At 59.0% G+C, this 124,696-nt stretch overlaps 6 protein-coding genes across 9 annotated transcripts; 4 read left to right on the top strand and 2 right to left on the bottom strand.

Annotated features, from left to right (window-relative positions):
• The first annotated feature begins 8,541 nt into the window (after positions 1–8,541).
• STAC2 (SH3 and cysteine rich domain 2) lies at positions 8,542–32,136 on the top strand. The gene is made up of 11 exons (XM_037887181.2): positions 8,542–8,937; positions 22,196–22,502; positions 23,516–23,613; positions 24,069–24,153; positions 24,680–24,792; positions 25,105–25,168; positions 25,297–25,358; positions 25,912–26,009; positions 26,422–26,473; positions 28,519–28,656; positions 30,223–32,136. The coding sequence occupies exons 1-11, from the start codon at positions 8,848–8,850 to the stop codon at positions 30,325–30,327; spliced, it is 1,212 nt and encodes a 403-aa protein (XP_037743109.1). The 5' UTR covers positions 8,542–8,847; the 3' UTR covers positions 30,328–32,136.
• A 6,742-nt stretch (positions 32,137–38,878) lies between these two features.
• LOC114020841 lies at positions 38,879–60,184 on the top strand. Its single transcript, XM_043536861.1, has 4 exons — positions 38,879–39,143; positions 53,789–53,903; positions 55,180–56,301; positions 57,765–60,184. Exons 2-4 carry the CDS (start codon positions 53,889–53,891, stop codon positions 57,963–57,965), a joined length of 1,338 nt encoding a protein of 445 aa, XP_043392796.1. The 5' UTR covers positions 38,879–39,143; positions 53,789–53,888; the 3' UTR covers positions 57,966–60,184.
• Positions 45,267–71,440, bottom strand: LOC102945108 (P43 5S RNA-binding protein). Of its 2 annotated transcripts, XM_037887074.2 has the most exons (11): positions 71,423–71,440; positions 65,621–65,626; positions 51,731–51,933; positions 51,166–51,266; positions 50,428–50,521; positions 49,038–49,126; positions 48,626–48,699; positions 48,158–48,238; positions 47,022–47,266; positions 46,387–46,440; positions 45,267–45,974 (listed from the first exon to the last, which is right to left on the bottom strand). In XM_037887074.2, the coding sequence occupies exons 3-11, from the start codon at positions 51,887–51,889 to the stop codon at positions 45,654–45,656; spliced, it is 1,218 nt and encodes a 405-aa protein (XP_037743002.1). In that variant the 5' UTR covers positions 51,890–51,933; positions 65,621–65,626; positions 71,423–71,440; the 3' UTR covers positions 45,267–45,653. The 2 variants fall into 2 exon arrangements, with proteins under 2 accessions (XP_037743002.1, XP_043392797.1); XM_043536862.1 differs by lacking the exons at positions 65,621–65,626; positions 71,423–71,440 and having other exon boundaries at positions 51,924–51,928.
• On the bottom strand, positions 61,501–66,676 carry RPL19 (ribosomal protein L19). Its single transcript, XM_037887075.2, has 6 exons — positions 66,343–66,676; positions 65,231–65,337; positions 64,084–64,206; positions 63,580–63,700; positions 62,915–63,025; positions 61,501–61,693 (listed from the first exon to the last, which is right to left on the bottom strand). Exons 1-6 carry the CDS (start codon positions 66,345–66,347, stop codon positions 61,570–61,572), a joined length of 591 nt encoding a protein of 196 aa, XP_037743003.1. The 5' UTR covers positions 66,348–66,676; the 3' UTR covers positions 61,501–61,569.
• A 3,233-nt stretch (positions 71,441–74,673) lies between the features above and the next one.
• Positions 74,674–104,765, top strand: CACNB1 (calcium voltage-gated channel auxiliary subunit beta 1). Of its 3 annotated transcripts, XM_037887142.2 has the most exons (15): positions 74,676–74,864; positions 79,185–79,271; positions 88,534–88,653; positions 90,851–90,973; positions 91,173–91,309; positions 92,095–92,171; positions 94,707–94,726; positions 95,127–95,207; positions 95,674–95,732; positions 96,288–96,397; positions 97,108–97,116; positions 98,296–98,447; positions 98,954–99,049; positions 99,559–99,744; positions 101,750–104,765. In XM_037887142.2, the coding sequence occupies exons 1-15, from the start codon at positions 74,778–74,780 to the stop codon at positions 102,218–102,220; spliced, it is 1,815 nt and encodes a 604-aa protein (XP_037743070.1). In that variant the 5' UTR covers positions 74,676–74,777; the 3' UTR covers positions 102,221–104,765. The 3 variants fall into 3 exon arrangements, with proteins under 3 accessions (XP_037743072.1, XP_037743070.1, XP_043392795.1); XM_043536860.1 differs by lacking the exon at positions 97,108–97,116; XM_037887144.2 differs by lacking the exons at positions 94,707–94,726; positions 97,108–97,116; positions 101,750–104,765 and adding an exon at positions 92,989–93,146 and having other exon boundaries at positions 74,674–74,864; positions 99,559–100,097.
• A 7,306-nt stretch (positions 104,766–112,071) lies between these two features.
• ARL5C (ADP ribosylation factor like GTPase 5C) lies at positions 112,072–124,488 on the top strand. Its single transcript, XM_037887043.2, has 6 exons — positions 112,072–112,179; positions 115,672–115,732; positions 116,686–116,833; positions 118,944–119,027; positions 120,093–120,244; positions 122,724–124,488. The coding sequence occupies exons 1-6, from the start codon at positions 112,134–112,136 to the stop codon at positions 122,770–122,772; spliced, it is 540 nt and encodes a 179-aa protein (XP_037742971.1). The 5' UTR covers positions 112,072–112,133; the 3' UTR covers positions 122,773–124,488.
• Positions 124,489–124,696: the final 208 nt, after the last annotated feature.

The following is a 124,696-nucleotide window of genomic DNA, read 5'->3' as shown; positions in this document are numbered from 1 at the left end:
GGTGGTCTGGTTTGTGATTGTAGGGTCTCTCTGGGGTGCTGGGGCTGGGTGGTCTGGTTTGTGATTGTAGGGTCTCTCGGGAGTGCTGGAGCTGGGTGGGCTGGTTTGTTACTGTAGGGTCCCCCAGGGGTGCTGGAGCTGGGTGGTCTGGTTTGTGATTGTAGGGTCTCTCTGGGGTGCTGGAGCTGGGTGGGCTGGTTTGTTACTGTAGGGTCCCCCAGGGGTGCTGGAGCTGGGTGGTCTGGTTTGTGATTGTAGGGTCTCTCTGGGGTGCTGGGGCTGGGCACCCCAGCTGTTATCCTTCAGGAGATGCGGTGAGCCCTGACTCCTTGCCCTTTGTCTCGGGCCTGGGGAGCCGTGGCTGGAAGGAGCTGGAGATACTCACAGCAGGATCCCAGCGTACAGAACCCCCAAACCTCGACTTTTTGTGACGATTCCCTCTGCACCTGTGGAAGGGTTGGGGTGACACACACACACACCCCCCGCCCCCGGTGGTTCCCCTCCCCTCCCTGCTCGGCCGCTGTCTCCGGGAGGCTGCATTGCAGTTTCCAAGCAGTGGGTTATAAATCCGTGCATGACAAACAGTGGCTAAATATAGCTGGCGCTGGAACCGTTTTCGACTGACACACACCTGCCTGGCCTGGGGAGTGCGGGTGGAGGGGGGCCGGCTTCCGGGGCCTGTGACGGCAGCCGGGGTGCTGAGGCAGCAAACGCGGAGCTTGTGACCCACTTCCAGCCTCGCCGGGGTTGTTTCAGGGGGAGAAAATAGCCCCCACGCTCCCTGCCCAGAGGAGGTGAAGGGCAGGGCAGGGCTGGGAGGTGGGCTCTGTTTCAGAGGCTCCTGCTGGAGCTGGGAGATGATCCCCACTGTGGGGAGGGGGGGCTGTGATCTCCCCCCCCCCCCCGAGGAATTTATGGCACCGTAGTAGGGCTGGGTGAAAATGGGCACCGTTTGGGAGAAACCAAATTAGCCCTCACGAGATCCGGCTGGTAACGGCCCATATGGCTCCTACCTAACCGGCCCATTCGGGGGAGGGGGCTCCTTGCTGGGACTGGCCCAGCATGGCTCCTACCGGCCCAGTTGTCACAGAGGGGAGGGGGAAATGCCCCCAGTGCTATTGTCTGGCTGGCTGAGTTTGGGGGGCACTGTGACCTGGGAGGTGCTCCCCGTCTTCCCTTCCACCCCCATCCCATTTCACTGTAACTTGTCCTGGGCTCCCGAGGTCTGATTCCGCCCCCCACAAACACACCCACCCACACTCCCTGCCCTGGCCCATGGCTCTCGTGACTCACATTGCTTCAGTCCCTGCAGGGGAAGAAAGGGGCCTCTGGAGCCCCCCACCCTGGCCTGTCACTGGCCTCGTTGCCCAGTGCTCTGTCCCGACAGCACATGGGACTCCGGTGCACCCGGAGCCACTGCCGTGAGCACGGGGGAGGGAGCACCTGGACCGGAGTTGGGGCAGGGGCCCTCCCACGGCCCCTTCATTGCCCCAATCCGTAACCCATAGGCCCTGTCCTGTGCCAGATCCCTGTGCCCTGGTGGGCGCTCGCCACGCGGCTGGCTCACACCCTCTGCCTCCAGCCTGGCTCTGATTCCTCCCACGCTGGGGCTGAACCAGCATCCGGCCGGCCTGGTCCCATCTCCGATTATTATGAGTGACAAGGCAGGGCCGGAATCCCCACCCGGCCTGGCCCCCCGCAAAGGGGTGGGCACCATGCCAGGTGGGCCCAGCAGCCAGCGCCTGGGTAAAACACCAGCACCCTTCCCTGAGTGCGTCATGCCTCCGCTGAGCCTTTCCTGGTCACCAAAGCTGCATCTTTTGCCGAAAAACATTTGGATGGAAACTTTTCCTCCACTCCGTGCGGTTCTGCGCAGGGCCAGCAGGGGGCAGCAGCAGAACAGTGAGGCATGTGGGGTGTCAAGGGGGGGCTCATGCTCCTAAAACCTCCCCTTCCAGGCCTCATGGCGTCCAGTTGCTGTTTGCCCTCAACCCAGATAGAAACCCACCTGCCCCCTTTAATGCCACCTCTAGTGCCCTTGGAGGTGGCTAGCTTTTCGGGGTGCCCCTAGCAGAGTGATCGCTGGGTACCCATCCCTCTCACTACCCCAGCGCCTGCCTCGGCCAAAGCCCTCCTCCCACGGGTGCCGCCCCGGCCAGCCAGCCGCCCATGCCATCACAGCCTTATGTGAGCGGGCCAGGGCTGAAAGCTGGCGCTGAGCCGCCGGTTCGTTTTGTCTCCTCTTGCCACGGGAATAGAGACTGCAGGGCAGGGGCTGGCTTGAGATACGCAACACACCGGCCCAGTGTCCCCCAGCGGGGGCAAAAGTCTACTACTGCCACCAGCTAAGGGAGTCACTCACGGGGCAGCGCCTGCTGGTTTTTTTGGGACGTGGGGTCGGCCGCACTGATGACCCGTTGCGGGGAGGCTCCTGCTATTGTCCCCCAAACGCGTGGGGGTGGGGGGGTGACTGAGTGCTGGGGTGCACCACTCCCCGAGGGGGTGCGCAGCGTGATGGGTGTACTGGGCACGCAGCGGCCAGTCCGGTACCTGCTCCAAGCACTGAACTTCCCAGGCCCTTGCCCTCGGGGGCCTGCCATTCCCAATCCCACACGTTTGCTTTCATGCTACGGGTAAACCCAGCCGTTCCTGCCACAGCCCCTGGGGCAGGGCTGTAAAGGGAGCAGGCTCGCTGGGAGGCAGCGCGGGCCACTGGCCGGACGAGCCTGGACTGGGACTTGGGACAAGTAGGTTGGATTCCCAGCTCTGCCATTAGGGGACCTTGGGCAAGTCACGGCACCGCTCAGTGCCTCAGTTTCCCCATCTGTACCATGGGGCTAAGGAGCCTGACCTCCCTTGTGACGTTCATGGAGCCCTACTGATGAAAAGCGCTATGTGGGTATTGTTACGGTGACCCCGTCTGCCCCCTCCTCCTCCTCCTGCACCTGCTGACACCCGCTGCCTGGCCAGCACCCAGCCTGCGGCTGCCCCCCGCAGCCTGGGGAGGCTCCTCCCTTGCCGGTTCCAGGGGGATCACAGAGCCCCCTGCTGGCTGGATGTGGAACTGGAGGGTAACACACAAGTAACATTACACTACACAAGTCGTCAGAGCAGCAGCCGTGTTAGTCTGCGTCCGCAAAAAGAACAGGAGGACTTGTGGCACCTTAGAGACTAACCAATTTATGTGAGCATAAGCTTTTGTGAGCTACAGTTCACTTCATCGGATGCATTCAGTGGAAAATCCACTCCTTTTCTTTTTACACAAGTCCTGACGCCTGCGAATAATATCTGGGCCTCCAGGAGGCAGGTCCGAGCAAAGGCCCTGTCTTGGGATCACGAGCAGCTGATGGGCCGGCCCCTGAGCTGGTGTGAATGAGGGTCGCTGCCTTGGCTTGCGTGATGCCAGCGGAGGAGTGAGCAGAGTGCATTTAGGGGCACGGTTCCTGGGCCACTCCCAGGAATCTGTCCTTTATCCATAACGATGATAGGACAGTATTTTGCAGGGGCGGGCTGATCGCGAATGGTCGGTTGTCTGTGGATATTGGCCAGGCGCATTGCTTAGCCGCAATTGGGCCTGTAAGTGTTACACGGCACCATTTCTGTTTCCTGACTGGCTGAGCGTGCATGACCCGCCTGATTGAATTGATCTTTGAGTTTTGGCACAAATTTTAAAGCAGGGAATGCCTGCTGTTGACACACAAATCCTCATGGGACGCGAGTGCATTAACGTGTGAGCACAGCCAGTGTGAACGGGAACAGAGTGCCTGCCAGCTGGGATCAGCCCAGAGACCCAGCTAGTCCTGTTACACGGTTGCCACCTCTAAGGCCCAAAAGACTCAGACGTCTGCCTGCCCTCCAACACATGCATCCCTGGGTACCGCTTATCCCCCACCCAGGGCCCTGTCTCCCCATCCCACCTCCAGGAGAGGGCACCAGCCCTGAAAGCTCCTGCTGCCAGAGCTGCCCCTGGCACCGACCTCGCCAAGCAGGACACAGTACCGGCTAAATCCACCCTGGCAGCAACCACCCAGCTAGAACCTGCATGGTGGTGACTGAGTGCTACCCACCCTCAGCTCCCCCTGTCCTGTTTGCTACTGACCCATCCCCATGGCTCCCAGACACCCTGGAGCCAGAGGTCCCTCTGCACAGCACTGCCACCCTACCGGCTACCGCCAGTGGGGGCTGGGGGAGCCAGCAGGTGTGTGACTGACAAGAACCCGAGACTTTTAAGGGCCTGGGCAGACTTCCAGATTTCCCAGCACAGCTGCCTAAAAAAAGGGCCAATCCTTGGAAAACTTGCATGGGTGGCAACCCTATTGCTGTATCAGCACCCAGCACCAGCTGGTTCAGAGGAAGGTGCAAGAACCGCCCCTAGTAGACAGTTATGGCATAATGTGTCCATGGGGAAATGTCCTCTTTGCAAAATTCCGCCCCCCCCCCCCCCGCACCCCCCTCCCTCCCAGCCTCCTCCATTGCTGAAGGGAGCACAGAAAAAACAACTCTTGGATCCTAATCCAGATGCAGCTGCTGCCTTTGCTCTGGGAGCATCACTCTGTGCAAAAGGCAAGAGCATCCACGCCATGAAGCATCAAAGCGCCTTCCAAAGTGAGGGCCCTGGGGATGTCATCGTTGACGCCCAGGCTGTGGGATGCAAACCAGGAAGAGATGACGTCGGGGGCAGCGGGAAGAGAATGACTAGCTGTACTCAAAGCTTGCGCTCTGACAATCACTGGGCTGATGCTGACGCTCGCAGACAGAGTGAACGAGCTAGTAAGGGGCAGAGAGAGCGAGAGAAGAAAAACTATCTGAGGGAACAAATGGGCTCTAAACTACCGTGGCTATTAACCCCTCGGTTGGCCGTTTCCCTCTAGGAGAGGGCCCTGTGTTTTGGAGCCCAGGTATCAGCTCCTGGACGGGGCACAGCAGGGTGGGGCAGAGAGGGGTGTCTCTCGCTCCTGGGCCCTGGCCTGGCCTGTTCCCCAGCCGGGGCTCAGAGGTGGCTGGAGCCAGGGGTGATGCTCGGGGTTAAAGGGCAGCATGTGACATGCACGTGGGAACACTGTTCAGCCCCCAATATTTCCACTGCAGGAGGTGCTAGCTCCCCTCTGCCCCCGAATCCAGCTGACAAATGCAGGCATCAGATAAGCGGCAAATTCTTGGCAGCCAGGGGAACTCCCCCTCAAGGACATGGCAGAGTGGCTCACGCCAGACCGGATGGCTCTCTGAAAGCTGGGCTCTAGCTCAGCCAGAAGAATGTTCTCAGTGGTTTATTGTGGGCTAAGGAGATCACTTGTTTATATCCCTGAAATCTACGTGCAGGCACACAGCGGGAGCTCCTCTCTGTACATTCCCATGGGCCAGCTGTTGGAGTAGGTTGCTACTCAACACAGGTAAAGGGGAGCAGATTGGGGCCCAGGGGGTCAGATTTCCAGTGCCCAGCATCTCCCCGGTTGTCCAGATCCTGCAGCTTTCGCTGTGACACCCCAGGACTGGCTGGTCAAAGCTCAGGATGGAGAATCCCCACACCCCAGAGAAGAGGGGGAGCAGCCGGAGGCTGAGAATTTCACAAACGCTTGCCAGGAACGTCTTGTTAAAAACCTCTTGTCTCTGTGATGATTGAATCAAGACAAGGGGCTCTGGTGCATTTTAATTCCCTGGGCTTTGAAGGATGGGTCTAAACAACTCATCATTATCATAAATCAGCCCTTTGCTTTGCACTGGGGGCAGGGACACTTGTAAAACACGTCCTCATCCCGGAGCTGCGTCAAACCAGTCCTGGCTGAATCCACCGGCCCTGCATCTAGACCCTCATCTCAGTTGGCCGTGGGGTTCACCCCTAGCCAGCTATGCTGGCCCTCGGAATTGTCCCTGCCCGGCGATTGTGCGTGGCATCGATGCTCCCCACCCTTTGCCCTTTGGCCTCTTGATGGGAAGTGGAGCTTCAAAAGGCTGCCAGACAGGCGGCTGCTGGAGGGAGCGGTGTGAGGGGGGACGCAGTGCGAGGACTGCATTTCCTGGTGCCACCAGGCCTGCGTGCCGGCCCGCCGCTGACAGGGCTCTGAACAGGCGGGAGCCTCTAGAGCAAAAGCTGCAGGCGATTTCGGTTGGGGAAGAACCCAGATGTGGCCGTGTGCCTGTCTCCGCCGAGTAACACCAAATGCTACGGGGGCAACTGTTCGAATAGATACCAGACCTCAGCCAAGCTGGGCATTGGTGAATTGGGAGTGACTCCACTTTTGAGAGGGTTCCAGAGGCCTGGTCTACACTTCCAGTTTAGATCAACGTAGCTCTGTCGCTCGGGGCGTGTGGGAAAAATTCACCGCCCTGAGCCCCCCAGTGCAGCCACAGCTAGAGACAGTAAAGGCTGAGATGGGGGTGATCAGATCTCAGGCATCAGCTGATGGGCACCGAGAAATTCTTCCATCGACCTGTCTGGCTTCACTCGGGGAAGTGGAAAAACGCCTTCCGGCGCTGTCGGAAGTGGCTACACTCTGGCATTACAGTGGCACAGTTTCGGCGCCGTAGTGCCCGGAGTATAGACAAGCCTGCAGGGCTGGGAGGAGGAGCAGAGGTAAAATCTGCACCAGCTCACGCCCCTCCCCATGAAAGTCAATGGGAGTTAGGTGCTGGCACACCCTTGGGAGCTGGGCCTGCCACCCCGCACTCCTACCTCCTGCGCAGGGAGCCCAGCCATGCAGGGACGGGCATGCTGATCAGAGCACAGAGAAGCTAGAGGCAGGCTCGGGTTTGTGTTCGGTGGAAGGGAACGGTAAGAGAAGGAGAAAAGAGCCCATTGGTTTAACACACGTTTTCCTTGCATTCGCGTGGAGAACAACCCAGACCCAGTTTGTACTGAGCAGACCCTGGCTTCCCCAAGTGATGGTAATTGCCCCCCGCCTTAACCGATGCTGCAGGAGAAGGTGAACCCCGCTCTCCCCCCGGCCCATCGTACAGTGCTGTGAAGAAGTGGCTGGGGAAATCCCCTCCTTCCCCCCTCTCCGTCCGTGCTGATCACAAAATGAGCCAGACCTCGCTCTTGTCTTCAAAGCCCAGTTCCAACATTTCAGCCTGGGGCCTCGTGAATTCTGCCCATTCGGATGGCAACTCGGGCAGGGCGCTAGGAGCCGGGGGGCTCTCGTTCTGGCTCTATCGCTGAGTCACAAAGTGCTGGGGGCGGGGCAGGGAGGACTTGCTGCTGTCCTTGGGGAAGCTCCCTTCCACCCCCGTTGCCCCTCAGCCACCCTCGATGGTAATATGGGGACGGGCGATGCCGAGGGAGGCGAGCTCCAGAATCAGGGAAGGAAGCTCTCTGTGATGCTGGCCTGAAAGGCAAACCAGCAAAAAGCAAGCGGGGATGGCTCCAGCCAGCCAGCATCTGGCCCGGTTAATACCCTGAGCCATGCTCTGCGGCTCACGCATGAGTAAAGATGGTGGGTAGCCGAGAAGGCCCAGGAATAGCTGGGGTGAAATCATCAGCAGCCTGATGCCACCAGCTTGAGCGAGAGAAGCATGTGGCCGGGCAGGGTGGGAGTGGGTGGAGAGCGAACACGGGGAAGGAGCCAGGGAAAGCTGCTCTCGCTGAGCAGCCTTGGGCTCTGCCCCGCACAGGGCCCTGCGCCCCGCCGGCCCCCCCATCAATCCAGCGGCCGCAGTCGCACACGGCAGCTGAGAACCTGGCAGTGAGCTCGTGGTTCGCATGTGTGAGCAGGCGTCGGGAGCTGGGCCTAGCAGGAGGCAGGCTGGGGGGGCTGAGGCGTGGCAGCGTGCCAGGGGGGACCGGGGAGTGGGGCGCAGGGGGATAAAGGTGAAGGCAGCAGGGAATGGGTCTTATACTCAGGGGGGCTGAAGGAAAACCACCCACCCCCAGGGGGATTGTAGATCTCGCTGACAGCAGGCAGGGAGGAAAACTCCACCTTAAAGAAGGGAAAATGCTTCCACATACTCCCCCCCGCCCCCCAAATCCATCCAACATGAAGGATCCCTGTTTGCCGCCTTTGCACTATTCCACCGTGCAAGGCCGGGAGAGTCCAACCGTGCGAGGCTGCAGGAGGACCCACGAGCATCCTGGCTGAGGGGAGATGGCGGTGGGGGGGGGGGCCGCAGGATAGAATTGGGGAAACCCCCGAAAAACCACCTGATCCCACAGAAGATACTGGCACCCCCCGGGGGCAGGGGCGCTGGAACAATTTGTATGCGGGGGGGGCTGAGAGCCATTGAAGCCCAAACTGTAACCCCTGGATAGGATGGGGACCACTTCAAGCCGGGGGGTGCGGCAGCGGGGCAGCCCCCCCTCAGAGTCCCGCACCTCCGCCCCCAGCTCCCGCAGCAGCCCCGCTGCCCAAGTAACTTCAGAGCGGGGCTGGGGGGCTGAGGGGCAGCCCCGCCCCCTGCCGGGGAGCCAATGGGCGGGCGGCAATCGGGCCCCCCCTCCTCATTAGCATAGCCAAAGCACCAGCGCGGTTAATGAACTTCTGGGGAAGCGAAGGGGGCGGAGCCGGGCAGCCTCCGAAATCAAACGTGTAGCCCCAGCCCGGGCACTTCGCAGCCAGCCGGGTCCCGGAGCGGGGCGCGTCCCGGGGGCACCGGGGGACGGGATCGGGGGGCGCCCGGGACCAGCCAGGGGCCGGGGTTTGCTACGCGTCTTGCGGGGGGGCGGAGGTTATTGTAGGCGAGTTAATATAAGGGGCGAGCAAGAAGTTTTATTTCCAAGTGTGGACGGGGGAGCCGGGGCTGTTCCCCCTCCCCGGGAGCACCCAGGCGGGCTTTCACTCTTTTCTTGAAAACCAGAGAGGTGGGGGGGGATCTTTCTCTCCCCCCCCCCCATCTTGACCTATTTGTACCAGCATCATGACGGAGCTAAGCGAAAAGGAGAATGACCCCCAAAACCCAGACGCCCAGCGGTCCCCGGGCACCATCTCCAGCCTCCACGAAACGAAGGTAACTCCCCGACCCATAGCCCCGGGGGCATGTATCTCCCCACCCTCCTTTTAAAACATTAACTTAAAAGTCTCCCCCCCCGCCCCCCCCCCCCACACAACGTGTCATCGCTAGACGCGTCTTGAAGAAGGTGGGGGGGGGGGATTCAATGCGCTCCCCCCCCCCCCCAGCTCGATTTCCAAATGATGGATCTGATGCCTCCCCGGTGTCACCCTGCCCCAGACAAGTCGCTGGCTGCCCGGTTTGGGTTGCTGGGGTCAGCCGCCCGGAGCCGGTTGTGGGGACGAGCCCCCCTTCTCTGGGCTGTCCCTGGCCAGCCGTGAGCGCAGCCTTGGAATGGGGCTAAACCGTGTTGTGCAACCCAAGGTCCAAGGAAATCAGATTAAAGCCAAGGAGGGCTGGTTGATTTCCCCCCCCCCCGCCCCCCATGCTCTTACTGCATAATTTGATGGCTTAAACTCTTCTCCTGGAGAGGTGGGGGGGGGGGGGGTGTTTTGCTTGAAATACAACTGGGTTGTAAAAACTGCCCGTGCATCCGGGCTGGAGCCTGGCTTCCCTCCTGACCTCAGCGATTTAAAAGGCTGATGGGATTTAAAAAGAAACCAGCTCTGATGTTTGTGGTTCTCCGCTTCCCCCTGGATCCTACGTGGGCGGGTGGGTGCATGGGAAGGGGGGGGGGGGTCTCGCGTCACACATTTGGGGCTGGGGGCGGGGTTCCAAAGGGTTGGTGCGGGTTTGCGTGGGGAGGGCTGGGGAGAGGCCGTGGAGCTGGGTGTGTATCTGGAGCAATGTCACTTGTTCTCCCCCCAGCTTAATTGCAGGCTGTGTTGGCATCATCTCTGCACGGGGGGAGCCCCTTCCTTCCCTTGGGAGCAGAAGCCTTTGTGTGTGTGGGGGAGATGACGATGAATTCACTGGGGGTTTGAAATGTGTGGGGTTGGGGTTCACACAGCTTCAAATCAAATCAATTCAAGCAAATACAGCCACAGGGCAAGACCCGGAGCACAAACCGGGCCTCCGGATTCCCAAGCTGACCCCCTTTCTACTACCCCAGGTTTACTCGACATAACTCCCTGGAGTCCAGTGGAGTTCCCCGGGCGTAACACTGGAGTGGAGTATTGGTCAGTTGACCCCTCGGGCTTACATCGGAGCTGCAGGGGAAAAGGGGGGTGCAGATTTTACAATGGCCCTTGGCTAGGGGAGCCCCAGTGCCGCCCTGGCCCGAGCAGAGGATCGTAATGGGGAAAAGTTTGGGGTGGGATTTGTTTATTTTGCTCTCGCACTGGTATAAATCAGGAATAGCGTCGTTGATGCCAGTGGAGTGATGCTGGTTTTACAGCAGTGTAAATGCGAACAGAATCCGGCCTCGTTTCCCTTTTGCAAAGGGGGCTGTCAGCGGCTTTGGCGTGTCGCGCGATCCGTGGAGCTGCTCCATGCTGCAGGTTACGCTCGGCCCTGGAATCCGGTCAGAGTAAAATGGATCGCGTGGGTCTGTGACTTGTAAGGGAGGCTGGGCACACAGCCTAGAGGCAGGGGACTTGGGAGGGGGGCTCGGCATGCAAGCCAGAGGCAGTGGATTTTGTGGCAGGGGAGAGACGGACTCTAGAGCATAATTTTCATCTCTCAACACAGCAAAATAAGAGTTGTGAAGAGATTAGATGCCACAGAGATGGGCACATTGTTTGCAAGGGGCAGGTGGATTCTGGAGCACTAGCCTGGGGGTCTCCCTAGCAGAGTGTTAAAACTCCCCAGAGGAACCGTGTTTGGAAGCCAGACTTGACGCAATGATCCTGGCAAGCGTATGTGGGAGCTCTTTGGGGCAGGGACTGTCTCTCCACTCCGGGGCTGGGTGGGCCCTGGGGCAGCCGGAGTGTTCCCCCCGCCACGCATGCCCCTGTCTGGGGGCAGGCGGCAGCTGCAGCTGGCTCTGGGCATGTTCCTCATCCCAGCAGGGACTGAACTGGGGCGTCTGGGGGCAGTAAAGTGTCTCTGGTGTGTAATGAACAGAGGGAGAAGGTGGCTCTTCGGGGGCTTTCTGTGAATCCACCTGCTGGCATCCGCAGAGGGCTCTGGAGGGGAGATTCCCACACCAGGGCGCTGTTCCTGCCCTCCCTGCCTTGGCCCGTGTTTCCGTCTGCTCCACCTGCCCCCCACATCCCCTCGAGCCAGGGACAGCCCCATTTAAATACCTGGGAAGGGCCGAGGCTGAGAACCTGCTGGCCTAAGCATTTATACCACGTCCGTCACCGTGGTATCTGACCCGAGGCCACCACGCTCACCATCCCTATGCCTAGGCCTTGGAGGGCAGGTGGGGGGATTTCTCCCGGCCCAGGGCAGGGACAGACCCCTGAGGGCTGACCATTCCTACGGCGTGGGGCACAAGCCGGGGAAGGATGAAATGAACTGGGAGAGGTGCTTACGTTCTGCCCTCTCCAGGCATCCAGCTGCCCCTGTCCTGAGTACCCAGCTCTGCCTCCCCCACCTGCCCATCAGCAGGGACCCTCCTGCCGTTCCTTGTTCTGGGTGTGTGTGGGGGGATCAGCTGGTTCCCCCCTCCAGTTATTATCCCCTACAGCTCACGAAAGCTTATGCTCAAATAAATTGGTTAGTCTCTAAGGTGCCACAAGTACTCCTTTTCTTTTTGCAGATACAGACTAACACGGCTGCTACTCTGAAACCTGTCCCCTCCTTGCCATCCCACCGGTTGGGCAGCAGACCCCACCCTCTGCCCCCTCAGTGTCTGTGCCAGGGCGGGTTGGCATTGTGCTGGAGGGGGCTGGGATCCGTCTCAGCCCCCTCGTGCCTCCAATCATCGCTAATTCCCTAGCTAAAGCCTTTCAGACTCCCTCCTGGGAATAGGGAGCATGGGGCCCAGAGCCACACAGCGCCTGGCACTCCCCAAAACCATGGGGGTGGGGGGCAGGGAAGGGGGCTTGGGTGAAGAATCCCAGCACATCTAGTTATTGCCACAATGCTCTGTGGGATGGGGGTGAGGTTGCCCCACTGCCCAGCAGGGGACCCCCAAATAAATGCTGGATCAGTGCTGAATAAATTCCCACCCCCCCAACTTCAGCCTGGCATAAAATGGTGAGCAGCATGGGGGAGCTGCCCTGGGGGATCGGTTTTGGGGTGGCCTGCCGGGTAAGGGGATGCAGTGCTGATGTCCCATGCTACATTGTGCATAGGGCAGGGAATGGGGTGGGGGACGCACGATGCTAAGGCCGGATCTGGGGGAGCCTGGCTCCATGCAGTGGTGGGAACTCCAGGAAGCCGACCCCACAGTCCCATTGATTCTGCCCGGGCCTTTCCCCCAAGGAGATGGGGGAGGGGAGGAAGGCCAAGGGATCCATTGGGATGGGGGGCTGGCAGGAAGTGGGTCCCCAGTGTAAATCCAGAGTAAACCCCCCCCCCATTGGACCCCGATGTTACTGGGAGCAGAGTTTCACCAAAGGAGGGCAACTGGGAAGAGGATCCAGGGATCTGGAGGCCAGTCAGGGGATGGGGCTGTGGGAGGGGGCCTGATGGGGTTGCTTAGAGACCCCAAATTGGTGGGAACCCGTCCCGGCAGCTGGCCCCAGCAGAGACCCCTGGCACGTTCCTTGGGGGCTGCTGGGCTCCCGCTCCCGCAAAGGGCCGGGTGCCTCCACGGGACTCTGATGAACAGGGTTCAATGGGCCCTGAAATTCCCTGCCCTTGCCCCCAGGATCTTGCCAGCTGGGCATCCACCCCGGTTCACCCTCTTGGGTCTCTCCCAGGTCTGCTGCAGCCCTAGGGCCCAGCCGCCCCCTCTCCAGGCCAGGAGCCCCCTGACTCCTCCAGGCTGCTAATCAGCTCACACAATAGCTGATCAGTCCTGGGATCTCTGCCCTGATTGTCTCTCCCTTTAAAAATCTTTATCTCCCCAGGGACCCAGACAGGGGGGTGGAGATCCCAGCATCGGGGTGGGGGGCGTCCACAGCTGCTGCAGAAGGGGCAGATGAAAGCAGGGTGTGGCAAGGAGTCCGAATAACCAGCCTGCCCCAGCCTTGAACCTGCTGACCCCTGCGGGGTGGGCGGGGAAGATTTCTGTAGCTCATCCCACTGCAGGCCCCCGGGTCCAGGTGGGGAGTCAGGCTCGGGGCAGTGGGGAATTGGGCCCTGAAATCAGGAAGGCCCAGTGACGATGGGGGATTTCAATCAGAACCTTCGCTTGTGCCCTCCGAACTCAGGAGCTCTTAGCCGGGCAGGCTCACGCTGAGCCCCAACCTGGTGCCCTCTGCCAGCCGGGCGGCTCTGACTGGCCCCGTGCGCTGCAGAACGACGGGGGCCCCTTGGCAAAATCCCTGCCCACGTTCCCCCCTCCTGGGAGCGGGGTTGGCAGCTTGATGCGTGTGACCATCTCCCCTCGTAGTTACGGCCCCCTTGGCGTGGTGGGTCTGTGGCCTGAGGGTCCCGGGGCCAATCCCCCCGCGTGGGCCGCAGCGCGTTCCAGGATCCCTGGAGGGTAACGCCTGCAAATTCCCCCAGCAGCCCGTGGAGCAGTTCTCTGCAGGGTGGGGGGCAGGCTCTGTGCCCGGGGGGGGGAATGGGAGAGGGAGCGAGCACCCAATGCGGGGGCTAGAGGGAAGGCGATATTGCCAGAGCCTTGTCATGGGATGGGGCGGTGCAGTGGCATTAGGGTCCTGGGATCCTGGCAGGATGGGGCGGGGAGGAGGAGGCCACTGACACTAGGGAGGGGCAGGGCCAGGATCAGCCTCTTCGGGCCGGCTGGTGTCTCGGCCCCAGGATCCCCTGGGGCTTTCTCTGGGAAAGGAAAAGTTCCTGGTGCTGGTTCTGACCCAGATCAAACTAGGCAGCAAAGCTCAGCGGCTGGAGGCGCTACACTCCCTCTTTCTCCCCCTTTAAAATTCAGGGGCCTGATCCTTCCGGCATCCGGTGCTGCCCTCTCCCTCCCCACCGCTGCCAGCTGCCCCTGCCCTGCAGTGGGCGAATCTGCCCCGGGAGGGACTGATTAGCCCTCTCTGATCAAGGCGGTAAATGTCATGATGCAAAATCAGGTGCCCTGGCACATGGGGAGTCACAGAGGGCCATCCACCCCCTCCCCTGAGTGGAGGTAGCATGCAAGGAGGGCTGCCCTGGTTCGCGCTTCTCTGGAGGAACTGGGGCTCCGTGGTTGCGGGGGGGGGGGGGAGGAATGACGGGAAGCCACGATGCAGCAAGTCACGTCAGTCTCAGTGATCGAGAGGGGACCCAATCCGCAAAGCTGGGAGCAGGAGCCGGGTTTTGAACGTCTCCCGACGTTTGGATCTGGGCGTATTAGTCCCTTCTGGGTTGGGCGCCTGGCAGTGGAGTTTGGATCTAGAACGTCCCAAAGTTTGGATCAATGGCAGGGGGTCTGATCCCGGCCTCGTCTGGGCCAGGGTGGAGCGGCCCGCCCGGGGTTGGGTCTTGCTCCCCACAGCGCATCCAATGCCCCAGAAATGAGCCAAGCTGCCTGGAGACAATCGGCCACTGAAGGCTGCTGTTAAGGATTTTCAGGGTTAACGGCTATTCCCCTGCCTCCTCCCCAGCCCCAGCTAGCCAAGAATCCGGTTAATATCTCGACATCGTGCATCGCTGGCTGGCTTGGGGCAGCTCCCTCTCCCCCTCTGCTGGCTGCCCCAGAAACTAGAGCGAACTCCTACTTCCTCCCAGACCATGGGTTCCTCTTCCAGCTCAAGGGGCTGCTGGTTCGAGTCCCGCTGGCACCCGGCTCTCTGAAAGAACCCTGGGATGGGTTGGGTGACGCCAGGTCTCTCAGAGGTGGGGCGTTCCCCTCTCGCACCCCCACCACCCCTTGGGGGAGCATCGACCCCATCCCGGAGCGGCTTGCATGGCGGTGTACTGATGGGCCAGGGCTCATTGGCCCCCTCTAGTGGCAGGTTTGCGTGTCTGCTCCTCCCTCCAGCTCCTGCAGGGACGCTTCGTGCACCAAGGACTAGGGGCAGCCCCTGCAAGGGGCGCCTGCCAGGTGTGGGGGGCAGTTACATTTCCGGGGGGGGGAAGAGGTTTTGGGAAGGCGTTTGAGGGAGCTCTGGACTCATCCCGTCTCTGAGCTGTGGCACCTGCTGCCGTTTCAGCCGCTCTGTGCAGCGGCATCTAGGGCAGGTTAAAAATAGACCTCAGGGTAGGGCCGGGTGTCAAAGAATATCGGGCTTTATAGCAGCCACGGCGCGGGCAGGCTCAGGGGAGCGGCTGAGGGATAACAGCGAGAGCTGTGGATGGCTCCCGGCCCTCTCGCCACGGCCTCGTGAACGTCTCTCGCATCCTCGGATGGCGGCTTTGATTCTGGCTTGGCCAGCTCTCCCAATTAAAGGGGCGAGGGAGGAATCATCTCTGGGGCGGGGTGGGGGGGTCTGCGTCCTCGCTGTCATTTATCGTCCTACTGAGACACCCACCTTCCCAGCATGGCACCCATGAGAGCAGCCCGACACGAAGCAGCCCAGCACTCAGCAGCAACCCTACAATAAACAAAGCAGGGAACTGCGCCCAGCCCTCCCCAGCACCCCCTACAATCACAAACCGCCCTGCCACACTGCGCCCCCCCCCACCATAACAAACCACCGCCTGCAGCCCTAGGGATCGCCTGAGACTTAAACCCAACCCCCAAAGCACAGCCCAGCTCTGGGGGCGACCCGGCGCCAACACCCCAGCGCTGAGGGTGGGGCCCCTGGGATTGGAACGGACGCAGGGAGATTTCACTGGCCCGAGGCGCAGCTCCGGGGAGAAGCTGGGGGGACCCACAGAGAGTCCCAGCCTCACAACCAGCCAGCTGTAGACGCCCACATGCCCACGCAGATGTTAGGCGATTAAAGAAAGACTCTGGGGATTAGGGTTTTAACCGGGCTGCGGGGGGGTGGGGGACGACGACAGAGGATCAATTTAGTGCTAGTGAAGGAGTTAAATTGGCCAGTTACCTGAGCATCATGTAGGGGAGTGATTGGCTAACCCCCCCACCCCAGATATCCCAGCTCTCTCTACCCTGTCCCCCTGCAGCTCTTCTGGTGCCCCTCAATCCTGACTTGCAGCCCCCGATATCCCAGCCTTGCCCCAGCAAGCTCTGCTGATGGCCCCCGAATCCCATCCTGCAGGGGAAGGGCTGTTGGGGGGGTGGCTTTGGAAAGGGGGGGCAGATCCTGACTGGTGAGCTGCTGTTCCCCTTCCATCTAGGTGGAAATTGTGTACGAAAGCTGAAGCCAGGGGAAGTTGTCGCTGTTTTTGACAACGTCTGCTGGGAAGGTATGGGGCAAGGAACCACCCTGACGGGACACCTGCTCTTCCAAGCAAATGATAGCTGTGTAAATGTTAAGGCCACCACCTTGCAAGATACACATTTTAATCTTACCACTGCTGCAAGAAATTATATTATTTATTGGCTTGCAGACAGGATCCTAGAGTTGGCCCTTAGGTTTCAAGTCCCCTTTAATTGGACTATATTAATACCCGACCGATTCCAAAGCCTACTCTCCCTCCTGCCAGAGGTTCAGAAAATCTCCGAATTGCGAAATCAAATTCATGAGCTTCAAAATATATATATCAAATTGAAAAGCAGCTTTCCATGCCCCTGTAGAGTGCCCACCGTCTGCACTCATTTTGCTGTGCTGTGTTACGTAACGAAGGCTCTGAAACAACCCCAGCGTTGGGGGTGTTGGCATTTGCATTGCTTTTGTTTAGCTTAGGAATATGTTATTGTTGCTGTAAGAAACTTAATGACAAAAATCCCTTTCGTGGCCACACTAGCCGCGCGTTGACACTGCATCCAGCCGAAGCTTCTGAGGCTGATCCACTTGACGTGGAGTCAGGAACACAAGGTCTGATGAAAGTGGAGGGTTACGGAGGATGGTTGTGCTAGAAGCACAGAAGGGGGGATTGTGGAAGTGTGAAAGGGAAAAGAGGATTTGTGCGCCGCCGCGTAGGTCGGTTCGGAGACAGAGCAAGAGACAAGCTAACCCTAATCTTAATAACGCGAGATTTCTCGAAGCGGGGTGTGAGCGAGGCGGATGGGAAATGACTAGCGAAGCTGCTTCAGCCTTGCCTTGATGCAGCTCCTTAGAGACGCAGCCCTGCAGCTTCTGGGGGTGCTCTAAGAGGGGGCACAGGGTGGCCGGATGGGTGGGGGGATCGAGGATCTGGGCTGTGTGTGGGGATCCGGGCTGGGATGGATGCCCTCTGATGGAGGGAGCGGGGCATGGAGTAGGGGGTGGAATCCTGCTTGGGTGCCCGTGACCGGCTGCTGAGCGGGTGGGAATGAGCCGGACTCCAGCAGGGTCTGTTCACACCAGCTGAGGATCCAGTCCACAGTCCCATCAAACGGGCAGGCCCCTAAGGGGAGCAGGAAGGGGGGGTGCACGAGGGGTCCCTGAGTCTACAGGGGATAAAGTGTGCGTGGGGGAATATGGCCTCACCATCTCCTTGGATGGATCCAGGTCCCATTTTAGTCAAATCACCCCCCACCCCCCGCCCGTGCTACGTTCCAGTTTGGGGCCGTGTGTGTCCTGTCTGTGGGGCCTGAGCTGCGGGCTGGGATCTGAGCGGCAGAGCTGGGGGGGGGGGAGTGGCAGGTTGGGATTGAGGGGGGAGTCACTGAGCTCTGGGGGAAGCCCAAGGCTCTGCTAGCAGGGGGATGGGGTTGAGCCCAGGGTTGGGGGGGGGGGAAGGAGGCTTTCACCCCTCCCCTTCCCAGGCTGGCATCTCCCCCCGCTCCAGTCTAATTAAGATCTCTTGACGAGTCCCCGTGCTTGGTTAATCACCTTTCGTTCCCCGAGGAGGGACTGGGATGCCAGCCAAGCGACATGCCATTATTCTGCCTGAGAGCATCTTCCCGGGCACCCTGCCCGCTGCTGCCAACGCCCCCCCAAGTTGGGACCGGGTCCGTCTGCAGACAGTGACGGCGCAGACCTTCGGGCCTGCCCACCCGCCTCCCGGGGGCTGGCAGTGCCCTCTGAGTCAGCTGGCACACAGGCTGCCTGCCCACCCCGCAGCTGCTTTGCCCCAGGGGGAGGGGGGCGGATAGCATGGAGCACAGAGCTCCAGCTAGCAGAGAGGGAGGGGGATGGGGAGAGTGGGGGGGGTCACTGCAATGGAAAGAGAGACCCCCACCCCACCCCGTGTAAGCCAAGAGCTGCCCGTTACCTGGTGCCCTTGCTGAGCTCCTGATCTGACTCCAAAGCACGTTGCCCTGGGGGGAGGGGTGCCCCTGTCCTCCCCCCTCCCCCCAGCATCCTGTAATCTCTCAGCGTGTGAGCCCCGCCAGGATGCACCCCAGGGCTGAGGGAGCTGTGAGGGGGTCTGGGAGTGCTGGGTGACCGGGGCGGGGGCATGGCTTCCAGGTCTCTGTATCGCTTGATGGCGGAGGGGGCTCAGGCCTAGGCTGGGGGTCTCTATGTACCCTCCACGCCTTCCATTTCCCCCTTCCCACCCCTGCCAGGGGCTCTGTCTGCCCCCCTCTTCCATACCAGGATCCCCCAATCTTCCCCCCCCCATGGCAGGGGCCCTTTGTGCATGCCCCCAATCCCTCCCCCCATGTCCCCCATTATGATCTGGGGGAGGGGTAAATCATTCGGCATGTCAACTCTTGCTAGACTCTTGGGAGGATAAGCAGAGCTGAGGTGGGTTATTAGCCTTTAACAGCATCATCAACCCGTTCTTTGAGCTACAGAAACCGCAGAGGTGCTTGCGGCTTTGCTCGTCAGGCGGCAGGAGCTCCATGTGTCCCCCACGGTCCCCCTTTTGGTTTTCTTCTGCCCCCGCCCCCCCAAACCAATAGGGGTCTGGCCACAGGAGCCTAAAGCATTGCCTGCCGTTTTGCAATTGACCAGATGCAGCCGTCAAGAACTATTGTGTGGCAGACGGAGAAACGCCATCAAGCTGAGTGCATGGCCCTGCAAACTCAGTCAATTGTTCCCATCTGCGTGCTGGGTTCTGGGCCACCCCGCACTGCCCCCCAGAGGGCTGTGCCAGGGTGGGGGTATGAGGTATGGGGCACATTGGCGGTAACTCTCGTCAGGTCTCGAGGGTGCTTTGCAAGGCTCCTCACTCTCATCTCATGGATGGGGAAACTGAGGCACTGAGTGGGGGAAGCCATGGAGTTGGGAAGTGAACCCAGGAGTCCTGCTGCCCTTTGTCTTGCTTTGACCAGGTGAGACAGCCCCTTAGGTGGCTCTGGTGGTCGTGGGAGGTGAGAGGGGACCCTCCCTCAGATGCTCCCGGCACAGCTGAGATTGGGTGAGCCGGGCAGGGGACTCTGGAATAGGCCAGAAGTCGTGGGCTATGCCAAGTTAGCCTGGTGGTTCCCCGTCCCCCTGGGCATCCTGCGATCCTCCCGCTTTCCTGTCCCAAAACCTGGCCCCGCAGCTCCTTTGCAGTGGTGGTCACCGGCCTCCCCCTTGTTCCCAGTGCGATTCCCCCACCGAGCAGAGCACCCTGCCCCGCAGCCCCATGCTGGCCATGGCGGGCAGAGAACAGCCCTGGGCCTGCCTGTGACGGGCGCTGGGACCCCCTGGCCCAAAGGTCCCTGCCGCGGCACCTACGCACACAGCCTTGGAGCTCCCGCCCCTCCTCTGCAGCAGCCCCGGGGTCCTGGGTGGAACAGAGGTGGGAGCGGGTGCGGCCGAGGCAGACGTGGGCTCTGGCGTCCACGGGGGCCGTTGCAGCACGGCTGCCAAGCCCATGCCGGGGACTGTGCCAGACCTTGAATAAATGAAGGGCGAGATACCGCTCCGAGCCGGTGGAGGGATGGATCTGGGTGCCAGGCTCATTCGGAGCTGGTCTGAAACCTCAGCCCCAGCAAGTGATTATTTCATGCTACCCTCGCGTCAGCCGCTGTGGCTGTGTCTGGCTTGTTATCCTGTGGCAGTTGTGTCTGTGCCCGCAGTAACCCCCCGCCCGACAGGATCAGCACTGCTCAGCTGTGTGTCACGAGCCCTGTACTGGCAGCAGCTCATGGGGATTCCCCCTTAGCTCAAATGGCGCAGGGCTCGGCTCATGGAAAGGTCTCCCCTGGCACAGCCAGCAGCAAGGCCCAGATCTGTGCCGACAGCAATGTGATGCCCCACGTGGCCCCTGCCTTGGGGTGCGGCTGGGGGTTCAAAGCACTGAACAGACACAGCTTCGCTCTTCGTGCTGGCAGTTCCTTGGGCGCCAGCACAGCTGAGGTTGGAACCCAGGAGTCCTGACTCCCAGGCCTGCGCCTCCCCCCTCGCTGGCTGCTTGCACCCCAGATCCCGTGACGCTGCGGGCCAGCGGGTGATCTCCACCCCGGGTCCCTCGCTCCCCGTTCACACAGGGCCTCGGGGAGCGAGGCCTCAGCCAGAACAAGCACAGCTGGATTCCTGGCAATTAGCTCCGGAGCTGGGGCCTTGGCCGGCTGCCGGCAGCCCCGGGCTCTGCGTGGGTGTCAGGTCCGGTCCATGGCGAATCGCCTTGTGCTTGGTGTCTCTCCTGGTTTATTATCCCAGCCGGGCGGCTGGGGGAGTTGGGGACCCGCGTGCAGCAGCGCTGAACCCACCATGTTCCATCTCCCTGCACCGGGGCCGATGTGCTGGGGGGAGACAGGAGACTCGGGGCCTGTGGGAAGCAGGGAAGGGCAGTCACTGGGCTGGGGAGATCCTGCACCCCAAGGGATGTGGGGGGGAGTGAGGCTGTCATAATAGGGCTGGAGAAAGGCATATGGAAAAGGGAGGGGCCATGAATGTGGGTGTGGCTAAGGGGTGGGGGTGTGGCCATGGGAAGTGGGTGTGGCTAAGGGGTGGAGGTGGAGCTATGGGCCCAGCCTTGTCCCAAAGGGTTTTAACCCTGGGTTGAGATGAAAAAGGGAGGAGCCAGTGGAAGCGATGGGGGTGTGGCTATGGGATGTGGGGGTGGAGCCATGGGTGGGGGTGGGGCTGTCGGTGGGATTGCCTTGTCCCTGGCAGGTACAGCTGGTCTCCTAAAGGTTCAGAGCTGGATCCTGGCTCTGCACCTGCCTCAGCTCCCAGAGAGGTGAGAGCCCCAGCCCCAGCCCAATCCGGGGTGGAGAATGCGTGGGGCTGAGTCCCTGGCCTGCTCTGGGGTGCTGCAAGCGCTAAGAGCCCGGCTGGCCCGTGGGCACATGCTGGGGGCTGAGGAGGACAGGGATGGGGTGTGGGGTGCAAGCAGGGGGTGCAAGCGACTGAGGGGTGCAAGCAGGGGGTGCAAGGGACCTGCTAACCCATTCCTCTGTGGAGGGGGGAGGGGGGAAGGGAGAGGCCTTTGCAGCAGAGGGAGGGCTGGCGCCTCCCCAACGTCACCACGTGGGGTTTATTTTGCCCCCCAGCCCCCCCTCCCTCTGCCCTCACGCTGGCTTTGCGGGGCGGGGGATTAACAGATTAAACAAAACCGTCTTCAAACCCAGATTACGGCTTTTGCCGGCGGAGGCTGGCGGGGGGGATTCCGGCCCGGAGAGCAGGATTCAGAGCCATGGCTGGTGGTGGGTCTCCCCGCCCCGGGGTTACTGGATCAGTAGCTCAAAGAGGGCGGGGGGGGGGACACTCTGCGTAGCTCTGGCGGGCTCCATGGCCTGGTGCCTGGGGCTGGCACATCTCACACCCCCCCCGCCGCCCGCCTATGTGCCTCAGGGCAAGGACCCCCCCCCCCCCCCAGGATGAGAAGGGAGCTTGGCCTCCATGGCCCATTTGGTCCCCAGGCAACAAGGGGGGCAGCTGGCACCAGCTGTGGTGCTGGGGGTGCCCCCTGCTGTCAGATGGGCTGAGGCCCACATGGTGGGAGGCTCCATGGCTCATTTCCATCCCCCCCCCCGCCTTCCCCCACAAATTGCTCCAGGCCATTCACCCCCGCCATGAATACTTGAAGGCTGGATTTCCCAGCTGGGCAGTGATGCCCCTGGGGCCTGTTCCTGGGGGATCCTGGCAGGATGCAGCCCCGGGAGGGGGTCGCAGAGAGAGGGAGCTGGGCTCATGGGGGAGGGATAATCTGAGGGGTCTGGGCGGCTCCCCCCGCCCACTCAATACACACTTCCCCAAGGCTCTGCGGAAGGGAGCCTGGCACCTGAGATGCACCCATGGGGAATGGTGCCATGCTGGATGGCGAGGGGAAGAAATGGGGCGGGGGGGCACTGAGGATCACTCCAGATTGGACCCACTTCTGTGTGAAGGGTGGGGTAGGGGGCCAGCAGTCAGAGCCCCTGTGCCCGGTCCCAGGCCCCCCCCCTCCACCCCGTGACGCTCCTCGGGTCTCTGCTCTGCTCCCCCCCTCCCCCCCGCAGATGCAGAGGCTTAAGCGCTCGCTGTCCCTCAAGACCATCCTGCGTAGCAAGAGCGTGGAGAACTTCTTCCTGCGATCCAACAGCGAGCTCAAAGTCCCCTGCGAGGTGCTGCTCAGCCCCCCGACGCCCTTGCCGCCCCCGTCCCCCCCGCCGATGCCCACCGAGGCCGTCCTGCCCCGGGCCGAGCAGTCGCCCATCGCCTGCCACCAGACTCTGGCGCCCCTCAAGCCCCTGCGAACACACAGCTTCCAGGAGCACGTCTTCAAGAAGCACAGCCCGTGCGAGATGTGCCACCAGCTCATCGTAGGTGGGTGCCGCGGGCCCCTCGTTCCCGAGGGAAGGGACGTGCTGCTACTCCGGCCCCCGGGTTCCCCCCCCCGCCGATGCCCCTCGATCCCAGCCACCCTGCTTTCCCAGCCTGGGCTCCCCCATCCAGCTTTGCCTCCACCCCTCGATCCCAGCCCACAGACCCCCTGCTTTCCCAGCCTGGGCTCCCCCATCCCCACCCAGCTCCACCCCTGAATCCCAGCCAACAGCCCCCCAGCTTTCCCAGCCTGGTCTCCCCCATCCAGCTCCGCCTCCACCCCTCGATCCCAGCCCACAGCCCCCCTGCTTTCTCACCCTGGGCTCCCCCATCCCCACCCAGCTGCGCCCCTCGATCCCAGCCCACAGCCCCCCTGCTTTCCCAGCCTGGGCTCCCCCATCCCCACCCAGCTCCGCCCCTCAATCCCAGCCCACAGCCCCCCAGCTCTCCCAGCCTGGGCTCCCCCATCCAGCTCCGCCTCCGCCCCTCGATCTCAGCCCAGCCCCCTGCTTTCCCAGCCTGGGCTCCCCCATCCCCACCCAGCTCTGCCCCTCGATCCCAGCCCATAGCCCCCTGCTTTCCCAGCCTGGGCTCCCCCATCCAGCTCTGCCTCCACCCCTCGATCCCAGCCCACAGCCCCCTGCTTTCCCAGCCTGGGCTCCCCCATCCCCACCCAGCTCTGCTGATGCCCCTTAATCCTGCCCCGAAGCCCCCCTGCCATTCCAGCTCTGAGCTTCATTCCTCTCCCTCCTTGATCTTGCGGAGAGGGTGCCCTCTGGGTGGGGCTCTTTCAGACAACCCCCTCCCCACAATGCACACAGGAAAGCCTAACAGACTGCGATCCTGCCCTTTCCTTCCCGGGACTCCCCGCAAGGTCTGTCTCTGCTCCGAATCCTGGTCGCCCTCGTGCCTCTCCCATAGTGAGACCCCGCGGGGAATTTTCTAAATGCTTCCCCTGCCCCATCCCCACCCCCGGCCTCTCTCACCGCCCCCTCTGCGTGCTCGGTGTATTGCAGGCAATTCGAAGCAAGGCCTGCGGTGTAAAACGTGCAAGGTTAGCGTGCACCTGTGGTGCTCGGAGGAGGTCTCGCACCAGCAGTGTCCCGGCAAGACGGTAAGTGCCCACCGAGCTGTCCCGGGGCGGGGGGGGGCATCACCCTCCTCTGCCGTGCCCCATTCCCTGGCGGGAGGGTAGGCGGGTGCACGCCACTGCTGTCCGGAGCATCGCGCACACGTGTGCCCTTCCGCAGACCTGGAACGCTACCGCCCCCTGCTGGCACCAGTGCTTGCCAAGTCGGGGGTGCTGCAGTGGCTCAGCTGGGCCGGGGTTTTTGCTCTGGGAGCTCGAGTCCTGACTCCTAGTCCTACAGTCACCCCCGTGTGCCTGGTGGTATCTGTAGGGCCCCTTGGGGGGCGGGGGTAAGTGAGGCTGCTCTGGAGGTGCCTCTGAGTCTGGGCTACCACAGCAGTGGGGTGGGTGGGTGACCCGCTGGCTATGGGGCCACAGGCGGACCGAGGGGCTTGTCCCCCACCCCCATTTCTCTCCCTCTTTCCTTCCTCTCCTGCCAGGCCACCTCCTTCCGACGCAACTTCAGCTCCCCTCTCCTGGTGCAGGAGCATCAGCAGGGCAGCTCCAAGGAGTCACCCCCTGCAGGTGAGACCCCCCTGCCCCTGTCCCACTGGAGTAGTGTGTGTGTGTGGGGGGTGTCAGCCATACAGAGTCCCTTTATCCGGATCCACCAAATGCCAGCTGCAGCAGGGGGGGCGTGACCGGCCCTGGGGAGGGGTCTCTGGGGGTGGTGCTGGAGCAGTAGGGGGGACCCCAGGGATGTTCTTGGGGTACTGATCCCTTCAGGGGGGAAGGGAGGGGGATTACAGATAGAGTGACAAGAGAGCAAGCTTAAAATATCAAGATGGGGATGGAGGGGTAATAGGCACTGATATAAGACAAAGCCCCAGATATTGGAACTGGCCCTATAAAATCGGGACATTGGTCACCCTACCTGCAGCCCTTGCAAGGAGAGAGGGTTAAGCGGATCCTGGGACCATCTGTGGTAAGCTCCTCCCCTTTACGTAGCAAGCTCCTCCCCCTCGTGCAGGGTCTCCCAGCACATGGTTGGGTTACAGGCTGGCTCGGGATCCCTGACCCTTCCCCGTCCCATTCCCCCCCGTCTCCACAGGCCCCAGCGGGAAGGTGGATCCCATCTACGAGACGCTGCGTTATGGCACCTCGCTGGCCCACCTGAACCGCTCCAGCTTCAGCAGCACCTCGGAGTCACCCACCAGGAGCCTGGTATGTGCCAGGGCAGGACGGGGGCGCTGAGCCGAGCCCAGCCCAGGCGTGTCACGGGACCCTGCACCGGTTGATCATCCCAGCCCCCATCTTGGGCCCGGGTCGCAAGCCCCAGCCGCACGCCACGGCCAGGAGACTCTGCGGTGGGCGAGGGCGACATGCATTCGGCTGGACCCCCTAGAGGAGGGAGGGGACGGCACTCGGGGGTGGGGGTAGGGAGATTGCTGCGGGAGGGGTGCAGCTGGTGCTGGGGAGGAGCGGGGGCAGTGCTGGAACAGCCCATCCAACCCCTGGTGTCTCTGTCTTGCCTAGAACGAGAAAGAGGAGGCCGGGGAGGACGCAGACGGCAGCACGGAGGAGAGCCACGGTGACAGCAGTAAGCGTGGGGAGGGGGACGGGGCAGGGGTGGTACTGTCCCTTTAATAGAGCCCACGCCCGCTCCCCCCAAGGGCCCTGGCCCCGGGGCAACGTGGATGTGGGGCTGATTCTCTCCCTCTCTCTCAGTGTTCACGGCCTGCCCCGAGGGTGAAGGTCCCGGCTCAGAGGAGAAGAGCCCTGAGCAGCAGGTGAGCTGCCCCCCAGGTCCCCCCACAGTTGCTCCCCAGGCACCTGCTGGCTCCTGTGTCCCTGCCAGCCCATCCCACATCCTCCCACTGCCCCGAGCTGGCTCCCGTGTCACCAGAGACCCCTCCCTTAAATCCTGCCAGCTGCATGGAGCTGCCCCCCAGGCCCACCCCAGGGCCATGGCTGGCTCCTTCCCCCGACTCTGGGTCGGCTCCGCTCCTGTTCCTTGCAGCCCTGACTCCTTCCACTTGCCCCTGGGGTGGGGATCCCCTGGCTCCTCGAGGTGCCCTTGTACCCCAAGGGACGGCCCAATCAGCTCCCTGCACCAGGGCGTGTGGGTGGGGATGGGGTGCATGCTCTAGGCAATGGGGCTGGAGTACATTATGTGTAGGGGATGGGGCATGGGGGGCATGAGCCATGGGGTGCAGGCCATGGGCAATGGGGCGTGGGCTGTGGGTGATGGGGCGCGGGTTGTGGGGAACATGAGTCCAGCTCGGGCCCGTCCCTGGCCGGCAGTGACTCTGGGCTTGGGGCCCTCGTTCTCTGTCGCTGCAGGCTGCCGGGGGCTCCTCGCGGAAGGACGTCTCCCCCATGTACTCCTACGTGGCTCTCTACAAGTTCCTGCCCCAGGAGCACAACGACCTGCCCTTGCAGTAAGTGCCCGTCCCCTAGGGGGCAGCCATGAGCATGGGGGCAGAGCCCGCTAGCAGTAGTCCCTGCAAAGCTGGCGTGTTGGAGCCAGGGGGAGGGGGGCTGCCCTGAGTCCCCATGGGGCAGCCCCAGGAGGGAGCTGTGGGCAGGTGTTGGCCCCTCACTGACTCTGAATGGGCTGGCTGGGGAGTGGGGGGGGGGGGGTTTGCGCCAGGCAGATGTGCCAGGGTCTCGGCTCAGTGTGGCCCTGGTAGGGCACCCCCGGGCATGGGGCAGAGAATGGGGGGCAGCCATCTCCTCGCCGGCTGCCCTGTGGTGGACAGTGATGCGGGGGACGGGAGGCTGAACGGGGCTGGCATATCCCGCCCCCTCCAGGTTAACACCACCCTGTCCCCGTATCTCTGTCCCCCCCAGACCCGGAGACAGGATCATGCTGGTCGATGACTCCAATGAAGACTGGTGGAAGGTCAGTGAGAGCGCCTGGGGGCTGTGAGGAGGGGGTGGGGGTCGGGGAGGGTGCACAGGGCTGGGGGACAGTAGGGGGCTGGGCAGGGAGGGCTCAGGGGTTCTGGGGTCTTGGAGAAAGAGGCCAGAGATTCCAAAGAGGGGGCCCCCCAAGCCCACATCAGCCCCCCCCCACAAACAACTGCCTGCCCTGCCCCACTCCCCCGGGCTGGGGGGCAGGGCTACTGCATTTACTGCGGGCAGTGAGGGGCCGCTGGGAAGGAAATAAATGGCGCCATAAACCTATCACGGAAGCCAGCCAGCGAGATGCTGCAGCAGCCGCCGTGTGCCGGGGCGGGGGCTGGAAGGGGGGGGGGGTGCAACAGCCTCACATGCAGCCCCCCTGGCACAGGGCAGATGGGGGGGGCAGATCGAGTGGTGGGAGGTGGGCATGACGGGGAGGGTGGAGGGACAGATCAAGCCGGGCTGGGGCAGGAGGAAGGGTTAACTCAAGACATGGTGACTGGGAACCGGGGTCTACACGCCCTTCACCCTGGTGTCGCCCCCTGGGGTCCCTGCCCCCCCGGGCTTCACTGGCGACCCCCCCCCCCCGTCCTGGGTGGGATGCCCCCCCACATCGCCGTGGCAGGGCTGGGTCCTGACTGGCGAGTCCCCCGTGCTGTGCCACGTCCGGACGCCACCCTCTGCCCTCGGAGCAGGTGGGCAGGCTCCACGCACGCCCCGGCGCACGCACACCCCGCAGCCCCCGGCCGTGCGGACGCACATCGGGCTCCCTCTCCCGGTTGCCATGGGGACGGACCCCCCCCCCCAGCTGACGTGGCAGCTCTGAGAGCGTGGGTGCCATGCCGCGCGGCTGGCCCTGGCCGCCTGCCAGCAGGGTGGGGTCGGGGGCAAACCCTGCCCTGTCCGTCCCCCCCCCTCCCCAGGGACCCCCGCGGGCCTCAGCTGGGTGCGCGGGTTTCCTGCCCTTCCGTCCCTACAGCCCACGGGCCGTGTTCACGTGTTACTGGGGGGGGGCAGGTGTCAGGCAGCTCCAGGTGGGTGTGTGATGGGCAATGCTGTGGGGGGGTGTTGGGTGTTGGGCAGTGTGTGTCTGTGTGTGTGTGTGTGTGTGTTGGGCAGTGCTGTGTATGTCGGTGAGTGTGTTGGGCAGTGTTGTGTGTGTGAGTGTGTTGGGCAGTGCTGTGTGTGTGTGTGGTAGGCAGCGCTGTGTGTGTCGGTGTGTGCGTTGGGCTGTGTGTGTGTGTGTTGGGCAGTGCTGTGTGGTGTGGGTGTGTGCGTTGGGCTCTGTGTGTGTGTGTGTTGGGCAGCGCTGTGTGGTGTGGGTGTGTGCGTTGGGGATGTGTGTGTGTGTTGGGCAGTGCTGTGTGCTGTGGGTGTGTGCATTGGGGATGTGTGTGTGTGTTGGGCAGTGCTGTGTGCTGTGGGTGTGTGCGTTGGGGATGTGTGTGTGTGTGTGTGTGTGGTAGGCAGCGCTAGTGTTGCGGTGTGCGTGTGACACACAGCTGAACTCTCCCAGGTGATGGAGCTGCAGTCTAATAACCACACCTGCCCCCCCGCTCCCCACACACACACCTGGGAAGCTCCTTCTCTGGGGCCTGCCCTCTGCAGTTGCCCCCCTCCCAGCTCCTCCTCCCCTGGTTAAACTAGCCACATGTCCCCCTTGGCGGGGGATGCCAAGAGGGACCCGCCAGCGTGACCAGGCGATGGGGGGCGGATAATGGGCCATGGAGTTGCTGAGCGTGGGGGCTGGGTTCACGGCCTGGCTGGGAATTGGATCTCAAGCCCTTGCCCTCAAGGCAGTGCCAGCTGGGGGCACCGGGCTGGGCTGGAGCCATGCCCCTTAGAGGCACCGCCCCAGCTGCCCCCCCGGTTCTGGAGCCCGGAGCCTCCTTCTCCCAGCCCAGCCACAAGCTGCCATCGTCTTGGGGCTCTGCGGTGCGTCAGCCCTAGGGCCCAGCGCAGGGGTCTCCATGTGGTGGGGCAGCGGGGGGCAGGTGCGCTCTGGTGGGCTGTCGACCTCACGGCCCCAACTTGATCTTACAGGGCAAGATTGGCGACCGGGTGGGCTTCTTCCCGGCCAACTTCGTGCAGAGAGTACGCCCGGGCGAGAGCGTCTGGAAGTGCTGTCGGCCCTTCTACGGGAACAAGGAGCAGGGACAGATGAGCCTCAAGGAGAGCCAGGTATGGGGGGGGTCGGTGCTGGGGGGCAGAACAGGGGAGGTCTCGGCGGGGCAGCCTGTGTTGGCAGAGCGGGGCTGGGCTGGGCTGCAGAATAAGGAAGCTGGGGGGGGGGTCTGTGATGGGGGACAGAGTGGGATGGGGGTGTCTGTGCTGGTGGGGGTCTGTGCTGGGGGCATTAGGGGGGTCTGTGCTGGGGGGGCGGACTGGTGGGGATCTGTGCTGGTGGGGAGCATAGGGCGTGCGCTGCGGGGATGCGGGTGACCCCAGTGGGGAGGCCAGCGACATGTTGAGATGTCCCCGTGGCCAGTGGGTCTAGTCTAGCCTCCCACCCCCACCCCCCGGGGGGCTGGCGCTGGTGGGAGGCTGCTGTGGAACCGGGACCGGGACGCTCCGTGTGCTCCGGCCCCTCCAGCTCCCGGGGCCGCGCGGGCGGTCCCCCTCCTCTTCTCCGGGGGGCTACTGGAGCCAACCCCAAGCCGTGGCAGATCCCTAAGCCTCCCCTCCTGCTGCCCCCCAGTCCCGGCCACCCACTGTCCTGCCGCCCAGAGACAACAGCCAGCAGGGGCTGGGCCCTGGAGATCAGCGCATCTCTGGCCGAGGCACCTGCTCGGATGCACGCCGGGGTCAGATACTTTGGGCTGGAGACTTGGCCGAGAGATGCCAGGGGGACAAACCCTTCGGAGCAACCCCTGGGCTGCCCTCCCACTCAGTGGCAGCTTCCCAGCAGGGCTGAACTCCAAGCACCCAGGGCTCTTCCGGGCCCAACGGCCGGGACCCGGGTAAGGATCCTGAGCCCTCCCCCTGGAACACAAGAGCCTGGTACTGGGGAAGTTTCTGCCTCTGACCAGCCCCCGCAGCCCAGGGGTGGGCGATAGCCCAAGGCAGGATGTTTGCTGGGCTTTGAGAGCGAGCCAGGCCTAGGCCTCGAGCCCCGGGTCGGAAGCTGTTACTTGGCAGCGGGGACCAGGGTTTTGGGGGCACAAAGAGCTCCTCGCTGGCGTCAGCCCCCGGCTCGCACTCTTGCTGCAACTGAATGAGTCAGTCTTGCCAGGCCGGGGTGGGCGAGGGACAGAGAGAGTGGGGGGGGCGGCGGGGAGTGTTCAAAAGACAGCTCAGAGTTCAAAGCGTTTCTTCTAGCCGGTTCGCGTTATTGCGATGCCTTCCTCCATTTACCCTGCTGAAACCAAGAGCAGAATTGGGCCCCTCGTTCTCTAGCTAAGCCCTGGTTACTCCAGTTCCCTCCCTGGCATCTGATTGTAACACCCGCCCCTGGGGAAGTGAACGCCGGCCCTGCGGCGCTCAGAACAGCAATTAGCCTTTGCCCCTTGATCTAAGGCCCAGCCCTTGCTGCTGGCTCCCGATCTCTGGATCAGGCACAGACGGGCGGGGGGAGGAGGCTGCATGCTGCTGACCAGTGGTGTGCATGGGCCCTGATCTAGCGCCCTTCCCCCCACACCAGGCTATAGCCTCATTGCTCTGGCATGTGTCGAGCGTGTCCTGTTCTCAGCTGGCTTGTGCCGGATGCCTGGGTCCTGCTGGCCTCATGCCCGACTCTCTCTCTCTCAGATCTGCGTTGGTGTGGGGAAGAGCAAGGAGATTGAGGGCTTCCTCAAGGTGACCAGCGGCAAGAAACGAGGCCTGGTGCCCGCCGACACCCTGACGGAGATCTGAAGGGAGCAACTGAGCCGTCTGACCCTCTTTCTCCCGGCAGCGGGGACAGGGCCTCTGTAGCCCGCCCCAGCCCAGAACTCACTAGCCTGCCCTTCACCGCTTCCCTGTGCTAGGAGCACCTCGGCTAATATCGTTTCCGCACCGGACTCAGAGGGGTTTCTTCTGAGGCTGACTACTCCCAGGTTGGCACCAGTGCCATCTTGCTGGCCAGCAGAGGGCAGAAGCGGGGTGGGGGATTAATTCCCACCCTCCTGTCCAGGCTGAGCCTGCCTGATCCTACCCCCTCCGGCTTTGTTTTTGTAGCAGGGGTGACGGAGTCCCCAGCAGCAGACGTGTCAATAGCCCCGCAGCGCAGCAAATGGCAGGAGATTCCCCTGGCTGCATCTAACCTTTCTCCCCATCCCCTCCTCTGTCTTTTGCCTGGCGGGCAGCACTCCCTGGACTGAGCCATGAGCCGGCTGCGGGAAGATGACTCCAGATCCAGCTGGCCGGGATGCTGCAGGGAGGGGGCCTCAATCGCTCATATTGCCCCCCGGCTCCCAGTAGAAGGACACTGCTGCCCACGCCGTCCCGCATGCGTATAATGTGTGGAAACCCAACGGCTCCTGGATGGCCTTGTGGCTCCGAGGGGCATGTGGACTGTGTGTTGCGTCCGTCTGTCTGTCTGTCTGTGCGTGTATCCGTGTGTTAGTTTAATCGCGAGACCTCTTGGAAACCACGCGAATTTGTCCGTTAACCACTCAGGGCCGGGATCGTCCGTGTCAAAGCAAGGGGGCAGGCCTGCGTCTTCGGTGTGACCGAGGGGGAAGCGGGGGGCTTTCTCATGACTCGGCTCTTCCTCCCTGGAGGTTTCTTCGGCACCGGTGGCTCCTCCGTGGACTCATTTCCCCGACCTCAGGAATCTTCGGCCAGATCCACGGGAGACTCAGAGCACGAGGCTTTCCCGGGCCCCTGTTATCCCTGGGGACCCATCCCTCTCTCCAGGGCGTTCCCTGCCCATGCAGGGTCATTGCCAGCTCCTCCTCCCTCCCCCCATGGGCTTTGCCATCCCTTCCCTTGGCGGGCTGTGAACACCATCAGCCATTTCCCTGGCCTGCTCCAGGCCAGCTCTCTGGGCTTGCCCGCTGCTGGTCGTTCAGAGGGGGCGGGCACCGGGGGGGGGGAGGGGTGGTGCATTGCTTCCCCTCCCCGGTTCGAGCTCTTTAGGATGCCAGTCCTCGTCTCTTCTCTGCACCCCCGGATCATCTCTGCAGCCCCTCCCCGTGGCCGTGGTTCAGGTGGGTCAACAGCCCAGCCTCACCCTCCCACTGGCTCTGTCTGGTTGTCACTGGAGCACCGGAGGGGCGCTACGGAGCACGGATGTGGGGCAGAGCTTGTCTCCTGGGAGGGGTGACCCCTTCCCCAAGGGTGACCCCTTCCCCAACTCGGGGCCATTCCGCGCTAGATTGCTGGGGAAGGGTTCCCAGGAACACGCTATGGACAGATCCCTGGGATTCCCTCCGTCCTGGTGCCCTGCAGCACCCACACGCAGGGGCCACCTCGTCAACGCTCCCCTGGCACCAGCCACGAACCGCCCCCCCCCCGCCTCCCCCCGCCCCCCCACAATGTGCACACACAATCACTGCAGCCTGACAGGGGGAACTGAGGCAAAGCTGCCCTTCTCCCAGATCAACTCACCTAAGCAATAATGTCCAGCGCCGGTCTGGACCCAGGGTTATGGCACGTCACCTGTACATAGAGGATGCATGAGAGCTCGGCCATCGGCCTGGCTGACCTAGTTCCACATTAAATGTTACTATGTCGCATTCATGACCGCGTTGGGTGGTTTGTCTCTGGGCCAATGGGGATGGCTTGCTGACGAGGGACCCCACTCTGCCCTGTCGTTAGCCCATGAGCGTGTGACTCGTCCTTTGCCCGCCTACGGCATCTGAGGCCCCTCAGACACCCTCCCCTCACCAGGGCACACAGGCTTTTCCAGCCCCCTTCTGGGTGGGGAAACTGAGGCAAGAAGCGGCGAGAAGGATTTGGGTGGCCGTTAGCGCTGGGAAAGGTCACTAGGGCTGGCTTGCCTTGCCTAAGAGAGTCAGCCTCAGGAATAGAACCCAGGAGTCCTGGTTTATAGTCCCCTAGTCTAACCCCAGAGCAATGCACCTTCCTAGCCCTGGGAAAAGATGGATTTTCCTGCTTTAATCATTGCACCATGCTTTGCCCTGGAGCTGGGCCTAGAATCCAGGAGTCCTGGCTCCCAGCAGCCCGCCATATCCAATAGATCACATGCCCCTCAGAGCATCCCATGCCTCCTGTTCTAACCACTAGACTGTCCTGCTGCCCTGGTCCTGTGCAACAAGCACCTGGCGCTGCCCAGCCCTGGGAACTCTGTTGCACAGCAGGGGGGGGAGCACTGGGTGCTTCAAACCAGGATCAAGGGAACCCAGGGCAGGACTGGCTCAGTGTGGAGGGGGGGGCAGCAGAGCTGGGGGTAGGGGACAAGGTTGCGGAGCACTGGGCCAAGCTGAGTTGGGAGGGTGGGAAGAGCTCAGCACTGGAATGGGGGGACAGTGGGGAGGCTTGGGGGGCAGCAGCAGAGCTGGGGGGTGAGGAGCCTGGGGCTGGACTAGCAGGGGACTCCAGGGTGGGATCGAGGGGCATTGCCAGGAGTGCATGGCACCCAGGATGGGACTGGCTCGTGTGGCGGGTCTCGGATGGGAGGGGGGCGGTTAGACAGAGGGGCGTCGATCAGTAGCGGGGTGGGCCATCCCAGCCTCGCGGAGTCGGGTGCTCGGGGCTGAGCTAAGAGCAGACAACCCCAGGAGCCCATGCGTGAGGCTGGGGGGCGCAGAAAGGCCTCACAGCCTGGTGCTAAGAGCCTGGGAGGGCTGCCTGGTCGCTGTCTTTCACGAGTCCCCGGCCTCAGCCAGCGCGGGGTGGCAGCCTGGCTCCTGGCCGTGCCGCGGGAGCCCCCCAGCCTGGCACACGGCAGAACTAGGGCGTCTTCCGAGGTAATTTCGGGGGGGGAGGGGGCACGCGTCGCTCCATCATACATTGAGCGTCCCGGGCCGTGCAGACAGGCTGGCCTGCGGGGAGCCTTTGTCTGAGCGATTTCGAGAGCGTGGCGGGATTGGAAGGTTGCTGGGCCTGCACCCTCCTCCTGCAGCATCACGGCCCTGCTCTGGCAGGATGCCTGGGTTCGTTTCCAGTCTCCGGCTGGGAAGGTGGTGGCAGCGTTAGGGTACGGGCATGGGCGAGCAGGACGCCTGGGTTCTAGCCCCACAGCTTGATAGGAGTGGGGTTTTGGATTAGGGCAAGGGGTTTAGGCATCAGGACTCCTGGGTTCTGACCCTGGCTCCCTGGATGACCTTGGCCAAGTCACTTGACCTCGCTGTGTTGTGGAGAGGCTACAGGGTCCCAGGCACGAGCAAGGTTAGCTCCCGCTCAGCTTGGCCTTGCCCCCGCTGCTTTGTCCCAGCTTGATGAGAGGATTACAAAAAAGCCCCCACAATGTCTCTGCCCAGCACATCTGCCTCAGCGCTGACTGGGCCGGGGGGGGGGGAGGGGGGAGGGTAGTAGCCTGGCAAGGCTCGGCGTTCGTCCTAATACCCTGCTGCACGTCCATAGCAGGCATTTTACAGATGAGGAAACTGAGGAACGGGGGGGTGGGGGGCGTCCCCTAATTTGCTCAAGGTTCCACAGGTAATAAGTAGCAAAGCTAGGAATAAAACCCAGGAGTCCTGGCAAGCAGGTGCCTGCTCTAGTCGCTATCTAGCTTATATGGCCTCTGTTACCCTGAGCACCTCACATGCTTTAATGCCGCATGGCTGGGAAGCAGAACAGGGCTAGCAGTGCCTTCATACAGATGGGAAACTGAGGCACAAAGAAGCTAAGTGACTTGGCCAAGGTCATACAGGGAGTCTGTGGTAGAGCAGGGACTTGATCCTGGGTCCCAGGCTAGTCCTCTAACCACTAGACCCACTCCCCTCCTGGAGCTGCAACTAGAACCCAGGAGGCCTCAGTCCCAGCCACCTGCTCTAAACAGAAGATCCTGGGGTGGGGGTGGGGCCCTGGGCTGTGGGGTGAGTGAGGGGCCTGGGATAGCTGCAGGGGACGGGGGGATGCAGAGACCTGAACTCCTTGGATGGGGCCCAGGGTCGCGGCTCAGCCAGGAAGGAACTGAACTGTCCCCTAACAAAGCCTTGCCGGGGCAGGGAGAGCTAGGCAGGCGGCCGGTGACAGCAGAGCGATGACTTAATTAGCCCGGGTAATTGGATCTGTTCCGGCAGGGACAGGCCAGTGATGCTAGAGCCAGCCTGGGGGCTGCAGATGGGGCCGTGGGGACACCGGACTCCTTAATGGCCTTTGCCAGCGCCGGCCCTGCCTGTGGGATTGGGGGGGGGGGGGGGGGGGGCGTTGTCTGCAGGTTACTGTGACTGAGCGGAGACACCCCCCCCCCCCCCAAGGCCTCAGCCAAAGGTCCCCAGCCCCCCCTTCTCCACCGTGGGCTGAGCCTTGTCCCCCGGGGACGCTTGGCTCAGACTCAGTGGCCCAACCCTAGGCTGGGTGAGAAGCACTTTCTGGGCTCTGGGGCTTGGCAGTTCACAGAGCTTTGGTCCCAGCGATCCATCCTGCTATCACCCCATCCCGTCCACACCTGTCGCTCTATCCAGCCCGAGATCTACCCTGCTAGCTAATCTAACCTGGCCACCCAGCCCCATACACACTCTCTAACCTGCCCATCACCCTGGTATCTGCCTGGCTTGAGCTCTCACTCATTATCGGCCCCCACACTGCTCTGGCACGATGGTGTTTGCGCTGGCCCCCAGTGGCAGGGCGGGTGTTGGCAAGCAAACCCTAGCTCCCGCCCGGTCCTTCGCAAGTGACCTCTTCCTTTGGAATGGCCCGGCTCGCTCCTGCCTGCCCAGACCTCTTATCACCTGGATGGCAGGGCAGGGGGTTGAAACCCACCTTTGACATTTACAGTTTGAATTTTCCAGGTGGGGAAACGGAGGCAGCTTGAGGCCAGAGCCCCTGTGACCTCGAGGCCAGGGGATGTTCCAGTGATGCGTGTTGATGCGCGAGCACAGGAAGGCCATTGGAGCCAGACTGGGGCTTGCGCCCTGTCCCCTCTTCCCTAAATGCCCCGTGCCCCACTGAAACCAGCCAACCGCTGAGCCATGGGGTAGGGACTGGGGGTGGGGAAGCTGATTGGCATTTGGGACCAGCATGCTCTTCCCCACATTGCTCTTCTCGGACCTCCCCCCCACCCCCATCCCAGAAAACCCACTGCCACAGCTGGGTGGAAAGGCCAAGGTGTGAATGGGTCGTGGTGCCTGGAGCACCTCCCAGAGACCAGTGTGGGGCACTGCCTTGCCCTATGGAGAAGAAGAGCCCTTGGAGGCTGGCAATCCAGCCCCTGTGCTAGACTGCCTCAGCGAGAGCTGCAGCCATACAAAACTCCCGGAATATTTCATAGCCCCGGCCCACCCCGAGCAAAAGGCCTCCTGGCTCCCGCGCTGAGGGGCCCAGGCTGGCTCCCTGACAGCAAAGCACTCGTCTCTCTGCGCTGTGCCGTGAGCAGCGGAAAGTGGTGTAGGACCAGGTCTGGGCAGCTCCTCTGGGCCGCGAGATAAAAGGGGTTGGGGGGTGGGGGGTAGCTGGATGAGGCAGGTGGCACCAGGCCAGGTGTGCGCTGAGTGGCACGGGCCTGCGTTCTCTGCCCACTGGGTCTCTGGATGTTTGCCTGATCTGGTCATGCAGGTGTCCCAGCCTGGAGGCCAGCTATGCAGGTCTGGTAATCCTTGGCATTCCAGCCGTGCACATCTGATAATCCTGGGCGTTCCAGCTGTGCATGTCTAGTAATCTCGGGCGTTCCAGATGTGCACATCTGGTAATCCTGGGCATTCCAGATGTGTGTGCATGGTAATCCTGGGCATTCCAGCTGTGTGTCTGGCACTCCTGGGGGTTCCAGATGTCCGTCTGCCCCAGCTAGGTGTGTGACGCACACATGGAGATTCTGGCCTCCGGCCCGGCGTGCATGGTGTCACAAAGTCTGGATCCCATTTGTGTAGGTGGCTTTGTGTAGGTGCCGGAGCCCAGCTGGGCGTGGATTATAGTCCTGGGGATTCTGGCTCCCAGCTGTGGGTCTGGCGCCCCACTGCAGCTTGTGTCAGGCTCTGACCGCTGCTGTGAGGAACACCCGGCTCAGCACATCCTTTGGGGTAAGACTAATGCACACACACGTGCAAATGTACATGTACAGACATGCCCACGGACAGACACTCACACAGAAATACACCCCCTCCACACACTCAGACGCCCCCCAGAAGCAGAGAGATACCCCCCCTCCAACAAACACACCCACACATGCGATTTGTTTGCACTCAACATGTCTGTGGCGAGGCTCCCAGCGTTCCTGTCCCCGTTTCCGAAAGCCGGGCAATACACTGTATTCCAGGGTTAATAATTCATCATTCATTCCAGTGGGTTGATTTGTCTGTTAGGTCACCAGAGGCCCAAACCCCAAATTCAGATCTGGGTTCAGATTCCAGCCTCCCCCTGGGGTTCTGATCCAGGCCTTGGACTGGGTCCCATTTCCAGGATTATTGGGATTGTTACGAACCGCTCTCTAACCCAATGAAAGCTGCAGGATCGGCTCCATTTCCCAACCATCAAAGCCGCGAATGCTGTGAATCACAGCAGGGAAATGCGCTCGGGGGAACGGACATCACATTAAATCCATCTCCGGGGAGTTCAGACACCACGTCCGCAACATGCCTCGAAGGTTTGCAGCACAGGACAGTGAGCACAGGGCAACAGGGGCACTGCCTGGGGTGGATGGGGCTGGAGCGTGACCTGACCCCACAGCTCCTTTTCCTCTACCCCCTGGCAGCTGTTGGAGCAGACGTGAGACTCAGCGAGCAGGTGCTGTGTTTGCCATGGCCCAATCCTTCCCCACTGGAGTCAATGAGATGGGAGCCAGCTCACAGCCCAGGCAGCTGCTTGGCAATTACACGGCACGTCTTCCCTGCTAACGAGGCCAACAGGCGCTGGATAAACCCCTGAGAGGCTGACTGCCCTGAGAACAGCCACAGTCCTGCAATGAAGGAGAAACCCCGATAGAGGAGACAGCTCCCCCCTACAACAGCGAGTGACAGGCATGCGACAGCAACAAAGCACCAACCAACCGTTGGCTCACGCTCGGAGGCAAGTCGGCATCAACAGCCCCAGATGGGGAAACTGAGGCACAAAGGTGCACACAGACACTTAGGGAGGCAGGGCGAGAAGTCAGGGAGTCCTGGCTCCCAGGCCATGCGCAGTCCGCTGGTGCTGATCAGTGCTAGGGCGAGCCAGTCCCAGGCACCGCCCGGTCAGGAGATCCCAGAGCTCTGCATACATGTGTCAGAGCAGGCCATATCTTCGTGCCGGTGTCATGGTGCCCACCTTCCCCCTGAGGTGGTGAAGCAGGGGCATTGCTTGGCTGCCCAGGAAGGGGGGGGTGCTGCTGCGTGGCACCACCCCTTTTATGCCAAGCAGAGTGGGGACAGAGACTGGAACTGCCTGTGTGGAAGTGCATTGTGCTGTCCAGAGAGCCAGCCTAAGGCAGGCCTCTGGGGACCCCCAGCATCCTGGTCCCCAGGCTAGGAGATGACATTCCTCCAGCAGCTGCTTTCCCAGTCCCCTGGCTTGCTGCCCAGGGCTGCTCGGAGGACAGCGTTCCCAGCGCCTGGCTGCAGCCAGCCAAGATCTGCCCTGGCCCCATTACACCCCACGCCCCACCTCTGAGCCCTCCTGCTGGCTTTTCTTCACCAGGGGCTGCAGCTGAGCCTGGGGCAGGGGACTCGTGGCCGTTCCCACGGGCTCGCCCAGCCCAAACTCCTGGGAAGACTCGGCTCGGGGGCAGCACCCAAGCCCTGTGTTTTGGCTAAACCAAGAGCCCCCAGCACAGAGGCCACAATGCCTCATCGCCCTCCACAGTGCCTCAGTTTCCCCAGGAGGCGGCACACCCACCTTGCTCTCTTTGGCCATGCAGCAGGTTTCCCGCTTGGCTTCCCTGCCTGCTCCTGCTTTCTCCTGGCTCTGGGGCTGGCTTGGCCCCTGGCCGGGCAGCCAGACCGCCCCCTGCCCTGTCTCTGCGCTGGCTCTCAGCTCTGCTCACAGAAGCCAGGTGGCCCCTCTTCCCGAGCAGCTGGCACATGGGCACCATTCCCGGGAGCACAGGGCCTGTTGGGTTGGCACGGCACATGGAGAACGTTTGTGGCTCCAGGCTGAGCCCAGCCACCCTCCCACCCCTTGGGAGTGGCTGCGTGGCTTCAGGAGTTGGGGGGGCCCACGGAAGGAGGAGCTGAGGTGGGTAAACAGGAGCGAGAGGCCAAGAGCGGGTCTGGCAGTGCCCGGGTGGCCCCTCAGAGCCGGGTGTGGCTCGTGTTTCTGCTGGGAAAGGCTTGTTCCCATGGGTGGAGCTGAGTCAGGGCTGGGTTACGGAAAAGTACCAGGAGCCAGGAGGCAGCAAGGGCCCATCAGGCTGTGTTAGCGTCTCCGGCCTGGGCTGGGAATTTTCCATCATCTCATGTCACATCGCATTGATATTTACTTCCACTCATAGGACGGGGGAAGCAAAGCCACAGGGAGGCTCGTTCGGTCTCAGCAGCTGCTTGGAGGGCGGCTCCCGGAGGGGCTGGCGTGACGGGTGCAGCAGGTCTATGCGCCGCGCGCACACGCCCCGGTGCCAAGGGGGTGGCCGGGGTCTGGAGCTGGGCTGGAGCTCGGAAGCCGCTCACCAGACTGGAGCATCCCTTGGTCGGCCATCAACCTCATGTAGCCAGGTGATCTTGGCGACGGGGGCGGGGGGTGGGAGGCTGGTCAGAGTCACTGGGCACGATACGCACTGCCCTGGGCGCCATCGATGTCCCCCCGCCCCCGAGGCACAGGGCACTGTACACACTGCACCGGGTGCCATCGATGTCCCTCCAGGAACACCGGGCCCTGTACGCACTGCGCCGGGAGCCATCGATGTCCCTCCAGGAACACCGGGCCCTGTATGCACTGCGCCGGGAGCCATCGATGTCCCTCCAGGAACACCGGGCCCTGTACGCACTGCGCCGGGAGCCATCGATGTCCCTCCAGGAACACCGGGCCCTGTACGCACTGCGCTGGGAGCCATCAATGTCTGTCCAGAGACACAGGGCACTGCATGCACCGCGCCGGGTGCCATCGATGTCCCTCCAGGAACACCAGGCCCTGTACGCACTGGGTGTGATACGTCCCCTGCCAGTGTCTCTCCAGTGCACACCCCGGACTGAGGCCAGAGGCACTGGGCACTCTGCGCGGCGTACCCCACTGGACACCTGGGCCAACCACTGCAGAATAACCTGACAGATCTCCAGCCCCTTGCACCCTCCCTTCCCCCCTAGAACTCCAGCCAGACAAAGCGGGAAGCCCTGAAACCAATCCAGTTGGAGCTTTCTTTCTTTTTTCCAATTGTCATGCAAATGATCCCAGTTAGCGCTGGCCAATCTCGGCCAGAGCCTAGGAAAACCCATCCCGAGACAGAGAAATCAGAAAAGCCCTGCGGACTGCTAGCATGGTGGAGGCCTGCGTGGGGCAGAACCGGGGTGAGAAGTTTAAGGGAGAGATCCCAGCGCTGCAAAAAGAAGCAGGACCAAGCGAGTGTGTCCCCCCCACATTAAGGGTGCAGATCACGAGGGATCTAGGGCTCTCGGTTTCCAGCCACACCACACAGAGTGGGGGGCTAGGATTTCAGGCCAGTACATTGAGCACCAACAAAAGAAAGCACGGCTCTGTTCTGTGCACTCCGCTGCAGGGAGAGGTCACTGACACAGATCCCAACCAGCGGCTCTCCAGCTATTAATAACATCTATCGCTACACAAGACAGGGCCAGCTCACAGGGAAGCAGATCTCAGGCTTCAGGACACAAGGAGTCAGGAAGGAACTGATGCTCCAGCCATGTGCCCCACTGTGCCTTTGGCCAGGTGCATTGTAGGTTGTTGGGGCAGAGGGAAGGGCTGCCTTCCACAGCAACAGCACTCGCCGACTGCTAGCGTCTGGGGGAAGCAGGAGATGGGCCCATTGGTCTGATCCAGCGCAGCAGGGACAGGGGATACCAGGGTAAATGGGCCCTTGGTTGGCTCCAGGGGAGCAGGGGTGGGATCCTGGGGTAGATGGGCCCAGTGGTAGGCTCTGGGCAGTAGGGGTGGGATACCGGGGTAGATGGGCCCATTAGTTGGCTCTGGGGCAGCAGGTGCACGGCCCTTTGGATCTTGTGGGGGCAGCGCTACGAGGCGGCATAGGGATTCCTCCGTTTGCAGCACCGAGCGCACCCACCCACCTCACCGGCACCCACCCACAAGCCCCCTGTGGTTTGGGCCCCTCTCCTCCCCAGCCACCCTGGCTGACAGATTGGGAGCAGCTGTGGCTGGAGCTGGCCCCTGGCCAGGACTCTGGGCTGCGCTGGGGCCCTCCTCTCACCTGGAGGCAGCTGGGAAGCGTCCCGACCTGTCAGGATGTATCACACTCAGGGCTCCGGCCAGGCAGGGACAAGCACGTCTCTGCCAGGCTACAGCCAGGGGCTGGGAACAGAGACCTCAGCCTCGTGCTGGGCTCAGAGTGGGGAGCGCTGGGGGTGGATACAGCCCCTGCCCTCACAGGGGGGCTTATCCACAGGGCAGGGCTGTACCCCCTCCTCCCAGCTCCAGCCTGGAACGTGCCCCAGCTGGAGACGCAGCCCCCTGCTCTTCTGCACCTTGGCACCACAAGCCAGCACTGACTGGGAGGGGAGTGGGGTGGGGCCCTAACCTGCTCTCTAGCACCCCACTGGGGCAAGTGCTGATGCCGAGAGGAGAGCGCCCCCTCCTGACCCCCCTTTCCCTCAGCACAGCACTGGCTAAAGCTGCACTGGGGCATTAGAGCCCGCACTGACTGCTGGGGGAGAGCGCCCCCTACTGAGCCCCCTGCCTCGCTCGCTGTAGCACAGAGCCCCCATACACTGCGCTGGGGCACTGGGGCCAGCACTGGCTGCAAGGAGAGGTTTTCCTTGGAGCTCTCCCCACCCAAGGACTCTCCATGGCCCGGCCTCCTCGCGAGTTCAGCCCGGATCCCAGCCCCTGGCAGCAAACACCAGGAGCTGGGCAAAACCAGCTTAAAAAGCATGACAACCTGAAAGCGTTTCAGTTCCCAGCGTGAGCCGCCTTTAAAAGGGAAAAGAATCCGACCGTGGAAGCAAACAAAGGCTGGAATAATGGCAGCGTGTTCACTGGGTGATTTCCACTCCATACGGTGCAGAGGGGCCGTGCCGGACCACCTGCAGTTGCATAAGGGGGCTCGGGAGCGAATTCCCTTCTGCCCAGAGCCACTCCGTTTGCTCACCAAGGGCTTCTGAGAAGGAAGATTGGGGAGGGGTGGGTGTTGTCAGTGAATGTTGTTACCCTTTGTATTATTGGAGGGCCTACAGGTCCAGCCTCCCTGTGCGCCAGGCCCTGTACATGGCCACAGGAAGGGTCTGAGGGTTGTCTGGAGTTATGCGCTTGCCCTGCAGGTTTGGCTCTTTGGAGCCATCAACACTGGGTAGACACGCAGCAGAACCATGGGCGGCAGGTTGGGCTAGCTGCCTGCTTACGTACCCAGGGGAAGGTGTTCTCGGATGCGTCTGGCTAGGCCAGCTAGGACGCATGCTCCCAGCTGCTGTGTAGACGTGCCCTTAGAGGCAAAAGTGGAGCGAAGCCAGTGGCCTCAGCCCCGTTTCCTCACACCAACCCTGCAGGGCTGTACAGCCGTCCCTCAGGGTGACAGGGATGAGGGGCTAGGGCGAGACACCCTGCTACCTGCCCGTGCCGCCCCCGGCCCCGCTCAGCCAACGCACCTCGAGCCTTGCCGGGCTGGAGCGTGGCACCAGCGAAGGGTTAAACGGCCAAGCCGGCCCCTGCAGCCCGAGCTGGGAAGGTGCCAGAGCAAGGGAGGACGGGACCGTTTCCAAACCACTAAGCAAATGCCAGGCCCATTTGCATTAGCCGCAAAGTGCACCCCCCCCCCCCCCCAGAGCTGCCCTAGCTCCTGCCAAGTGCTGCCCGTTACAGGAGAGCAGAGCACTTCCCTGACACATGGGGGGGGGGGGGGGTTTACATGTGTGGATGTGCCCAGAAAGCAGCTCCAGCCTTTGCCTCTCCCCACACGATTGCCTGGTGGAGCTGCTGAGACCAGAGACCCCCAGCTCCTCACGCACCCCTCCACACGCACATCTCACCCCTATGCCCCTATGCACAGCCCACCTCCACCTGCATACACCCCAGTCTCACCACATCCTCCAGCCCTGCACCCTCCCGTCTCCTCCCCACACCCCTATGCACCCCCTCCCCACCTCACATGCCTACCATACACACTGACAGACAAGTGTTCCCCTCTCTCTCTCTCACACCCACCCCATGGTCCCAGCCCTAGCCCCCACCCCCCTGCCTTATCTCCACCCCCCTCTCACAGTATTCTTGTCCCCATAACCCCCCCACCCCAGGTCCCCATCCTCTTATCTCCATCCCCCTCCCCCTTTCCTCCTCCCCACATCACCGGCTACTTCTGCTCATTCTTCTTAAAGCCTGGATGCCAGTTGCTTGGCATTAACCCTTTCCCTGCACTGACACTACCAGTTCTGGGGGAAGCGGCCAGCAAGGCATTCGTTAATGTTAACCCTTACCCCCACCCCGCCTCATTCATCTCAAAGCCCCTTCCACCCTGTCAAGCCCCACATCCCAGCCCCATTCCACCAGAGGCCCTACCTTGCCCTGCCCCCAAACCCCCACCCACCAGATATGGCCATCTTTCACTTCCTGTCCCAAACAGGCAAGCACCATTGCTGTGCACTGTTTGTGAGCTGCCCTGTTCCACACCAGAGGAGGCTGCATTTCAACCCTGGGGGAAGCAATTCCTGCATATCCAGCCCCATATGCAGTGTTGGGAGGCTGGAGCACGCAACGCCCTCCCAGGTACTGCCCCCTCGGGCTGGGCAATGCCCTGGAGAATACCTCCCCACCACCGGCCCACATGCAAATTGACAGCTGACCAAAGCCCTGGGGCCCCCACTTGAAGCAGACAGCATGCACTTGCAGAGAGCTGGGGGTAGGGGACAGCCCCAGTCTGGGATGATAGAGGGCACGGCTGTGGGAGCATCAGCTCTGCACTTCTGCATCTGTACCAGGGGGCAGGAGGTCGTCTTCCCTCCAAGGGTGACCAGACAGCCTACTAGAGTCTATGACTTATATAGGCACCTATACCACCACCCCCCCCCCCAAACAAAAAAAAGAAGTGTCCTGATTTTTCACACTTGCTGTCTGCTCACCCCATGCTGGCCCACGGGTGGAGAATTCACACCCTAGGGGTAGCACTTCGTCTCCTGCCAGCCCTGAGCCAGGGCTGCTCATTTTCCCCTGCCAAAGGGGGCAGGGGGGACGGACAAGCCCTGCCTAGGGGAAGGGGGGCTGGGAAGAAGAGCAGGGCCCAGAAAGATGAGAGCAGCTGGGGCTGGGAGGCTGGTGCAGCACAAGGCCCAGATTAAGGGCAGGTCCCCTCCCTGCGAGAGCTGAGTCAGAGGCAGCCGCCCCCACTGCACTGAGTCACCTGCCTGGGGAACGCTGGAGGGGGCAGGCAGGGGGAGGGAACAGACGATGCCCCCACTACCTCTTGCTCCTGCTCGGGGCAGGGAGGGGGGGGGGAAGGAGAAGAGAACTTGGCCTACACCTACTGCCCCCCTGGAGACAGACCCCTCATCCCTGGAGGGGGCAGGAGGCTGCAGCTAGCAGGGCCCTGCAGCCGGCTCAGCCTGGGCAGCGTGAGCTGGATTGCAGACCCTTGCCACATGGGGAGCAACAACACCCGCACCAGCCCCACAGGGGCCCCTTCAAGGCAGCTCAGAGTCCTTCCATGGGCCCCTCAGCTGCCCTTTGGGGCTGAACACAGCAGAGCCCCAGCTTAATGGGGGCTCCGTTTGCACCAAGGCTCCCTCTGGGTGCCAGCCTGGCCCACCCCCTCGCATTGCCCAGTGAGGAGGAGTCCCGGGCTAGACCCTGCAATGCACGTGGCCCTCCTAAGGTGGGGAGCAATGCTGGGCACCTCACCCCCCCTCCACTAACCCTGCACTCACTGCTCAGCAAAATGAGCATTCGGGGCAGTGCTGTTTGCTGGGCACTCCCAGGACTACCCCCCTCAACTCCCCCCACCCCACACTGAGGGTCTGAGCCAGCCGGCTCCATGCACCAGCCCAGAGAGGGCACAGGAGGGGGCACGAGACAGCTCACCCACGCTGTGGCCAGGGACTGTTCCCCACCCTGACAAAAAAGTCCCACCCACCCCCGGGCCTGTCCCCGGGGCTGGACAGTGAGGAGAGGCCTTGCTTCGTGGAGGGCCAGAGCTGGATCAACCACAATCCACATCCCCCCTGCCCCTGCCACTCCACTATGAATGCACCAGCAAGGGACCAGGCTGCCAGCCCCTCCCTACCCACAGAGCCCCTGCCATGGGGCCGGGGGGGGAGGCTCCCCCCCACCCACACAGGGTCCCACTTCCCATGGGTGACCTACAGGGGGCTTTACCTGTGCAGCCTGCCCCCTCAGAGGCTTGAACTGGAGATCCCCAGAGGCTCAGGGGGTGGCAGGAGACGACAGGTTCCTGTACCACGGGCTCAGGAATGGCTGGCGGGGGAAGCGGATTCTGGCTCTGCTCCGTGACCACCCCGCCCCCCAGTGCTTGGGGTGGCTCTGGCCACAGCAGCCCCAGCACCTGGTAACAGTGCCCAGGAAGAGCCCAAGGCAACCCCCCAGCCCTAGGAACACAGCGGGGGGGGGGCCCCCACAGTTAGCACCTCATGCCCCCTCCACCCCCAGCAGGCCCTGCGAGCCTAGAGACCGGGTGGGGAAGAGGAGGAAAGACCAGAGGAGACAAGGGCTCAGCTTTCCAGCAAGTGTTTATTGCTCACAGCGTTTGGCCCACCTGTCACACCTGCAGGTGGGCACAGGCCAGGCATCCCCCAAACCCCGCCTGTCCTTGGAACACAAACCCCCCTACAGACTTGCTGGGGTCAGGGACAGCCCTGCCCCCTGCTTAAACTCAACAGACACCCTCTGCCGGGCAGGAAAAACCCCAACATAAAAGGGAGGTTCGTTTGCCTGGACCAACCTCTTCCTGCCCCAGGGAGCTTCCCCTTCCACCCATTCCAGGGGGAAAAAAGAATTAAAGCAAATGCCAGCTGAAAGCCATGGACAGCCCAGCCTCTGAGCTCTGGGGGCCCCCCTGCCTGGCACCAGGCGGCATCTCCCCGGGCGGGATGTTGGCTCTAGGCCACCTCCTGGGGCCCGGTGGCCGGGGGCAGCTGGAAGAGGGCGCTGAGGTTCACCTCGGGCTCCACAGCGTGGCGGCAGGGGCGCTCGTTGAAGAGCCCCGACAGGTCGCTCTCCAGCTTGGCCTTGGCACGCAGGAGCGGCAAGGGGCCCAGGCGCCCGGGGCCGTTCTCGCCCGCCGGGAAGCCCGACCGGCTGCGCTTGAGCCGCACGTAGAGCTTCTGGCTGAAGAGCAGGCTCAGGTTCTCCTCCACCAGCACCTGCCGCCGGGCGCCCAGCCGCTGCTGGCTCCTCCTGCTGGGCCGGCAGCGCTGCGGCTGCAGAGAGGAGCGGGGCTCAGGGCCTTGGCCTGGGGGCTCGTTCCCCCTCAGGGGCTCCCCCAGCACCCTGCCACCCCAGGCCCTACGCAGCCTTGCCCCATTATAAGGCCCCCCGTCCTCCCCCAGCCTCTCCCCAACAAGCTTCTATTGCAACCACTGCCAGCAGAGAGCTGCACCCCCAGAGCGCTCAGGGCAGATGCCTCCCATGGCGGCCCCTGTGGTGGTTTGATGCTAGAGGGTCTTTCCCCAGCTTTCCCTGTGTTTGAGCCATTGGGGGGGGGGGTCACACCCTACTTCCCACTAGGGTAGAAGACCCCCTCCAGTTTGGGACCAGACCCCAGCTTCAGTGACAGATTTTGCTACTTCAGCAAGGCCCCGTGACTGACCCACTCCAGCATGGGCCAATTACCTTCAGTTTCTTCTTTGTGGGGTCATGGACCGTCAGGTGCCGGATTAGACTCTCCTGCCAAGGAAAGAGGAGTAAGTCACCGAGCACAGACCCCTGCCAGAGACCCCCCCCCCGACCCAAAACCCCTCTTATTCAAATATTTTAGGGTTGACTGGGTATTCTAGTGCAGTGCCTCATGGGGGTTTAGTTTCTCCTGATTCCTGTCTCACCTATGGGCCACAATCATCTGCTGGACTACATCTCCCATGATGCAACTGCTCCCCCAAACACGAGGGGGCAGATGGTGCATCATGGGAAATTTAGTCCACCCAGGGAGCCCTGCCTAGAGAGGCCAATAGGAGCATGAGGAAATGGAACTACAACTCCCATGAGGCACTATGACAGCATTTCCCAAGTTAAATATTTGGGGGGTGATTGATTTTTTGCCAAATCAAAAAAATTGATCAAGTTAAAAAAACTTCGTAGAACTTTCCCATGGAAAAAAAAAAAAGCCCATTTTCAGCCAGCTCCCTGCACAAACCCTTCTGCTACTGCTAGTAAAGATGCCTAGAGCCAGCTCTATGCCCCACAGCCCCCCGCCGTTCAGCTCTATGCCCCCCCTTCCCCAGTGCCTAGAGACCCTGCTGCTTCCTCACCCGCATGGCGAAGGCCTTCTCGCAGCCAGCAAAGTAGCAATGATATTTCAGCAGCTTCAGATGCACCTTCCGGATGTGGCTCTCCAGGTTGAAGACGGTGGTGAAAGAGGCCTGGCAGTCAGCTTTGGGGCACAGCCACCTGGGCTTCGGCAGCGCCCGCTTCTGCCAGCTGTGGAAGGACTTGTGCTGCCGCAGGCCGCCTGGCTTCTTGAAGATCTTCGGACACAGCTGGCACTTGTACGCCACTGGGCGGGAGAGCACAGGCTGAGCCCCCAGACAGAACCAACCCCCCAGCGCCCGGCTGCTTCCCAGGAGTTCTGGGGGATTCATATCCCCGCCCCAGAGAGGATGTGGCGACGGAGGAGGGCCACTTCCAAGTAACTTCTGCGGCGTGAGCTGGGAGCGGAGGGGTGGTTGGAGCTGGTCTCTGATGGGACAGGTTCTACTGGCTGGAGGGACACAGGACTAGCCCCAGACCAGCATAACCAGTATCCGATGGCCCCCACAGAATCCAGAGCCCCAAGGAAGGGCAGAGGCAGCTGCGGAAAGCCCTCAAGCCCCCAGGAGGGCCGTCAGTCAGAGGAGGAGGGGCAGGTTATGAAGAGCCTATCTGGAGTACAGCAGGGCAGCCTTAGGACGCAATTGTCTCCACTTGCCTGTGGGAGGCGGCTGATCCCACTCTTCGCTCCAGCCTCCCAAGCAAGGTGGAAGTCCCACCAGGGGGGCATGGTGCAAGGATGCCAGATGTGGACAGACTGGCCTGGACTGAAGGTCAGCAGGACACTGGGGTTTGACCTACCCCCAGGTCCCCCATCATTTGACTCCACTATGAGTCACGCCCACAAGCCATTCATGCCCCCCCCCCCCCCCCCACTGATGATGCCCAGAGAAAGGAAGCCCTGGGCTTCTCAAGTCACATTTCCTCCCTAGCCACAGCCTGGAGAAGGGAGACCTCTCCAACACCACCTGCTGGGGCTGATAACCATCTCCCAGCCCGCCGATATTACAAGCTAGTCATGTTTGATTTGGGATGCCACCCATTCAGTGCTTGCCCAGTGAAATGCAGGCAGACTGGTATCCCGTACCCAGATTGCATGGAAGGGGAGGGGAGGGGCTCCCCTACACCCCTACCTTACCGGGGTGCTGCTGTAGGTGTTTCTGACACTCTGTCCAGGTGGGCAAGACAGTTCCGCACTCTGGCTTGGGGCACCGGTATCCTAGAAGAGGACACGGAGGGGGATCAGCAGGTGCAGAGATGCTGAACTGGGCTGGAAGGAGCCACCCCAGGACAACAGGAGTCTCCAGATGGCTGCTGAGCCCGGCCTGCAGCCCCAGAGCCATGAGCTCAGAGCCGCTCTCCAGCGGGGCGCCTCCCACCACGGAGGTGCTGGTTCGCCTCCAGGCACTGGCATGCTGCATCCGGGGGCGGCTGGGCCAGTGAGAAGCAGGAGCTCCCAGGGATGTCCCCATCCCAGCCTGGGGGCAAAGGTCCACTGCAGATGGGGAGCCACAGACAGTCAAGCCAGCAGCCCCAGCTTCCCATTCAGCAGGTCCCCAATACTCCCCCACCCACCCTGGGCAAAGCAGCCAGCAAAGTTGCTCACCGGCATGTTTCCTCTGGTGAGCTTTCCTCTTGGCAGCGCTGGCAAACTTCATGGTGCAGCCAGGCTCCTGGCACCTGAACGAAGCCAACATCTCACAAGTGAGGGGAGGGGGTAGGGGTCTCCCCATCCCAGGCTAATCCAGAGAGACCCAGCCAATGGGTGGCAGTGAATTGGGAAGGGGAGAGGCCAGCATATAGGCTGCACCATGCTGGAGAAGGCCACTGGCCCGGCCAGCTTCAGTATCCAGGCTGGGACCGTGCCCAACACCAGATATGGCAAATCCTCTGCCCTCAGCAGCCATTGGCCAGCTCAGCCAGCCCTCTCGGGAGGTGTTGCTTGAAGCTGCACCGGGGGGGGCTCCCGTCTAGTGGCATCAGCCACCCCCAGCCAGAGGGGCATAGGAGACACTCACACAAACGGCAGCACAGCGGTATGCTCGGTCCAATGGGCCCGGAGAGCCTTCTTTTTCCTGAAGGCACGCTCACAGCCTTGGTAGCTGCACTGGGGGGTGGGGGAGAGAGACAAGTCAACCAGACCCAACTCCCACACAGAATATCAGAGTTGGAAGGGACCTCAGGAGGTCATCTCGTCCAACCCCCTGCTCAAAGCAGGACCAATCCCCAGTTTTTGCCCCCAATCCCTAAATGGCCCCCTCAAGGATTGGACTCACACCCCTGGGTTTAGCAGACCAATGCTCAAACCACTGAGCTATCCCTCCCCCATGATGCGCTTTGATCCCCCTCCCCACCAGCCTCCCAGTGCCCCTCACACGTGTCTGGGTGGCTCTGGAAGGGTGTTTGCAGCATGGATGCCCCAGGGTTAATCAGGGAGCTCCCAGCAGTTTAACAGGAGCCTGTCGACACCTGCGGCAGGGAATCAAACAAACATCTGCTGGTGCCATTTAGAGCATCCCGCACGGAAGGGAAAGTTTCTCTGCTCTCATGTTCGCCATTTTCAGGCAGTTTGAACCGAGCAGCGGCCCTGCAAACACCAACCAGCTCCGGGGCTGCAAGGCCAGGCAGGGTCTGGGAACGCACCTGCAGCTCCAGCCCACGCTGGCTAGGCAGGGGTAACAAACCAGGCTCGAGGTCCCTGTAAGGGCAGAGGGGGAAATCGCTTCTGCGGCCCCATTGTATGGCCTCTGGGGAGGATCATTTCACACTTGTGCCAGGGGCTTTGCCTAGCCCCAGTGCAGGGGCCCTTTGCTAGTCTCCCCCCCTTGCCATCTTACAAGCACAACCAGAGCCGTGACCTCTGGCGCCCTCATGTGTTCACAGAAGGAACAGACTCCCCCAGCTTCAGGAGACCCAGAATCTGGTCCTGCCCCCCAAGTCCCACTGTTCACAGCTTGGCTAACACTGAGTTGCCCCCCCCCCCAGACCCATGCACCAGGAGAGGGGCACTGGGATGATCCCCACCCCCTCTCCCCTAGCCGTAGCTCCCGCTGCCAAGGCTCACCCCCCCCCCCGCCCATCAGGGTCACCGAACAGATGAAGACCCCGCCCCACAGAGGTGCTGCTCCAAGTCACTGTTCAGAGAAGGGGAGAGTCGGCCCAGAGAAGGGACTCTGTTGGCATCACACCCCGTGCCTAGGGGGCTATCTGGGCTACCAGAGTGATGGCCCAGCAGGCCCCCAGATTGAAAGGGGTGGCCCAGGCATCAGACCCGACAGGAGTCAGAGTCCAAGAGCCCATTTGAGCCACCTGTGACCAGACCCCCATCTGCCCCCCCAATCACGCACCAGCTGTTCTGTCTCACCCAACACCCCACCTCGTTAACTCCTTGCCAGCAGCAGGCACTACCTGGAAGGACTTCTCCGCACCATGCTGGGCCCTGCAGTGCTCGGGCAGGTGGGTCTCGGGCACAAAGGCAGATTCGCGGTCAGCATCCGAGCAGCTGGAGAAACGTGGAGACACGGCTGATAGACAGGGGTTAGCTCCAAGCCAGCTGGGATGAGCCAGGCTCAGCACAGCCCAGGCCAGTTAGCCAAAGGAAAGGGGTGTGTAGTCAAGAACATAAGGCAGGGATAGGTGCCCGGGTGGGGGAAGAGGAGAAGAAAAGCGGGGGCGTCTGGATACTCGACCTGCCCACAGCCTGGCCAGTTCAGTGGCAGGCAGCACAGCCTAGTGGGTAGGATACTGGACTGGGAGTCAGGAGACCATGTTCTACTCAAAGCTCTGCCACTAGGCTGCTGTGTGGCCTCATGAAACTCCCTTCCCCTCTGTGTGCCTCAGTTTCCCTCTCCCTTGGTCAGTGGTGTCATCTACACTTATCTCCTCCAGGGCAGGCATTCTCTCACTGTGTTCGTGCAGCACCTGTCACAATGGGGCCCAGAGCTCAATTTGGCACCAGGGCAATCCTACCTCCTGCTTCCCTCCCCAGAGGGCTCACCAGCAATGATGGGCTCATTGCTGCCCCGAGAGACCCGCTAGGGACCACCAAGGCCCATTAGACACCAGGGGAATTAGGGGGCCTGAGCAACAGGAGGGGGAGAGAGAGAGAAAGAAGACAAGCCACCTTCCCCAAGCCCCCCACCCTACCTGTTCAGCCTGGCATCACCCTGCTGCAGCTTGGGCATCTGCAGGGAGCTTCTGCGGTGGAATCGCTTGCCACAGCCATCCTGGTCACCCAGCTGAGCCATCTGCAGAGATGTGCCTTTGTGAGGGACTGGCCACCCTCCCAGGCCCCTTCACGCTCAGGGATGGGCCACGTACAATAATCAAGGAGGTAGGGGCAGAAGGATTAAAGGAGTCCCAAACAAACAGCTTGTACGAGACACCCAATGCAGGAGGGATGGTAGCCAGGCATTCAGTAGTCATGAGGTACATGCTACTCAAGAGTGACACAGCCCAGGCTCACAAAGGGTTAATCAGCATGTCTCCCCCCTGAGACAGCTCCACCCTATTAGATCTGTGTTACTTCTAGGATCAAGAGAAGTAGCCAACCCACCTGCTTTCAACCCCTGCTCAGGCAGGTCAGCCATAGGCTGACACAGGCAGCTCCCGTGCTCCTTTCCCCATGGAGGGCAGGTAACAGGCTCTTTAGAGCCACAGAGCAGGGCAGCCCCCTCCCCACCTTCCTAGGGGGTGGGGGTCCCCCTCTTACCTCCCCCATGTGCACAGAAAGAGGATTCTGCAGCCTCCTCTCCTTGCTGAGCACAGCATCACACTCCTCGTGGGGGCAGGCAAAAAGGTCAGAGGCCAAAACACCCCCCAGGGAGGTGCTGCATCCCCCAGCCTCCTCCTGCAGCCTTGCCTCAGCCATGGGGGTTGGAGTTTTGCAGCACCCCTCTCTCTACCTGGAATACTCTATAGCCCCTCAGTTTGCTGCTGAGCTGCCATCTTTATACTCTCAGCCTCCCACGGGGGCTGCAGCTGACTCCCATCCCATCAACCAGGGGCTGAGCGGGGGAGCAGGGTTAATGAATCCGCATCATTAGTGGAAAGCTGCCGGGGTGGATCCGGGCTCAGCATCCCCAGGGCATGCTCCCTGCAGTAGGCTTGAAAGCAGAGGGCCTTGGGGGAAGCAGGTGTTTAGGTGGCTTGTTCTTATTAGCTTCAAGGGGAGTTAGGTGCTTTGCCTGCTTTTGAAAACCCCCCTAGGGACCACTCTGCACCTGTAGAAGCCCTAGCCCCAAGCTCCTGTGGGGGGAGAAGGGTCCAAAGCAGCATCCCCCCAAAACTGGCTCTGAGCAGCCCCCTGCTACAGGTGCACATAATCCAAACTCAGCCGGGGATCTAAATGGATCAAACCAACCCCAAGCACCTCCTGGTTCAAGGGGCTGGGGGTTGGATTCTGAGTCAGGAATTCTCAGCTTGGGCCCATTTGTCACGATAAGGCAGCATGGTTAGTGGTTAAGGTGACTCAGGTCAGCTGGGTCTATCCCTAGCTTTGCCACTGGGCTGCTGGGTGACCGCAGGCATGTTCCTTCCCCGCTGTGTGCCTCAGTTTCACTCCCGATAAAATGATGCTGATTTCCTTTGTAAAGGGCTCCCAGCTGTTGGCATGACAAGCCCTGCAGGTGTTGGGTAAATCCTTCTTCCGCTGTTTCTCTTCCTATTCGTTATCCACCTGGATGGTAAGGCCCTGATCCTCAAAGGTATTTAGGTGCCCAACTCCTATGGATTTCAATGGGAGTTAGGCACCTAAATACCTTCAAGGATCTCTGCTTGAGCTCTTGGGGGTACAGCTGGGCTCTCCCTGCCGTACCTAGCTTGACAGAGCTCCAGGTGCTACTGTAATACACATCATAGAGAGCAACCCTGGTAAACCTGCCAGCCCTGCACTGGTTTTGCTATGGAGACAGCGCCCTATGGGGAGGCTCGCCTGCCCCTTTGTGACATCAGGCTGGAGGGAGGAGCGGAGGTTGTATCCTGCTCTGCTGGCTGAGGATGAAGGAAGGGGCTGGGAAGCAGGTGCTTGGCAGTGAGAGTGGGAGAGGGACAGGGAATCTGATCTACAGCAGCCCAGGGGTTAAAGGGACACATGGATTACAGTGCCCGGCGTTCCTCCCACCCTAGTGATCTGAGCACAGGCCCGGGAGCCAGGAATGCCTGGGTTCCATTCCTGCCTCTGACACTGATGCGCTGAGCGACTTGGGGGCTAGTAACACTGTGCCTCAGTTTCCCCACAGGGCTAGTAACTCTGGTTTGCTGTGGGCATTAATTAGTTCATTAATGGACAGAGGTTTACAGGTGCAAATGGCAGCACAAGTCGTCTTTCGGTATTGAAAACATGCCAGTTATTAGTGGGAGGAGATGGCTCAGGCACTAATGGAATCGGGAGTTTATTTGCCGCTGGATCACCAGCGTGGAACCAGGCCCGGACCCTGCAAGCTGCTTCCTGTAGGTGGATTCCCGCGCCCACACTCAGCCCTATTCAAGGCATGATGTTCCCAGGGATCCTGCTGTCCACGATCAATATCGGCCTCCAGCAGCTGCTTGGCCATCAGTGAGTTGGGGGCGTGCTGACCCAGTGGGCCAGCAGCCCCCCGCCCCCCCCCCCCAAAGCTGCCATCACAATAGCCGCTGACTGGCCACCACCTTGGGACCCTCTGCAGGGAGCCCCAACATGGAATGAGCCTTGGGGGCGGGGGCATGCTGCCCCCAAGGCTCGGGGGATGGTGCCCCGGCCCCTTTCACTGATGCCCAGTCCCTTCTGCAGGGCGAGGACATCTTTGCACTCCCGGAGCGGAGCTGGGAATCCCGAGCACGCCGCACCGGACCTCGTCACGGCTGGAGCCCGGCGCCGTGATACAGCCACCATGGAAGGGAAGCTGGTGAGGAGCTGTTTGGGCCAAGCTGTACAGTGGCCATGGAGCCACAGAGGATCCTCGGAGGGAGGGAGGGAAGCCGGGGGGCCGTTTCCTGACCAGGCCGAAGCCTGAGACTCAGCCACGGGTCGTGAGTCTCCTTTTGTTGGCCCCACTGCGCTGCAGGGCCTGGGGCCAGACTCCTCCAAAGTCCCGTCAGGCACGATGCTGGCTACTTTCCTGGCGCCAGCTCCATGCGCCCACCTCCCAGGATTTCCAATAAGGCCAGGGTCGGGGGAAGAGCGGAGGAGGAGCTGGAGCTCGCCCTTGTCCTACAGATGGGGAAACTGAGGAAAAGACCCACCCAGGCTGAGTCAGCGCTGGAGGTGGGGACGGAACCCTTGTCACGGCTCCCGCTTCTGACCTCGCCCCCGAGCCACCCCGGCAGCTCTGATGTCAGAGGGCAAAGGTCGTGGCGCTCAGTTCCGAAGCGTGGCCGCCCACGTATCAGAGCGAAGTTCCCAGCTGGCTCCACTTTAGTTCCTCGCCCATTCGGCCTCCCCAGAGCCCCCTTCTCCATCGGCTTTGCCCCAGCTGAGGTGGAGTGACCAGGACTAACCAGACGGCTCCAGCTCAGGCCACCCCGTCGATCCCCATCCGGGCTTTAGGATATTCTCCGAGCTATTTCCTAGCCTGTTCCTCATGCCCCTTCACATCCTGTTTGCATTCCCAACTGCTGCTGTGTTTCCACTGAGTGATGTCCAGGTCACAGCCCAGCAATGCGTACGAACGGCTCAGACTGGTCCTTCCAAGGCTGAAGGTCACCCAGGCGGCTGGGCATTGCTCTTGCACTGGGTCTCAGATCCTCTAAGTCCCAGCAGACGATGCACGCATGCACACACACCCCTTGTGATCAGTCACTGGGGAAAGCAGCCATTTAACACACACACACCTTGTGACACAATTGGGCCTTTAGTGGAGTTTTTTTTCCTCGGCGTTCTCCAGGGAAGGCCTTTTCCTTGCATTTCATTGGCCTATCTGTGTAGCTTGGCTGGGTCCTGGAGTCCCCCCTCCACCGCCGCACTGGCCTAGAGAGGTTGGAAGCCCTAATGCCATCTCAGTTAGCAGAGGTAAAGTCCTTTGTCTTTGGAGCGATAGATTCACTTGTGACTGGGATGTCTCCAGCCTGTAGCACAGACATCCCCGTCCTCTGACCTGTGCTACACACTTGACCCCCTCCTGCTTCTCCAAGCCCCATATCTCCTGATCTGGAGCTCTGCTCTGGTTTGTTCCTCTCCCCCAGGTCGTAGAAGATATCGAAGAGCTGGATATAGAAGAGGACAAGCGCATGGAGATGACATCAACTGACAGCCATGACGACAGCACTGGGGTGCTGGTGCTAAACTTCAGCGGAGAGGAGGAGGAGGAGGCCTCGCCCGGAGCAGGCCAGCCCATGGGGGTAACCATGGTCCCAAAGGCTCCAGGGGAACATCCGCCCTGGGTCCAGAACGACGACAGCCAGGAGCGCCTCGTGAAGCTGATGTGCCACCTCTTGAAGGCCGCCCCAGTGGACGTGGTGTGGACTTCGGGGGAGCAGATCAGAATTGTGGCCACCGAGCAGAACACCGGCTCCGACTCGCCCGCCAGCCGCCGGGGCTCGGAAGGGGGAGTCCCCGAGGCAAAGGGTGCAGAGCCGGCCACACGCTCGCCATCTGTAACCTCAACCAAAGAGGACCTGGTGGCCACAGAGGATGAACTGCAAGCCAGCCTGGGGAAGACCCTAGAGCCCTGGATCAGGGACCAGAGTGGCTACAACATCATCAGGTGCCTGATAGGGGGAAAGAGCCCTTCCAGAGGTGAAGATGACACAGAGAGTGGGTATGAGCGGGACCAGGAGGGGGCGACTCCACAGCAGGGCCCAGCATCACCCGGCGCGGATAAGAAGATTTTGCCTGAGAACGATTTCAATCAGTCGAGAGAGGACGGGGACCTTCTGCTGCAGGAGGGATGGGGCAGCCCGGGAGTTAGAGTGGAGGAAGTGCCACCCTCATCAGGCAGGGCTTCCTGGTCCTTCTCTCCAGAAAGCGTCACCCTCTCCCGGCTGACCGGCTCTCCCAGCTTGGATTCCCCTGGAGCACTGCAGTGCAATCCCTTGTCTGAAACCTCTCATGAGACAAGGACAGAGCCTGGGCCCAGCTGGGGGCTTCGTCCCAACCCTGCCTGTCAGCTCTGCAGGGGGGGCTTCAGGATCTTCGGACTCCCTGACTTGAAGGGGCTGGAGGAGGAGCTAAGGCAGAAGCTCAGCCGCTGTCACAAATGGGGAGCAGACACACATGGGGTCATCTTCTCCAAGGCAAAGAGGCTGTTTTCCAATTACCGCCTCTGCCCTCCTGAGGACTCCAGGGCACAGGCCTTAGCAAGAGAGGTAAGGAAGCCACTACGAAGCGGTATGCTTTTCGGCATCCACATTTCGAATACGGCCATTACCATAGAGTCTGGGCACCCTGTACACACATAGAGGGACATCATTCTCTCTCTACAAAGAAAACCCCTCCCTCCAGCTGTGTCAGGCCTTGGCTGTTGGCAGTTCTCATCCCTGACCAGTAAGAAGAGGAGGGGAAAGGCTGGATTAGACAGGAATGATGGCCTTGTGGTGTAGGCTGGGGATCTGGATTTAATTCTTGGCTCTGCCCCAAATTCCCTGTATGAGCTTGGCCAAATTGCTCAAGCTCACTCTGTGCCTCAGTTTCCCCACTTGTAAAATGGGGATAATAATCCTGCCTTTCATCCACCCTTTGTCTTGTCTATTTAGCTTGTGAGCTCTTCAGGGCAGGCACTTTCTCTTATTCTATTTACGTACTGCGCCCAGGACAATAGGATCCCCAGTCTGTGTGCGTGCGTGGAGGGCTTTTGTGCCTCAGTTTCCCTATCTGTAAAATTGGGATAACAACTCTTCCTTTGTCTGTCTTGTCTGTTTAGCTTGTGAGCTCTTCAGGGGAGAGAATGACTCATAATATATGTCTGTGCGGCAGCCCGCACAACAGGGCCCCAGTCCCTGCTGCTGCTGCATATAAACAATAATAATTCCCACAGCAGGCTGAAGAAGGGGGACTAGGAATAACATTTAGTGCTTTCACAGCACCGCCCATCCAACAGTCTGTGAGCCCTTTGCAAACACAAATGGATTTCACCCATGGGGTCGGGGCTCAGTGCTCACCCCCACTGTATCCAGGGGGAATTCGAGTGCCTCACATAGAAAGTCAGTGATGGGACCAAAAATACAACCTAGAAGTCCCTGCTCTGTCTTGCCGCTTCCAAAGTGAATTAAGCTAAATCCAGAAAAGGCATTTTTACTCCAGAATAGGTGTCCCACATGGGGAGCTATTGCGGAATAGTTATTCTGGAGTAACTATGCCAGTGAATTTCCCCATGTAGACAAGTCCTAAGGAGTCTGACTTTCATAGAGTCCCAGACTTTAAGGCCAGGAGAGACCATTCTGATCATCTAGCCCAACCTCCAGCCTAGCAACAGGCACCTCCCTCAGTGCATCACGCTTGTGGTTGAGCTACAGCATAATGATTGAAAAGGCATCCGGTTTTGGTGTGAAGGCTCCAAGTGATGGGGAAACCACCACATCTCTAGGTAAATTGTTCCAATGGTTAATTCCCCTCATTGTTAAAAATGTCTTATTTTTAGCCCAAATTTATCAGCTCCCAGAACCGGTTATGCCTCCTCTGCGAAAGAGCCTATCGGACATCTTCTCCCCCTGTAGGTGCTTGAGCCACCTCTTAACCTCCTCTGGGACAAAGTAAAATAGTCTGATCTCCTTCGGGCTTGTGAGCAATTCAGCCTTCCGAGCTGTAACTGTCTTTCCTCTGGGACTTCTAGGCTGTTCTCCAGGAGAGCGCAGCGGCTGCCCTTCAGAAGACGACGCTGGTCAGCACCAGGCCCTCAGCCCACCTGAGATGCACACCCACTCTCCAGGCTATGACCTCTCAGCACAAGCATGGTGATTTCTCTTCATCATTCCTCCAATGGGCTCTCCGGAAGCTGAAGATGTTGGTTAAAAAGACAGCCCCCAAATCCTAGCTGAGACTCTCCTCCCCACAGATGGCTGCCACCTCTATTAAAAGATCAGCCCCACCATTAAAATGAATGATCTCCTGTAGCATGGGGCTTTGAAGTCTTGGATGCACTGGTCACAGTAGCTGCGACACCAGATGAAATGTTCTCATTGGCTTTTTGCCTCTGGGCCACTAATGGGGGGCAGAAGAAATCAGTATGACCCACCCTACGTATGGTGCTTCAGGGCACACAGAGCACCTAAGGGAGCTGAAGAAAAGCTGCTTTCATGTAGGCAACCTGAAATGTCGTATTGCCTTAGAAAATAACCTGACCTGGTCAGTGGGAATCTCCTGTGCAGGATGCAGAGGGGTGGAGGAGGAGCTCCCATAAGCTTTCAGCGAGGGGAAGAATCTTTACTCACATATAACTTTCCTCCAATGCTTCAGAGTCGAATGTTTAAAAACCTAACACTGGGGTGCCGAACTCCCACAGCTTAGGAGTTGTAGATGCTGATCCTCCTCTGAAAAACAGGCCCAGAGTTTTATGGGCTGGAAAAAAAAAAAAAATCACTTCCTCCCCCAGTCATGTTTCACTGTTGCTCTGTTTCTGTAATACAATAATCTCCATAGTCTTAGCAGACACGTGACCTGAATATTTAGTGGCAGGAAAACAAGCAGATTTGAAACACCTTTCCACCATTCTTTCCCTGAGCTGGTCACCCCCAGGGGCCATCTCTAGCAAGCCCAGAGCAACACCCTGATCTTTGCCGCACCTGCTTAGTCTCTAAAATGAAGGTCTCCGACCCTGAAGCTCCTACAAGAGGCACTCCCATGAGTTTGCAGGATCAGGGCCTATGTTTATACTGTACACACCTTAATGGCAGTTCTAGTTACCATTAAATCTAGGCCATCAAGCGCTTACAAAATGGATCCAGCCACAGCGGACTGCTGCCCCTAGTAAGTGCTATAAAGAGACCCTGATGCATGTTGTCGTACCAGGCTGCATTGCAGAAAGAGGCAAAGATGGTTAATTATATTTGATCTCACCACACACCCGCTCGGCTTTTCCTAGGGAGAAGTCTTGCTCCTTTGAATTCTCAGGGAAAACTCTGGTTGAAACTGAACAGTTGTAGTTCTGAAGACTAGTATTTGGGATGCATAATATGGAAATCAAGGCAGGTGCACTGGGAAGCGCATCCACTGCCTTCCCCAAGAACATTCCTAGGCCCTTTCGCTTTCTTCCCAGGGTAGAGGCATACCAACCATGCAGTCATTGCAAGGAGGAGCTTGGCTGGCATGTCCCATCTGCTCTGCATGGACAGCAGTGATCTCATGTGTTACTTGGGACTTTGCCCTAGTACCTTTTCCCAGCATTCCCTCCCCCACAGCGAGACAAGGGAAACACCACTCGGTGCCATGTAGCCACTGCCCCCTTTTCTGAGACACTTGGGATTCTACAGTGTGGAACATACAGACTTTCCAGATGCCCGTGAAAGAGCATCGCAAACTGCACAGGTCAGAAATATGCAGAGCTTTTAAAAAAAAAAAAAAGCCATGACTACCAGACTGCAGAAGTGTGTCATCTGACTAGAGAGCTGGGCTGAGCTCAGACCCAGCTGGAATGAGTACTCTCTGCACATTTAAAGCTCCTTACTCAAAACTATACCTCTGATTGCCGTCTCCCTCACACTGCCATGCTTTCACCGTCAGGTCCAGAGAGAAAAATTACATCCTTTGCATTGAGCTTTAATCCTAAAGTTCTAACCATGGCAGGCTGGGATTTCTAAAGCTGTATTACCCTCGTGTTCACTAGATGGGCTGCACAGACAGCCCTGCCGACTGACATTCTCCATTTATGCATAAAACAAGCTTCCACATGCTGCCCTACTAGCTAGGACCTAGAAGACATGAGAAGAGATTGTCCCTGGCCTCTAATGAGATTGTCAATTGGGGCAATTTATGATGTGGACACTTCTCCACAGATCAAGACCTGATTTCATACGGATCCCTCACCCAGGAGAGGGGGAGGTACTTGCTCAAACTTTTAGGAATGTTTTAAACATTAGGGTACTTGCTTGGACCTTTCTCCCCTCCCCCCACAGAAACCAGCTCTCCCCACCTTTCCTCCCTGTATATGGCCACTGCCCCACATTGCACCTGTAACACCCATCCCCAAACAGGGAGGAGGGAAGAATCAACCCTGGGAAAGCTGCCCTCCTTTGCCACAGAGCTCTTAATTACTGTGGCTTGTCGTGGGCCTGGCCCTCCTTCCCAGGATGCTCTCTTTCCTCCTCTGCTGCCTCCTCCTGCCCCTCTGGCTTCTCCTCCCTGCAGCATGAGGGTCCAACAGGAGGAAGCTGCAGCGATAATTAGTGGGGCACTGGATTCCCTGACCAAGCCTCAGGCTGCAGGTTGTGCACTAGCTGCCCTGCACAGACCGTGCTGGTGCGCTCTAGGTACCCAGAGCATGTTAACATAGCCCAGCAGTGTCTACACGGGAACTGAATCTTGGGCAGGGAATTCAGCAGCACCCCAACCCCTATAGGCAACTGCTGCAGCTTGCCTCCTATCAGACCCTCACTGCACAGTCTGAGCATGTGCCACGGGGGTGGTGGAAAAGAACGGCCCCCCACGGCCAGTACTATATAGGGTGTTCATCGGATCCAAGCAGTGGTGTGACACTTTTGCGCGCACACACACACAAAATTAGCTTTGCTTGAAGCCTGAATTAGTAATTTTGGAATTACATGTAAACAAACAGGAGGATTACTGAAAATGTAGGGCGGCATCTCTTCATGTGTGGTCACGTCTGAGCGGGGTGGTTTTACCTAGATGTGTCCTGCTGCTTACTGAACACCAAATGCTCACAGGCCAAGTGCATGTCTGAAGCAAGCCCGTTGCCCCCTGTTCCTCAAGACAACCAGGCCTGTAACACTGTGGGTACAGATTCTTAACACTTTCCTTTTCTGTGTGTCCTTTACCAAAGTTTGGGGCTGTTACAGGTACCCATTCCCAGGCTTTGGACAAGCTGCCTATGTTCAATGAAACATTTGTCCCCTTGGATCATGCCATGGATAATGAATAGCTGCTTCCCCCTGCCCCCCCAAACAGGATTTCCACACACAAAATCCCAGACTGACCTTTGCTTATGAAGGTGCCACTTGGCTCTAACTTTTCTACCTGGTCTGAGATACTACACTGCAGGGATGCAACATCTCCATGGAGGGATTGCTCACACAGGTGGTTTCTACTGCATCTTGCCCCCAGGGTCATCTACAAAGACTTCTCCTTTGCTTTCACCCCCAGCTCAATGATCTTCCTCTGGCTGAGAGTCCCTTTGCCCTGCTCCTAATCCAGAACGAGTTGCTGTACGGACAAGACGCACCACATAGCGTCCCAACACTCATTCCAAGTTATGAGTAACCTGTCCCCAGACCTGTCAAATAGAAAGTCTGTGTCAGAAGTTTTACGGTTTCGCAGGAGGCACTTGTACCCAGATGGCAAAAACACCTCAGCGCCCCGACACCCTCAGCTAAACCCTATGTAGGCCAAAGACTAGGTTTGGATGTGGAACGTTTATTAATTCCCTTTGATGGAGAGCACTATGTACACAGAACAGCCACAGAAGGTTACTTCTTGGTTTCCTCCTCCTTGGAGAGAGTCTTGATGATCTCTTCCTTCTTGGCTTGCAGACGTTCTTCACGGCGCTTGCGGGCTTCCTTGGTCTTGGACCTGCGAGCTTCGGCCTGGTCACTGAAGATGAAAATAGTTTTCATGAACACACATGGCCTCAGCCTCAAGCAACCCAGATAAACCCACCCAGCTTTTACCCCCACCTCTATTTTTCTCCAGCCTTAGGAAGCTGTTGTAGAGAGATGAGGTGTGAACACACATTTCACAAACACCTCATGCACCATCAACTGCTTTACAGCTGCTGTTTACCAGGTTACTAAGCCCACACACCTCCCCACTAGCGCTTTGCAATGTAACAGAGACGTAAGTGCAATTCAGTATCTTGTTCAGTAACACCCCACTGGCCTACTGAGTAATATAGGCAGGCATGAATGGGATCTACCCTTGGCCAGGATTGGGACTGAAACAGGTCCTTGGACCAAATGACAGCACATGGGCTTGCTGTTGTCTTTACTCCATCTCCAAGGACACCACACAGCAAACTTGTTTGTTAGACAGTGCCCTTGAGATCTTGACAAAACTGGTCAGACCAGTGATTGAAGTTAGAAAGGAAAAGTAATGCATGATCTGCCAGAACCCATTTGTCCTTCAATTGTCTTAACTTCGCCTCTTCTTGAGAATGGATCCTTCAATGGCAGGGTCTTTGGACAACATTCTGCGAGGGAACTTGCCCATCCCCTGAAGATGTGTGTTATTTCCTGGGTGTTTAAGTCGCACAGAAGGGCAAAGCTTGTATAAAGGGGGCATTCAAGTCATACTTGGATTTATTTACACCATTAAAACCAAGCCATTAATATCCAGATCATCTGTCAACATTTATGAAGTATTATTTTGTATTCCACTGAGCCTTAGGCCTTGTCTACATTAGAAAGTTTTGCTGCTCTAACTATAGTGGTATAGTAGAACACTCCTAATGTGAATGCAGTTATACTGATATAAGAGGGCTTATACTGTTATAAGTTAAGATAGTTTGTACCCATACCAAACCTTAAACCAGTATAGCTACAGGAGTAAATAATCCCCTAATTGACAGAGCTATAGCAACATAACTATGACCAGGCTTGGATAGTGAAGAGATGTTAGTGAATTTCATTTGTTTCTAGTCAGTTTCACTTTACAGGATGCCTCAATAAGAGAATCAATGTCTTTGTAACCCAAGTGCTGAAAGCTCATGGAATCACTTGAACTAGTACTGAGCACTTTTAAAAGCTCACTCGTGCAAAACTTAAGTCTCGGGCCTGTACTGAGCTCTCAGAATCGCTTTAATAACCAAACACTTACGCCAGGAGCTTCTTGCGAGCCTTGTCTGCTTTGAGTTTGTGAATGTGCTCCATCAGAATCCGCTTGTTCTTGAAGACGTTACCCTTGACCTTCAGATACAGGCTGTGATACCTAACAAAAGAGAAGGGACCAGGTGAGGTGAGAGAGCTCACTGTGTTGCAGGAAGCAACACTCATTTGTTTGATGGTGCAAAAGAGGAAATACGAACTGTGCAGCTTCCAAGACATCTTGAGTGACTCAAGATAAACAGCAGTTATGTCTTGTCTGCAGTGGACCACACAGTGTCCCAGAGTTTTAAAATTAATTTAACCATTCTGCTCCATCTTAATCTACCACCACACACGATTCCCTTGTCCTGCCCTCCAATTTCAGCAGAGGAGCTAGTCCTGAGAAGCACTCGCTAACATCAAGATCATTCTGCAGCAGCTTTCCAGTGCCCTTATCCACTGCAAGGGATTTATCATTTATGTAAAAGGTGTGTTTAATCTCTCTTGGCCTTCCCCTTTGGCATCTGTGGGTTCAGGTCTAAGGTTATAGAGCCTGCTGCAAAAGCCTTGAAGAGCAGAGGCTGGTGTATCCAGGCAGATGGGGACCCTGTTTCCCACCCAGACACACCCACCACCAAAGGAGAAGCAAGGCAGGATTCATTTGGCTCTCAGACTTACATATGGCGGTCGATCTTCTTGGACTCCCTGTATCTGCGAAGCAGACGTCTCAGAATTCTCATTCTCCTCATCCAGGTCACCTTCTCGGGCATACGAGCATTGGCTGTACCCTTTCTCTTACCTGGAGGCAGACAGAAAGATGTTACAGAGCTGGAACACAGCTAATTACCAGGTTTCAGAGTAACAGCCGTGTTAGTCTGTATTTGCAAAAAGAAAAGGAGTACTTGTGGCACCTTAGAGACTAACCAATTTATTTGAGCATAAGCTTTCGTGAGCTACAGCTCACTTCATCGGATGCAGCTAATTACCAGTGAGCATCCTTGCCAGCGTGCTTAACACCTCTGCTTGCCTCAAAATCCAAGGAGTATGATTAACAGCCCAGCTGCTTTACAAGGCCCCTCTTTGGTACATAAGGCAATTTATAAATCCACCCTCAGCAAAGGTCTCTAGAGTTTGACAGACGTTTAACCCCAGTTATCTAGAGTGAAGCCAGCCATCACTTACCGATGCCCATATGCCTGCCCTTTCGGCGGGCCAAGGTGTTTTTCCTGCATCGGGCACGGGAGTGAACAGTCACAGGCTTGCGGATTATCAAACCATCCTTGATCAGTTTCCTGATCTGCTGACCTGGAAATCAGAAGAGATGTTCCATGTTGAAGACATCAAATGGAACAGAAAATGGACAGCATGAGCAAGGCAAGACTCTAACACGAACAAATTTTCCTTTTCAAAAGGAGTTTTTAGGATGGATTACAACATCTAAGTCTAAAGGAATTTAAGAAGATTTTGACCTTCTTTACAGAGGCCCCTTAATTAAGTTTGTTTTCCTCAGGCAGTCCTGTTGCAGTCCACCGCAGGCCTACATGAGAAACATTCTCCCAGGCACTGCAGTGTGGACCTGAATGGAATAAACATACTTTATAAAGATGTCCTTTGGGTCCAGCTTCTGCCTCCATTCTACCTGCTGGATCTGCCAGCTCAGTTAACACAAAAGGAAGCCTAGTCCGTGAGAAGGGACAAACTGTCTATTTTTCAGTGCTTGTAGTGAACTGTATCTCATGTATGTCTGCTCTTCTCACTTTTCAATCGTGCATCTCACCTGTTCACCACTAGATATCCCTGTGGTTGGTGTCTGACTAGATAGTAGTAACTCCCGTCCCCCCAAAGAACATCCAGACTTGTCACCGCATTCTTGTGTGAATTCTTTCAGTGTCGGTTTAGCAGAATTCTAGAATTTGGTCATTTACTGCTTCCAGTTAACAAGGGAAGGCAATTGCTACATGCCTGTAAGTCAGCAAAACATTTGAATATAAAAAGGCCCATGGAGAAGGCAATTCGGTTTAGCTACTATTAAATTAACCTTTCTACTACCGAGCCTGTAACAAAGACAAGTTGCAGAGTAGCAGCCGTGTTAGTCTGTATTCGCAAAAAGAAAAGGAGGACTTGTGGCACCTTAGAGACTACCCAATTTATTTGAGCATAAGCTTTCGTGAGCTACAGCTCACTTCATCGGATGCATAAAGACAAGTTGAGATCACTGCCTCTTCTGCAATATTCAATAATTAGCTAGGCCCACAAATCATACCAGAAGATAGCACTAGCAAGTCACCGAATTGCCCAGTGCCCATGTGGAAGAGAAATGGCTACTTACGGGAATTAGCATTGGCAATCTCATTGGTCTCATTAGGATCCAACCAAACTTTCTTCTTGCCACAGCGCAAGACGCTGGAGGCCAGCCTCTTCTGGAGCCTGAGCATACTGAACAAACCAACACACATGGCTTAGAACAGGCAGCCCCCAGTTTAGTGCAATGGAAGATCACAAATTTTTTCACTGTTCCAGGAATGCTCAAATTGCAGTCTAGCTTTATTTAAATGTATAAAGGGCCTTTCATTGGAGAGATTATAAAGCCTAATACAAGTTAATTACATATGGCACTGCTGAAATGTCGTCACCTCTGAAATGAAAAGCCGCAATCACGTGGAAATCCGGCATGTGGCAAAACAGTGTGAGTGGAGAAATTGTGGCCAGTGATGTTGACCAGATCAAACTCTTATAAAGGAGGTTTTCACTTGTGGCAAAAGCTCAGAGCCGAAGGTGGCGGGTGACACATTAAACAGAAGATGGGATGAAGTTTCCAACAGCCACTAGTGATTCTGGGCCCCCGCCACTTGCGGTGCCTCATGCTGGCCACCCAAAAGTCACCGTCACTGTGGGAGTGAGGCCCAGCTCTCAAGTGCCCGGCGGGATCCCCCTGGGGTGGGAACAGTGGGGAGATCCAGCAGAGCGGGGCCTTTACTGGGGCACCACCCCCAGCGCGCGCGCCCGCGCCCCCCCGCTCCACTCCAGCCCCCCCCAGTGCGCGCGCCCGCGGCCCCCCGCTCCATTCCAGCCCCCCCCAGTGCGCGCGCCCGCGGCCCCCCCGCTCCATTCCAGCCCCCCCCAGTGCGCGCGCCCGCGGCCCCCCCCGCTCCATTCCAGCCCCCCCGCTCCACGCCAGGGGCGCCCCTTATCGCCCCGCTGTCCATCGCCCGGGTCCGGGCTGAGGGGACGAGGGACGCCCCGGATGGGGGCAGGGGAAGCGGCTCCTCACAGCTAGGCCCGGCCCCAGGCCGAGGCCCACCCGCAGGCCCGGCACCGGCCGCTCTCCTGAGGCGAGGCGAGGCCCGGCGAGGCGAGGCGAGGCGAGGCCCGGCCCGGCCCGGCCCGGCCCGGCCCGACGCGCCGCAGCCCCCAGCCCCCGCCGCCCCGCGCCCCGCTCACCTCATGGCGGCAGCGGCCCTAGCGCTGAAAGGAAGGGGGGACAGCAGCGCCGGCCGCTCCCACTATCAGCGCAGGGGTGGCTGGGTGGGACGTACCATATCACCCCCCCCCCGCTCACAGCGCCTCCCCTCCCCTCCAATCCCGGCTCGCTCCACCCCGGAACGGGGAAGAAGGGGCCAGAGCTCGGTTCCGAAGGAGAAAGTGCGGACGGAACCGGGAGTCTGAAACATATCTCTCCGCCCCCCGCGTCTGGGAATGGTACGGCCCGGGGCGCAGCGGCGCCTGCGCAATGATCGCGGAGGCGTGCTGCCCGGACTAGCCCGGCGGAGCGGTCGCCTGCGCAGTGGAGGGAAGCTGCTCAGGGCACCACGTGGAAGGGGGGTGTTGGGTGATCTGCGGTCTGGGGAGGGCTGGACGCACGGAGGAGCGTGAGGGCAGGCGTGGGGTGGTAGGTGCTAGGGGCCTTGGGGCCGATCAGGGCTGGGGGGCAGTCATGGGGTAGGAGCTGAGTTCATGGGGTCGGGGGGGAGTCCTGGGGCATAGAATCATAGACTATCAGGGCAGGAAGGGACCCCAGAAGGTCATCTAGTCCAACCCCCTGCTCAAAGCAGGACCAATCCCCAACTAAATCATCCCAGCCAGGGCTTTGTCAAGCCTGACCTTAAAAACTTCTAAGGAAGGAGATTCCACCACCTCCCTAGGTAACGCATTCCAGTGTTTCACCACCCTCCTAGTGAAAAAGTTTTTCCTAATATGCAACCTAAACCTCCCCCACTGCAACTTGAGACCATTACTCCTTGTTCTGTCATCAGCTACCACTTGCTGATGTTCTGTCATCAGCAGGCTTAGGGGGTGACAATGGATCACAAATTGAACATGGATCAACAACCTGACGAGCTGAGGAAAAGGCTAGAATCATTCTGGGGTGTATTAACACGCATGTCCCTGTGTAAGAGGTGGGCGGTCATTTTCCCGCTTTGATCGGCACTGGGGAGGCCTCCGCTGAAGCACTGTGTCCAGTTCTGGGCACTACGCTTTAGGAAAGATGAGGGCAAATTGGGCTGAGTCCCGAGAAGAGCAACAAAAATGATCAAAGGTTTTGAAATGCTGAGGAGCTTCCACGGAGGAAGGTTAAAAAAATTGGGTATATTAGTCTTGAGAAAAGAAGACTGAAAACAATCTGCAGGTAGGCTAAGGGCTGTTATAAAGAGGCTGCTGATCAATTGTGCTCCATAGCCACTGAAGGTAGGACAGGTTTCAGAGTAGCAGCCGTGTTAGTCTGCATTTGCAAGAAGAAAAGGAGGACTTGTGGCACCTTAGAGACTAACCAATTTATTTGAGCATAAGCTTTCATGAGCGAGCTGTAGCTCACGAAAGCTCATGCTCAAATAAATTGGTTAGTCTCTAAGGTGCCACAAGTACTCCTTTTCTTTTTTCAAATAAATTTGTTAGTCTCTAAGGTGCCACGAATCCTCCTTTTCTTTTTTTGAAGGTAGGACAATAAGTAAAGGGGCTAAGCTGCAGCAAGGGAGATTTAGGTTAGACGTTAGGAAAAACTTTCTAACCATAAGGGTAGTTAAGCTCTGGAATAGCTTCCAGTGGATCTTGTGAAATTTCCATCGTTGGAGGTTTTTAAGAACAGGTTGGACAAACACCTGTAAAGGATGCTGTTCACTTTGGTTCACTTTGTCCTGTCTTCGTGCAGGGGGTTGGACTTGTGGTCCCTTCGAGCCCTACATTTCTGATTCTGTTCTAGGCTGGAGGATAGCTATGTCAGACTGGAAGTTAGCCGTGGGGTAGGAGCTAAGTTAATGAGGGACAGTAGAGAAGTTATGGGATAAGGTGTGCTAGGCTGGGGGCCTGGGCCAGGTCAGGTGTGGGGGTAGCTATGGGATAGGCTATGCCAGGTTAAAGGCCAGCCATGAAACAGGAACCTAAGCTATGGGGCAGGCCATAATCACAGCTTTGCAGGTAGCCATTGGGCCTGTATGTGCTTGTCCTTGACCTGTAGATGGTCACCACTAACCCAAACTCATACAGTGAACCAATGTTAGACCTTGGAATGGTACCCAGGAGTCCTGACTCCCAATCACTTCTTATCCCTGCCTTCTGGTGCTTTGCAAACATTAATTAATCCTCACAGGCCCCATGTGAGGTTGGTAAGTATCAGTGTCACCGTTGTCCAGCTAAGGAAACTGAGGCACGAGGGGGCCTAACTCCCCCCTCATGCCATGTCAACCAGGAGCATCTCCATGAAAAAAGGGGTAATGTAAAACCAGAGTCAGATTCAGGCCCAGAGAGAGTCACTGATTTACCCCATGTCCAAGAAAGTCTGATCCAGAAAGGGGCTGAAATTTGTATGAATTTGGGGTGTTCAGAACTTCTCCAGGATCTCAAAGCTTAAGAGTTCTTGGAACAAGAGGAGAGACTAACAAAAATATAAATGTATAAATGGTCCTGTTTCTTTAAAAAGTGATTCTCCAATTGCCTCGTTTGCAAAATATAACTGAAGCTCCACTTTTAAACTGATACAAATTCCACTCAAGCAAAAATGTCACTTCTTTTTTTATAAACTAAAAGTTAAAAAGCACCCAAATCCCCACTTTTTGCAGCGTTTAGGCGTATTTCCTCCTTTGAAAGTCATGTCTGAAAATTGCAATTGGCTAGAAAATCAGACCAAAAGCTAAGGCTGCTTGTTAAATACTCAGACTAGATTCCATCTCATGGCTCATTTGGAATCTGGCTGGTGTAAAACGATCAACATATGGCAGGAGAAGGAGACCTGACAGGAACAGATTCTTGGTTCATTAAGCGAGAAAAACACAGATAAACACAGATTTAGGCTGTTTAAAAACCGAGTTGTTGTTTTCATAAAACAACCTCCAAACCTGGAAATACCTGCTAAAGGAACGTGTGTTGGAAACTTGGCTCAGACCCACTGGCTCACCAGTTCCAGGATCCTGCCTCTAGCATTGGCCACACAGGCTGATGCCAAAGAGAAAGGCAAATAAAAATACATCCCCATAACACATTTGGTCAGACCCCTGGGTCTGTACAGGGGAGGGGAGATAGTTGCTTCCCAGCTCCTGTGGAAGAATCATGTTTTGCCCTATGCTCTCCAGGGGAATTCCCCTAAACTGGAGGAATTCCCAGGTGGGGAAATCTGGCTGTTTTCTCCCATGGTGCAAAAGCACCAGAATGAAGCTTAGAAGTGGGGTTGCAGCATTTATAGAATGCTGCGGGGGTGGTGTGATACTGTTTATGTCCTTATCTCTCGTAGGAAACAATGAAATTTGCCAGAGGGTCCTGTCTATGTGTTTTCAATTGTCTTCCTTAGCATCTTGCACTGGGTTTTGTTTGCCAGTGGATCATTGCTCACAAAAGGTACTGTGCTCCGCCCCAGAGATGGCTGCATCTATTTGTAAAGAGCGCTATGGGGGGAAGGACATCTCCTTGAGGTAATACCTTATATTGCTGGCATTTAGGATGGGCCTGAGGCCATCCCCTGCTGCCCCACAGCAGCAATCCACCCAGGGGCTCCACTGGCATTCCACCATCTGCTCGCAGTGTTTACTACTAAAATGTGGAGGTGGTGATTGAGTGCGCCTGGCTGGTGGAGAGGCTCTGGCCATGTAAAGGGAGATCTGTAATTGTGTTATACTCCCATGCAGCTGCCTGCTGTCTGTGTGTTCACCTTCCCTCCCTCAGCTCTTTCCCTTCTGCTTCCCCCCCACCCCGTCTCCCAATCTATGGCTCCCTCTGCTCACCCATCATCTTTCTCCCATCCCCCCACTCCCCTCTCCCTCCCACTCTTCCTGCCCAGCTTCTGTTCGCTGCCAGGGTCCCTGGGGGGGATTATGGTTGCTGGTGGGTTGTGGGGGGAGGGAAGGGGGGACAAGCTGGAAAAACAATATCCAGGAAACAGCTGCAGCTGTCCAAGATACTCAGTGAATTGCTCCTCTCAGGACGGCTAGCTGGATGGTCTCTTCACAAACAGGCCGACATGAGAGGGGGGAGCCTCCAGGCTAACCCTCCTGGAGAGGCTGCTGCACTGAAGCCCAGGTAAGACCATCTCCCTTGTCCTAGCTGGAAGCAGGATATACAAGGAGTTTCTGGTCTAGAGAGGTCATTTCCAATTTGGCCTGGCATCCCCATGTCAGGAGAGGGGGATGGGTGGGAGTCACATCTGGATGTGTGGGACTGCTTAGATACGGGGTTTTGGTCCAAGCCCATCTCTGGGGTCTAGTCTGGCAGGGAGGGGAGAGATGAGAACACAGCCTGCTCCATGCACTGGGAGGGTCATGTCCAGGGGGAGACTCTGAATGGTAGTGGGACTATGTCTGCATGGCCATGATCTCCAGCCTCCCATCTGCCCCTAACTCGGGATCCCTAACTCGGGTGTCTCATGACATCATGAACGTCGGGGAAATGCTGGAACATTGGGATCCTTCTGCAGATGGGAAACCTTGGGAGAAGTCGCGCCCTCTGGGGACTCTAGGATTTTCTGCTTCCAGCTGGGACAAAAATCAAAGGAGAGCAGCCTCCCACCTCATGGCCTGGATGCTTCACTGCCAACTGGAAGCAGGAATGGGACGTGCGGTGCGATGGGTGGGAAGAAAAACAAACCAACCAACCTTGTATCGATTCAGGGCTTGGTTTGGAGTTTGGGTCGAAGAGGCCGGGGCAGTTCTGATGTCACTGGGACATTCTGGGCCCAGTGAGGGGTTCTGTCACTGTCTGCCTTAATGCGATAGTGCTGTGTCTCAGAGACCTGACACCATTAGCCAGCACACAGGCCAAAGGTCTCACCCTGGCTTCCAGCAACTTAGTCACTCCTTGCAGGGCCCTTCCAGTCCGAAGTCTTCCCCATTCCATCTACCCCGAGTTCCTATCTACCAGGCACTCGGACTTTTCCCTTCTGGTTCGTCACCCCTGAAGGTGTGCAAAGAGCCCCCAGGTATCAGTTCACTTTGGCGGACCCACTCCACCCAGTTCACGCACCAGAGACCTGCTGGGGGCAAAAATTAACAAAAAGCGTATTTAATAGGGAAAAAAAAATCACAGATTCAAAAGTGAAACAGGAAAAGCAAACGCAGACCAGTCACACAGAACAAAAAGAGGCAACTTCAGACTTTACCCTTCTATATTAGACAAAACCCCTTTTCTACTATAAAGTACCTGTTGCCTCGGAATGGTTTCCCAGCATGCCCTGGCCATCATAGAAAGACCCAGCGGTTCAGGGACAGCTTTGCACTTAAAGGCAGCCCTTCAATTTCTGGGAAAAAACCTCAGACACAAACCTGGTTTTAAAAGGCTTTTTTTTTTTTTCTTTTCATTCCTGGCATGGTGACTCTTGGGTATTCAGAGTGGGGGGAATTCCCAGTTGTCTCCATGTCTTTCCATTAACTCTAATGGTCCACCATTGTCTTTTCCTGGTTGGACAATGAAGGGGTACTTGAAGTTGGTTTCCTGTAAGCAACTGGCTTGGTGCCCCTCCCCTCTCTGCCTGACCCCTTCACCACCTGTTGCGAGGTGACGCTGTAGACGCACCACAGTTACAAGGTTCTACACGTATACACATGCCATGACACGTACCTACAGTCATACCCTGCATGCAGCTCTCCTGATGCTCCGCAAGGTCAGAACATCACAAGCTTTCATGAAAGACCTTCCATGATGTATTCATCCACCATCACGTTGTACAGAACCAGGTGATTCAATTGCATATTCTTTGGGGTTCAGACCCCCTTTTTGCCCCTTGGGGTGTCTGGACCCGGATTGTCACAGTCATCCAAGCTGGATCCCCGCCCTCCAAAGCTGGGGGAAGGCAGCGTGGTCTAGTGTGGCTAGAGCCTGACTGGATGCCCGGGTTCTATTCCCGGTTCTGCTACCAATTAGCTGTGTGACCTTGGGCAAGTCATTTCTCTCTGTGCCTCATTTTTCCAGCCTGCAAAGTGGAGATTAAATATGATTCGGTGCTTGGGCACTGCTGTCACACCTCAGCCCGTCAGTGATAGATGGGTTCTAATCATGGAAAATCTCTCTTGCATCGGGTGTCCCGTGTTCTTGGACAGTTTGTCTCCCAGCTGCAGAGGCCAGGAAGGAGCCAGCTCCCTGGAGTGAATCCACAGCTCCCTGCAGAGAGGTTCATTTTTAAACTTCTAGGGCCTCCCTGCGGCTTGGGACTGGACTCACAACCTCCACCCTGGCAGAGGGGATGTGGGTTGAGCTGTCCCTTCAGATCCACCCCCTCACTCTCCAGAAGCAAGGAGACAAGACTCCATAGCCACCTCCAGTCAAAAGCAAGCTGAATGGGACAGGACACAGGGACCTTCAGCAGTCTGCTCAAATCCAGTCTTGGGCAGTTGTGGTTGAAGCCGATTACTGCCTAATTGCTGAGGTGAGATGAGTGCCATGGATCTCAGCTCAATTCTAATTGGACACACGGGCACTGGTCAGTCTCAGTGTTGGCATGCTCAGCAGAGAAGACAAGCATTGAGTAGATCCTTCATAGGGAGTCAAGTCAAAGTTCCCCGAGCCAGGGGCTCACTGAGCTGACGTGACCAAGCCACGTCAGTTTCACAGCCAATGGTACCCAAGGGAACAGCCCATCTCACCACCTTTGCTGGCCCTGCCTTGATGGATCAGGCCCTCGTTTTGAAGCTAGGTGGACTGGATGCAGCTTTTCAGTGTGAGATCTAGGGAGACTCGCTCACCATTCAGCCACCACACCTTATAGGGCGGGTTGAGAGCCACAGACGGACCATGTGGCCAAGGGGAGGATTCAGGCTCTGGGGCTGCCCAGTGGGCCCATTTCATCGAGCTGGACACAAGGGTTTATTTGCTGCACTTTGGTTTCCAGAGCTGTACATATTGTCTGGGTAGCCAGCCCAGCCCAGACCTACGTCCCTTGGGGGTCCTGAGGCTGCTGTCGCTCTCCAGTCTGGTGTTGGTGCATCCCAATGCTCAGGCAAAGCCGCAGCCCAATTAGGAGTGAGACAAGGGAGGGAATGGGGAAGCGCAGACCCAGGTCCCCATGCTTCATTCCTAATTAGCCACAAATCCCACCAGCCATGTGGATTTTCTCCCCTATCGTCCCAGGGACATTGATGCAGCCCCATTTGCTGCTTTGCCCCTGCCATGGTGCTCCCTCTGTGCTGGGATGTAGAGACTGCATGGCATGCGGTTGGCTCTGAGGATCATCAGGGCCTGTGGGGAGCCCCCAATGAGCCCTGGGGCAGGTGGGTTCTCAGGAAGGATCTGGTGGGGGAAAGGGGTTGGGGTGAAAGGAGGGTGCAGAGTGAAGTGGGAGCGAGGTGAGAGGGTTAAGAGCCACGGGGAATCTTGCACTGAAGAACAGTCCAGGAGAAGAGCATTGGAGACCCAGGCCAGCCATCGCTGCACAATAGGGCCAGCTAAGCAAACAGCTGGTCGTTTTCCAGCAGGCTGGTGAGGCAGGGGCTCTGGGAGGCTGTGACCTATTCCCAACCAAGCTCCCCGGCTGCACGCACATCCCGGCAGCATGGCACCCATGCCTGCATTGACCCTGTGACCTGGCGGGAAGCAAGGCAATCCGGCCCAGTGGGGGATCTCCGCCTTGGTGCCCAGAGATCTCTCTCAAGCCACACCAGGTTACCACATGCTCTCCAGCTGGGGTGTGGGTTGGAACTGATATGCCAAGAGCCCCCCCTAGGCACACTGCCTACCAGGGGCAGGGACAAGGAATCCCAGCCCTTTTTGGGTCTGGAATAGCTGCCCAGCAGGGCAGTAAAATACCATGGCCATATCTGAGCAGGACCTGGGGGAGTCGTAGGGCAGTGGTGTCCTCAACCCCGCAGAGCAAGCTAGAGCCACCTGGGCAACAGGGAGGGGACTGATCACTGGAGCCCCCCGCCCAGCCATCGCCCTGGACTCAGGGGGCTTTGTGTGGGGGCAGGGAGGCATAAGGCCACCCCCCAGCCAGTCCTTCACCCCCTGGGAGTCCCCACTCCAGGGGTGACCTTCCCTGGCATCTGACCCCCCCCCCCGGTACTGCTGGGCAGCCAGGCCCCTCAGTAGGGGGAGATGGGAATCGGGGTGGGGGGGGGGAGTCTACTGGCTGTATAGGGGCTGGTTGGATCGGGGGGGGGGGTGTCTCTCCTTCCAGCCGCCTGGGCGCCCCCTCCTCCCTTCTCCAGCCCCTCCCATCGCTCAGCCCCTCTGCTGGGGGAGGGGGGCGCTTGGACCACACCCCTCCCCCCCCGGGGGCCGGCGAGCCCCCGAACCTCGCCGCGCCCCCCCCCCTTTCCGCCCTCCCCGCCTGCGCATTGTGTGGCCGCCGGGAGGGGCCGGCCGGCGGCCGCCCCCACACGCGCCCCCGCCCCGGGCTCCTCCTCCGCCGGGGCTGGCTTGGGACACGAGTCCGGTGCGAGCCAGGCCGAGACGCCGGGAGCCCGATGGTTCGGGAGGGCGGCATGGCCCGGACTCCCCGCAGCTCGACCCAGGAGATCCAGATGGACGTGTTCGACAACCCCGGCCTCCAGGTGGGACCGCGGGAGGGGGATAACACCCCCCCTGCCACCGCCGCTGGGGGGGCGTCTCCCGCAGCCTGGGCGGGGGGAGCTTTGTAGCCAGAAATAGCGGGGGGTGCGGGTGGGACTGGACCCGATCGGAACCGGAGCGCGGCTGGAGCCGGCCAATGACTCACTGGTCTCTGCTTTTCCCAGGGTCGGGGTGAGTCTTGCGGGGGGGGGATTCGAACCGATGTGGGGGGACTGGAGGAAGGTTCACTCCCCCCCCGCCCCCCCGGGGGCAGGAATCTCAGCCTGGCTGCTGCTTTCCGCCCTCCCCTCCTCGGGGATCAGCCTTTCCCAGCTGCCCTCGGCTTTCAGCCTTAGCACAAAAGCCCTGTTGGCCCCACCGGGCTCTTCTTGCCCCAGCCAGGCCAAGCGGGGTCCCCCCACCCTATGCCTTACATCCTGCAGGTGTCCCCCGCATGCCCAGAGATCACAAGGGAGGCGACCCCCAAACTTTGCAATGGGTGCCAAAGCTAGCCGAGAGGAGATTGGGGGGGTCTAGGGGTGCCTCCCCCGGAGCTGGAAGAGTGCGGTCTCCTAGTTAGAGCAGGCAGGGGACGGGGCGTCCGGGCACCTGGGTTCTAGTCCCCGCCCTGCTGTTCGTTTGCTGTGTCACCTTAGTCTCCCCAGCTGGAAATGTGGGGAATGATCCCGAGGGGTTTGTGGGGCTGGATCGGTCCCGCTGCGTAGGGTGCCCTGGGCTGCTGCCACGAATGGCAGCTAGCGAAGGGCAGGTGTCGCTCCGGGAAACTTTGGAACATACAGGATAATTTGGGAAACCCTCTCCGGAGTCACCACGCCCCTTTCCCGCCCCATCCCCTTGCCAGTTGGTACCAGGGGACTTTGCCTCTGCTGGAAACAGGCCGTGAGCCAATGTAGCAGGAGCCAGGGATGCCAGCACAGATGGGCCATTGCTCTGATGTACTCAGGTGGGGATCCCAGTGGCAGGTTGGACCTGTTGGTCAGAGCAAGTGAGCGGGGTGGGGAGGGGGGCAGGATAGCAGTGGCAAGGTGGACCCACTGGTCTGACCCAGCTCAGCGCATCCTCCCATTCACGTTGCTGGGTGTCGTCCACACACATCCCCTTTGTCCCCCAGCACCAGGCGATTTGGAGTGGCAAGTGGGGAGAGGCTCCTGGTAGCACCCAGACACCCTGGCAGTGCCAGGCCCTCAACACAGGACTGGGAAACACCGAACCAGCCTCCACCAGCTTAGGATCTGGCTCTGTAAATGGCCATGATTAACCCTTCCCCACCTGGAGAGCCACCAACCCAGTGCTTAATTTGTGCCAGGGCTGAGCCCGGACCCCTCTAGGCTTGGCAGGTTGTAGCCCCTGCACCTCTGAGCTTGCAGCGTCGGTACCTCTTTCGTTACAAATTATGCCCTGCACCAGCCCTCTGGATGGGGGATCCCAGCCGCCCATGGAGGCACAGTGAATGTGACGGAGGGATGGGCCCTGATTGGAAAGATGGGGGTGGGGAAGAATCCTAAAAATACCAACTCCTGCCCTGCTCAGAGACCACGTGTCTGTGGGTTGGGCAGCAACTGGGCCCAGCTGTCCCTCTGGGATGCGCCTGGCTCATTCCGAGACCTGCCCCAACATGTCCTGACCACTTGCCCTGTGCAGAAAGGCCTCGCGCTCGCTGGGAGCTTTGGGAGGAACCGGATGGAAAAGGACTGACGCCCCCGGGCTGTGATGACCCTGCCCGCATCGGGGTGGAGGGAAGCAGGACTGGGCCCTCAAGGACAGCAGCAGAAGGGTCCAGCAGCAATTGACCTTCTGTAGGGAGCACTGGCTGCGGGTGGGGTGGAAATCTTGGCTACTCCAACCCCAGGCTCTCCCAGCAGGAGGCGCTGTAGAGGATGGTGCAGGAGCGCTGGCTGTAGGGAAGCTCCCAGCTGCTAGCTCCTTCTGTCTAAGTCTTTGCCACCAGCCGGGTATTTGGAGCCTTTGCCAGGCTCTGTTGGAAGAGGAGCCGCTAGGTCATGGGATGACTCAGTAGCAGCAGGTGTGTTGTGTGTGCGTTTGCATGGCTGCTGGGGCCTGCGTGGGTGGGAGGAAGGAGAGCACCAGAGCCTGCGCACTACGGGGAGGAGTGGAGGTGAGTGCATGTGTCACTAGGGAGGTGTTTGGAGTGTGTGTGTGTGTAGTAAATCGAGTCTGTAGTAAGCTCTAATTGTGTGGGGGTGGGCATGTGTATAGTAGGTTGTGTGTGTTCAGCTCTGTGTGCGTGTGTGTGTACACAGCTCGTTGCATGGAGATAAGGGTGTGTGTGGGTGTACACAGCTCTCATTGCACAGAGGTGGTGTGTGTTTGTACAGCTTGTTGCATGGAGGTAGGGGTGTGTGTGTACAGCTCGTTGCAGAGAGGTAGGGGAGTGTGTACAGCTCCTTGCACGGGGTAGGGGTGTGTGTGTGGATCGCAGCCCCACCCCCTTCATCTCTTTGGCAGCTGGGGGCCTCCCCTGGAGGGTCCATGAGCCTGGGACTGGAACCCCTTCCCTGGGATCAGCCTCTGCCCCTGTGGATCCCACCCCGCCCCTGGCACAGAGGGGATGGCTCTGGGCAGCAGCAGGGTGATCTCTGAAGCCCACACTGCCCCCTCCCTGGTTGTGGGGCAGGGAGAGAGTTGAGGGGGCACAGACTGGCTGCAAATCCAATCAGCCCCACATCCTCTCTCTCTCCCCCTCTCCCTGACGACCAACCGGCTAATTCAATCCGAAGCCCCTGAGGATGGCCCGAGAGCTGCTCCATGCTGAATCAGTTGCCTTTGCTAGGCCCAGTGGGTGTGATGTGTTAAACACCCCACACCTCCGCATGCAGACTGAGCCCTGCCATTACCTGGGCACAGGGGGAGCTCTCCGGATCTCACTGGAGAACACAGCTCAGGCCTCCACCCCCTGTACATCTGTCCAGAGCTCGGCCCCAGCCCTGCAGCACCCATGGGGACAGGTGGGCAGATGCCTCACCCCGCCCGTCAACACGGGGCAGTAAAGCTGCTCCCAGGCTGTCTTCCCCACAGGGGCCTCTGACGGGCAAGCCACTTCCCTCGTCTGTTCCTTGGTTTCCCCTTCAGCTAGCTGAGCATTTAACTCCCCCCCCCCCGAGTATGCCATGTGATCGATGGTTACCCTATAAACATGCTGCTGTCTGTGGGGTAGGGGGGTGGGGTCCCCCCCCACAGCTCTTGATTCCTCCCCAGAGCAATATGGGGGGCCCCGGCAGCGGCTGCAATAAAGGCCCACCCCGATCCAGTGCCGTTCGCCCTTGACTGGCGCGCGCCTCCCTGTTTCCATCGGGGTGAGCTGACATGGCCGGCGTTGCAATTAGCTCCCCCCCGGTGATTAGAGCCTGGCTGTGACGCCAGATTGGTTGGGAACCCAGCGAGGCTATTAAAGCCCTGGAGCTGCCTATTGATTGGCACCTGCATCAGGTGACCGTGCGGCGTTCGGAGCCAGCTGCTTCCCTGGAGGGCGACCCCTCCCTCCAGCCCTGCCTCCTGCACTCCCAGTGCGCCGTGTGAGTGCCAGGAACCTGTGGGGGTCACTGGCTCCTTTGTGGGGGACTCAGCAGCCCCATAGGGAAGGGGATCCCACGGCCAGGCCAGGCCCAGGTGGGTGTTTAGATGGGGACATGTCCTAAGGGTCTGCGATCCGAGGGATTTTCACAGTGGAATAGACCATCAGACCAGCGGGATGTTCAGCCTGGGGTCCATCTGTCCCCCCTGTCCCCAGCCGCTGGCCACAGGGGAAGGCAGCCTCCTTGTGGTGTGATATGCTACCGTGAGGGGAGAGATTCCTTCCTGGCCTCACGAGCTGATGACCTGATGCCCTGAAGCATTAGGCTTGTCATCTGTATTCAAGCAGCTCGCTCTATTCTCAGCCATACGGATGTCTAGTGTGGTCATAGGACTGTTTATAGGCTCAATTAGAGTGGGACTCCTGTGTTCTGCTCTCCGCTTTCCCATTGACTTGCTGCGTGGCCATGAGTAAAGCATTTTCCCTTTTTGTGCCTCGGTTTCCCCCCAGCGGTACAGTGGGGGTAATGATACTCGCAGGAGAGGAATGAAGTTTAATTAATTTGTGCTTGTAAAGTACTTTGAGATCCTCCGATGGAAGGCGTGGCAAAGCAGATTTCAGGGTAACTCCTCCATTAACTTTAGCAATGTCCTGCAGCAGGGAGTTCCACAGGTTTCTGGTATGCCATGCAGTTGTCTGCTCCCGCCCCTCTGTAAGCTGGCTCGTTAACCTGCATGCTCGTTAACCAGGCTGTCCCTCCCTTCCCCAGGGGAAATACAGCAAGCGGAAGAGCAGGTTTAAACGCTCTGATGGCAGCACCTCCTCGGACACGACTTCCAACAGCTTCGTCAGACAGGTAAGGACAGCGGGGTGGGGAGCTCCCATGGCCTCGGCATCCCGTGTTCAGGAGGGGGGACGGAGGCCCAGGGGTCCCTCGCCATGAGATGTGGGATTTAACTTGCTTTGCACCATTGATTCGGCAGCTGGGAGTGTTGGAACTAGATGTAATACAGCAGCGTAGGGCAGGTGGTCCCATCGCCCCCTAGTGGCTAGCCCCAGTTGCTGTAACAGTCTCCTCCTTGCTCTCAGTTACTCCTTTAGCTTGAGCAACAGGGTCTTGAGGGTTCAGTGCTGAGGATCCTGGGTTCGATCCCTGCCCAGAGCCACAGCATCGTGTTCCCAGCTCTTGTGCTGTTCTGTTTCCATCTGCCAAGTGCCGTGGCCGGCCCCTTTCAGTCTAAAGCAGCTACAGAGTGAGGAAAGGAACAAGAAAGAACTAACGTCAAGTGCCCATGGGAGAGAACGGAGTCTGTGCGTCACCCTTAGCGGTGTGGAGACCAAACCAGTGCCTACCTCTGTAGCCCAGTGGAGAATCCACCCTCCCGCCCGAATCTACAGTTCAGTTTAATCTGCTGTGTTTCTTTAAGGGCAGAAATGGCATCTTAGTAAGACCGGTTTGTACCGAGTCTCCGTAGAGGGGGTGGGATGAGCTCAGGACTGGGGCCCAGCGTGAGGCGAGTTCCCACTTGCATTGTGATTGGGCCACGGCAGGGGGGGGTGACTGCCTGGGGGAATCAGTGGCTGATTGGGGTGGGGGTGAGTGCTGGAGGGTGATGGAGTTGGGGACGCAAGAATTGCACGGTTCCCTTCCCCTTTGGTACGCTGACTCTAGGCCTGTAGGAGAGGAACCTGGGCATCTAGGGGGAGCCCCAGGTCAAAGCTGCCCCTCCCCCCCCCGAGCGGGGGAAAAGTCACAGGAGGGCTGGGATCAGAGCCCTGGGGTCTCTTTTCATCCTGGGGCTGATGTGAGCTGTGTCCGTGCCCATGCCCACACAGCGTGGCCATAACCCCTTCACTGCCAGGGATGCTGCCCGCACACATCGGGGGGGGGTGTGGCGGCAGGGCGTGCTTGGCTGGGGGAGGAGTGGGGTGGGGGGCTGGATGTAGCTGGCAGGGTCAGTGGAGGGAAGGGGTTAATGTGCCCCCTTTCCGCTATATAGCACAGCTCTTGCCCTGATCCCTGCAGCGCCCCCTGCTGGGGAGACCAGGGCTGGAGTCGCCGGGAGCTCCCCCAGCCAGCGCTCTGGCCCTGTTCCCCACAATGCCTCCCACACCTGGCAAAGGCTCCCCACAGTGCCACCCCCACCCCCCGGCAGAGGCCAGGACTGGACCAGCTCTGGTTTTCTCCCCATCCATAAGATACACAGAGCCAGCGCAGGGAGGGGAGCTGGCTATCGATCCAGCAGTGTGGGTGGGGCTGGAGTTGACAGCTGGGTAGATCCTGCAGCGTTGTCTTCCCCCACTCCCTTTGCTGTCACTCCCCCCACCCATTCCAGCCACCATCACTCTGCGTCCCCGTCCCCCCCCATCAAACAGCCCAGAAACATCTCCTCCGAGCCGGAAGCAGCGTGGTCTCCATAGCAACCCCCTGTGGGGGAGGCGGGGGGGGGCTGGAATAGACATTAACTAATGAAACAGCTGAGTCCCCGCGAGATGGATGGTTTTGCGGGGGGCAGCATCCCGGGGCCAGGCCGCTGGGGGGAGAGTGGGGTGGTCGGCCCAGCCGGCGCCTGTCTGTCTAGAACCAGAACCCAACGGCTGCGTCTGGGCAGGCCCCCAAGGACCCAGCATCGAACGCTCCAGCCCCTGGAGCTAACGGGGTGATCGCCTGGCAGCCCCCCTCCTTTCCCCGGTTCTGCCCTATGGGGAGCCAGTCAGTGGGGGAGACTCGGAGAGAAGGCACTGGCTGGGCTGGATGGGGCTCGATCTCAGGCGGGGCGAGGTCATCACCCCCAGGGGACGGGACAAGGCCCCAGTGCTTGGGACGTTAGACCTTGCACTGGACTGAGCCCTACACTGGAGGGCGGGGGGCTGGAAGTCTGGGCTGGGGTGGGTGTGGCTTAATCCCCTCCAGCGCCCCCCCCCGTGGGAAGGGGATAAACAGCTGGAGAGAGGGGTCCTATGACCTGTCCCCCCAGTAGAGGGGTGGGTGGGTGAATGGTTCCCATGGCGATGACATGGGAAGATGCTGGAGGTGGCAGTTACCCTGGAGAAGGTTCCCGGAGCGAGGCCCCCATGCAGAGAGAGGATTTAAAGGGCCAGCTTGCCTTGTATTTCCACCCTCCAGAGCGAGAGGGAGAAGGCTGGAGAGGTGCCCTAGGGAAAGCTCTGGGCCTGGCCATTTCCCTGCTGCGCCCTGGGGCGATGATGAGGCTGCTGGGGTCACAGACCTGGGGCCTGGGGGACACGCACCTGGGCTAGCGGGATTTTCCCCTTGCCCTGGGCTCATTCACGGGCTCCCGAAAGGCCCTGAACCCTCCATCCGCCCGAGGGAGCGCTCTCCACCTGGCGATGGGCCGAAAGCAGAACTTTCCACCCAAAGAGACCGACCCAGTACCCATCGCCCCTGGATCCCAGATCAGAACCGGCCAAAACCCAATGGAGGCGCTTCTCAAACACCCCAGAACTGAGTGGGCCCGTTCTCTGTGGTGCTATCACGCGTGAGCCCCCGCAGTGAGGCTGGGAGGGCTTTACCCCAGGCTGGTGGAGGGTGGGGTGAGTGTCTGCCTGGGGCGGCTCAGGTCGCGTGTGAGGGGGGTGGGGGTAGATCTGGAAGAGAGGTGGGAAGGGGCCGGGGGGATCTTCAGCTCAGAGGTTGAGCCCCGCTTCGGAGAAACAACCTCTGGTGGTACGTTATAGCCCCAGCCAGGGAGGCCATGAGGGTGAATCCAGGGGCTACATGCCTAGGGATATCTGATGGGATGAATCTCAGCCTGATTTCCTGCATCTTGGGGTCCTGGGGGTGCAGGTCCTTTCGGAGAGCCCTTCCTAGCCTTGCCCGGCAGAGGGCAGCGTGGGCTCGTTCATGGTAGTGGGGCGGGTTCTCAGCTGCCTGCCCCACCCAGGAACAAGCCCAACCTGATGAGGAGGGAGAACTCCCTGCTGGCTGGGGGGCTGCCCACTGACAGCTCCCTGCGTTGGGGGGCTTGGACCTGGCTGGCAGTAACACAGTAGCTTCTGGAGGCTAGAAAGCGTGGAGGGTGATGGGACGGAGGCTGGAATGGGGTCAGCACCTTGCTCCAAGGTCAGCTGAGGTTTGGATGGGGGCGGGAGAGGCTGGTACCTTATGGGGCCCCCAAAGAATGTGGAACCAGGGTCCCCCGCAAGCTCGCACTTTGTGGGGAGGCTGGGAATTGGGTGCAGGGACTGCGGAGGCCCGGGGCAGGGTCTAGCTGTATTTGGGTGTTAGCGGTTGGGTCATTCGTATCTGATCTCCCCCCAGGAGTGTTAATTGGGGGGGTTCCCAGCCCCCCCTCCCCCCAAAGTGTGTGCGTGTCTGCTGGGCAGTCGAACCTGGCCCTGTGCTGCCCTCTGCTGGCATGGGCTGTGAATAGGGGGTACAGAGCTGTGCTCTGCAAACCCACCTTCTCCCCTCTTCTGGCTTTTCCGCGGGGCTGAGGTCGGTCCAGGCCATTGTCGGGGAGCCAGGACACCCAGGTCCTGCAGCTGAGGGGATCAAGGGCAGAATCCCTGAAATCGGAGGCGCCAGAGGGAGCTGGTACAGTTGGGGGGCAACATATAGCTCAGCTGGGGGCTGCCTTGGCAGGAAGATCAGGGAGCGGGAGATAGGGGTGGGGGGGCCCTGGGCTGGGAGGAAGGGGCTGCTGAATTTTTTTGGGGGTGGCCCAAAATATGCGGGTTACAGACCCCATTTAGCCTTAACCCATCCCAGAATTTGACCCGGGTCAGAAAGCAGCCCCAGAGCCCTGCTCAGTGCTTCGGCCTCAGACAGGGGTCTGCAAGGATCAGGAGGAACCTTGGCCCTTTGACAGCTTCCCCCCCCCCGCCCCCCACGAGAGGCATGCTCTGCGTGTGCTCCCTGCAGTGAGCGTCTGCACCCCCGAGACTACGCAGCGTGCCCCTGACTCTCCAGCCGGGGTCTGCTGTGAGGAGCAGGCTAGTTTTGGGGTAGCAGCGGGAGAACTGTGGGTCAGGATGGAGGGGCATCGGCACAGCTGGGGGGCCTGGAACAGCAGGGGGCTGAGGGGCACCAGCACGCGGGTGGGGGTGCCTGGCTGTTTTCAGTCCCCTCCGGACCCCCTGAGATCGCTTGTGAGCAGAGAGTGTGTGCCTAGGGTGGCTATACCCGAGCCTGCCCCCGAGGCTGACCCTTGGCTCAGGCCAGCCCCCCTCGCTCGCCCGCCCCTTGCACTGGGCTAAATATACCCTGGCAGGTTGCGAATGTTGCACTGTTGGTGAAACATGAGCCCCGGCAGCCCAGCAGAGCCCCCCCCGTGCTGCCCACTCGCGCCCAGGCCCAGCCAGCACCGGCAGCATGGAGACGGCCAGCAAAGGGCACCGGCCCGTCTTGGTGAGCGTCCCCCCAGCCCAGCCCTCGACAGCTCTCAGTCTCTCCGGGGGCCTGGGGTCCCCCTGGCTGCTCCCCCACCCTGACGCTCTCTGGCAGGCTCGCTGCCCTTCATCCCTTCCCTTGTGCCCCCCCCAAACACTTGGGATCCCCTCAGTATGGGGCCACCCACGTAGCACCCAGCCAACCCCAATCACAGTGGTTCCAAGGCCAGCTGAGCTGGCAGGGGTTCCTGCACCCCTCCACAATCCCTCCCTCCTGCACCCCCTGCTTCTGCCACCCCCGCAACCTTCTTCTACCCCCTGCTTCCTCCTCACTCCATTCACAGCCCCCCCAAGAGCCTCGCTTCCACCTCAGCCCATGCCCCCCCACCCCCTGCTTCTTTCCCACCCAGAATTCCCCATAACCCCTCTGCCCCACTCTCCCCCCAGATGCCTCTCTGCCCTCCCCTCCACATTCCTGCCCATCCATGATCTCAGTACAGAGAATCCCCCACCCCACCCCGGAGCCAAGGGTCTGGTGGGGGTGTTTCTTCTGGGAGGTTGGGGGCTGAGGCTCCGGGTGGGGGAGGAGCAGGATGCGCCATGGCAGGGGGAGGCACTGGGGGGGATTCCTGGTTGTAGGGAGCAGGCTGGAGTTGTCCCTCCTCCCAATGGGTTGAGAAACGGTTAACTTGGGCATCAGGGAGTGAGAGGCGAAGGGGCGCTCTCCCTTCTGGGTCAGTGCTGACCCCAACACCCCAGGGTGGCGCCATGCCGGTCCGGGTGAGGGGCTCTGTAGGAGCCATCCTGCCCATGGAATCAGGGCTGACCCCAGTTCCAGCTGGGCGCTAGGGGGCGCTCTGCTGTTCGAGGGGCTGTCTCTGGAGATGTAAAACCTAGTTCCTGACCACGCATGGGGGGGTTCAGACTCCCCCGTTGCCTGTTTGTTGCTGGGCGCTGTTAAACAGCTGCCGCGTTCCACTCCGAGGTGGCTGCATGGCGGTGGGGTGGCAGGGCTTCCAGAGAGCTTGTGAAACACGTTGGAAATCCTGTGCTGTCAAGGTATCCGTGACCCCTCCCGCCCCCATGAATTTGTGCTGATCTCTGTGTTTCTTCTCTGAGGGGGTTCTCTGGTCCCAGACCAGCAACAGACTGTGTGCCGGCTTCACACTTACAAAGGAATTAGTGGGGCGAGGGGGAAGTTCTTGGAGGGCTGGGAGCCAGGAAAGGAGGGGTTGGGGTTGGGGGTCTAGGCCTCAGGAGATCTGCGTTCGAATTCCGGCTCTGTCGCTGAATCTCTGCGGGACCTTTGGCCTGAATTTTCAGGGTGCAGCACCCATGCTGGGGGAGGATTTTCCATAGGGCTATGCACTTGGAAATCTGGTCCTGTGGGGGGGGGGGGTGCTGCTCTGTGCCTCAGTTTTCCCCACTGGATCCTGACTCACCTCTTGGAGTTCATTAGCATGTGGCAGGGGCTCGAATACTCTGGGTCGAGGGGCTGGAGAAGCAAATAAGGGCCGCTGGGGAAGTTTGGATCCAGACAGTTCTCCCTCCCCCTCCCCCCCATTCCCATTCGTCTTGGCCCCAAGCACAGCGCCCCATGGCACAACCAGGGCTAAGTGCCATCCCTGGCCCCCGATCCAATGCCTTTGCTCCGTGGCACATCCCACTAGCTGCTCCTTAAACCCCCATGTGCCCAGAAATCCCTCTCAGCTGGGTGGGTTGTTCCCCTCCCCCCCCGGGCAGGGCTCCCTCCCAGCCCCCCAAGCACCCCCTGTTCCACTTTGCAGGGCTTCAGAACAGCGTCTTCGTTCGGAAAGGGCTGGCGACCCCCCGCACACGTACCCAGCTGGGCCACATGCCGGCTGCCCTCATATCTGACACTCGCTCGGTCACTGAGCCAATCGCGTCCAAGCCCCACGTCATCCGCTCCTGGCTGCCTGTCTCTCCACTCCGGTCGGAGGCAGGGGAAGCCGGGCAGCCCTGCCTCATGAGCTTGCCTCCCCCAGCCCTGAGCCAGGGCGGATGGTACCTCTGCGAGATCAGCCCCAGGGCCTCCCACCCAGCCCACCCTGGGGTGCTGATGCCCACCCCTGAAGCCCTTGATACTCGGCAAAACTGCGTTGTGGCTTCCCCTCCTTGCCTGCTGGCCTCGTCTCCCGAAGCCCTCCGCCCCTCTGCCTGGGGCCCCCCCTCCCAGCCGGGCTACCCCCCTGCCCTGTGCGCCCCCCGCTCACGGCCGGGATGTATCTGTATTGGCTGGACGACTCAGAGGAGGTGAGTACGCTGCTACCTTGGCTTCGAACCCCATCTGTCTGGGTGAGCTGCCTGGCCAGAGTTGGGGGCCAAAAAGGGGAGACCGGAAGGGGGAGGGTTTGCATGTCTCTGCGGGGAGGTGGTCCCCCCTCCAGCCGGCTCCAGCTGAATCATCTCCACTCCTGACTGAGGTTAGCCCAGGCTTGCAAAGATCCATCCATCCTCACACAGCACAGGCTGCCCCCCTCAGCAGGGGTCCCCCCTGCTCCACACTGCCTCCCTCTGGGGGGGCTCCTCAGAGGATGCCTCTGTGTTTGATCCAGTGAAACCTGCCGGTGTGTTTAAACCCAGCTGGGACCGAAGGGCACCTGGAACGGCCCTGAGAGGAGGCTGGCACGGTTTGGGAGAGGGGGGATGCTCTGTGGGGCTCTGCAGCAGCCCCTCTGGTTGGCCTGAGCATAGCCCCCTGCCCTCAGCTCCTGGCCCCCTGGGGTCGTTCAGTTATTGGGGTTGCGGAGAAAGCAGCAGGTTTGATTTAGATCCCGAGCAGTTGAGTGCAGAGCCTGTGATTAAAGGGGAACCCCCATCAATTCCCCGATCCCCTCTGAGCTGCCAGCCATGGGATGCTGCTCCCCCCATTCCTGACACAGCCGGGGAGGTAGATGAACTCGCTGTGTGGGATGAGAGCTGACTAATTAGCGCTGATGTTTCGGGGGCCCGGGCAGAGGCAGCTGAGGGCTGCCGTCTCTGTCCCCGGGGCCCGGAGACTTGGAAGCGAGCTGGGAACCCCACTGCAGGACTGGAAGGGGAGGGACCCCAAGAGAACACGGAGTCCCCAAGCCAGTCAGGGAAATGAGTTTGCTAGTCCTCCCCTTCCCCTAGGATCCCGATACCAACCCATTTGGTGGTGCAGGGTCATTAGCAGGCAGTCTCTGCTCTGCGGGGAGCTGGGTCAGGATTCAGGGCCTTGGCAGAGCTGGGGGGCAGGAATTGGCACAGTGGGGCAGCTGTGGGTCGGGAAAGAGGGGAGTTAGGAGAACAGTGCAGGGGGCCTCTCTAAACTGCCCTTCACGGTTAACCCCATTCCTTGGATGCCCCGATTTCCTGAACAAACCCGGCCCCTGAGCCCAGTGCCCACGCGGTATTAGTATGACTAGGCGAGGCTGGGGCAGCGCCAAGCCCAATGCCCCATGGCAGCAGCTGGGACGCCTTGCACTGATGCCACCCGGAGCCCTCGCCTTCTCTCTGGGCGCCTGCTCCCGCGTTCACTGCCCTGCCAGGGCTCTCCGGTGACTAGGAAGCTCCATTCGTCACAGGCAGGGCCGAGAGCCTGCACACTGTCCTGTCTCCTCTGCACTGATCCCCAGGGGGACGTGCGTCAGGGTCCACCAGAATGCAGAGGCCTGCCCCCACAGAAGACAGATGCCTCCCATCCCCATGTGGACTCTTTGCCTCCTCCCTTCCCTGAGTTCACGGCCAAGCTTGGTGCCTCAGTTTCCCCACCAGCATCGGAACCCCCGAAGCAGAGGCGCCAAGTGGGGGCAGAGCACTTTGACTGCTTCGTTAGCAGGCCTCAGCCTGTGGGTAAGCAGCTCAGGCTGGGGATGTGGGACAAGCCAGGGATCCTAGCCCCACTGAATCAGACAAGATCAGGCCCCTGAGTCTCACTCACCACCCCACTCTTTGTTGGTTCTCCTGCCCCTGCTCCATTTCCTCTCGCTCACAGGCTGCTCCCCATTAAGGATGTGGGTTTCCGGGCCCCTCACCCCAGGGGGACTGTCTGTTTCTAGGTGCCCCCCTTCCCCGCCTGTGGCCCTGTTTCTCTTGCCAGTGCTGGTGCTTTCATGGGGTCTGATGCCACCCCCCCCAGCCTGGCACTGCCCTGTCCCATCCCCGCTATCACGTTCCATCCCAGAGCGGTGAGAACAGCTGCACCTTGTTCCCTGCCACTCAGTTTAACCCTCACCGCACTAGGGGGAACCGAGGCACAGAGAGTCAGCGGCAGGGCCCGGAATGGAACCCAGGAGTCCTGGCTCCTGCACTATAGCCACTACATTGGACCTCTCTCCCCTTCCAGAGCTGGCAGAGCCCCAGAGTCCTACAAACCCCTGTGCCCTGCAGGGGCCTAAGGTCCCTTAGGGGCTCGTCTCTCTAGCTCACACCATGGAGGTTTTACCCCGTGCGCCACAGGCGGGGGTTGTTACAGCCCGGGATGGGCTGTGCTGGTCAATGATTTGTTTCTAAAGTGCCCAGAGGCCACGGTGATGGGTCCATAATGAATGACATCCAACCGCCTCTAGCGTGGCGGGCAGCTGGGCCCAATGCCAGGCTGCCTGGCCAGCCCCTGTCCCCGCGGTTTCACAGGGTGATCAGTGCATGGGGAGGTGACAGCATCCCCCTGGGTATCTGCTGCTGCTCTAAATGGGCTCACTCGGCTGTGTGGCCATGGCTCGCCCTCCACAGGGGAGGCTGCAAAGCCCACCCCCCTCTGATGTGGGTGCTTGCTCCTCCAGGGCTCCGCGGATTCCTACACCAGCCGCCCCTCGGACTCAGATGTGTCTCTGGAGGAGGATCGCGAGGCGCTGCGCAAGGAGGCCGAGCGCCAGGCCCTGGCGCAGCTGGAGAAGGCCAAGGTAGGTGCCAGGGCGTGTGCTTGGGGGTGGGTGGGGAGGTTCCTTCACTCCCGTTCTGTCTCTGAATCCTCTTGTGCAGGCTGCGGGGACCACGGGTCCCTTTCTGTACCCAGCCCACAGGGTGGACGCTGATCGAGAGGCTGGGGGGCTACGCAGGGAAACACGGGCTGTCCGGGAGCTTCTGGCTGGCACTTCGCCTTCCCACCGGCTAAGCCAGCGTGGGGGGTTGGTTCAACTCCTCCGTTCCCAGTTGCGCCTCAGCCCCACCCCCAGTGCCAAGCTGCCCTGGTGCTAGGAGTTCATCCCCCAGCTTTCTGGCCTGGCCCCTTTCCCGTCCGTGACGGATCAGGTTGCATTGCTGTGCGGATGCCCTGAGTCGTCACCCAGTTCCAGAGAGCCCCGCTCTGCAGGGGGAGCCAAGTGCCAGGGAACCCTGGCTGTTCCTTCCCTCCCCTCGCCCCACGCCCAGTGTACTAGCTGTTCTTGCTGCAGCTGGCCCCGGGCCCAGTGCCGCCCGTAAATCCCGCAGTCCTGGGACCACCATCAGCTAATTCATTTGGCTAATCTTGATGAAACGTCTCATTGACCTGGGCTGGGCTCGGGAGAGTGCTGGTGCCAGGAGACTGCAGGCTGGCGCTGCCTCACCTGGCGGCATCCCAGCCCTTCCATTACACCCCCTCCCTGCCAGCTAGCACTGGCTGCCAAGTGGGGGAAGGGCCCCCCACCTCATCCAGGGACTGCTGCCGTCCTGCCACAGGTGGGTGACAGGGACGCACCCCTGCAGCCATATCCACACGGGGGGTGGGTACACTCTCTTCCTCTGGTCAGAGGCCCTGGGGGAGGCTATCCCGTGGGTCACCCCACTGTCTGAGCTCGCAGGAGGACACCAGGTCCCAAAATCGCTTCCTGAGGTCCTCTCGGGGCTGGGCACAATCAGGGCTGTGACGTTGACCGCTCTGGGAGGGGAGTGTGGACTAGTGGTTAGAACAACTGGTGTTGGGCGTCAGGACTCCAGGGTTCTATTCCCTGCCTGACCTTGGGCACGTCTCACCTCCCCGCGCCTCAGTTTCCCCTCTGTACAATGAACATCAGGCTTCCCAGGGGCCTGCTGGGACCCTCTGTCCCAGGCTGAGCCTGGGCGGCCCCTTGGTGCTCACCTCTGCCCCTCGTGCTCTTCCCTGGCCTGAGCGCACATCTCTCCCCTGCCCGCAGCCAGGCTCCCTGGGAAGAGGGGAGATGTCGGCCCTGCCCCTGCTCGCTGGCTGCGCAGTCCGGCTGCCATTAGCTAATGAGGCCCCTGTCTCTCCCCCCCCCATGGTGCAGTGGGCTCGCACACTCTGCAGCCGCAGCACCCTCTCGCTCTGCTGCTGGCAGCTGGGGTGTAATGTCCATTGGGAGACGTGCCAGCCCCTCTCCCAGGCAGGGCCAGCCCTTTAGCGCAGCTCTGTGCGTGAGCAGAACCAGGGCACCATGGACAAGGACAAGGCCCTGTAAGGCTCTAGCTTCCAGATCGCCATCGCCGGCAGAGCGAAGGCCTCTGTTTATCGCCCGACCAGGCAGGGTTTCCCCATCTCCCCTGGCGCTGGCAGGCCCCTCTATAGGTGGGACAGCTTGGTCGCCCAGGTCCTCTTTTGGGGCAGCCGTTGTGACCAAGAACCACCCGAGTCATTACGCACCCCCCTCACCCTTCGCACGGCAACACCTCTCTCCTCACGGCCGACCTGGCCTGGCTCTGGACCGGCAGCCTCAAGGCACCAGGCACCGTAGCCCAACCCCTGAGCCAGCCAGTCCCCGGAGCCGTTCAGCTCCATCTCACCCATGGCTCTTCTCAGTGCCCTGCTTGTGGCCCCCTCCTGGACTTGGGGGACCTGGGCTGGTCTCCCTGCCTGGCTCGCTGCCCCATGGGGAATTTATTCTTGGGATGGGCGTCCACTCCATTTCTTGGGGGAGGGACCCCTTCTCCTTGGTTCCTATGGTGGGGAGGGGAGGGAGTTGGCTGGGGCTGTTCCGTGTTCCTGGATCAGGGGTGAGAATTTGGCCCCGGATTGCTTACCCCCTTTCTGGCTGGTCTCTGCAGCCGCTAGGTAACAGCGTTCTCTGAAATGCCAGAGCAATGCAGCCTTGTGTCTGAGAGACCCGGGCCCCTCCAGCGTCTCTCTCCTCCCTCCCCCGCACCGCTAACCCGTCTCCTGAACAGACCAAGCCGGTGGCATTCGCCGTGAGGACAAACGTGGGCTACAACCCGTCCCCCAACGATGACGTGCCGGTCCAGGGCATGGCCATCTCCTTCGAACCCAAGGACTTCCTGCATATCAAAGAGGTAGGGGCCGGCGCGGGCCCAGGCCCGGCTGAGGCTCTGGAGACCGCCGCGGCAGGGGGGACTGGGGCTCGGCACTGTGTTGCTGGGCATGGGTTTGGCACGGAGAGGACACGGGCCCAGCACGGCATTGATGGGACAGGCTCGGCGCAGGGCGGGGATGGGCACCATGTCTCAGGCCCTTCTTCTCTCCGTGCTGCAGAAATACAACAACGACTGGTGGATCGGGCGCCTGGTGAAGGAGGGCTGCGAGGTGGGGTTCATCCCCAGCCCCGTCAAGCTGGAGAACATGAGGATGCTGCAGGAGCAGAAGATGAGACAAAATCGCCTGAGCTCAAGGTGGAGCAGCCGAGCTGAGGGGATAGAGGGGGAATCGCGGCTCCTGGCCGCATCCGCGTGCAGCCTGGAGCCCTGGGACCCCCCGGGGCTCGAGAGCAGTGTTATGAGTAACTGAGGCAGGCCCAGGTTAGCCCTCTGAGCAAATCCACTCCAGTGAGACTGGGAGTGGGGGGAGGAGGATCAACATCCTCTTCCAGTGGGCTCACTACTGGGCACCTTGGGTCATCATTCCCTTTGCTCAGTGGTAAGCTCCTGCACAAGGGGCCAGGCAGGGGAGAACCAGCTCCAGGATCAGCAGTGACACCAGCTGAGGATGCAAAGGGCCTTCCATCCCCATGCTGCAGGGCAGAACCTGAGTACTGGCTGGGAAGGGGTCAGGAGGAACGTGCAGGAGTAGATGGACTTGTTGGTCTGAACTGGCACACTAGGGAGAATAGCTGGCTAGATAGGCCCTTGATCGGATCTGGTACATCACTGGGTGAGTGGGAGAGCGCTGGACTCTGGCCCCGGTGGTCTGATCCCAGCTGGGGGAGGGGAATAGGAGATACCAGGCTAGATGGGCACATGGCATTGCCCTGGTGCTGTGGTTCCAGATGTAAGTCTCTCACAGAATCTGGGCGTGGAGGCCAATTCCCCCTTGCTCAGAATTTGCTGTGGTGGGGCCCTCGCTTTCCAGACTGGTGTCGTCCGTCCCCCCACAAACCTCCCTTTGCCCCCCCCCCACCCACCCAGGAAATTCCCCATCTCCAGGCATTTACTGCTCCTTGCCTTTCTGCCCCACGCAGCAAATCGGGGGACAACTCCAGCTCCAGCCTGGGAGATGTGGTGACGGGGACCCGCAGACCCACCCCTCCTGCCAGTGGTAAGACCACCCCCTCCCTTTGCTGTTTGACAGCGGACAGCCCCCAGCTGGCAAAGTTTACTGGACCACTAAGAGAGACTGATGGAGAGGGGCTGATTCTGGCTGTGGCCTTGGCAATAACAAGGGGCTGAAATGCCAGGTCTCTTCCCCCATTAGCCCCTGAGACCAGCTAGCGCCCCAGTGGCAGAGCGACAAGGATGCTGGCCTGGAAGTGCCCAGCTTTCTTCTCAGGAATCCTACCCCAGCTCCTGGAATCTCCGTGCCCTCTGCAAACGCAGGCCAGGGCTGAGACACAGGTGCATACACAGCACACAAGAGCTGGCGGGGAGCACTGGGCTGGGCGTGTGGGGCCCGCCGTTCATGCTGGCATGCACATGGAGAGTCTTGCATTTGTGTGGATGAACAACTGGGCACAGGCAGAAGGGCGTATACACAGGCATGCTCCAGGTATGCCCACCGGGGCACAGACATCCCCTAGACATGCCCACTTATGCCCACCTCCACGGCTTGCAGAGGAAACCTGCTACCAGCTGCCCTGTCGCTCTTGCAGATGGGATACCTGATGGTTCTCCCCCCCACTCTGACCCCCTCTCTACGTTGTCTGCAGGGAAGCGACAGGTTTTTCCCCTTCCTCTCATTTTTCTCTTTCGTTTACTGAATCATTTTTTCCTCCTCCCTTTGGTACATTTTTTCATTCTTTTGTTCTTTTCAGCTGTTCCTTTCTTTTTTCTGTTTTACTTTTTCTTCCCTCCCTCCTTTCGTTCATTCGTTCTTTCTTTCTTTTTGTTTTCCCCCTCCCCACATTCTGCCCCCCCAGGTACTCTGGACATGACTAATTTAGCTTATGACCTAGACGCCCTTGACTTAGAGCTGGAGGAGGCCGAGGGCCTGGAGAACCCCCGATCCCCTAAGGCTAGCATCAGCAGTGTCACCACGTCCCCCTCCAACGTCAAGCACATCCCCTTCTTTAAGAAGGTAAAGGAGCCCGGAGTGGGACTCTGCACCCGCCTGCCGCACCCTCGCTCACGCCTGCTGCTAATACCCGTGATTCACCCTGTGTATGGGGCTCGCTGACTTGGTTGGGGAGCTTTGGGTTTTGGGGGCGGGGGGGGGCAGGAAGGGCCATGGTTTGGACGTGGTCCCATTGTCCTTCAGCCGCTGCTCTTGGTCAGCGCTGTGGGGCACACTATGGGGTAAGAGCATCATCTCACAGGCACCAGGGGACCTATAGCCAGGGCTGGATGTCCCCTTTGCAGGCACTTTTGGGTGTGTTCCCCATCACACCAGGAAACCCCGCCTCCAGCATGGCTTGGAAAGGGGCAGTCATCGGGGGTGTCCCCTCTCTGCCCCCCCCCATACGTGCACATGAGGCATGAGAATGGTATGTTCCAGTGATCACACACATGGCCCATGAGTTGAGAGCATTTCTGCCAGTTGACACCCTCCCCACATGAAGCATGGGAATGGAGCGGTCCAGTGCTGCCTTGCCCCCTGTGAAATGCGGGAGTGGAACATTCCAGCGGTTCCAAAGCCCCCAGCATAAAGCATGGGAGTAGAATGTTCCAGCACTGCTCCTCCCCCATGAGACATGGAGTGGAACATTCCGGCAGCTCCTCACACCATGTGAAGGCTGAAGCACTGCCCCCCACCCCTCCATGTAAAGCATGGGAATGGAATGTTCCAGTGTTGGCCTCCCCCATGAAACTTTGGAGTGGAACATTCTAGCGGTTCTCCAAGCATGGGAATGGAATGTTCCAATGCTGCACCCCCATGTAAAGCATGGGAGTGGAACGTTCCAGTGCACACTCCCCCTCCCCGCCCCCCCAGGAAACATGGGAGTGGCATCGTCTGTCCCATCCCACCTTACCCCCATTAGATGGTGGGGGGGGCGGCTCCCGTCGGGGGCCCATCCCGCTCCCCTCGGGGCAGCGCCCGTGGCCTGGAGGTTGCTGCTTGCTGAGCAGCCCAGGGGCTGCTCTAGAGTACACGGGTAGGGGCTGCAGCAGGGTGTTTCCAGGACATTCCTCACCCAGGGGTCCCCAGTGAGCCACAGAGCTGGGGATCAGTCAGGGGGGTGGTATTCAGTGTAGGGCCAGGGGGGCAGCCTGGGGGCAAGGGCCTGTGAGCCAAGGGGGCAGAGGAGGAGGGCATTGCTGCTGCCAAGCGGGGAGGGTGTTTGCAGTGCCAGAGTGTGTGGATTGAAGAGGGCAGGTGTGAAGTGGGGAGCAGGGCCAGCGCAGGGGGGAGCTGCGTAGCACCTGGGGGACACCCGGGGGAGCCAAGCCATCCCCCCCGATGTGGCCACACACACCCTCCCTTAGATCCTCCTCCCTCCCTGATTCCACCTGCAGCCTGAGCCAGGTTTCAGAGCCCCCTCCCCTGCCTGTCCCCATTTCCCACACGCTGCCGGCTACAGAAACCTCCCCGCTGCCGCTGCGTGTCTGCTGGCGTGACCTGTCAATAACACGCATGCCTTGTTTGTCTTCTCTCGCCTGCCCCCTCCCCTGCCCCATTAATGGTGATCACTGGACATAGCCAAGCAGAAGCAGAAATCGGTGAGTAAAAGGGCTTTACTTGACCAGCCTGTAAAGGGTGGGGGTGGGCCTGGGCCCCCATAATGATCCTTCCCCACCCGGCTTCTCCACCAGCGGTGATGGGCCGTGTCAGTGTACCAGAGCCAACAGCATGGGTGTTCCCATGCCACCAGCTCCCCTCTCCCGGGACCCAGTGCCACCACCCGCACTGGGCCATGATGGTACGAAGGCAGAACCTCCCAGCTCTCAAGCCAAGGGGGCATCAGCATGAGCTGGGTAGCCTGAACCCAAGAAGATGCGAGCTCTTCCCCCACCCTGCAGGGCACTTGGGTTTTGCAGTGCCCCCGTGGGGGTTGGGCCCCCTGCTCCAATGACTCCCGCTGGGTACATGTCACACCTTGTCTTTTGCCCTCTCCGGCAGGCGGAGCATGTGCCGCCGTATGACGTGGTGCCCTCCATGCGGCCGATCATTCTTGTGGGGCCGTCCTTGAAGGGGTACGAGGTGAGCCCGGGGCGGGTGCACGGAGTGGGGGGGGGGCAGGCTGGGGAGGAGGCATTTTCAGCAGCTTCCCGGGGAGCAGGTGACCCTTGATCTCATTCCCCCTGTTTCACCCATCCCCATCTGTCTGTCCATCCATTCGCTCGGCCATTCTCTCTTCCCCTCCCCTTCCGTCTGACCGACACCCCGCCCCCCCTCTGTCTTGCCCCATTCCACCTCTGCATCTGCCCACGTCCTCCTCTCTCCTTCTCCTCCGGGACCCATCTGCTCTGTCTCCTGAGGGCCTGTGCCAGGGGGAGCCAGTGACATCTGACCTCTGAAATCACTGCCCACCCCTCCGATGTCCATTGCTCTCTCTTTTTCTAACCCCACCCACCCCCACGCAGTCACACCTTGATGCGGTAAATCCCGACTCCCCCTCCCTCCTGCCCCCCAGGTGCCTGACTCCATCGTCACCCTCTCTCCCCAGGTGACGGACATGATGCAGAAAGCCCTCTTCGATTTCCTGAAGCATCGCTTCGATGGCAGGTGCGGGGGCTCCTCAGACAGATGCTGCCAAACACTCCCCCACAACCCTCCCCACTGTGGCCCTTTTTGGTCACCAGGGAAATGGTGTTTTACTCAAAATCCCAGTTTCTGGGAGTCGCCCCATGCAAGCGCCTGGACACCACGGTGACAGGCTCCTTAGGGTCTGACGGAGAGAGATCCCAGCAGGTCAGCCGCACGCTCTCACTCCAGCCTGATGCAGGACACTCTCTCTGAGTGAGACTAACCCTCCGCCCGTCCCTAGCCATCGGAGGATCTCCAAGCACTCTGTAAGCATGAGAACCCAGGAGTCCGGTGCTCTGGCCTTGTGTCCCCTTGCTGGGCAGGCAGCAATGAGCAGCGCAGATGGGGTGGTTCCCCGTGTGGGGATTCTGCCCCCAAGGTGCCGGGGTTCACACCCTGACTTCTGCCCCCAGGGCTCCTTTGGGGTCCTGTTGCCTGGCCCTGGTGGGGTGGGCGCCCCGCTGGGGGCCACGGCAAAGATCGGGGGCCCCCCCTCCCGCCTTCACGCTCTCTTCCTCTCTCCGTCCCTCTCAGAATCTCCATCACACGGGTGACGGCCGATATCGCCCTGGCCAAGCGCTCCGTGTTGAACAACCCCACCAAGCACACCATCATCGAGCGCTCCAGCACCCGCTCCAGCCTGGGTGAGGCCATGGTGGGGGGGAAGGAGAAGCTGTGGATTTAACCCTTTCCTACATCCCAGCCCCGCTTGGTTATTCCAGGCCTCTTTGTTTTTTGGCTGCCTCTCACTTAGACTGACTGCTGGGCTTTGGAGGTTGAACCCTTTCAAACCTGCCTGTCTTGGATCTGTATCCACTGGGAGCTGCCCTGGCTTCCTGCATCCTCCCTTCCCTCACCCCCAGCTGGCCCTGGAATGCCCACCATGCCCCAGGGCATCCCTTCCCCTCACCCTGTCTGGAAGGGCTCTCCGGGCCCATGCTCCCTGCCTTGCCCGCTCCTGGGCAGGGCCTGGTGGCTTGCTTTGCTCTCACCTGCTCGTGCTAGATGGAAAGAGAGGCCCTGGGGTGGCGCTCCTGCCCCGAGGGATGCTTGGCTACACCAGGCAGGGCCCCCCAAGTGCATGCTGGGTTGCGACGTGCCTTGACTCCCACTCAACAGGGCCGGGGCATGTTTTCAGGTCCCCTGGGCACTGGTGCTGTCGTGTAGCGGGGTGACTAACAGGGCTCGTGTGAGCTGCGGCTGCTGACCCCCCTGGGCTGGGCTGGGGCGGGGCCAGACGCACTGACTCCTGGGATGATCAGTTCAATTCACTCCTTTTTTCCCTCCCCTTTTTTCTTTCTCCCCCGACCCCTTCCCTCCGCGCTGCTTCCTTCCTCCCTTGCTCCTGGTACAGATGTCCTGGGTATGTAACCTTTAACCTCTCGGAGACCTGTCCAGACCGCTCCCTACCGTGCTGCCTAACCCCGTGGGATCCACAGCGTGCCAGGGGCCGACGTGTAACCTCCTGCTCCTACCGCCATATGGACTCAGGGTCACTCCAGCAGGGGCCACGAGGCGGGCAGCAGAGCAAGATAGCTGCCCCGCCGATGCCCCCTGGCTCAGATCTACAATGAGCTGCTCCGTGTGTGGGGCCGGAGTCAGCCAGGGCAGGAATCCCCTCCCCAGGGGTCTGTCCCACACCCGGCCTGATATGAGGCCTCAGGATTGAAGATGAGCTCAGGACGCTCATCCCAGATCCCAGTGTCCCCAGTGTCCCGGCACGTGGGGATCTGGGTTTTGCTTTGTCCCCTGCTTGGCGCAAAGTGGTGTGTGTGTGTGTGTGTGTGTGTGTGTGTGTGTCCCGCCCTGCCCTGCCCTGCCTCGTGGCTTGGTGCTGGATGATCTCTGGTCCATACTGGCTGTGCACCCACCCAGGGCAGCGTTACACGTTGGGCACGCGCCAGGCGTGGGCTCCGCGGAGCGATCCCACTGCCCAGTATGCAGCACGGCATGAAGGTACCTGGCGTTGGGGACCCAGGAGACACGTCCTTCCCGCCTCGGGGAGGAGACGGAGCTGCAGTGAAACCCATGTGTCTCGTGTGTGCCTGGGGGGAGGGGAGGGGGAACTGTCTTTGGGATGCAGAGACCCCAGTGTATGGCCTCTCCCTGTGGCTTTCCGCAAAGCTGTTCCCCCACATATACCCTCCATATCTCCCCCTTTTCCTCCACACAAGGTCTGCCCCCTTACTATACCTTGCTTCCCCTGTTGCTATCCCCTCTGACATCTCCCCCACCCACAACGTACTGTGCCAGGATCCTCCCCACCTGGCCCCTTCCCCCCAACCCCTATCCAGGCTCTGCCCCCCCCCCCCGCCCCAGTCTCTCACTGTCTCTCTACTCCTGGCCCCCCACCTGGTCCTTGCTCCCCCATCTCTGAAGGTTTCTCTGCCTCTGCCCCCCTCTCCCACTCCACCCCCTCCCCACAGTCTTTCACTGTCTCTCTACCCCTTGCCCCCCATCTATCACGGTCTTTCTGCCCCTTCCCCCTCCCCCCCAGTCCATCCCCTCCCCACAGTCTCTCACTATCTCTCTGCTCTGACAGCTGAGGTGCAGAGCGAGATCGAGCGGATTTTCGAGCTGGCCCGGACGCTTCAGCTTGTGGCCCTGGATGCCGACACCATCAACCACCCGGCCCAGCTGGCCAAGACCTCGCTGGCCCCCATCATTGTCTACATCAAGATCACCTCCCCCAAGGTTGGTGCATTGGACCCTGCAGAGGGATGGCCCAGCTCTTGTGTTGCTGCCTGGGACTCACTGCCCAGTCCTCCCATGCTGGTCAGAGCAAAGTGGTGGTGGGGGAGGGGTAGATCACAGGTGCAACGAGTTGTAGGGTCTCAGCCTTGTCCTCTGAGGAACATTTCTCCACATTCAATGCAGTAGTGTTTGCTTAAGAGAGGCCCAGGGCTGGGCTGGCGGGGGGCTGCAGGTAGGGACTGAGGGGCATCAACAGAGATGGGGGTTGGGGAAGCCAGCATCTTAAAGGGGCAGAGTTTGTAGCTTTCCTGCCTGAGCTCTGGGCTCAGACCCTGGCCTGAGCCGCTATGATACCTCATTCGCCCTGAGTCAGCCCCCCCCCCCCCCCCCCCCCCCCCCCCCATGCCCAGCCCCTCTCCTCGGGACTGGAGAGGAACAGAGAGCGGGGGGCGCCCCAGGGGGATCCCTTCCCCTGCGCTCACCACCCCCGCCCCCTCCCCCTGCAGGTGCTCCAGAGGCTGGTCAAGTCCCGGGGGAAGTCCCAGGCCAAGCACCTGAATGTGCAGATGGTGGCGTCGGATAAGCTGGCACAGTGCCCTCCAGTGAGTACCTGCCCCACAGCCTCTCCCTCCCCTCCCCCCCCAGTTCGCCTTGCCCCACAACTGTCCCATGCCCCCAGCTCAGCCAGTGAGTACCCACCCCACAGCCTGTCCCGCCCCCCACGCCCTCTGCTTGCCACACCGCTCCCCCACACTCCCAGCTTGGCAGAATACCTGCCCCGCCCCACTGCCCCATACTTGCAGCCTGGGCCAAGTCCCTGCCCCCCTGCCAGTGAATATCTGCCCTACAGCGTGCCCTGATCGGCCTATACCCCCATTACCTCTCACTGCTAGCTTGACCAAGTACCCTTCTTTGCCCTGCCCCTCCCCACTCCTCCAGCTTGGCCGAGGCCCCGCCCTCTGCCCCTCCCCACTCCTCCAGCTTGGCCGAGGCCCCGCCTTCTGCCCCGCCCTCTGCCCCTCCCCACTCCCCCAGCTTGGCCGAGGCCCCGCCCTCTGCCCCTCCCCACACCCCCAGCTGGACCACCTCACACCCCTCTCTCTCATTGCAGGAAATGTTTGACATCATCCTGGACGAGAACCAATTGGAAGACGCCTGCGAGCACCTGGCTGAATACCTGGAAGCCTATTGGAAGGCCACGCACCCGCCCAGCAGCAACCCGCCCAATCCCCTCCTGAACCGCACCATGGCGACCGCCGCCCTGGCCGCCAGCCCCGCCCCCGTCTCCAACCTCCAGGTACAGGTGCTCACCTCCCTCAAGCGCAACCTGGGCTTCTGGGGCGGGAAGGGCAGCCTGGAGCAGGGGCTGAGCGCCCAGCCCAGGGTGGAGGAGCACGCGCTGTAGCTGTAAGAGGAGGAGGAGGTGGTGCCTTCAATGAACATGGAGGAAGAAATCTTCATGGGAAACCCCGGCTGATTCCCCGCACCCCTGCCTCTGCTGCTGCCCCCCCATCCCGCTGCCCTGCACATGGAGGGACTCCCTCTGCCTGCCCAGCATCGTTCGAAGGCTCAGGAATGGGGGGCATCGAGTCCATAGGGGGAACCTGGAAGGATCCGCCCACCCCCCCTCCCCCAGCGGTGCCCGAGCATTGTAGCTGCATCACAGGGAGCCGGGCTTTGCCCAGGAAGTGCCATGCTGCCATCGGCCTCCCCCCGTCTGCCCCCCCCCGGGCTTCTGCGTAAAGGCTGCCCCCTCTGGAGAGCTAGGTCGAGCCCGTCAGCCGGCTCTAGCTCAGGATCCTGTTTGCACGGGGCTCCTTCCAGTCACCCCTCTAGCAGGGGACCCTTGGCCCTGCTGGGCTCTGCCTCCGGCGCAGTGCATTCTGGGGTTCCCACAGCACCGTTCTCAGAGTGGGAGCAAAGGCCGCTGGGTGATTTCCGAACACGAGGCTCTGCAGTGCAGGATGGGGCTGTGGGGCGGGGGAGTGCTGGGGCAAGGGGGTGACTCCCTATCCACGTCAGAGGGCAGCACCAGCGCAGCCAGACCTGCGCCAGAAACCCCGGCACGGCTGTCGTGCAGTGCCAGGCGTCCTCTCGGCTTGTCGCACCACCATCCCCACTAGTGTAGGTGGGAGCCATTAGCGAGGAAGCGTCTCACAATTTCCTCACCCTGGCTAGGAAGCTGGGCTCCTTCTCCCATCTCCTCCCTTTCGCTGTCCCCCACCCGCAAGGCATCCCAACTCCTGCCTGCAGGCTGCCCCTGGTCTCCGAGAGCACCGAGCTCATAGGCCTCTGTTAAGGGCACCCCGACACACCATGTCTGTGCCCGCTCCTCGGGATCCAGCCTGCCTAGCCCCTCTGTCTGCTCCCCACTGCTGCCTTAGTGAGTGGCTGGTTCCCCCTGGGCACCACCCCATAAGTGCGAGTGGAGGTTCTCCAGCTGCCGGGGAACCTGCCCCAGTCGTGCCCCGCCCTGGTCAGGTGGGCGGGGAGGTCAGGGCATGTTTGTGTCGTGGTGTCTCGTTTGTAATGCTCGTTGGATAGCTGAAGAGCTGCGGCTCATGGCTTCCTCCGCGTTCGGGCAGGCAGGAGCCGGGCGTGCTTCTCTCATTCACCACCCTGCCAGCGCCCCTCAATCCAGCCCACTGCCCACCGCTATGCCAGTCCAGGGCTCCCCATACACCGCCCTGCCAGCGCCCCTCATTCCTGCCCCCCAGTGCCCCTCAATTCTGCCCACAGCCCCCCCCCCCCCTACTATGCCAGTCCAGGGCTCCCCATACACCGCCCTGCCAGCGCCCCTCATTCCTGCCCCCCAGTGCCCCTCAATTCTGCCCACAGCCCCCCCACAGCCCCTACTATGCCAGTCCAGGGCTCCCCATACACCGCCCTGCCAGCGCCCCTCATTCCTGCCCCCCAGTGCCCCTCAATTCCGCCCACAGGCCCCCCCCCCCCCCACTGCCGCTATTCCAGTCCAGGGCCTCCCCCGCACACAGCTCTGCAGTTGCCGCTCAGCCCTCACATCCCAGCCCTGAACCCCACCTGAGCAAACCATCCCACATACTCAGTGTTACAGGTATAACCTCCCCCAGGGGCTGGGCTGGGACCCCATAGTTTCATCTCCCCTGTGGCCCAGACTGGGATTGGGGGCCTGGGCTCAGCAGCCCAGAGGCTGCTCTCGCTGTGCTGACGATATACGTGTGTATTAATCGGTACTGAGCTGCCAGTGTCACCCCCTGGTGGCCAGACTAACTCTGCCTTGTCTTCTCCCGTTCGCATGGTTTGTCGCTACTTCTCCTAACCAGGGACCCTACCTAGTGCATGGGGAGCAGACGCGTGAGGGGGAGCGCGCCAGCCTGCACGACTACCCGGGGGAGCTGGTCAACCGCGGCCAGGGGCGGCCAGGCCAGCAGCACGCCCGCCTGGCCAACCGCGGCCTGTCCCGCCAGGACACCTTCGACTCGGAGACCCAGGGCAGCCGCGACTCTGCCTACACCGAGCCGGGCGACTCCTGCATGGACATGGAGACAGACCCCTACGAGGAGCCCGAGCCCCGCGGTGGCACCCCCAGCGCCTACCCCCGGGGCCTGGGCCGCCACCACCTCCACCAGCGCCAGGGCTCCTGGGACGAGGCCGAGCCCGAGCACCAGAACCACAACCGGCAGCTGCGGGGCCGGAGCAAAGGGCGCGATCGCTACTGCCCCAGTGAGGAGGAGGCCATGAGCCGGAACAAGAACGACCTGGAGGGCTGGGGGCGGGACGTTTACATCCGCTAGGGGGTGGGGCATCTGGCTGCTAGGGGCCCTGGGGGGTGGGGCTTCGGTCAGCTAGGGGCCCCTGGGATGGGGTGTTATCTACTGGGGGGGGCAGGGTTCAGCATATCCTGTGGGGGAGTCTCTCTCCTCAAGGAGCCTCTGAGCATAGCGCTCCCCTGTGAGGCTGGTGTGGTTCATGCCCCCTAGCAGGGTTGGCCTGAGATTGTATGATGCTCCCCACCCCCCCTCCATGGGGATCCCTTGCCAGCAGTGCCAGGGGGGCCCTCTGCCAGTGGTGCCCCCCACTCAGCCCCCAGAGGGGCCCTTCTCATCTCCCATAAGATAGTGAAGATTCACTCCCACCTTAAACCCCTCCTGGGTCTCAGGGGACCCCGGGGGTGAAGGGCAGCCCAGTGTTTCTCGGGCTTTCCCCGCCCCCAAAGCTGACCAAACTGGGACCCAGCTTGCTCCCCCCTGCCTGCCCCACTCACATGCAGACATGTGGTGTGGGGCACCATGCCCTGAGGCAGGGCACCTTCCCCCCCCGTCCCACCCCTGGGAGGAAAGCATGCTCAACCCTGGTATGTAACCGATCAGCCACCTCCTCCTCGCTCCCTGCCATGGTTCTGCTCCCCGCTCACCCCCCCATCCCATTGTATTTCCATGGTGCTCTCTATGACCCAGCCGCCAGGGGAGTGGGACGGCCGGCGCCCCCCGGTCGCTGGAGAGAGCCCGTCTCCGGCACCCGGGGTCCCTGCCCAGCGCCAAGGAAGCTCCTCTGCGGTCCAGTGCCTACAACAGAACCCAGCCCCTTGACCACCCGGCAGCTCCCCCAGCTCGATTTCGCCTGCCAAGACGGAGCGGGTGGGGGAGGGGGGGGTGATGCATGCGTGTGGGGTGTGCACTGGGGCCTGCCGTGAGTGCGCCCCTGCCTGCAGAGCCGCATGTGAGTGCTGTGTGGGGTTATCTGGGCACCCTAAGCCTGAACTGGGCTGGAAGGGGCGGGCTGACACCCTGCTCTCTGAGGGCAAAGCGGCCCCTGGGCTGAAATGCCCCCCACTCCCCAAGGGGGGGGAAGGGTTGGAGGGGGCGGCATCTCCCAGCTGGCTTGGGAGGGGAGGTGTTAACAGCTTCTTGAGGCTTAGCTCTGGCCTGCCCTGTTCTCTTGCACCCACTTCTGGGGTGGGAACCAGTGCTCATGGGCCTGCCTGTTGGGGCCCTTCGCTTCTGGGGTATTTTTATCCCGGCCGGAGCCCAGCCCCTACCCAAAGGCCCAGGCCCTTCCCTGCCGTCCCCACTGGGGCTCTCTTCCCCCCCAGGGCCTGGGATGGTGGAAGCTGGGAGGAGGGTGGGTGAAAGGGGTCTGGATGGATCCAGCCCAGACCTCTGACTTTTTGGGCAGAGCTGCTTCCCCCTCCCGCCCCCCCACCTGGTGCCAAAACCTGGGCTGACATGAAATGCCCATGGCTGCCCAGCGCCCCTCCCCTCCCCTGTGCAGTGTCTTGCGTCCCTGTGGCTGTCTGGTATGTGTTCAGTCCTGTCTTGTCCAGCCATGGTGTGTCCGCGTGTGTGTGAGCACGTGTCTGTCCATCCCCCCGTTCCCCCCACCCCCCGTGCCAAGCTGGGACCCGGGCAGGGCCTGGCTCTGCATAGCGCCTCTTGGATGTGAGTTCCCTGGCGCTCTGCCCATCAGACACCCCCGCCCCCCATCACATGCGCGCCTAGAGGGGCCTGCGCCAGCCTCCCCACCCTGCACGGTGGCTGTGGATCCAACCCCCCCCCCCCCCCCCACCTGAAGGGAATGTTAAGCTTTGCTCTTAGTCAGTAACGGTTGGGGGCAACGCCCCCCCCCATTGGGGTATCACTGGAAGCTTCACCAGGAGAGCCCTGGGAGGCACTGCCTTAGACCAGACCCATGGGCCTCCCAGTCCCACATCTGGCATTCGCTGTAAACCCTGATTGTGCAGCACCGTCCTGGTTTCAGTGGCCTCTTGAGGTTGATTGGCAGCTGTCTGTGATTCCTGCAGTGCCATCTAGTGGTTAGAACAGGGGCCTGGGGTGCCTCAGGTCCACACCCAGCTCTGCCATTTTGTCAGGCCACGCTCCTTTTCTGTGCCTCAGTTTCCCCTTTCTGTAAACCGGGGGGATAACAAGCGAACCTCCACTAAGCACTAAGAAATCCGCACGCTCTAGCCACATCAACGTATTGTCGATACTGCACTTCATGGCTCTCTGTACTTCTGCTCATAGCTTCATGGTGGTAGCAGGCCTAGGATTCAGCACACAGGCCTCTACCAGTTGAACTACAGGAGAATCTCCTTTGGCAGTATGGGGCCTATGATACACTATTGAACCCAGTAGAGGGTGGCGGGGAGGAGGTGTCTGTGAAATGGACACAGCCCGAATGTGAGCAAAGCCACTTGAAAGCAATGAACCGTCCTGTATTTATGTCATTTAACAAACTATTTTAAAAGCAAATATTTTATTTATTTATTATCGTTCATTTGGGGAGGGGGTAACGTTCTCCCATTCGCTTGATTCTTTGTAATAAATATTTCATTGAGACCTCTAAAGACGCTGCTGTGATGGGGCGTGTGGGAAGAACACTAGAGCCATGTGCTTATGAGTTTTTAATGCCAGATGAGTCCCCTTCCACCCTTATCAGTTGGCTACCTCTGCAGTTGAGTCCATTTTAGATTGTTTTTTCTTTTAAAGTGACAGATCAGCCACGCACCATTTGTCTCCTCCATCCCCTGTCGTATAATTTGATTCTTCTGCTGTGAAAGCTCTAAAGACCCAGCCCCATTACAGTGGAAGTGGAACTATTTTGTAGAATCAGCCTGCGCTCTTGTGTGCAGCTCACGCTGGCCCTTGGTGGTTCTGCAGGGAAGTGTCTGGGAAGCTGCATTTCTGGCCATTCCTGAGCTTTTGGGGACAAGTGATCAAATGTTTTAATTGCTTTTCCTCAGCCCCAGTTGCATCATTTTTCAGGCATAGGGAATCAGGACTCCTGGGTTCTACTTCTCCCACTGGGGGGGCCCTATAGTCTAATGATGAGCATGTGGGAGTGGGACTTGGGACTCCTGGGTTCTATACCCAACCCTTCTGTGTTTGACTTTGGCCCAGAGCCTCAAAGGTTCTCAAATAGCCATGAAGTGAAGGTTTTGAGGCTCTGGGCCTTTGCGACCTATGTCAGGAAGCACGAGATGATACTTCCGGTGCCCGCGTGTGGGTGTGTCTGCAGTGGCAGTGAATTTTCAAACCTCTGTTTGCCCCTTTCCTCTATCCAAGCAGAAAATGGAAACAATACTGCACCTGTTCTGGCCCACCGATTGCCCCACGGTTGAGAAACTTAAAGGGACCGTGACACAGTTGGTGGGAGAAAAATTTGCCCTTCCCTTTTGTTCCTCTATTTAATGGCAAACGCCATTCTTCCCTTTCACCCCTTTCTGTTAAGGAAATGGTATTGCGCAGCCAGAGCACTACAGTGCGTGTAGGGGCGCATGGTTATGTTCGTGTTTGGGCCCCTGGGAGCATTGGCCAACGTGTGTTCTCTCTGGGGAGGTGAGGGTTAACTTAGGCTAGCGGTGTGTCCCTGCCACCTGCCGGCTGTCATGCGTCACAACACTCCAAACCAGGCTACTACTCTGCTGTCCTGGGCACTTCTGGTTGCAAATGGCATCTACGTCCTTCGCTGCTGAAATGCAGCTGCTTCTGGGGTGTGCTGTGCTGTCTATGCATGAGGACATTGGAAAGAACGCCAGGGGATCTTTAAATCATTGCACGCAGTCACAATCTCAGGTATACATCTCATCTGAAAGACGGCGTGGTGCTTCAGAGAGATGGTTGGGGCTGTTTTTCAGCCTACTTGGGCTCCTGAAGCATTCGTTAAACTTTGTTGCACTTTGAAAATTGGACAGCGCGCTGGACTGGACTCAGGAGACCTGGGTTCTCTCCTCAACTCTGCCGTTGGCCTGCTGGTCAAGTCACCTCTCTTCTCCGTGCCTCAGTTTCCTCATCTGTAACATGCGGCTAATGATCCTGACCGGTGTTGGAAAGCAGTTGGGGGCCTACTGATGAAAATGCTATACAGGAGCGAGGTGCTATTGCCCTGCTACAACTGACAGGGACCCTCATTTCCCCACCACTGCCAGTGCCCCAGATTTATTATGACAAGATTCCTGCCACCAAAGAGCTTGCTGACTAAATGCCATCTCCCTCTCCTGCCCCCGTTGGCTACTGAGGACCCCTTGCCGCATCCACTGACAGCAGGGCACCACTAAACTAGCCAGTGCAGATTAGTAATTCCTCCACAGAGATCTTGAGCGAGAGATTTTTCTCTCAAGACATCCACGTCAATTTTGCAAGAGTCAAGAGGGGTTGGAGGAGGAGCTAAAGTTCTGGGTGCTTATTGGGAGAGGAAGGGCAACCCCTGGGGTCTCCTAGATGGGAGAGGCCCATCTTTCCAGTGTAGATAGTTCCTGGATATCACAATACTGGCTGCTGTGGAAATGCTTTTGACAGATTAGGAGACATAAGAAATAATCTGATCTGACTTCCTGCGTGAGAGGCTGGAACTTTTCACCCAGTGAGTCATACATCCGGCCCAATAGTTTATGGTACCGCTGGAGCGAGCCGTCCACTCTTGATTTTAAAATTCCATGTTATGGACAATCTACCATGACCCCATGGCCAGTTCTCCTCAATGCTAAACATTTCCAGCTTGAATTTGTCTTTAATACTGTAATTGTACCTTCCTTCAGCAGCCAGCCAATGGATCTTACACCTTTGCCTGCTAGATTAAAGGGCCTCTAGCATAGAAATCTTCTCCCTGTGGAGGTGCTTCTGGATCACGATCAAGCAATCCCCGTCAGGTGATTAGGCGGAGATTAAAGAGAAGGCCCCAGTACAGCCACTTATTTCAAAAGCCTCATCTTGCAAAGAAGTGACGCTGGCCTAGCTCCTCAGAGGTATTTAGGCGCCTAACTCCCACTGGAATCAGGCACCTAAATAGCTCTGAGGATCTCGTCCCTTTAGCCTTGGTGTGTTAGATGCACAGGGGACAAAGGGGGGTTTCCGGACCATTACAGCACTTTCCGAAGTAGCGCAGAGGAAATCCGCAGCCATTACAACACCAAGTAGGTGAACAATTCACCAGGTTCCTGTATTGCAACACCACTCTGACCACACAAACCCGTTCCTTCCCGAGCAGCGGAGCAAATCATGCTTCTGCCTAGCCAGCGTTTTCTACACTGTCGTCGGCCCTGTTCTCAGATGTCACATGGAGGGATTTTTCTCAGTCCAAGAGCGACAGGTGAGGTGAATCATGGGAGCTGTAGTTTTTTTCGGGGTCCTTTGGTTGTTATATAGTACTATAGCTGGGCATGGCACATTAGAGATATTTAATAAACCAGGTCCAAATCAGTGGACACTAGGATCCTAAATACCTTGTGGATCTGGCCCGTAGAAACTACACTGATGGTAACGTTACAAATACCTAGATTAAAAGTAAGGAGCCCTGCTTTAATCCTGATAGGGAAAAGCCTATAGAATGTCATAGAATATACTAAGGCCTGTCTAGAGATCTTTTTTAAACCGTCCTAGGGAATTTAATAACTCTCTCCCTGCTGTGAAATTCAGTCAGATGGTTCCAAAGACCATTCTCTATTCAATTCTGTAAGTCTGGAGAGCAGTTTCTTGAGAACCTAACTACATTTCTGTAGCAGCCTAGGGGGTTCCTCGCTCGTAAATTTGACAGAACTTTTCCATAAGGAACTTTTAACGTATTTCATTGACAAAAATCTAGAAAGGTTCTGAATTCGCACTGGCAGCCTAATGGCTGCAGACAGAGAAAAAGTGATTGGGAGAACTTTGTCCTCCTCACTGTTTATCCTTCACAGCAGAGGAAAGAGATGGAGGGTAAAATTCTGGCCCTGTTTATATTATAGTAAATGGCAAAAAGAAAAGGAGTACTTGTGGCACTTTTCTTTTTACGAATACAGACTAACACGGCTGTTACTCTGAAACCAGTAAATGGCAAAACTCCCAGTGACTTCCATGTGGGTAGGACATCAGCCAGCCAGGTTAAAGTGAAATACAGAAAGGACAGCCTGGTTTCAAGGACACTGTTGATTGGGGTACATTTCTGTGTTCACTTTTTCTTTTTTAACACAAAGACAGGTGTTTTCATGACATTTTAAATAAAGTGAAACGGGGATTTTCAGGGAGGAGAATGTAATTAGTTCCCTGGAATTCCAAGAACACAGTGGATTGGCAGCTTCTCCCTCTCTCTATCTCTGGTTCCCACACACACAAGCAGAAATGGATCGTTTTCCTTTTACAAACTGATTCAAATTGTTGCATCACTTTATTTTTCTCAAGCAACTGAGTGTGTGTGTTGGGAACGATGACGATTGGAAACTGACTAATCTTTAGTCCGTTGTTTCTCTCTAACCAAGGACTGTGTCACTGGGGTTGCCAATCCGATCAGGCACCCTGGTGCTGCGGTAATGGACACCAATACAAAACCACTATACAAGTAGACTGTGAGCAGTTTGATGGTGTGTTGATTTTGCTTCAGCATGTTCTTCGTGGGATATTAAGGGTCTTTGGTGGGATTTCTGAAGTGGGGGAGGGAAAGGGGGGGAGAGAATGGGAATCAAGCCCTCAAAGTAATTTTTTAAAGACGCTTTAGGAAGGTCTTCATGAGGAGTGAGAGAACTAGTTCCGATAGCACCACAGTCCTGATCTCCACCTCCCTCTGTTGTACAAAGCTGGTCAAAAAACGAATAACCAAAAGTGCCGATGTTATTTATGTTGCAGTATTTTAATCAATATTGACTTTTGTTTGTTTGCCAAAGCTTGTTTTTGCGAAACAAAGAAAGGTCAGTAATGATCACAAAAGTTGTTGTGACAACAGTGTTTCTAGAACTGTCAATTCAAATACCACGATAAATGGAAACTTTGGATAAAGGCCAATTTTTTTGTTTGCAAAAGGTTTCTTCTTCTCTTTTTTAAAGGCCCTACTTCAATTAAGAACGTTTTGTGGGAAAACATTTCTGCCCAGCTCTTTGGCTAAACTTCTCCCCCAAAACTGAAGCAAAGCTCTTCCAGAGTAATAAATAAATTTGGTTAAAGGGACACAGTCAGTAATAATCGGAGAGCAGTAATGTGGTCTGGAGGAGAAGAGCCCAGATTATGATTTAGGAGATTTAAATGCTATTCCTCTTTTTCTGACTTACTGTGTGACCTTAAACAAGCCACCTCCCCACTCTGTGTCCCAGTTTCCCCATCTATAAAATGGAGATAATGCCATTTGTCAACCTATTTTACAATGCTTTGAGCTCTACAGATTAAATGCATTATAGAATCCAGAGTACTATTTAATCATATTAGTAAAACAAATTCTTATCTGCCTAATTATGAACACGCTGGGGTATTAAAAAACAAAGCTGGTTAAATCTAATTTACTTTCCATACCTAAAGCTGCTTCTTTCTTTCTTATTGTGCTTAAGCGGATGGTACTTAACTCATGGTCAGTTTCACTTCCAGTTGTAGTCAGATTGATTTCCAGGTTGGCTATTCTTTTGCAGTATGTTCTTTTGGGTTATAAAAACACCAGGGGAATATTTAAATCCAACCCAAAAGCTGTTTGCATTGGAGTTTAACAACAACAATAGAAATCTTTCTGTTCAGCAAAGAACTGATTTTTTAAAACTCTGTTCTTCCTAAACCTACATTTAGGATGGTGATGGTAAAACACCATCCATAGATAAGTAGAAAACGCTCTACCTTGCATCAGCTGCTTAATCTCTCTGTGGTTCAGATCCCTGTTTGTAAAATGGGGCTGATGAGCATTCTTTGTTCCCGCCTCCTTAGTCTGGAAGCGGTTTGGGGCAGGGACTGTCTCTCCTCTGTCTGTGCAGCGCCCAGTGCAATGGGGTGCTAATCTCAGTTCGGACAGGTAACAAACAGCCCGTCTTTGTCTAATCACCACATGGCCTATGCCCATGAACGGTGAAGAAGAACAAGGCTGTGGACGACGTGCCAGCTCTTTGCAAAGTTGGTTGGGGTTGGTTCTCTCCCTTCATTCAAAAGGAGGACGCAGTCCCATGCTGGTCCAGCTGCTGTAGATTTAAAGTCCTCTCACCTAGGCCTACTGCTCTGCCAGTGTGAGAAGGGGATGGATGAAAGTTTTACAGTCCTGTCGGTCAGCACAGGGGTAGAGTCTGAGAAAGAGCATTTCAGGGAAGCTTGGCTCAGCTTCCAGATATTGTCATTGCTGTTAAATATTTGCCAAGGGGGAGCAGCTCTGGGTAAATCCCCCTATGGCGCTTTGTTTGCCGCCGCGGTTTCTGTTTCAGGAGCTTGTTTTGGGTGTATCAGTTCCTGTAAAGTAAGAACCAGCCTGGACCTTCACCCCCAAATCAAACATCCCTCCTTCCCAACAGGCACCGAAAGGGATTTCATTCTGTTTTCACGCTGCTTCTGAGGTTTCAGGTTGAGGGGGAGAAAATCCTGAAACACAGTGAGCAAAACTTTGCCAACCCACAATCCTGACACACAAGTGAGCAAAATCCTGAAACACAGTGAGCAAAACTTTGCCAACCCACAATCCTGACACACAAGTGAGCAAAATCCTGAAACACAGTGAGCAAAACTTTGCTGCATCCTCCGAGGAGAGGCTAATCCGGAGAGATCTGCATCCCAGATCTCTGGACAGCAGAAGTTTGGATAGTCTGGATCAGATGTGGCTGAGCATCAGAAATGTGTGTGTGTGTGTGCGGGGGCGGGAGGAGTGTCTTTCTTGGGGCAGAACCTTTGCCCCCCCATTGTGGTTTGAACCATGCTGCTGTGTGTGGGTGTAATTTTTTGCAGTATTATTTGTTTTGTGGCAGCGCCCAGGAGCCCCAGTCATCAACCCCAGGCCCCATTGCGCTAGGCTCTGTACAACCACAGAATTGAAAGAAAGCCTGTTCCTACTCCAAAGATCTAGAGATAAGACAAGTGACAAGAGGCAGATACGGACAGGGGGAATACGGGGAAACAACGCAAGTCAGTTGGGAGTCTCTCTTTTCCAGTGCGACCAGAGATTGGCCGCAAACTCCAGCCGGAGCGAGATGTCCCTCCTGGCTCAGGGGTAGGCAAAATCCGTGGGTGGGATCTTGAATTCTGAGGCTGGGTCCAATCAAAAGGTCTCCCCTTTGCCACAAGGGCTGGTCGTGAATGAGGCCTGGGACCCCCAGGCTGGGGTGGGAATGGAGTGGGGCTAGTATGGGCCTGGGACCCCCAGGCTGGGGGTGGGAAGGGAAGGAAGTGGGGCTAGTATGGGCTTGGGACCCCCAGGCTGGGGGTGGAAGGGGAAGCGAGTGGGGCTGGCATGGGCCTGGGACTCCCAGGCTGGGGGTGGGAAGGGGAGGAAGTGGGGCTGGCATGAGCCTGGGACCCCCAGGCTGGGGGTGGAAGGGGAAGCGAGTGGGGCTGGCATGGGCCTGGGACCCCTAGGCTGGCGGTGGGAAGGGGAAGAAGTGGGGCTGGCATGGGCCTGGGACCCCCAGGCTGGGGGTGGGAAGGGGAAGGAGTGGGGCTGGCCTGGCCCTGGGACCCCCAGGCTGGGGGTGGAAGGGGAAGGGAGTGGGGCTGGCCTGGCCCTGGGACCCCCAGGCTGGCGGTGGGACGGGGAAGAAGTGGGGCTGACATGAGCCTGGGACCCCCAGCCTAGGGTGGGAATGGGGCTAGCTGGAATTTCCTCTCTACAACCAGCATCAATAACCACCCCCCCGCGACACTCGGTGCGCAGCGGCCCCATGGGAAAACCCCCCAGGGGGCGGGGCCAGGCCCGCGCGCTGACGTCACGGGCGGAGGCTATAACCGGGGGGCGGGCGCGCGGCCCGGCCAGTAGCTGCAGGCGGCGGGTTCGCGGCGCGGCGGCGCCATGGGGCAGCTGTTCGCCAAGCTCATGAGCATCTTCGGCAGCCAGGGTAAGGGCCCCCCGGGGGGACCCCCTCGCCCCATTATCCCCCCCCCCCGGTCCAGACTCGCGCGGCAAAGGGGGCCTGCCTGGGACCCTCCACCCCCCCGTGCACCTGGGGGCTGGGAAGGCTGGGGGGTGTAGGTGGGGGGCCGCTGGGGGAAGGGGGTTGGGGGTGTAGGTGGGGGGCCGCTGGGGCAAGGAGGTTGGGGGTGTAGGTGGGGGGCCGCTGGGGCAAGGGGGTTGGGGGTGTAGGTGGGGGGCCGCTGGGGCAAGGGGGTTGGGGGTGTAGGTGGGGGGCCGCTGGGGCAAGGGGGTTGGGGGTGTAGGTGGGGGGCCGCTGGGGCAAGGAGGTTGGGGGTGTAGGTGGGGGGCCGCTGGGGCAAGGGGGGTGGGGGTGTAGGTGGGGGGCCGCTGGGGCAAGGGGGTTGGGGGTGTAGGTGGGGGGCCGCTGGGGCAAGGGGGTTGGGGGTGTAGGTGGGGGGCCGCTGGGGCAAGGGGGTTGGGGGAAGGAGGTGGGGGGCCGCTGGGGCAAGGGGGTTGGGGGAAGGAGGTGGGGGGCCGCTGGGGGAAGGGGGTTGGGGGAAGGAGGTGGGGGGCCGCTGGGGGAAGGGGGTTGGGGGAAGGAGGTGGGGGGCCGCTGGGGGAAGGGGGTTGGGGGAAGGAGGTGGGGGGCCGCTGGGGGAAGGGGGTTGGGGGAAGGAGGTGGGGGGCCGCTGGGGGAAGGGGGTGTAGGTGGGGGGCCGCTGGGGGCGGGAGGTTGGGGGTGTAGATGGGTACTACTGGGGGAGGGCAGAGGGCTGGGGAGGGGGCGTAGGTGGGGGGGAAGGGGGTTGGAGGATTTAGGTGGGGATCCGGGCTGCTGGGGGGCATAGTTGGGGGCTGCTTGGGAAAGGGGCCTGGGGAAGGTGGGGGGGGCTGCTGGAGTGGTTGGGGGTGTAGATTGGGGGGCTGCTGGGGGAAGGGGTCGGGGGGGGAGACTGCAGGGGGTGGGCAGAGGGCTGGGGAATGGGGTTGTGGGTGGGGCAGGGGGCTGAGCTGAACAACAGATGGAAGAAGAAAGTTTTTTGCAATAAGGAGCCCAGAGAAAACAAAGGAACTGGGGGGCGGGAGCCAGTCTGCTCTGGGGGGCTCAGCAGTTGGCCTCCATGGGAAAGGCTCCCCTCCTTCTGGGGCCTGCTTTTAACACTGGGGCAGAAAGGAGGAGCTGGGGCCGAAAGCTGCCTTCTGGAGGATTTTAGACATGGGTCTCTTCACCCTGCGGGTTGTATCTGAAATCACCCCATAACACTTCTCTGGCGGGGCAGGCCTGGGTCTGGGCCCCAGGTGGAAGATTTGGGGCTTTGCCAGGAACAGAACAGTACCTATAAAGGTCGTCGTCGTCCGTCCGTCCCCCCCCCCCGCCCCCGGCTGCCCTCCCTGCTGGGGGAGCTGGGATTTGACCCGCTTTCCCCACCCTTCTCCGGCTGCTCTCACTTTCATGCCCTGTGGGCTGCCCCTGTCCTGCAGCCAGGGTGGGACTGAGAACAGCCTCGCTTCCCCGGGCGCTCCAAACTCTGGCCAGCCATACTTCTGGCCTGGGCTCCCAGACAATGCAACAGCGCGGCCCATTGTGTGGGCGTCTGGTCTGGAGAGAAAACAGCTTCTTTTGATTGTGAGCGGAGCCCAGAGGGGGAGATGGCTGTGCCGTCAGTTTCCTTCCCTTCCCCTGGAGTCCCGCGCTGCACGCACGCCCTCCCCCCACAGAAATTATTTTTACTCTGGGATTGATGTGCCTGCCAGGATTTTTCCTGACTGAAGCCGTTTCAGTTCAGAGCCACTGATCTTTGCAGAAGCCGTGACTCCTCTAGATCAGTGGTTCTCAAGCAGGGGTCTGGGGCCCCTGGCGGACCGTGAGCAGGTTTCCGGGGGGGGTGGGGGGGGGGCTGCCAAGCAGGGCCAGCATTAGATTTGCTGGGGCCCAGGGCAGAAAGCTGAAGCAGCCCCCACCACCTGGGGCTGAAGCTAAAGCCTGAGCAGCTTCGCTTTGTGGCCCCTGTGGCAGGGGCCCCGGGCAGTTGACTTTTGTATGCAGAAAACCACTTGTAGCACAGGTGGGCCGTGGAGTTTTTCTAGCATGTTTGGGGGGGGGGGGGGCGAGCGCTTGGAAAGGAACAGGTTGAGAACCCCTGCTCTAGATCCTTCGCCTCTCCTGCAGGCAGGGGCTGGGTGCCCCTTACATCACAGCTGTTCCCAGATGTTGCACGGTCACCCTACTGTGACGCTCACATTTCATACGCTGAGCACTTCGTGCCCAAGGATAGGTGTCCTGCCTCTCTCTCTTTCCCCCTCCCCACCACCAGCTCCACAACCGCCACTCTCAATTCACGGGCTTGGTTACACCCTCAAACTCCAGCGGAGGAACGTGTGTTGGGGAACTTCGCTTCCAAGGGGTTTTGCTTTGGCTGGGGATGGATTCTGGAGAGCACCAAGATCCGGGGGTAAAGTGAAGCATGGGATGGAGGGAGTTTGGAGGAGATGTTCCATTTGCACCAAAGCGTAGCATGCCCTTTGCTACGTTGCAAACGGTCCCCTCTGTTTCCATGGAGTCGGGCTTACTGGCCTCTTGGCTGGGTTTCTCTTCTTTTCTGCTTCAAAAAAAAAAAAAAAAAAATCAAAACCCTTAGTGGATTTGTAAATGTCTGTCTGTCTCAGACGTAGCTGTCTATGATCCTTCTCTGGCCCTCATCACCACAATAGCTGTATTCATCCCCCGACTCCCCTGGAGGGAAGGCAGCACTGTGGTCCCCGTTCTACAGGGAACCAGGGCACAGAAGCTAAATGGCTTTACTCGGGGGGGGGGGGGGGGGGTGTTGGCAGAGCAGGGAATTGAACCCAGGTCTCCAAGTCCTAGGCTAGACTAACTACAGCACCCACCATCCCTCCCGTTAAACTAGTTAACATTTATCTTGCAATAGCATCTAGATGCCCCACTGTCCTAGGTGCTGCGCAGACACAGCATAAGAGAGAGTCCTTGCCCCAAAGAGCTTACAGTATAAACAAACAAGACAACATGGGAGGGAAACTGAGGCATGGAGCAGAGACATGACTGGCCCAAAGCTACACAGCAGATCAGTGGCAGGGCTGGATCCCAGTCCAGTGCTCTATCTACTAGATCTTTGGAAACTGTCAGTCCCTCTTTAGCCACAGTGCTATTCCAGATCTGCTCCCTGCAGTAATCCCAGCACAGCATAGACGGGAGCCTTGGAATCTCGCGCCGCTCGGCTCATGGATTTTTATGCCCCTTGTGTTTAAAACGCTGCTACTCAGCACCCCCTTTCCGCTTGTCCCCGATCAGAACCAGCCTGCTCATGGAAAGCCATCTGATTTTCCAAGTGTTGGGCGGGGGGACGGGAAGCTGGCGGGGTGAAGAAGCTGGGTTACACCCCGGGTTGGCTGGATTGGCTGGGTTTCTCTGCCTGACTGCTAGTGTCCTTCTCATCCTGACTCTTTGGTTCTACAGAGCACAAGGTGATCATTGTTGGCCTGGACAATGCAGGGAAGACCACCATCCTCTACCAGTTGTGAGTATTCCCATCCCTTCATCTCCCATTCAGAGTCAAACCGCCAGCCAGATGGCTGAGCAGGGAGATGATGTATTCCTGCCCAACCCCCCTGCTGCAGAGCCTCCCCCAGCAGGCAGCAAATGGTCAGAGTAAAACAAGGATGCCTGAATCCCATCTTCTCATTCCAGAAGGCAACCGGGTTAGCATGAAATTAGCAAGGGGGGTGGGGCTCCACGGGGGGGGGGGGGGGGGCAGAAGCCTAGTCTGAAGTTGTTTCTATTAAGCCTAGAGGCCCCAGCTGAGATCAGGGGCCTATTGTGCCAGGCGCTGTACAAACCCATAGTAGGAGACTGATCCAAGTACAGTAGAACCTCAGAGTTACGAACTGACCGGTCAACCACACACCTCATTTGGAACCAGAAGTACGCAATCAGGCAGCAGCAGAGACCAAAAAAAACCAGTAAATACAGTGCAGTGCTGAGCTAAACATAAACTACCACCTGCCAAAAAAAAAAAAGATTTGAGGAGGTAAGGAAACTGTTTCCAGTAAGGTGGCTAAAAGCAGCATTGTTCTTCTGCGTTGTAAAGTTTCAAAGCTGTATTCAGTCAACGTTCAGTTGTAAACTTTTGAAAGAACTATAACGTTTTGTTCAGAGTTAGAAACAACCTCCATTCCCATAACTCTGAGGTTCTACTGTAGATGACAAAGGGTGGGAGGAGGGGAGTATTACATGTGGGAAATTGAGGTAGAGAGATACTAAGTCACTTGCCCAAGGCGTCTGTGTCAGAGCAGGGAATTGAACCCAGGTCTCTAGGATCCCCATCCAGGGCCTTAACCCCAAGGCCATCCTGGTTCCATGCTCATTTGCTTCTTGCTAAGCACCTGGTGTGCCCCAGTCGAGGGGGCAAGGGAGGGTCCGGTGTTGGGTTATGCTGGGGCGGCTCTGACACCTGGCCTGTGTCTCCCACAGCCTCATGAACGAGGTGGTGCACACATCACCCACCATCGGCAGCAACGTGGAGGAGATCATCCTGAGGAAGACCCACTTCCTGATGTGGGACATCGGGGGACAGGAGACGCTGCGGTCCACGTGGAACACCTACTACTCCAACACAGAGGTAAGAGGCCGGGTGGGAGGAGCAGCACCATCTTGCTCCCCTCCCAGGCTGGCTGCGATGGCCCTGTGATGCTTGCCTGGGCTTGATTTGCTTGGCAGATTGGAGAAGCTGGCGGATTTCTTGTAGTTACAGAGGAAGGGAGAAGCTGACTGGCCACGATGGCTGCCAGATGAGTGCGCAGATCCCCCTCAGCCCCGACCCACAGCCCACCCTGCTATTCCAGTGCTGGGACCCCTGCGTGCAGCTCTGCTGATGCCCCTTCATCCTGACCTGCAGCTCCCTGCTATCTCTGTGTTAGGGTAGCCTCCCGCAACTCAACCAATGCAGAGCCATCCCGACCCACATCACCCCTTTCCTGTTGTATTCTTGGGGACCTGCCAGTGCACCTCGGTCCTGACAGGCAGTCCCCCTGTTACTCTAGTCCTTGATCCATAACCAAGGAGTTCCATGTGCTACCCTCTGAGCAAGAGGCTAGCTGACCGCCTCCCTTGCTTTCTCTGCCATGCCTCCTCCTCACACCACAGCCCAGTGTCCGGGATTCCCCTGCTTTGGGATGTGCTCCGGTTGTGGGCACCCGGCAGCAGCTGTCTCTGCTCCAAGAGGTGCTGGGAGCAGGGATGAGTGGCCTCATGCAGACAGGCACTGTTAGATTTCCACTGGGAAAGCTGATTTGATCAGGTTCTGTTGCTATTTCAGACTCTTACACTTGTATAGCAGCATCAGGCGACCAAATCCCCTTGGGTTTGCGTTCCTAATTCCCCACGGGTACTCTGGCAACTCCAGCTTAAGCACCTGATCCTACATAGCAATGCTTACTCGAGCGATCACTTCCATTGATGTTAATGGGGCTCCTTGTTGGGAGTAAAGGTGGCAGGATCGAACCCTTCCGTTGTAACTTGATGTTGAATATCGCGCTGCTCCTTTAAGAATGGAGCGGGTGGCTTTGGAGAGTGAACAGATTTTCACTAGGGCAGGAAGCAGGTGGGAATTTGGGGGGGAAGGACTCGGGAGGGTGCCGCTTCTCTAAACAGGGTGGGTTTTCCCCTTTTGTCGCAGCTTGTTTTGAATGGGATTAAAATACTGTCCCGGAGGGAAGAGCACCCTGGCAAAGATCCCCAGCTGTTTTGGCAGCGCAGAGAGAGGCAGGGATCTGAGTTCAAACACGTCCTTTGTCTTTCCTGCCTGGCCAGCATTCCTGACATAACTCGAGCTGGAATTTCTCTCCCGCTGCCATTCGGGTTTTGTTTCGCGACTTGGAACAGGTCTTGCCCGAGCAGCAAGAGTGCAAGATTGCTGTTAACTTTCCACCAGCTCCAAAGCCCCGAGCCAATCGAGTTTGGCTGTGACATTACTATGAATTATTTGTACTGCGGTAGCACCTAGGACCCCGTGTGCTAGGTGCTGTACAGCCAAAGAACAAATGTTGGCTTGGCCATTAATGAATGGCTTCCGCGGGGAATCAGTGTGATTCCTGGTTACCATGGAAAGTTAGTCCAAGGGAAGCTCTTAATTATTTGTATTCCAGTAAGGGCTAGAGGGGCCAATGATTGGGGCATCATTGTGCTAGGCGCTGTACATGTACATAGTGGGACAGTTCCTGCTCCAATGAGCTGTAATGTACAGACAGGCCAATCTTGGGAGAAAGAATTATTCTCCACAGATGGGGAAACTGAGGCACAGAGGGGTTGCGACTTGGCCAGGGTCACCCAGGGCATCTGCGGCAGAGGCAGGAATTGAACCCAGGTCTCCCGAGTCCCAGCCCAAGGCCACGCTTCCTGTCAAATGATTGTTTCACTTCCTTGGAGTCACTGGTGTCATGCCAGTTCTCCAGTCCTCCACAGAGCTGCTCAGGCTAGACGTGAGCTGAATTTCTGATGTAAAATAGCAGCTGGAGAACGTGTTTGTGCAGCATCTAGCGCAGCAGGGTCCGGATCCATGGCTAGGGCTCCTAAGGGTTCCGGTAATACACCTGATAAATAATGTGCTGTGCCAAAGGGCCCGACCTGGCTCCTGTTCCACCTGCAGCTCTTGAGCCAGGCCTCAGATGTTAGCCCAGGACCGGGGTGTTTGATCGACATCTGCTCTTTCCACCCCCCCTTACCCCTTCCAGTTTGTCATCCTGGTGATCGACAGCACCGACCGCGAGCGGCTGACAGTGACGAAAGAGGAGCTGTACAAGATGCTGGCCCACGAGGTGAGTTTGCGCCGGCGTCGCCCTTTGTGGCCACGGCCTCATGTCCAGAGTAAAGCCGCTTTTGTCTAGTGAGTTGGAGGCAGATCCCTGAGCGATGTTGCTGGGAACTGTGCGACACTCCGTCCCTGTCAAGAGGGCCTGATGCCTTAGCGGCAGGGTACCCAGCTGTTTCAGGCACAAGGCCCCAGCCGTCCGTAGCACGGAGCCCTAGCTGCGTTATCCCCCGTGCTCTGTAGAAATCCCTGGGTTCGTTTTGCAGGTAGCCACTCTGCTCAGCGTCTCCATATTGCCCACGTAGGGACTGATGGCTCATAAAGCAGCGCGTCTCCTTCCTTCGGGTGCTGAGCATCACACGAAACAAGTTTGTCGAGACTCAGTCCAGTTCTGACTAGCGTCCGCATCGCAGTTGATCCATTCAGAATGGGGTTTAAGGAGTGTTCTGGTTTATTATAGTTGCACCGAGAAGCCCCAGCTGAGATCAGGACCCCATTGTGCCAGGCGCTTACAGATCCTGTGCTGACGAGGTCACAATCTAAATAGCCAAAGGGTGGAAGGGGAAACAGAGGAAGTGACTTGCACAGTGTCACATAGCAGATCTGTGGCAGAGCCGGAAACAAAACCCGGGTGTCCCGACTCCCAGCCCAGTGCCCGGCCCACATGGTCACTGGCCACGCTGTGGTGGCTGGATTCATCTGGCCCTCATCACTCTAGTATCAGTGCACAGGGCTCAGGTTAACCAGAGCCCTTCAGGGTCCCTACGGTTGCCAGCCCGGCACCTCTAACAAGTGTGCTGATCTCCTGGTCTTTTCATAAATTGGGAGCCTCTGTGGTGTTTTATTCCAGTGCTGGGGATGGGGGCTGAGGTTCCTCCAGTGCCAGGAACCTCAGCCAACGATTGTATTAGGAACCCACGCTGGTGTAATGTCTCTTGTCCCAAGCTGCACCACCTTGGTACCTAGCACTGCTTCCCTGCCCCTTAGCAGCACCATCGGGCTGGGGGATGTTTGCGTGGGGGGGATCTGAATGGAATGGGGAGAAGGTTAATGGTGGGATCTCTCTCCCCAGGACCTGCAAAATGCAGCAGTCTTGATATTTGCCAACAAGCAGGATGTAAAGAACTCCATGACTACCTCTGAGATCTCCAAGTTCCTAACCCTCAGCTCCATCAAGGACCACCCATGGCACATCCAGGGCTGCTGCGCCCTCACGGGAGAGGGGTGAGTGCACCACAGAGTAAATTAAGCTGTCCCTTTTGGTGCTTAAGTGTCCTGTGGAACTCTGTCCCACAAGACAGAAGTGAGGCACAGAGCTTAATGGCATTCAGCAAAGGGTTAGGGGTATGGCTGGCTGAAAATTTTCTGTCTACACTGGTTTTGGTGGAGAATTGGATTTTTGGTTAAAGGATACTTTTGAAAAGTGTCTGCTTTACGCCTGAAAGCCAAAACATTTTGGAAATGCTGTCCCGGTGCCTCATGGGAGCTGTCATTTAGTTGCTTTCTGTCCCCAGCCTTCTCTATGGGTCAGGTTCCCAGCCAGACTACATCTTCCATGTTGCACCATGGCCACAGAACCTTATGATGCAAGAGGGGAGCCTGTGATGCATCATGGGAGATGTAGTCTGACCTGGAACCTTGTCTGTAGAAGTGAATGGGAGCATGAGGTGTGTGAACTACAACTCCCATGAGGCACCTGGGCGGCTTTTCCAATTTGAAGTATTTTGGTATTTGAATTGCTGCTGAAAATGTACTTTCCATGGGGAGAAACCCCAGAAGCAGCTCTAGGTGGAGACATACAGATAATCAGCACATCTGCTGTCTTGTTAGGCTGGATAGGACTATCTAAGGGCTAGAACCCTCCTGTGCCAAGCCATGAGCCGCTTTCTCCCGTAATTGTTCGCTAGGGGGTTTCTTGTAGCTTCCAGTTCTGGCAAGAGACTGGGCTAGACGGACAGCACAGCAGTTCCTGTGGGCTCCCTTCTTCCCTGGCTTGGCCCGGGCGTTTGGAGGCACCTTGCAGCTGATTAGCTGGGGAAGTGCTTGGCTTGTGGATACTCATGTAATGATCTACGCTGGCTGTACCGGGGGTCGCTCTGTCCTCTCTTATCCTTCAAATGGATCCCAACCCCCTGTGTGTATTTACACGAGCCTGGTGCACACCCAAAAGGCCCGGCAGCTTGACCGGCACTCACCCAACGACAAGCATCGGGCTGTCCTGCTGGCTCCACACATCCCTAGCACTGAGTTGGGGAAAAAGTCAACAGAAAGTCAGGTGATTCCTGTAACTGACTAGAGCGGCTGGGGCCCAGCACAGCTGGCGCTGGAGGGGAGGTTCTGGCCGCACAGACGTAGGCAGGGTCCCCACACTCACGGCCTGGGCAAACGCACTTCCCAGCCCTGACTTGCAATGACTTGCGTCTAAATGTTCCGGCCACCTCTAAGTGTCTGTCGTGTGCAGCTGGCACCCTTTTACCTGTGAGGCACTGGGTGTAGTGGTTAGAGCAGGGGACTGAACTGGGACTCCAGCGATCATCTGTTGTGAGGGGAGTGGGGTCTAGTGGTTAGTGTAGAGGGCTGGGAGTCAGGACTCCTGGGTTCCATCTCCATGTCTGGGAGGGAAAGAGCAGTAGTGGTTAGCACAGAGGGATTCCTGGGTGCTCTCTCAGCTCTGTCCCTGAGCAAGTGTGACTGTGTGCAAGGCACTTTACCTCTGACTCAGTTTCTCCATCAGTAAAGTAGGAGCCGCTCCTAGGAGTTCGTCACTTTATTTTTTCCAAACTCTCTGAACACCTCAAACAAAAGGCAAAAGCCTTGTCTCTGCCCGGAGCGCTCAGGTAGTGTGACTCACGCAGCCAGAATGCTCCCAGCACCAGCTGTGCTGGCTTCGTGGGAATAGACGCCAGGGGGCATGACAAGTGTTTGCTCAGTTTGCACAGACGCACGCTCCGGGGGCAGGTGCGCCTGTCTGGGTCGCGTCCTGGCGGGCAGGCACTGGTGACTGGTGCTCACTGAGCTGCAGGCTGAGTAGCTGGGGCTGGGTTAACCAATGACTCACTGCTCAGATGAAACTTAATCCACCTTGTCTCTAGCCTCTTGTCTCACCCCCCAGCCTATAAAGGGGCCCTGCCTTTCTCTGTTCTCCTCAAGGCCTTTCCATAGCAGGAGGCTGACTCAGCTGTGACTGTGGGATAATCAGGGACTTCTCAGCACCTGGGAACCGGTGTCTCCCCCAAAGAGGAGCCTGTTCAGAAGCACCGGCTGCTGCTGTTTGCTTTGCCAATGATAAGGACACCCTGGACAGTCCTTGGGGGATTGCTGTGTGGAGAGCCAGGGGCTGGAGCTGCTTGCATTGTATTGAAACAGAGGCAGCGCGATCTAGTGGTTAGAGAAAGAGGGGGTTGGGTTAGGATCTATGGGTTCTGCTTTCAGCTCTGGGGAGGCAGTGCAGTGTAGCAGTTAGAGCTGGGAGTGGGGTTCTGCGTCTGACTTTGCAAGGGGAGTGAGATCCAGTGGTTAGAGCAGGGGGGCTGGCAGCCAGGTTTCCTGGGTTCTCTTCCCAGCTCTGCCCCTGACTTGCTGAGCCGTGCAGGCCAATCACATCCTTGCCGCTGGCCTCAGTTTCCCCATTGTGTAACCCTCTGGCAGGTGGTATCAGTGCAGAGCGTGGTTATTAATGCACGTTCTCTCCCCATTCGTGCAGCCTGCCAGCTGGCTTGGAGTGGATGAAGTCTCGAGTAGCTGCCAACTGACACATCTGACCAGACATGACGGAACAGTGCAAAGCTCTCAAACATCTTATTTATTTTTTTATACCTGTGAGTTTCAGCCTGGACTTTCCTTCTAAAGCAGCTGAAGCTGGGATTTTGTACGGACAGTGTATTTCAGAGCCCGGGTCAGCGTGGGAACTGGTCCCTCCTGGATTGCATGTCCGGAAGGAATCTGGATCATATCTACTGGGTGAGAGGGTCCGTTTTGGATCATGTCTCTGAGAGGAATCGGTTCTGGGTCCTCTCTTCTGGATCACATCTGCAGAGAGGGAAACCAACAGGAAGAAATCTCTTCGCTCCAGGCTGGCACTTCAGTAAAAGCTGGAACAAAGAAGCCTGGCGCCTGAGGATTTTACGCACACGCAGGCCCAGCGCAGCTCCCAGCAGATTTACCGATAAGCTATGAAAGGAAGAACCTCACCCTCCGGAGTCCAGTTAACAGAAAATGCCTTAGGTCTTCAGATGGGGGCTGGGGATAAACTTTGCTAGAGGGCGGGGGAGGGAGGTGACCTTTAAACCCCAGCTCCCCTCTGAGCGGCGCTGCCTATGCTCTTCTCCAAACTTGGGTGGCGTTTGGGGCGAGGATCCGAAACCTTGGGGACACTGACGTTTCCCAGGGTTTGCTCTCCAATCATCCCTGGGCTGCTCAGCGATGCATCGACGAGCGCGCACTGGATGTTTCCTGCCATTGGTGCTTTCCCTTGGTCCGTCAGATCAAGGCCTTGAACATCTTGTATTTTATATTTTTTAACCCAAGCAGGAAAGGGCCGGCTCTGTGGCTCTGTTCCTGAGTATTTCTCTCCCCTGCCACGGCCCTGGGGCAAGAACACAGATCTGGATTCGGGCCTCTCCTCCAGCGCTGTTGGAGGGCAGGGATTCAGTGAGGGTGGGGAAATACGAATGGGTGGGGAAGAGCTGCCCCAGCCACACCCCAGGGAGCAAACTTTGCCCCTTCACAGTGGTTCATTCCCATCTCTTCCACCAGAAGCTACTAATGTGTCTGGCCTAGCAGGGCCAGATTCAAGCACCGCTCGATCCGTGTGGGACCTGGCATCGGGACCAAATCCAAACCCTGGATCCGGACTCAGGGATGTTTGGGTCTGACCTATCCAGCCCGTGTCCCGTTCCTACTGAAGATCGAGTCTCACTCCAGAGGCAGCAGAAGCTGATGGTCAGGGAGACCCACCTGGGTTCTGCTTTAGCAGACTTGTGGGGAATGACTTAACTCTTCTGTACCTCAGTTTCCCCCTTTGGCGAGTGCTTGCCTTTGTAGAGTGACCTGTAATCCCTGGATGTGAAGGATGCTGGATAAGCACAAAGGACTGAGGGTGGGGGGTGTCACTGTCAGGGGTTCCACTGTTCTCCGGTGCAATGCTCTAAACTGGTGTGACCCCAAAACCCACTGGAAAGTTGCCCGTTGAATCCATTGGGCTCTGGATCAGCCCCTTAACGAATCTTCTTCAGTTAAGTGCTTTTAACTAATTAAACTTGTCCCATGAATTTGCATTTGCACAGGCCCCCCTGCTGGACTCTGAGGAGCAGGACAGCTCATCACAGCTTCCTGCCTTGGGCTCCGATGGGGGTTTTTACGATTTCTGGGATGATCCCTTTGACTCTCCAGTTCTGTATTTTTTTATAAAACTCGTGTCTTGTATTTTATACCTGATTAAAGGCTCCACTATTTAATTTTTTGCACAATCGGGGTCTTGTCTTTTATTAATAGCTTTTCCATCCTTGTGGATAAGGCACTGGGCTGGGATCCAGGAGATTTGGGTTTAATTCCTAAATCTACCCCAGACTGCCTGTGAGATCCTGAGTAAGTCAATTAGGCCCAGATCCTAAAGGGAGTTTAGGCACCTAACTTCCATGGATTCAGTTGGAGTTAGGTGCCTAAATATCTTTGAGG

This window comes from Chelonia mydas, chromosome 27, assembly GCF_015237465.2.
Source record: "Chelonia mydas isolate rCheMyd1 chromosome 27, rCheMyd1.pri.v2, whole genome shotgun sequence".
Taxonomy (NCBI): domain Eukaryota; kingdom Metazoa; phylum Chordata; order Testudines; family Cheloniidae; genus Chelonia; species Chelonia mydas.
The sequence above is the reverse complement of the archived record's forward strand: the minus strand, read 5'-3'. Positions and strand labels throughout refer to the sequence as shown.

Coding starts and splice junctions, on each gene's coding strand:
- CACNB1 (XM_037887142.2), top strand. CDS start 74,778: ATGGTTCGGGAGGGCGGCATGGCCCGGACTCCCCGCAGCTCGACCCAG. Junction 90,974..91,172: donor ACTTCCTGCATATCAAAGAG/GTAGGGGCCGGC, acceptor TCCGTGCTGCAG/AAATACAACAACGACTGGTG. Junction 91,310..92,094: donor CAAAATCGCCTGAGCTCAAG/GTGGAGCAGCCG, acceptor TGCCCCACGCAG/CAAATCGGGGGACAACTCCA.
- STAC2 (XM_037887181.2), top strand. CDS start 8,848: ATGACGGAGCTAAGCGAAAAGGAGAATGACCCCCAAAACCCAGACGCC. Junction 25,359..25,911: donor AGAAGAGCCCTGAGCAGCAG/GTGAGCTGCCCC, acceptor CTGTCGCTGCAG/GCTGCCGGGGGCTCCTCGCG. Junction 28,657..30,222: donor TGAGCCTCAAGGAGAGCCAG/GTATGGGGGGGG, acceptor TCTCTCTCTCAG/ATCTGCGTTGGTGTGGGGAA.
- RPL19 (XM_037887075.2), bottom strand. Junction 64,207..65,230: donor GATTGCCAATGCTAATTCCC/GTAAGTAGCCAT, acceptor TCTGATTTCCAG/GTCAGCAGATCAGGAAACTG. Junction 61,694..62,914: donor GCTCGCAAGAAGCTCCTGGC/GTAAGTGTTTGG, acceptor TTTCATCTTCAG/TGACCAGGCCGAAGCTCGCA.
- LOC114020841 (XM_043536861.1), top strand. Junction 56,302..57,764: donor CACAGGCCTTAGCAAGAGAG/GTAAGGAAGCCA, acceptor TGGGACTTCTAG/GCTGTTCTCCAGGAGAGCGC.
- LOC102945108 (XM_037887074.2), bottom strand. CDS start 51,889: ATGGCTGAGGCAAGGCTGCAGGAGGAGGCTGGGGGATGCAGCACCTCC. Junction 47,267..48,157: donor ACACCTACAGCAGCACCCCG/GTAAGGTAGGGG, acceptor TCTCCCGCCCAG/TGGCGTACAAGTGCCAGCTG. Junction 45,975..46,386: donor CCACAAAGAAGAAACTGAAG/GTAATTGGCCCA, acceptor TCCTCTCTGCAG/CCGCAGCGCTGCCGGCCCAG.
- ARL5C (XM_037887043.2), top strand. CDS start 112,134: ATGGGGCAGCTGTTCGCCAAGCTCATGAGCATCTTCGGCAGCCAGG. Junction 116,834..118,943: donor CCTACTACTCCAACACAGAG/GTAAGAGGCCGG, acceptor TACCCCTTCCAG/TTTGTCATCCTGGTGATCGA. Junction 119,028..120,092: donor ACAAGATGCTGGCCCACGAG/GTGAGTTTGCGC, acceptor CTCTCTCCCCAG/GACCTGCAAAATGCAGCAGT.